At 40.9% G+C, this 144,179-nt stretch overlaps 1 protein-coding gene across 1 annotated transcript; it reads left to right on the top strand.

The window, feature by feature from the left end:
* Positions 1–42,815: 42,815 nt before the first annotated feature.
* On the top strand, positions 42,816–123,259 carry rasef (RAS and EF-hand domain containing). Its single transcript, XM_060845113.1, has 18 exons — positions 42,816–43,101; positions 54,496–54,508; positions 61,288–61,434; positions 69,172–69,262; positions 72,742–72,837; positions 73,868–73,945; positions 75,729–75,844; positions 75,949–76,017; positions 79,072–79,156; positions 80,684–80,775; positions 89,301–89,535; positions 100,589–100,729; positions 101,701–101,848; positions 106,407–106,488; positions 112,901–113,015; positions 115,615–115,734; positions 116,679–116,755; positions 123,080–123,259. The coding sequence occupies exons 1-18, from the start codon at positions 42,816–42,818 to the stop codon at positions 123,186–123,188; spliced, it is 2,100 nt and encodes a 699-aa protein (XP_060701096.1). The 3' UTR covers positions 123,189–123,259.
* Positions 123,260–144,179: the final 20,920 nt, after the last annotated feature.

The raw sequence follows: 144,179 nt of genomic DNA, 5'->3' as shown, positions 1-144,179 counted from the left end.
AATAAAAACTGACTAGCAACTAATAATAAGAGAGAACAATTACTTAGAAATGTCTAGCTCCTTCCAAAGACTACCATTTAAATCAACGGGAGGAACTATCATGTTTATGCTTTGAGGCCAATGGTTGTAAAGTCAGAGTCTTACAGCGTAGCAACAGGCCCTTTAGCTCAAACTGGTCCAAAGTGTCCACCCACGCTAACCCCATTTCCCTGAATTTGGCCCATATCCTTCTAAACTTTCCTATCCATGTATTTGTCCAAATGCCTTTTAAAGGTTGTTCATGTACTACCATATCTGCTGGCAACCAGCCATGTGCGTAGCACCCTCTGTGTAAAAAAAAGTCGCCTCTCAGGTTCTCTTTTATTCTTTCCCCTCTAACCTTAAACTGATGTCCACTAGTGCTCGATTCCCTAACTCATGGAAAAAGACTGAGTGTGTTCACCCTATCCATGCCTTCTCATGATATTAAACACTTCTGTCATATCCACTCTCAGTCTCCTACACTCAAAAAGAAAATGTCCTAGCTTATCCAACCTCTCCCTATAACTCAGACCTTCGAGTCCTGGCAATATCCTTGTAAATTGCTTCTGCATTCTTTTCAGTTTAACAGCATCCTTCCTATAGCAAGGTGACCAAAAGTGAGCACAATACTCTTCAGTGCGGACTCATCAACGTCCTGTATAACTGCAACATAACTTCCCAATTTCTATAATCAGTGCACAGACTGATGAAGACCAGTGTTCCAAAAGCCTTTTTCGCTGCCCTGTGTACCTGTGACTCCACTTTCAGAGAACTATGAACCTGAACTCCAAGGTCCCCATGTACCTCTACACTCCTTAAGGCCTTCCCATTCACCATGAAACTCCTATCTTAATTTGACTTTCCAAAATGCAAGACATCACACTTATCTATATTAAACTCCAATAAATTAACTTCTTTAGACTCTTGGCTTGAGATTGCTGCAGCGCCCTGTGTGTTGGCAGAGATCTTATTGGGAACTTGTTCATGAATGACCCCATTCATAGGATAATGGGCGAGGGTGCTGCTAATTTAAGATGGATGGGAGGACATTTTACCTCATTGCTATCCCACCACTAGAAAGAAAGTGTCATTCTTGAAGTCAGGCAGTTATTAACACTCAGAATCAAGAAATTGGATCGCTGCTTTGAATGCATGGCAAGATACTACTTATTTGTTATATTATCAATTGTTGAATTTGAAATATTAGTTATTTATAATCATGTGATGTGAATTCTTGATATACACAGTATCATATGGCATTATGAATTTGACTCTAACTTCACACTATTAACACTAGATTTTCTAGGATTGCATATACACTGCTAATATCCTAAACTGGCAAAATGTCATTGGGTTGACTTTAACCTTTTGCCGAGAGTCAACCTCACCCAATAAATGAATTATAATGAGTAACTCAAGTCTATTATCATCAATAAGACAATGCATTTTATTTTAATTTGGACATTATTGTTATGAAAGTGTAAGGGGTACTTTACCTTTAAGAGATTGGAAGAGCTAGCAAGGACTTAGAGAAGCACAGAGAGTCCAGAAAAAAGTAACAACATAACACTTGGTTGAACAGCTAGAGTAGCTGGCTTGCCTGGATACAAAGCCAAATTCAAATTCGGCCAATCAGTTTAAATTATGCCTCAAGATAGGAAACTCCAATCAAGTTTAAAATTAGTATTTTGACAATATTAAAACCAATGATACACTCTGATGTTTTGGGGCATAAATATCAGACATTTTGAACAGTTACCCAGAGTAGCTAGTACCAACAGCTATTGATTGCAGAAAGATTTATTGTCTTAAAGGTATCTTTAGCTATCAAAGACCTGTGAAGCAGAATCCCTAAAAAGAAGAAAAGAAGACAGAGGAAAATCTACAAAGGATGCTCAGCAAAGCTGACTAGATTTGAAATGTGACTTTTTTTTTGTAAATTGTAATCGGGATTTTATTGGACCAGTATTGTAGAGGGCAAGGTAAAAAATAGGTTTAGAGAAAGGAGTTGGAAATAGTTGTTAATTAATTATTCTCTGTTAGACTTTTAAAAAAAGTAAAGTTTTACTATAAACACTGACTTTTGGGATTGTTCTTTGATGCTCTAGTCTTAACAACTTACAGCACGGAGTGAACCTTTTCTGTAAGGGAGGTTTAAATTAACAGAGGGGCTTACCCCGAGTTGTAACATAAACTGCTTTATTGGCTGCTGATGTTCATTGTGTCAAGGCCTTCAGTTTAGTTAACTGGCTCCCAGCTCTCTTGGACATGCTTGCAATCAACTGCACAAATTAATTTCTAGACAATTAAACATATTGACTGCACTGGTACATTTTCATCCTTTTACCCAACCTAGGATTTGTCTACTGGCCGTTTATTGCAATCAAAACTTAGAATGTGTGAAACTCAGTTTCTGCAAAGAAATTACTGAAGATACCATTAAAAAGTTATGTAAAAACTGCAGACGGTAAGTATGGAAATTTTAATTAAATAATTTTGCTTAGAATTTATCTTCATAACATGCTGTTATTTAAACATCCCAAAACTAATGAGGGTGGTGCAGCCTATTGTGCTACTGTGTGATAGAATCCAGATTTGCAGCCATAATTTTTGTTGTTCATCCCCAATGATATCCACGCCTATAGGAGAAGGCGATGATCATAGATATTGGGTTTCATGAAACATAATCCTGGCCAGCTGTTATGCAATTGCTATTCACCTGATCAGGTCCAATCTTATAGATGGACTATTGTTATTTGAACCCCTAAAGGGGAGGAAAGGTGTAATGCCTTAACATAAAAATTGGAAGAAATGGAATGCTGCATAGTTTCACCTCTTTGTTTTGTGTATCACTTTTAGGATCATTTACTGTAATTTTCCTGCTCAGAATCAGTTCTACTTGTGATGGAACTGAAAGTGAAAGCCAAAGTTTGAAAATGTAAACATTTTCTTTTGAGGCTCAGGCTTCCACTTAGGCCTGATCCCTGGAATTTCTTGTATTTGCATTAGACATCATATTACACAAGGATTCCAGTTCATTGTTTTAATGAATAAAAATGTCATTGAGTTGACTTTGATAGTATCTGTCTGAGTTTAATCACTGTAAACACAGTTTATTCACATGTATTTAATGCTATATTTTACATATCCTTTTTCATTGTTTTTAGACTGAAGTTGCTTCACTTGTACGGCTGCCACTCTATCCATAATCTGAAGGCTATTCAAGATGTGAACAAACAAGTGAAACTGCACCACGATTTTCCACTTAGTACTGTCACAAATCGAGGATGCTGAAAATAAACAAGTTTCCTTTGTTAGTTGTGATTTCTACCGTGCTATACTTTATGAATTCTCACTTCCTAATGTGGGAGTTAACATTTATCAGATTGTGACTCAGGACATCAACATTAGGCTCCACCACTACTTTTTTTTACAATGACATGACCTATAATATTTCCATATGAGGAGGTACCAATGTTGCAATTTTGCATTTTAGAATTGGCTTGATTTTACTGTGAGTGATGAATGGGATTTCAGCCATTCATTATATTTCTTGTTCATAAATTTCAATAAGACTTTGTGCTGATACTTGCTGTAATTATAGAGCAAAAGTGGTGTTCAGTGGAGCATCTCAGGCCTGTGTGGATAGCACAAGCAATTTATATCTTTCTGATTGAAGAAGCAGTAATGGGCAATGCAGAGTCCAAACATGAAAGTGTAAATTAGAAAAGTGAATACAATGTCAAGATAGGTTTTGAAAAGATAGTTTGTATTGAGAGAGGCATAGAAAAAATTAAATTAAATTTCTGAACAATTGAGACTTGGAAATGTTAATTTTCAGTACTAGAAAGATCATTCAACAATCATAAAGAATTATCATGATGTTAAAAGTTAAAACTTACATTGTATGGACAAATCCAATATTTTTCTGATGTGTTTAGTTCCTATATCTAAGCGAAGCACAACATTATGATTTTCACTGTATTTGGCTAGCAAAATGGCAAGATACCTTAATACCACAGCTTTGCAGCAACTTAGCATCTCAGGCTATAACTTTCTGAATGACATCATTGGGAGGTAAAACAAAATGCTGACTGAAACAAAAACAGAAATTGCTGAAGAAACTCAGCAGGTCTGGTAGCATCTGTGGGAAGAAGGCAGAGTTAGTGTTTTGAGTCTGGTGACTCTTCTGTCACTGGTCTCAAACCATCAACTCTGCTTTCTTCCCACAGATGCTGCCAGACCTGCTAGGTTTCTCCAGCAATTTCTGTTTTGTTTCGGATCCCAGCATCCACAGTCATAGAATCATACAGCACGAAAACTGATCCTTCAGTCCAACCTGTCTATGCTGATTGGATGTCCCAATCACACCTCATCCCATTTGGCAGCACTTGGTCCATATCCCTCTAAACCTTTCCTATTCATATACCCATCCAGAGGCCTTTTAAATGTTCTAATTGTACGCGGCTCCACCATTTCCCCTGGTTGCTGGTTCCACACACACACCACCTTCTGCATAAAAAAGTTACCCTCAGGTCATTTTAAATCTTTCCCCTGTCACCTTAAACCCATACCCTCTAGTTTTGGACTCCCTACCATTGGAAAAAGTCCTTGGCAATTCATCCTAACCATGTCCCACATAATTAACCTCTATAAAGTCACCCCTCAGCCTCCAGTGCTGCAGGGAAAAATGTCCCATCCTATTCAGCCTCTCCCTATAACTCAAACCTTCCAGTCCAGGTAACGTCCTTGTAAATATTTTCTGTACCCTCTCCTTCCTATAGAAAGGCAACCAGAACTGTATGCAGTATTTTGAAAGTTGTCTTGCATAGCAGATGTCTGGGTGGAGCCAGATGCATAGAAATTCAGTGTTACACTGATACTCGTGGCTTTGACTGCCCACCAAGTCCATCAATTGCAAGTTGTCCAGCAGCATTGTGTGGGAACTGGTGATGGCCTCCCTCAATGGACAGTCTTTTCTTCCACTAGCTCCCAGACATCTTGCATTAATCCAGAGCACCAGGCTACTACTTTAGGGAAATAAGTTCAAACCCCATGATGGCAACTTGTAGAATGTAACTTCAATGAATAAATCTGAAATATAAAGCTAGTCTCAGAAATGGTGACTATGAGAAATATCACTGACTGTTGGTTTGATTCCAACCTCAGGGAACTCCCCTGTGACAATTGATCTCCATCTATGTCATTTCCAACAGCTAGGTTCAACAATTCAATTTTTTTAGTTGGACTGCATGCATATCACTTTAGGAAACTTTCCTGAACACAATCTAGTAACATTTGCCCCTCTCTCACCTTAATATCACCAGTGCTATGTCTATATTTGGATAGATAAAGTCCCCAGTTCAACCACTCCATTTCAGTAGTATTTCTCTATAGTTTACCTGCAGATTTGATCCTCTACATCTTCCCAATAGTTTATCATCTTCAGATAGCAATGGTACTGTCATAACAGAGTGGTCAACTTATGAATCACAGAGAAAGCGTGATGCCATCCTTACACGGTCTGGTTACATGTTTCCAAATAACAATAGAGTTGACTCTTAACTGCTCTACCCTTCAGTTCAATGGTAATTAAGGATTTCTAGCGATACCTACAACCCATGAAACAATAAAGGAAAGAAATTGGAAGCCTTACAGCCTAAATCAGTACAAAATATCAATATTTCTAAACTAAGGTTAATGGTGTTTACGTAGGTTTACAGTTATCTTGCAATTTAGCTGAGTCTCAAAATTTAATGTTCAGTCATGCATTTGCAATCGTTTTGACCTGCACATGGGGAAATCCTTCAAACTACCTGAAGAAGAAGTTGAAGATGCCAAAAAAGAGCAAAAGCCATTACTATTCTTATGTGATTAGATTACTTACAGTGTGGAAACAGGCCCTTCGGCCCAGCAAGTCCACACCGACCCGCCGAAGCGTAACCCACCCATACCCCTAACCTAACACTATGGGCAATTTAGCATGGCCAATTCACCTGACCTGCACATCTTTGGAGTGTGGGAGGAAACTGGAGCACCCGGAGGAAACCCACGCAGACAGGGGGAGAATGTGCAAACTCCACACAGTCAGTCGCCTGAGTCGGGAATTGAACCCAGGTCTCTGGCGCTGTGAGGCAGCAGTGCTAACCACTGTGCCACCGTGCCGCCCAACAGTGCTAGAACAGTAAATCAGCAAATCATCAAGGAAGACTGGTTGAAGTGATTAAAATTGCAGACTTACAAGAGGGCAGAATTAGGGGGTGCTGAGTAACTCAGAGGACTATTAAGATTGTAGGAAATTATAGAGATAGGGAGCAGGCAGTCAAATTGGAATTGGATTTGGAAATAAAGATAAGGAATTTTAAAATTATAGTATTGCTCGTCCAAACGCCAGTAAACCTATTGGTGATAAATTCAGATACAGGCTGCACAACTTTGGATGATGTCAAATTTACAGACCATTGATCAACCTGGAATGAGTTCGAATTGTCAAGTCTGCAGGTAATAAAAGCATGAATGAATGGTTCAATTGCCGATAAGATGAGGTAATGGTGAAGTTAGGCAGGTATGGAGGCCTAATTTTAGTGACATTGTGGAAATATTGTTGAAAGCTCAACTTGAGTGGTTCTGGCTTTGAAGTATCTAGCCACAGCCTCTTGGCAGTGGTTAGTGCCACTCTCAGGACTTTTTTTTAGCACTCTCACTGTCCTGTATGAAAACAAAGTTCAAACATAAGAATAAGAACAAGTGCTGAAAATTGGGATTATATGAGGTGCTTGTTTTTGATCAGCACAGATGTGATGGGATGAAAGGCCTTTTTCTGTGCTGACTATTTCTAATACCCTATGACTTTAATTTGACTTCAAAAATCTAACTTTTCCAATCTAGTCACATTCTCACAATAACTCCCTACTAATAACATAGATCAGGGGTTGAGAAAATCCACCCTACGTAATAACCATAGCAAATAACATTAAAAATAGTGTGACAATTTGAATATGTAGGCATAGGTCAGTTATATACTTAATTAAACAATATTTTCACAATGTGAAAGGCTATTTAGGTAGTTTTTATGCAGTCCTTATGCAGGCATTTTTATCAGTGCATCGTTTGGCCAGAACTTTTTGTGATTTTGTTCAACCTGACATTTTCAAAGTATCACGCTGTGTGTTATATTAACATTTTAATCCACAACTGTGGGAAACACATACTTTTCTTTCTTGGTGCCAACATGAATGACGTATAGTTTGGACACACACAAATGGTTCACTTCTGAAAGTTAATTAATGATACCTACAGCTTGCCTGGTATTTAAAGGGGCAGCAACATCGTCAAATTGTTGTATGACTAAGTTTGTTTTGTCTATTTACTAACGCATAACATACCAAGATGCTAATTGTATCAAAACAACATTGATCTGCTCTGGCTGTTTTCTCTCCCAGGATAGTAAAAGATTTTTGTAAAACCTGTTCCTAAAAACAATATCACTTTAATTTATATCCTTAAAGTCTGTACACTTTGTAAAGCATTAACTCAAATTGTTTAAAGTTGAAGGCATATTAACTATGTTGACACTTTAAAGACCTGGAATGTTCTGTGTACAGGACATGCTCTTCTCTGACTTAGATCTCTAGGATGTGGCTTTCAATTTGTTGCTATGGCTTCACTCACTTGTTTCACAACTATTACCATGGTGATACTATCTTCGGTTCTAGACTGGCTTTGCATTCCTGCAATCAAAATGTTGTTAAGCTCTGCTACATGGTTTACTATTTATAAATAATTTCATTAACCTTTCATGATCTATCAATGAAAAAAGAGAATTTCTCTCTCACACACACAACACATACACATACACACACATGTACATACACAAACACATGCACTCTTTCTCCCTCACATGTACGCACACATGCATATGAGGTGAATTTGCATTTGTACATACATTCTATTTTGTTCAACACACACACAATCTGTAGGCAGTCAGTCAATGTGACAATTTATAAATTCCTACTTTGGAAATAGAACCAGTCTGACTCAAAGTTGGCATACAGACAGATTCTAACCTTATAACTTTAATGCATTGTCTGAGCTGAGATGTCACCTTTCTTTCCAAAAACCTTAAATTATCTCGGGACTGTGACTTGTAAGTAGTTCTGGGATTTACATATTAATTAATCGAAACATGCATCCTCATTCTAAGTAATTAAACACTTAACAGCGATCTAGGTTTGTTCAATACATTACATCAGTTGTATGACACTTTGATCTTTTACAGCTGAAAATGTGTTGCTGGTTAAAGCACAGCAGGTTAGGCAGCATCCAAGGAATAGGAAATTCGACGTTTCGGGCATAAGCCATTCCTGATGAAGGGCTTATGCCCGAAACGTCGAATTTCCTATTCCTTGGATGCTGCCTAACCTGCTGTGCTTTAACCAGCAACACATTTTCAGCTGTGATCTCCAGCATCTGCAGACCTCATTTTTTACTTTGATCTTTTACTCTAAATTCTGTGTCCTATGATTGTGCCCCACTAGCCACCTGTTGAAGGAGCAGTGCTCCAAAAGTTTGTAGTTGCAAATAAACCTGTTAGACTATAACCTGGTGGTGTTGTATGATTTTTTAAAACTTTGTCCACACAGTCCTACACTGGCACCTGCACATCAGAACAGGCAAGGCAAGGCTCATACTCACAAATCTGTTAGTCCCTCTTCAGCACTGCGCTACTTGTAGCACCAGCACAAACAGACCTTCCACCCTCTGTTTCTTATCACTCGCTTCCAAAGAATGCAGCACTTAATTGAACCTCTTTCTGTTGATACTCGAATGCGCTATTCTGACTTCTGACCTCATAATTACACCTCTCATGTCTGTGCTGAATTTATGCATAAACTAAGTAAGCTACAGCTTCAGATATCCCATTATGAGGGGCCACTAATTATGAAAATGGAATTCGTAAATTTTGAGTTTAATTTGTTGAAAAATAAAAGAGATAGGAAAATTGATTCTCTAAACCTTCATTTAATTCTGATTTAACAAATATGCACTTATTTGGTTCAACAATTATTATATGGCTCCAAAATTGTTATATGAAACAGTCCTGCTTGAATATTAAACATAATCAGAAATTTTTGATTTGCTCCCAGCCTCCATTGAAGAAACGCTGCTTATAACTTTAATGCATTGTCTGAGCTGAGATGTCACCTTTCTTTCCAGTCTTCCAGGCTTCTGTGTCACACACTGATAAATAGTAGTGCATCTCCATGGTGCTATACCTTTCCTTTGACCTACAACAGTCGAAACATCCATTTAGACACTTCAATTACTAACTATAAGTGCCTTATATAGCTTTTTCAGACAATAATAGATACAAAAAAAAGTTTGAATTTTGAAACATTTTCGTTTTTAAGTACATTCTATTAACTTAAAATGTGAAAAACCCACTCCCTTCTCTCTTTGACACCAGGAATATACATGTTATTGAAATATATGCATTATATTATTTTAATTTCACTTTATTTGTAAATGTAACAGATTGCGTTCAAATAGATTGTCCATGGTTTTGGTTTCTAATTATTATAGAGAGGCCAATTAGAAATGAAGATAAAATGTTGAAGTGGATGATCAGAGAAGTAAGAAGAAACTGCTGCTTGAAGAGTGATTAAAACAATGACCAAAGGTTGATAAATATTTCATTGTGATAAAGAAGGGGTCTCATACAGCATTAACATTGGAACAGCCTGTGTGAGAAATCAAAATGCTCATTCAGAAACCAAATTAGCTATTGTTCAGAGAGCCTATTTCATTCAATGAAATTTAATGGTGAGCTCTCTGAGGATAATAGAAAAGCTTCGCTTAAGTTTTTGGCAAGATGGGTTAACCTTGGATTCCCACTTAAGTGGGACAGATTAAAAAGGAGCAAGAGTACTGAAGACATGTCCTTTAATGTGTTATTGTCATTGTCTGCACATCAGCACAATGTGCTGATCATTGGTTATTATAGTAATCTCTGTGAAGCATAAATGATCAAAGGCAGCCTTTAAAACATGACCTATGGGCCAAAATTCACAAAGACAATCCAAGGTATCAAAGGCTGCACAAGGGCACAGAACTGATTTCATCTCACCTTGCATTTCAAGTACTTGAAACTATGCTGTTTTATCCAATGCTGTCTTTCTTGGGTGATTAGATTAGATTAGACTTACAGTGTGGAAACAGGCCCTTCGGCCCAACAAGTCCACACCGACCCGCCGAAGCGCAACCCACCCATACCCCTACATTTACCCCTTACCTAACACTACGGGCAATTTAGCTTGGCCAATTCACCTGACCCGCACATCTTTGGACTGTGGGAGGAAACCGGAGCACCCGGAGGAAACCCACGCAGACACGGGGAGAACGTGCAAACTCCACACAGTGAGTCGCCTGAGTCGGGAATTGAACCCGGGTCTACAGGCGCTGTGAGGCAGCAGTGCTAACTACTGTGCCACCGTGCCTCCGGTGATGTTGGGGTTGGAGCTGAGATCATGGTTTCAGAAATCCCATCACATTTACTATTTTCAACTGTATTTGAATGATATGACTTGTCATGCATTCATCAGAAAATGGTCCAAATGTCAAATGTACAGACATCCCATGGCCTTCCTTGTTGGAGTCCTCAATGTCCCATTGTAGTGAGTGACTGTCATTTGTGAGGGGTGTGAATGCTGACTGATGTATCATTACAGATCTGTTCCACATAGAACATAGAACATAGAAAAGTACAGCACAGAACAGACCCTTTGGCTACGGTGTTGTGCTGAGGTTTAATCCTAATGTAAAATATAGTGACTTAACCTATGCACCCTTCAACTCACTGCTATCCATGTGCATGTCCAGCAGTCACTTCAATGTCCCTAATGACTCTGCTTCCACCACCACAGCTGGCAACGCATTCCATGCATTCACAACTCTCTGCGTAAAGAACCTACCTCTTATGTCTCCTTTATACCTTCCTCCTAATATCTTCAAACTATGACCCTCCTTCCAGTCAATCCTGCCCTGGGAAAAAGTCTCTGGCTATTGACTCTATCTATTCCACTCATTATTTTGTACACCTCGATCAGGTCTCCTCTCTTCCTCCTTCTCTCCAGAGAGAAAAGTCTGAGCTTATTCAACTTTTCTTCATACGGCAAGCCCTCCGGTCCAGGCAGCATCCTGGTAAACCTTCTTTGCACCCTCTCCACAGCCTCTGTATCTTTCCTATAGTAGGGCGACCAGAACCGGACACAATATTCCAAGTGTGGTTCTGTTTCTGATATTTTCCAAGTTAATTAGAACTGCGACCAATAGATCTGGCCAGAGCAGGGTTATTGTTGCTGTGGCCACTGCACAATGAAAATACAGAGAAATGGAGGAAGAACAAATACGCCAATAAGTCCAGGAGCAGCAGTCAGCGGGCTCCACATTGCGACTTCACAGCTAATGGTCCCATCAAGGTGGGGAGGAGGTAAACAAAGTTCAGAGGTTGCTGTCCTCAATGCTATTTCCTCCAGATGAGTGAGGGAAATTGCTACTGCAGACTGCAGATGTCCCTGGATACTGTCACAGAATGGTGTCATTTGATGGAGCAGGATTGCTGACCTGAGGGGGTATGCGACATTCTGACCAAATGGCCATCAAGGTGAGAGCTGCACTAAATCTTTATGTAACTGGCTGCTTCCAAGGTGCTACTGGGGATCTGTGTGAGATCGTTAAATGCTCAATCCACAAATGTAGCATGGCTATTACTGAGGCAGTTTGTGCCAGATCACACTGCTTCATGTTGTATCCCCATGACTAGGCTATGCCAACATAGCTGGCTTCCCTCACATCAAGAGCACCATTTCATAATGACGGTGGACTCAGTAAATGTACAAGTCATCAATGATCACCTTATCCCACCTTAGTAGATGTCTGTACCTAATATCCTGAAAGCTGCCATGCTGCCTACATCCCTGATGATTCTCAAGTTCCTGCTTCATTTAATTTTGCTTTACAGGGAAAGATGCTGGAAAACAAAGGCTCCCTTCTGCAACCATGGCAGATGCAATCTCCTGACTAAGGCTAAGTGCAGATATGAGGCAGAGTCGAGAATGTGGTGCTGGAAAAGCACAACAGGTCAGGCAGCATCCGAGGAGCAGGAGAATTGACATTTTGGGCATGAGCCCTTCATCAGGATGTAAGGCATCTCATCTCCAGCCAGAGTCACCTTGGAGCAAATGGTAGGCATCCTGAAGATAATGTTCTTATTCTTGGATTGGCCTGGGTGTGACTTTGCAGTAAACTTCAGACAACTGTACTCTATAATCTTTGCATATTGGGCTGTGCACATCAGGAGTAAGAAGAGATGTGAGAGATGCTGAAAAGCTTGGAGAGCAGTAGCAGTCTTCAGAAGAGGAAGATGAGGACATTGCCCATGTGACCATAAGAAATAGGAGCAGAAGTAGGCTTTTCAGCCCATTATTTCTGCTCTGTCATTCACCAAGCTCATGGCTGATCAGATAATCCTCAACTCTATTTTCCTACATTTTCCCAACAGCCTCTACAATTACTGATTAAAAAGCATTCTATCTCAACGTTGAATATACTCAAAGTTCCAAACTCAGCAGCTGTCCTGGTAAAAAATTCCACAGGCTCAATCTCCTTGGACAGGAGAAATTCCACTTCACCTCTGTTTTAAATGGGTGATCCTTCCCTCTGAAATAACTCTCCCACAAGTGGAAACAACCTTTCTGCATCCACTTGGTAAAACCCCCTCAGGATCTTAAATATTTAAATACAATCGTCTCTCATTCTTCTAAACTCTAATGAATTCAAGTTCAGCCTACTGAACCTCTCACAATAAGAAAATGCTTCCATACTCAAAATCAACTGAGTGAATATTCTCTGGACCGCCTCAAATGCTAATGTATTTGTTCTTTGATATGGGAGCCAAAACAGTTCACCTTATTCTGGGTGCAGTTCCGCTAGTGCTTTGTATTTTTCTTAGCAAGATGTCCCTATTTTTATATTCCATTACCGCTGAAATAAAAGCTAACACTCTATTTGCTTTCCCTATTAGCCACAGAGTTTGTATTAATGTATGAGCACTCCCTCTGTGTTTCAGTAGTCTTTCTCGATTTAAATAATAATCAGTTCCTCTACTCTTTCTGCCAAAATACATAACCTCGCATTTTCCTAATTTTTTTTTCCATTGTCCAAGTTTTTGTCCTACAAACTTTACCTAGCTTTGTTCTTTTCTAGACTTTTTGTATTATTCTCAACACTTGCCTTTGCACCTATTTTTGTGTCATCTACAACCCTGACGATAGCAAAATCACTTCCTTCATCCAAGATATTCATGTATGTTGTAAATAATTGTGGCCTGAGCATTGATCCCTGTGTCACTTCTCAAGTTGTCATCCTGAAAACTCCCCCTTAACCCAATACTTTGTCTTCTACTTAGAGCATAGAACATAGAACAATACAGCACAGAACAGGCCCTTCAGCCCACGATGTTGTGCTGAACATTTGTCCTAGCTTGTTAGTCAATCCTCTGTACATGCTAGTATACTACTGACAACACCATGGACTCTTAACTTATTAAGTAGCCTCATGTGTGGTATCTTATCGAATGCCTTTTCAAAATCCAAACATATTATATTTACTGGTTTGCTTATGATTATCAAGTCCTGAATATCTGCAGTAAGACTTCCTTGCTCCTGTACTCAAACCCTCATATAATAAAGGCCAAAATGCCAGTTGCCTTCTGTACTGCTTGCTGCACCTGCATGCTTCTTTCAGCAATCTGTTCATAAAGCCACTCAGGTCCCCATAAATATCAATGTTTCCCATTCTATCATTCTTTACAGAATAATCTACCATTCTGTTTTGCCCACTAAGATGGACCACTGCACACTTATCCACTTTATACTGCATCTGCAATGTGTATGCCCACCCACTGAACTTGTCTAAATGACCTTGAAGCCTTTTTAAATTTTCTTCACCTTGTCACCATTCACAATCCTCCCTAGTTTTGTGTGGTCGGCTAACTTGGAAAAATTACATTTGATTCCCTCAGCCAAATCATTGATATATATTGTGTATGGTTGTGACCCAATCATTGATCCCCAATCATCAATACTATTATCCCCTTGAGACTGACTATTAAACTTAGTGATCTCACTCAGTCTGCAATTTAATCCTCAGCTTCCTGACCCACAGGCCGCAATCAGTAAAGATTGGGACAATATTTCATGCTCACTAACACTTAACCCTGGAGCACCCCCAGGGGTGCGTACTCAGCCCCCTACTGTACATACTGTATACCCATAACTGCTTCACCAAATAACAAAGTAATGCCATTTACAAGTTCACCACCATAGTCGGTCAAATCTCAGATGGCGATGAAACAGAGTACAGACGGAAGGTGGAAGACTTGGAAAAATGGTGCATTGAGAATAAACTAGCTCTCAATGCTGGCAGAAACAAGGAACTCATTATTGACTTTCTTGTTACTCATTCCCCCCCTACCCATATTAACAGCACAGAGGTGGAACGAGTAGAGAGTGTCAAGCTCTTGGCTGTGGTCATCCACAACAAGCTTTCTTGGACCGTTCATGTGGACACACTGGTTATGAAGGTCTAACAACGTCTCTTATTCCTCAGGCAGCTGAGGAAATTTGGCATGATGGTGAATACCCTTGCTAACTTTTATAGGTGCACCATCGAGAGCATTCTGTCTGGATGTATCACTATCTGGTATGGCAACTGTACCATTCAAGGTCAGAGATGGTTACAGAGACTGAACTTGGCCCAAACAATCACAAAGGCCAACCTCCCATCTACAGAATCTATCCACCAGGCCCACTGTCAAGGAAAGGCTGCCAGCATTCTCAAAGATTCATCCCACCCTGCCAATGTTTTTCTGCAACCTCTATCATCGGGGAGAGGGTACAGAAGCCTGAACACATGCATCAGCCGGCTTCGCAATAGTTTCTACCCTACTGTTGTTAGAATGCTGAATGGACTCACAAACTCTTAACATTTGCCTGTACCTGTGTTTTTTTTTGCTGCCTTTTACCTATTATTTACTTTTCAATGCTACTTAATTCTGTGATCTGTGTGTATTACTCACGGGACAAAGCTTTTCACTGTGTCTTGGTACACGTGACAATAAATTCAATTCAATTCAATTCCCCAGTGACTCCCCCGTTCACCAGATTCCACACCAAAAAAAGAGCCATTTATTTCTACTTTCAGAGTTCTACCTGCAAACCAATTCTCCATCTATTTCAGTATATTATCACCAATTCATGTACTTTAATCTTGCACATTTTTTCTAAAGCTTCCTTTTCATTATGTGATTTTCCTTTCATAAATCACTTTGACTTTATGCATTCCAATTGGTATTTTCTGCAAACAGGCTTTATAAAGAGTGTTCAAATATCCCATTGCTGTGCTGCAAACCACCAAGTAGATATGGAATATTAACAAGGGAAAAGGAATTTGAATGGTAACAGGTTATGATTTTGGAAGTGAATGCATCATTCTCAGGAACGATCTTCAGAAGATTTCGATCTGAATCTGGGATTGAATGGATGAAAACATCAAATTCACAATGAGGAAGATCTCATAATTATGCACCTATTACAAGTGCATTTATAAAGTTACTTTCATATTTTAGAATATCGTGAAGCTTGTTTTTTCAGCCAATGAAGTAACCTTCAAGTATAGAAGTATATTGGAGAAATGGAATAAAAGAAGAGATTCTCCAGAGATTTAATGCAAGAAGCATTTATTATTCAAACTCCATTGTTTAAAATTGCAGATGTCCTTGTTAAATTGAAGTTTTAAGATTAGATTAGATTACTTACAGTGTGAAACAGGCCCTTCAGCCCAACAAGTCCACACTGACCCTCTGAAGAGCAACCAACTCAGACCCATTCCCCTATGTTTACCCTTTCACTTAACACTATGGGCAATTTAGCATGGCCAATTCACCTGACCTGCACATCTTTAGACTGTGGGAGGAAACTGGAGCACCCAGAGGAAGCCCACGCAGACACGGGGAGAATGTGCAAACTCCACACAGACAGTTACCCGTGGCGGGAATTGAACCCAGGTCTCTGGCGCTGTGAGGCAGCAATGTGCCACCATGCCGCCCCAGTGCAAGTTCTTGCATTGATGTTATGTTGGAAATTTCAGAATGATGATGAGAGAATTGTTCTATTTCCTGGGGTCTAATTGTGTGGACTTGAAATGGAATTTGAAGTGGAATATATTCCTGTAATATTGTTGTCCTTGTTCTATTGAATGCTAGTGGTCATGGATCAGAGTGGTGTTGTTAAAACCTTGGTGAGTTGGTACATTTTCTAAACCCATGACTATCATCAAGATTGACAAAGGGAACAGATGGATAGGAACTGGACTTGATCTTTTACAAGATTTTTATAATCACATATTTCGTTTGAAATTGTACTGCTGTGTCTTCATCATTGCTGGATCAAAAGCCTGGCACACTCACAAATTCACCAAAACTTTATTAAAGACAATAGAATTGGGTAATAAATATTGGCCTCAGTGATATTCAATCCAATGAAAGAGTAAGAAATGCACACTCAGCTGAATAGTGAGGATTACAGCATACACCTGCGGTAAATAGACATTTACGATTTCAGGAATGAGCCACTCATTGTTGGCCAACCAGCATTTGTCAACTTATTGCTAGAGTCCAGGGGATGTTTTATAACAAATTAAGATTATCAAAATTAGATGGAAATATAGTAATTTAAAAGCTAATTGATGTGAGAACTGTGAACTTATTATAGTTGTTGCACTTTTAATTCGTCATTTAGATTATATTGTATTATCATATTCATGAAATACAGAATGTCACCAATATAGAATAAACTCCAGACTCTGACTGATAGAATTTCATGCTTATATGCTTAGCTTTTACTAAGCTAATTAGAATAAGGAGTTACATTCTTTTCACTATTCATTCCATTATAAAAATGTGTACATACCTGTGCAAAGCAGCTAGTGCATTCAGGAAAGCTTTAGGCATGCTCCCCAGAAACTGTCAGCTACTGAATGTTATGTAATGGATATGTAGCTGAATAGTGCAAGCCTTGTTTGTACTCAGCTAAGGAACATTATGAACAGAACTAGAATTGTTATTGCAGAATACAACGGCTGAAGATTGTAATCACAGTTTTGTTCCCTAGTTCAGTGTTGGGCACATAAGCCATATAGAAAGGGAAAACCTGACCTCCATCTGCAATGCAAGATTTGTTAATAATAATGGTAATATGAAAGAAAGGGAATTGAGACAGAACATATTGAATAATTCCTTTTTGTACCAAGGATTATACCTGAAAAAAATAAAACAACCTTTAACAGAGTCTAATGATGTTTGGGCTAGTTGTAAAAACAAATTATTAATCTTTAGCTAATATTTAAAGAATTAATAATGTTGTATTACGATACTAATTGTTATGAGTGTATACATCCTGGGGTGCTACAAATTACTGCCACACTGCAGTCATGACCAAGTTACAATGCCTATCAGTCAACCAGCTAATTGGAGAGTTAAATTCAATTCACTTCATGTAGTTTCAGCATTTTGAGTCAAATTAGTGACTGGAACATATTATGGGAACCAGAAGATATAACACCATTTATCTCATTAAACAACTCTGTTGTTAAAATAAAAACAAAGAACTATGGACGCTGGAAATCTGAAATCTGAACACAAAGTATCAGAAAAACTCAGATGCTATAATAATTTGCCTTTAGAGTGAAACTGAGCACCTTTAGAGTCTGTTAAAGCTTGTTTTATTTTCTCTAATATTATTCTCAGTATAATTTCATCGATAAGCATGTGCCTCCATCTTGTAGATTTGGTATTCATCACTTACAGTAGTGATTCAGCACCCTGCAAAGGCGATGCTGTGTGTTAATCCAGGTGCTGTAGGAGTCTTACTTCATGTTATTAATGTTGTGTCACTTGTTGATTTTGTTCTGTTTGTTGGTGATGCTGTTGATGCTATCAGAGTCATCTAGACATGAAATGTTGGCGTGCTGTCTCTCCACGGATGCTGCCTGACCAGCTGTGATTTCCAGCATCTTTTGTTTTCAGTATAGATTCCAGCATCTGCAGTCATTTGCTCCTGCATTATGACTCCAAAGTCATGGATTCAATACCAACTTTCAATGCTTAGGAGCAAATTACTGCAGTTGCTGGAATCTGTACTGAAAACAACAAATGCTGGAGATCACAGCAGGTCAGACAGTGTCCATGGAGAGACAGCAAGCTAATATTTCAAGTACAGATGTCCCTTCATCAGGGCTGAAGTAAGAGTTATCTGGACTTGCTCTCTCTCCGTGGATGCTATCTGACCCATTGTGATCACTAGCTTTTGTTATTTTTAGGAACTTTTAACTTCTACTGGCTTCCAGGTTTTCATGATTGGATCCTACACCACGGCTCAAAACCTTTTTTTTTGTGACGGCTCCTCTGGAGATTTTTCAAAAGCTACGTTTTGATTTTCAGGGTGATTTTTTTCAGCCTCACTAACCCTTTCATTAGGTGATGCAGTCACTTAATAACAGTAAATTCTGTGTTTGTGTTGATTTATGGAGGATCTAGACTCACACAAATACAAAAGTAGAATTCATCAAAACCCCCAACAACTAGCCTTGCTCCCCAGCCCAGCTACTTCACTTCCCATTCCTGCTTCCTCTGGCCTTATTAACTCATGTCACTCTGCCAACCTTAGGCTGATTCTCTCCCACATTTGATGCTGATAGGTTCATTGTGAGCTTATCAATAATGCACACATGAATAAATCAGCCTATGATTGGAGGAGCATCTCCTCACTTATTCCTCAGAGGTTGTGCCTCTGAGTGGATTTTTCAGGGTTGTCTAGGGACCTTGGGGCAGATCTACCTTCTTCCCTTATATTTTGAGTGCACTCCTGTACATGCCCAAATTTCCTCTTTTAACAGCTCAAGCAGGGAGTTAGTGTGTTTATTCAAATATTAACTTCCTTTAAATCAGCATGTTGTGTTCTTACTTCCTCCTGACCACTTGGAGCAAGTACCTTAATTGGTAGAATTGCCTTATTCTTTGTTCCAGTCACCAGCTCTGCAGGTGATTTTATGCAGGCTTGAGACATGCAGATTGGAGTGAGAATAAGGTTGGCATTTCGTGAGGTTTTCCCACACCTCCACACTCACTTCCCTCCAAGGCCCCAAGGGATCCTTCCATATCCGCCACAAGTTCACCTGTACCTCCACACACATCATCTATTGCATCCGCTGCACCCGATGTGGCCTCCTCTATATTGGTGAGACAGGCCGCTTACTTGCGGAACGCTTCAGAGAACACCTCCGGGCCGCCCGAACCAACCAACCCAATCACCCCGTGGCTCAACACTTTAACTCTCCCTCCCACTCCACCGAGGACATGCAGGTCCTTGGACTTCTCCACCGGCAGAACACAACTACACGACGGCTGGAGGAGGAGCGCCTCATCTTCCGCCTGGGAACCCTCCAACCACAAGGTATGAATTCAGATTTCTCCAGTTTCCTCATTTCCCCTCCCCCCACCTTGTCTCGGTCGGTTCCCTCAACTCAGCACCGCCCTCCTAACCTGCAATCCTCTTCCTGACCTCTCCGCCCCCACCCCACTCCAGCCTATCACCCTCACCTTGACCTCCTTCCACCTATCCCACCTCCATCGCCCCTCCCCCTAGTCCCTCCTCCCTACCTTTTATCTTAGCCTGCTTGGCTCTCTCTCTCTTATTCCTGATGAAGGGCTTATGCTCGAAACGTCGAATTCTCTATTCCTGAGATGCTGCCTGGCCTGCTGTGCTTTGACCAGCAACACATTTGCAGCATTTCGTGAGGTTTCTCTAGATCAATTAGCTGTTTACTTCTATGAAACCATATTCATTTGTGTACCGTTGTGATGAGGTGATAATTTTAAACTCATAGTCTTCAGTGAATTCTTTAATTTCTGTGGAAGCGAATTGCTGCATATAACTCTTTAGGAAATCCCTTTCTCGACAAATAGAAGTCATTACTAATAAGTTGATAGTTGTAGCTGTTAAAGCTTTCAATTAAACAGAACTTTGAGTAATGTTAAGATACCACTATTGATAGTGTGTTGACTCCTATTTCAGTGCTGTCATCTCTTTCTGTTGTATATTTCTGTACTCCTGGCATATATTGCACATGGACATCATTTTTTCACAATCTTTGTAGATACCATCAGTACCCAGTGTCCAGCTGTACTGGTCCTGAGATACATTTTTCCATTCCAACATAGTCTTAATGTATCTTCTGGAGAAGTTCTACTTTCATTGTTTTGGGTATGGATCATTCAGGATCCAGTGAGCAAAGTGCCAACTTTTGATGAGATGCTATCTCTGAATGACCAGTACTGCCTTGCTGCTGGCTGTGCTTGTTGTATCTTATCAGACTGTCCTGAATCACTTACTGAATGGACATTAGTAATGTATCACTATTTTATCTCATCTCATCAATTTGGCTCAGTTTTGGTGGTTTTGCATTCACGAGGTTCTGGATCTTCATAATTAGACCCATGTTTAACTGAAATAAACTGCAGCTGCAACTGCAACTGCTTGACCTAGCAAATCCCCTGTCGTCATTAACAGGATTTTTTTTTGCTTCCAGAATACAAAGGACTTTTCTAGCAACCTTAGAACATAGAACATAGAACATAGAACGATACAGCGCAGTACAGGCCCTTCGGCCCTCGATGTTGCGCCGACCGAATCCTACCTAACCTATACTAGCCCAATAACTTCCAAATGCCTATCCAATGCCCGCTTAAATGACCATAAAGAAGGAGAGTTCACCACTGATACGGGCAGGGCATTCCATGAACTCACAACCCGCTGTGTGAAGAATCTACCCCTAACATCTGTCCTCTACCTACCACCCCTTAATTTAAAGCTATGTCCCCTAGTAACACCTGACTCCATTAGCGGTAAAAGGTTCTTAGTATCTACCCTATCTAAACCCCTAATCATCTTATACACTTCTATCAGATCTCCCCTAAACCTTCTCTTCTCCAATGAGAACAGCCCCAAGTGCCTCAGCCTTTCCTCATAAGATTTTCCTACCATTCCAGGCAACATCCTGGTAAACCTCCTCTGCACTCGTTCTAAAGCTTCCACATCCTTCCTATAGTATGGCGACCAAAACTGCACACAATACTCCAGATGAGGCCTCACCAGAGTCTTATACAACTGCAACATGACCTCAGGACTCCGGAACTCAATTCCTCTGCCAATAAAGCCCAGTACACCATATGCCTTCCTCACAGCACTATTTACCTGGGTGGCAACTTTCAGAGATCTGTGTACATGGACACCAAGATCCCTCTGCTCATCCACACTACCAAGTAGCCTACCATTAGCCCAGTAATCCATCATCTTGTTATTCCTACCAAAGTGAACGACTTCGCACTTAGCTACATTGAATTCCATTTGCCACATTTCCGCCCAGCTCTGCAACTTATCTATATCCCGCTGTAACCTACCACTTCCTTCCTCACTATCCACAACTCCACCGACTTTTGTGTCATCCGCAAACTTGCTTACCCAGCTTTCAAGTCCTTCCTCTAGATCATTTATAAAGATAACAAAAAGCAATGGTCCCAAAACAGATCCTTGTGGTACACCGCTAGTAACTGCGCTCCAAGATGAACATAATCCATCAACTACTACCCTCTGTCTCCTTCCAGCCAGCCAATTCCTAATCCAAACCTCTAATGTATCCTCAATGCCATACCTCCGAAGTTTTAGCATTAGCCTACCATGGGGAACCTTATCGAACGCCTTACTAAAATCCATATACACAACATCTACTGCTTTACCCTCATCCACTTCCTTAGTCACCTTCTCAAAGAACTCAATAAGGTTTGTGAGGCACGACCTGCCCTTCACAAAACCATGCTGGCTATCCCTGATCACGTTATTCCTACCCAGATGTTCATAAATCTTATCCCTTACCATTCTCTCTAAGACTTTGCCCACCACTGAAGTCAGACTCACTGGCCTATAGTTACTAGGGCTATCCCTACTCCCTTTCTTGAACAATGGGACCACATTCGCTATCCTCCAGTCCTCTGGTACTATTCCCGTTGACAATGACGACATAAAAATCCAGGCCAATGGCTCTGCTATCTCCTCCCTAGCTTCCCATAGGATCCTGGGGTAGATGCCATCAGGCCCAGGAGACTTATCTATATTCATCCTTTCCAATATTCCCAAAACCTCTTCCCTGCATATTTCCAGGGCATCCATTCTAATTATTTGTGATTCCATATTCACATCAGCAACAGTGTCCTGTTCCTGAGTGAATACTGATGAAAAGTACTGATTTAATGTCTCTCCAATCTCCTCCGCCTCCACACACAACTTCCCACTACTATCCTTGACTGGACCGATACCTACCCTAGTCATCCTTTTATTCTTGACATACCTATAGAAAGCCTTTGGGTTTTCCCTAATCCTACCAGCTAAAGACTTTTCATGTCCCCTTCTCGCTTCTCTTAGCTCCCTCTTTAGCTCCTTCCTGGCTACCTTATAACTCTCAATCGCCCCTACTGAACCTTCACGCCTCATCTTTACATATGCCGCCTTCTTCCCTTTCACAAGGGACTCCAATTCCTTACTAAACCACGGCTGCCTCACAAGGCCCTTTACACCATGCCTGACTGGTACATACCTATCGAGGACACGCAGTAGCTGCTCCTTGAACAATCCCCACATCTCATTAGTGTTCTTCTCTTGAAGCCTGTTTTTCCAATCCACACATCCTAAGTCATGCCTCACTGCATCATAATTTCCCTGCCCCCAGCTATAGCTCTTGCCCTGCGGCGCACGATTATCCCTCTCCATCACTAAAGTAAAAGTCACTGAGTTGTGGTCACTGTCCCCGAAGTGCTCACCTACCTCCAAGTCTAACACCTGGCCTGGTTCATTACCTAGAACCAAATCCAATATAGCCTCCCCTCTTGTTGGCCTGTCGACATATTGTGTCAGGAAACCCTCCTGCACACATTGTACAAACACCGACCCATCTAATGAACTCGAGCTATAGCTCTCCCAGTCAATATCTGGGAAGTTAAAGTCCCCCATAACAACCACCCTGCTACCTTCACTCTTTTCCTGAATCATCCTCGCAATATTATCCTCTACTTCTCTAGGACTATTAGGAGGCCTGTAGAAAACACCTAACAGGGTGACCTCACCTTTCCTATTTCTAACCTCAGCCCAAACTACCTCAGATGGCAAGTCCTCTTCCATCGTCCATTCCACTGCTGTGATACTGTCTTTGACAAGTAATGCCACGCCTCCCCCTTTTTTACCCCCATGTCTGATCCTACTAAAACATTTGAACCCTGGAACGTGCAACAGCCATTCTTGTCCCTGTTCTACCCACGTCTCTGTAATGGCCACAACATCGAAGTCCCAGGTACCAACCCACACTGCAAGTTCACCTACCTTATTCCTTATACTTCTGGCATTGAAGTATACACACTTCAATCCACCTTTCTGGTTACAGGCACCCTCCTTAGAGATCGCTGCATTATTCCTAACCTCCCTACACTCAAGGTCCTGTACCCTAAAGCTACAGTCCTGGTTCCCATGCCCGCGCGGAGTTAGTTTAAACCCTCCCAAAGAGCACTAGCAAACCTCCCCCCAAGGATACTGGTGCCCCTCAGGTTCAGGTGTAGCCCGTCCTTTTTATAGAGGTTCCACCTTCCCCAGAAAGGACCCCAGTTGTCCAGAAACCGGAATCCCTCCCTCCTGCACCATCCCTGTAGCCACGCATTTAACTGCTCTCTCTCCCTATTCCTCGACTCTCTATCACGTGGCACGGGTAACAAACCAGAGACTACAACTCTGTTTGTTCTAACTCTGAGCTTCCAACCTAGCTCCCTGAAAGCCTGTCTGACATCCTCACCCTTCTTCCTACCTATATCGTTGGTGCCAACGTGGACCACGATCTGGGGCTGCTCGCCCTCCCCCTTAAGGACCCGGAAAACACGATCAGCGACATCACGTACCCTTGCACCTGGGAGGCAACATACCAAACGTGAGTCCCTGTCGCCCCCACAAAACCGTCTGTCTGTACTCCTCACTAACTATTGCTCTACCTTTCTCCACCCTACCCTTCTGAGCAACGGGGCCAGGCTCCGTGCCAGAGGCCTGAACCTCGTTGCTTGCCCCTGGTAAGTCATCCCCCCCACAAGTATCCTTTCATCTGTGTTTTTAAATGAGCATTTTTCAGCTGTGTTTTTCAATCTTGTTATGAATTGAACAACGTACTTGACTGATTCAGGCCATTAAGTTCATGTTGGTAAGTCTGATAATTTGATTGGAGTAAGAAATATATGCTAAATGTTTCTGCAAGTTTGTGTGTCCTCTACATTGAAGATACAGATGCTGATGAAATGATGCTGCCTTTCCTGGAAGCAGAGAAGACTGTAAGAGACATTCTGCTTGTGGGGCAATTGGACTGTATCGTAGTATCTAATTGCAACTTGGTGCTGTGATCCTGAACCTCATGACTCCAGAGGTAATACATCACGCAGGACTCAAAGCCCTCCGCTTCTTCCTTTCCCGCTGCACCAACCAGTACCCTTCCACTGACACCCTCCTTCGACTGACTGAACTGGTCCTCACCCTGAATAACTTCTCTTTTCAATCCTCCCACTTCCTCCAAACTAAAGGAGTTGCCATGGGCACCCGCATGGGCCCCAGCTATGCCTGCCTCTTCGTAGGATATGTGGAACAGTCCATCTTCCGCAACTACACTGGCACCACCCCCCACCTTTTCCTCCGCTACATCGATGACTGTATCGGCGCTGCCTCGTGCTCCCACAAGGAGGTTGAACAGTTCATCAACTTTACTAACACCTTCCATCCCGACCTGAAATTCACCTGGACTGTCTCAGACTCCTCCCTCCCCTTCCTAGACCTTTCCGTCTCTATCTCGGGCGACTGACTCAACACAGACATCTACTATAAACCGACTGACTCCCACAGCTACCTGGACTACACCTCCTCCCACCCTGCCCCCTGCAAAAACTCCATCCCATATTCCCAATTCCTTCGTCTCCGCCGCATCTGCTCCCAGGAAGACCAGTTCCAACACCGCACAGCCCAGATGGCCTCCTTCTTCAAGGACCGCAGATTCCCCCCAGACGTGATCGACGATGCCCTCCACCGCATCTCCTCCACTTCCCGCTCCTCCGCCCTTGAGCCCCGCTCCTCCAACCGCCACCAAGACAGAACCCCACTGGTTCTCACCTACCACCCCACCAACCTCCGCATACGACGTATCATCCGCCGTCATTTCCGTCACCTCCAAATAGACCCCACCACCAAGGATATATTTCCCTCCCCTCCCCTATCAGCGTTCCGCAAGGACCACCCCCTTCGTGACTCCCTCGTCAGATCCACACCCCCCACCAACCCAACCTCCACCCCCGGCACCTTCCCCTGCAACCGCAGGAAATGTAAAACTTGCGCCCACACCTCCACACTCACTTCCCTCCAAGGCCCCAAGGGATCCTTCCATATCCGCCACAAGTTCACCTGTACCTCCACACACATCATCTATTGCATCTGCAGCACCCGATGTGGCCTCCTCTATATTGGGGAGACAGGCCGCTTACTTGCGGAACGCTTCAGAGAACACCTCTGGGCCGCCCGGACCAACCAACCCAACCACCCCGTGGCTCAACACTTTAACTCTCCCTCCCACTCCACCGAGGACATGCAGGTCCTTGGACTCCTCCACCGGCAGAACGTAACAACACGACGGCTGGAGGAGGAGCGCCTCATCTTCCGCCTGGGAACCCTCCAACCACAAGGTATGAATTCAGATTTCTCCAGTTTCCTCATTTCCCCTCCCCCCCACCTTGTCTCAGTCGGTTCCCTCAACTCAGCACCGCCTTCCTAACCTGCAATCTCCTTACTGACCTCTCCGCCCCCACCCCACTCCGGCCTATCACCCTCACCTTGACCTCCTTCCACCTATCCCACCTCCATCGCCCCTCCCCCAAGTCCCTCCTCCCTACCTTTTATCTTAGCCTGCTTGGCTACTCTCTCTCATTCCTGATGAAGGGCTTATGCTCGAAACGTCGAATTCCCTATTCCTGAGATGCTGCCTAACCTGCTGTGCTTTAACCAGCAACACATTTTCAGCATCAATTGTAAAGTGCCTTACATCATCTAGAGATCATAAAAGCTGATAAATAAAACAATTTTTTTGTTCTATATCTGCATCCTCTACCTTTGCTGTGTTGCATATGCCTCCCATTATCTGTATCCTCTTGAAAAAAACTACAGAGTGCTCGGGAAAGGGAGAATGACAGGGTCGGAGAGTGGATGATGAATAAGAAGTAGAGGATACAATAGTGGCATGTTCTGCAACAATCTCTACAATTGTAAATACTTTTAATGAACTATTTGGACATGTTATGACACTTCTGCTTGACAGCTTTATATCCTAACTTCCAACTTCCAGAGAGATTGATGTATGAGTGCCTTGAAGTCTCTTTCTTTAAATGAGCTCCATAGGGAATAATAATAACAATTCATCCAATCATCGATTGTCTCTGCTTCAAGTACCCCTGTAGGCAACAAGTTCCAGGTCATTGCTACTTTCTGTGTTAACACAGCCTTCCTCACATTTCAATTCATTTCTTTCCAAAAACCTTACATCTATACCTTTGGTATTTGTACCATCCACTAACTAGGCCAGCTTTTCTTTGTTCACTTTATCTAACCTTATCACACTTCTTTTAAATCTTCCCACAATCTCCTTTGTTCCAAGGTGGAAGTCCCCAGATTTTCCATCCCAGTCTTGTACCAAGAATTGTGATAAATTTCCTTTCCACTTTCTCAAAGTCTCATATTCTTCCTAAGCTGTGGTGATTGGATGGGATATTCTAATTGTGGCCAAATCAGAGCTTCATCAAAGTTTAGCACCCTCTTTTCTTATTCAATGTCTCTATTTATGAAGCCCATAATCTAATATTCAGTGGTCCAAATCTATTGAACAGAATCCTGTTTCCTATCCTGATCAGACAAAAAGTGTACACTTACCTTGATCCAATTTTTCATCGCAATCTTCTGATGGAGGATCTTTCAGAATTGATTCACAGCAGGATCCTTAGAGTAAGCAGAGCAAAGAATCGATGCAGAAGCCACCAGCCTATTTTAACAATACCATCTCCAGTATTCTTCAGGAAAGTAAGGAGTTTAAATGTCCCAAAGCTGCTTTGAAAAGCTACAGTGAGAAGGTGAAGTATTAAGTAAAGTGGTTAGGGTTGTAAAGGGTAACGGGTAAGTAAGGAAATATCATGGATAAGGAAAGAGGGTAAGGTGGTTAGGTTAGGTAAAGTTGGATGAGGGGGAAGATTGTACGAGGTAAGTGAGTAAAATATAGGATGACATAATTGGTGAATAAGGAAGTAGGATGGGTACTTCAGGTGAGTAAGAAAGTATGGTGGATAAGGTGGATTGGTTGGATTGGCAGATGGGAAGGGTAGCAGGTGGATCAATGGTTAGGTCAGGAGGAAAGTAATGTTGGGTTGGAAACCAGTCAGGTTGGTTCAGGAGTAATTAGGAAGTGTAGGTTTTGGTGTTTGTTCATAGGGGCTGGTTAGGTCAGTGAGTGATGATTGGGTTGTCTCAGGAATCACTAATCAGCCCATTCTGCTGGCCTATTTATCCCTGCTGCAGTGGGTTGATATCCTCACCATTTGCCTTCCATAATTTGTTACCATTGGCAAATTTTGGTTCTTGTAACCCTTTCCCTGCCCAGCCCTGCTATCTTTAATAACTTGCTTTTTTGAAAATTTGTGCTTAGATGACAGCATTGCTGGGTAGGGGCAGCATTTGCTTTCTATCCATACCCTTGTGACATGTGGTGATCTACCTTCTTGAAGCTGTACTGCAATGCTGTTAGGGAGGACCAAGTTGATAAAAGTGTACCTTGTAGGTCATACACATTGCTGCTGCTGTGTTGGTGTTGCAAGGAGTTAATGTTGACAATAATGTTTGGGGAATTGATCAAGGTGGCTCTTTTACCATGTGTCTTGAGTATGGATGAAAGAAAAACTGACAATTTTGGAAATGTTACATTTCAATTCTGTTGAAAGGTCAACAATTTGAAATAATAGCTCTGTTTTGCTCTACAGAGTAACCTGAATATTTCCAACATGTTCTGTTTTTATTTCCGGTGTCTAGGATCTGTAGTATTGACTTCTGTCTGGCTGGAGTTGCACTCATTAGAGCATTCCATTACACTTCTGACTGGTCCATTGTAGATGGTAGATAGCATCTGGGGAGTCAGTAGATGTGTCATTTATTCCAGTCTCTGACCTGGTCTTGTAGCCATAGTATTTATATGGCTAGTTTAGTTAAGTGTCTGAACTATAAAATCCCCATCATCTGATTCAGAGATGGTAATGCCATTAGACGTCAGAAAGAAATGGAGATGGCCATTGTCTGAAACTGGCATTGACCAAATCTTTCTTATCACTTATCGTCCTAAGGTTGTAAAATACTGCAGATGCTGAAAAGCCATCATTGAAACAAAATATTCTTGAAGCCTTGCAAGTACTGTGGAGAAAAGAAGGCACTATTACTACCATAGGGATGGGATGACCTTGTGTTTTATTGCTGGACTCATGATCTAGCTACTGTTCTGTAGCCCCAGGTTCAAATTCCACCATGACAGATGGTGGAATTTGAGTTCAATAAAAATCTGAATCAAGGGCTTAATGAGGTCATGAAATCATTGTCAATATTCAGAAAACCACATCTGTCATTCCCTAATGGGTTCACTAATGTCCTTACCTGGTCTACCTGATGTATGACTCCAGATCCACACCAATGTGGTTGACTCTTAACTGGACTCAGGGCAATTAGGGACAGGTAATTAATGTCTTATGAATTAATTTAAAAAATATATTTTTGGTCTGTGATTCTTCACCAGATATTTTTAATTTTAACTACTGATACATCACTGCAGAGGGTAATGCTGCGTATGAATCTTCGAATGACTCTAAACTGCCAAAATGTTAGGTTGTAGTGATTAAAAAAACACTCTTTCCTTTTCTTGTCTTTTTTTAACTCTCCTTCTTCTCATGTTACTTATGTTAGAGTATAAATCTGTAGTTCTTGGCAACTCACTGTACTTCTGAAAGACCATTCTTGTCCCATTTTGTCATGAGATACATTAAACTATTCAACAATACTCAGTCATAGCTGCCCTCATCAAATACTCAGGCACGTGCATAACTCACTATATTGTGATTCTTACACAGTAGATGTAAATCCTAGGTGATATTTCTTTTTTCCAGCCAGGTGTGCAGGAATTCCTTCATTATCTTGCCATCCAAGATGGACGGAATAAGAATAGATGGATTTCAAGCCTATGATCATCCTGGTCAGTACAGTTTAGGATAACTCCACGGATGAAGTTATCCACTGACTTCTTATTAAATTTGCACTATAATTTGAAAGTTGTGTTTATGCATAAGTGGATGAAATTGACTATCTAAGCCGTTATTGCATTGTAAGTACAATGTGCTCTGTGCATTGAGAAGGGTTACAACCTCTAATTGCTTCTGGAAATGAAAAGCAACAAACTGTAAATGCTGTAACTCTGAAACATGCAACATGGAACTAAAAATGTTGGGTGATTAAAATGAGTTTGGTTAAGATAGCCTGTTTGACATTTAAAAATATCCAAAAATGTGTTTAATTTCACCCATGTGTGACTGGTGAAACAAATGAGATACTTTTCCATTCTAAAAGTATAATTTTGTAGATCACATAAGCCATTCATCAGTGATCATAAATATAAATAAATGAAATTGAAATTAGTCTTTGGTGTTTTTGATGTTGCAAATCAATTTGATCTATGCACCATGTGATTTTGTTTTTCACTGATTGTCTATTGACTATTTTATGCAATGTCCTTTGGCCTTAACACATCAACCCAGTTTGAGAAATCTTCGCACATACTGAAATTTTCAAACAAATGTGAACACTGAAAGGAATGCAGCAGTAACAACTTGTCCTTTCTTTTCAAAAGAGAAATAAAGATCAGAAATAGATCCAGACATGAAGCATGATTTTAAAAAAAAATCAATTAGTTTTATTTTTGAACCATGATAGCAGAATGGGAACAGAACAGATATTGCTGGAAAATCTCAGCAGGTCTGGCAACATCTGTGGAGAGAAATAAGAGTTAACATTTCAGGTCCAGTGACCTTCAGAAGAAGCTCAAAAATGGAAGTTGCATATGTCTGAAAGAAGGAATGGCAGTGAAGATGAGAATGAGATGGTGTGTAAGTTTTTTTTAAAAAGGATGAGTGGCAGAGAGTGGGAAGAGGTCATGGAATGGAAAACAAGAGACAGTAAATTGAAAACTGGAATAGGTTTTTTAAACTATTGAAAGAGACAGAAAGGTGACAGATTTTGTGCCACACATATCATGTCATCCAATCAGGGGGAATTTAAGGATAAGGAGAGTTATCAGGTCAAAGGTGGGAATGCAGATGAATGGAAATCTAAAATACCAGTGATGGGTGGAATGCCAGTTTCTCAATGCCACTCCTGAAGCTGGTTATTTTCATAGTAGCTGGGCATTGGGCAGCCTGTCAATCCCAGATTAAGGCCATTTTAACTGGCTAAGGATAAAAGCAAATTATTGCGGATGTTGGAATCTGAAACCAAAAGAGAAAATGCTGGAAAATCTCAGCAGGTCTGGCAGCATCTGTAAGGAGAGAAAAGAGCTGACATTTCGAGTTTAACTGACCCTTTGTCAAAGCTTTGACAAAGGGTCAGTTAGACTTTTTTCTCTCCTTACAGATGCTGCCAGACTGCTGAGATTTTCAGCATTTTCTCTTTTGGTTAACTGGCTAAGGACTTGAGTCAATGCTCGCTAATGGGGGATACTGTGTTTCTTTTGCAATGACACTGCCTGGTGCTGTCCAGATTAAAGGAAGTAGATACACAATGGAGTGCTGGTGATGGCTTGTGCCCGGAAACTTGGCCATTACCCAAGTGATGACCAGCAGCCTTGGCACACAGAGCTGTTGGGTAGAGTGGACAGACAGAATCAGGCTGTGTAGAAGATTGTGAGTCTTCCACATTATGGGACCATAAGAGTAGGGGAAGACAATGAAAGGCAATTGGGTGGTTACCCGATCACTAAGGTGGAGCAATTCTCAGATCTTGGACAGCATGGGAATGAGAGGCAGTAGGAAGAACAAAGCTCCAGGTTTTAAGAGATCAGATGAGAGAACCAGGGCAGGAAGGACGTGTATGATCTACCAGTGGAACTACTTGCAAATGACTAGTGCTGAAGGAGACTACAACTGTCAAGGCAGATGCTCATAGACATCTGAGCTGTTTTCACTGAAGAACTCACATCTTGCAGCACTGGTCAAGATGCCTTTCCTGTAGCTGTTAGAACCATTATGGTCTTAAAGGTTCTCACTTTTAGCTCTTTCAAGGATCAACTGGAATTTTGGAGGTATCTCACAATGTACTGTGTGCCACTGTATCTCATAGTCTCAATGATGCCCTCTTTTTCATTGGTGATCCCCCGCAGATGAGAATGACTCTTTTTCACTCTCGGGGTGAGTCTGAGGTGGCTACCACAGGCTCTGTTACACTTGGGGCAGATGGTGGTGCATTGGTATGGTATCACGTTCCTTTTGCTGTTGTCGCCTGGCTTCTGCTTTTTCCTGCTGGCAAGTCTCGAGATGCTCAATGCCTTCCTGGATGCTCCTCCACCACTTTGGATGGTCTTGGACCAGTAATTCCCAAGTGTCTGTGGGAATGATGCACTTCACCAGTGAGTCATCAAGGGTATCACTGAAGCATTTCCTCTGTCCACCTGAGGCTTGCCTGCTGTTTTGAAGCTGGGAGGATAGCAACTGCTTGAGGGAGGAGGGGTGGTCACATGTTGGTCATGTGGATGACGTGCCCAGCCCATCGCAACCAATCAAGGTTGGTAGGGATGTTGGCCTGGTTCTGGATGCTGGTGTGGTGCATCTTTCTTCCCAGCGGATTCACAGGTTCTTGCACAGGCAGCATTAGTGGTATTGCTTTAGTGCCTTGAGGGATCTGCTGTAGACAGTCCATATCTCAGAACCACCAACCACAGGGTTGGTGTTGACCTCAAACCCTTTTCCTCAGGCCTTAGAGAATGTTGACCACTTCCAATACCTGGTAAGTATCCTAACAGCCTGCTCTCTTTACCCCAGAACTGGACAATACATCCCTTTTATAACACACACAGCTTCACAGACACAAAAAGCAGAAATTTCAGCATTATCACTGGATTTCCTTCAGGTGCAAGGCAACATTGGTTGTACTCTTGTGGATATCAAGGCACAGGAAACTCTTCCACTTCCCCAAAGTGCAGCTGCTCTGTGACTACTGCAAGACATTGGATGGAATGGAGCATTTCAGCTCTGAGGTTGGATTAGCTCAAGTTGTTTTCTTTGAAGCAAAAACAGTTGAAGGGGTCCTGATAAGAGTTATGGGGCATGGACAGGATCAATAGAAAGCAGCTGTTCCCCTTAGTTCAAGATGACATAATGTTGAAGTGAAAGGCAAGACATTTAGAGAGGATTTGAGTAAGACCTTTCTCACCCAGCACGGGGGTCTGGAATGCATGGTCGGGGAGAATACTTCAGGAGGGAAACTTCACAACCTTTATAAAGTACTTAGATGAGCACTTAAAGTGTCATAACATTCAATGCTATGGACCTAGTACAGGAAAGTGAGACTACTGTCAATAGTGAGATATTTTTGATGGTTTTGATGGGCTGAAGGGCCTCTTCTGTAACTGTGTGATCCTATAATCTCCACAATTCCATTTTCCTTACTAGAGTCACTTTGTCTATACCTGTGTGAGGGCCAATCGAGGTAGCTACATTCTCACTGGTGGAAGGTGCCCTTGGAAGGTGTGACTAGTTTTTCAAATCTTTGCTGGTCATCTTGGATCAGTGGTGGAGAGGGAGAGGAATAAAGTTTCTTTGGGTGGAATATTTACTATAAGATATCACAAAACCTAACTTTGGCGAACTGAATTCTCTAAAGTGCCAGAGCTTCCGAATGCTTTGCATGATTTTAGAAAGAATGGAATGCAATGCTCCTCTTAATGAGCACTCTGTAATCACCATCTCTACTGTCAGTTCCCATCACCAGATCTGACTTCCACATGATCTGCAATCTTAGCTACTTCTATCACTCTGATAATCTGAGTCAGAAGTCACACGACACCAGGTTATAATTCAACTGGTTTATTTGAAATCACAAGCTTTCGGAGCACTGCTCCTTTGTCAGGTGAAGTGGAGGGAAGTCATAGAATTTAAATGCAGAGAGATAATTGCAAGATAAGGCAGAGCTTTAATCATTTGGATCATATATCACATTCCTTCACTTGTTATTCAGCTGTTGACACTTTACTCACACCATTTGATACTTTTGATCACCTGCAAAGGGTTGTTTTTGTTATTCAGCCTGTCGACACTCCAATTGCACTAACTTTTGACACTCCTAATTACCTGGAATCATCTTGCCATGATCTCTCTGCATGTAAATTCTGTACTTGTGCACTTCCCTCTACTTCACCTGATGACGGAGTAGTGCTCCCAAAGTTTGTGCTTTCAAATAAACCTGTTGGACTGTGACTTGGTGTCATGTGACTTCTGACTTTGTCCACCCCAGTCCACACCAGCACCTCCATCTCTGACAATGTGAAAGTAGGGGACCAATCCATCTCTCTTGGCACTCCCTTCAACATTATGCGCAAAAGGCAAAAATGACTGTGAGAAAGCACTGCTTCCCTCCGTGGCCAATAACAGCTGCACCAACTCACTGAAGGTTACATTTTTTCAGTCTTGGCAGGTTCTCAATAACACTTTGTTTCTGAGGGTAAGAAAATGCCCTGCACACATAATCATCACATGTTCACATTACATCTGGAGGTTCCTCAGATGTCTGTTAGAGGGTAAATATCTTTTCTGAGGGCGTGGGGTAGCACTTACATTGCTGGAGTGTATCAGATTTTCGAAACATTTCCTCCATAAGATCTAAATTGTTCTGACCACCCTGCTTCTGCTGATTGTGGAAGTGATGATCATCCACTTCTGTCCATTCTTTGTGTCTTCCTGCCATGTCCTTCTGGGAAGGGGACTTCTCTCATGTTTCACAGCATCACCTCCAGGTCCACAGCTGAAAACTGAAGGGTTATCTTCCTCTGGTACCACTTCCCAGGCCTTTGATCCTCCTGAGACATCACAGAAGTGAATGTTTTCTGATTCTTCAGGTAGTACTCACAACAGTGAAACAATAGACTCAGTAATGACAGTTATGATCAATTTAAATGAGAACTGCTCCACATTTAAATATTACACTGCTTTTCTAACCTTCCTGCCAAAGTTGGCGAATTCACGTTTTTCCACATTATACTATATGTGCAATTTTGATGAAGAATCATTTAAACTCGAAATATGAGTTTGATTTCTCTCCATGGATGCTGCTCAACTTGTTGTGATTTCCAGTTTTGTTTTATTTTTAGTTCTTTTACTCACTCGCCCAAGTTGTCCTTATCCTTGGCAGACTCTCGACTTAATCTTGACAACTTTCTTTCCTACACATCTTGGTGTTATTGGTCAATTTCACTACCATATATTTATGCATTCATCAAACTCATTGAGATAAATTGTTATTAGTTGGCCCTCTGCCATATCACTAGTTACCATCCTGAAAAAAAATAACTATTTTCCCTACTCTTTGCATCCTGTTAGTTAGCTAAACCTTCGTCAATGCTAATATGTTACCCGTACACCCTATAGTAATCTTTGTGCAGTGGATGTGGAAAAGCATAGCAGGTCAGGCAGCATCCGATGAGCGGGAAAACAGATGTTTCGAGCAAAAGCCCTTCATCAGGATGAAGGCCTTCATTCCTCATGAAGGGCTGTTGCCCGAAACATCGATTTTCCTGCTCCTCGGATGCAGCCTGACAGGCTGTACTTTTCCAGCACCGCTCTAATCTAGACTCTGATCTCCAGCATCTGCAGTCCTCAATTTCGCCTAGTACCTTGGATGTAGCAACTTGAAAAAACCTAAAGGTATTATGTTTACTATTTTTCTGAATTCCTTCCAGAATCTAAGGAATTTTGGAAGATTGTAACCTATGACTCTGTAATACCTTGTTTTAAGTTTCTAGCATTCAAACCATCTGGTGCTAGGGATTTCTTAGTCTCATCGGTTTTCCAGCACTCTTCCACTAGTGATGTTGAATGTTCGGAGTTTCTAGGTGAAAGTGAGGACTGCAGATGCTGGAGATCAGAGTCTAAGTTAGAATGGTGCTGGAAAAGCACAGCAGGTCAGGCAGCATCTGAGCAGCAGGAAAATTGGTGTTTCGGGCAAAAGTCCTTCACTAGGCTGATTCCTGATGAAGGGCTTTTGCCCGAAACGTCGATTTTCCTGCTTCTCAGTTGCTGCCTGACCTGCTGTGCTTTTCCAGCATTGCTCTAATCTTGTTTGGAGTTTCTCCCTTCTGTTCACCTCTTGAGGTGCAAATATCTTTAGGATGTCATCTAAGTCTTCTACTATGAAGAGAGACACAAATATCTCTGCCATTTTCTTGTTTTCCAGTATCAATACTCCAGGCATTGGATGCAGTAACTAGGCTGATAACAAGTATGGAGGGATTGTCTTATGAGGAGAGGTTGAGTGAGTTGGGGCTGTGCTCATTGGAATGTAGAAGAATGAGAAGTGATTTTATTAAAAATACAAGATTCTTAAAAGACTTGACAGGGTAAAGGCAGAAAGGTTGTTTCCCTTTGTGGGAGAGTCTATGTCTAAAGGACATAATCTCAGAATAAGGGGCCACATATTTAAGAAAGAGGTAAGGAGGAATTTCTTCTTTCAGATTTTAGTAATCTTTGGAATTCTTTACCACAGAGAACTGTTGAGGTTGGGTTGTTAAGTAGATTCAAGGCTGAGATAGACAAAGTTTTAATTTGTAAGGGCAATCAAGGGTTAGGGGGAAAAGGCAAGAAGAATGGAATTCAGGATTATCAGATCCACCATGATCTAATTGAATGGTGGAGTGACTCAATGGATTAGATTAGATTAGATTACTTACAGTGTGGAAACAGGTCCTTCAGCCCAACAAGTCCACACCGACCCGCTGAAGCGCAACCCACCCATACCCCTACATATTACCCCTTACCTAACACTACAGGCAATTTAGCATGGCCAATTCACCTGACCCGCACATCTTTGGACTGTGGGAGGAAACTGGAGCAAACCCACGCAGACACGGGGAGAATGTGCAAACTCCACACAGTCAGTCGCCTGAGTCGGGAATTGAACCCGGGTCTCAGGCGCTGTGAGGCAGCAGTGCTAACCACTGTGCCACTGTGATGCCCACAGCTTATTATTTCTGTTCCTATATCTTATGGTTTTATGGACTCACTCTTGACTTACACTAGCTTTAGTTAATAATTTCCTACTTAAACATTCATAGAAATACCATCTGTTTTATATTACAAGCTAGCTTTCTCTTATACTCTCCTTTTTGTTTCATCCTTTTATTCCTATTTCTTAAAATCTGACTAGTTTTCTGAACAGCCACCATTGTTTTTCAAACTTGCGCAGTGTTTTTTTTAAATACTTAAATTCTTAAGTTCCTTCTTTAGTCACAGATTATGCATTTTCTCAAAGAATCTTTGTTTCTTCCTGGATAAATATTTGTCAAGAGTTTTTAAATATTTCCTTAAAAGTCTGCCACTAAATTTCTACTAAATTTCTACTGTCCTTTCAATCTAGTTTCCTCGTTCACTTAACTCTGCATTCACACCCTTAAATCTTAAACCGGTTTGAAACAGCAGGTTTAGAAACATATTTTGCCTTTCAACTGAACAGGAAATTCGATCATGTTATGATTACTGTCACATGGAAGGTTCCTTTGCCATGAAATTATTGATTGTCTTATTGTTTATTATTAGGTCTGGAATAGTCTAATCATTGGTTGACTATAAAATGAAGTGTTATAAAAAATTGGGCCAACTCCACTCTGGAGTTATTTTTTCAAGTTGCCTTTGATTCACTAATCTCCATGAAGATTAAAGTCACCCATAATTAATGTCATGCATTTCTTACATGTCCCATTTATTGCTTCTATACTCTGTCTTATAATGTAAAATCAGTTAGAGTGACTAAAACTGTTCAAACAAGTGACCTATATATTTTTTAAACTGTTCATAAGATGCAATTGTCACTGGCTAAGCCAGGATTTACAATACTTCCCTAATTGCCTTTGAGAAGGTGATCATTAGCTGCTTTCTTAAACTTTCTTGAGGGGGTAGGCACACCACAGAGCTGTTATAGGTTGTTCTGCTATAATGTTTCGTCAGCTTTAATTGGCTATAATGCGATTGATGTATTGTGGATGTTGTTTGGATAACTTGAATGGATATAGTGATTTTGTAAGAGTGATGTTCTTCAGTGTGATTTTCTGTTGCCGCTTTTCATAGCGTGATTTTCTATAGCGGGAGATTGCTAAAGAACATAACTATCGTGTTATAGCAGGATGACCTGTACTTAAACTGATTATATACCTTGCTCTTTCGAGCTAAGGTCATTACTGTACTAACCACATTGTTAATTAACGCAGTGAACCCACCACAAGTTCCTAGTTCCTAGTTTCCTTTTCAAAACAATAAATACTTTCAATATGCAGGCAGCAACCTTAATCACCCTGCAACTAATAATAGAATCTCCTTCCGAAGAAGTTCAGAGACAGGATCTTCCAAGAGTAGCTGGGACAGGTTTTCTTGTGTGATTACATAATGGTTAGCTAATGATGTACAAAGAGCAGAGGTATACAATATTACTGAAGAAGCAGGCAGAATGTCTGTGTCCTAGCCTTTGCTCACAGTGTCAAAGGGCTGGTGCCATGTTTAAAGGGATTTAGTGATTCCTTGTAAACCAAAGGCGTCAATGTGGGTATAATCAGAGGTGTTGATAATTACACCAATATGTGGAAATCCTACAGCTGTAACCATTATGATATCTCAGAGCAGACAATGAGTGACCTCTTGGTGCAGTGATGCCTTGCTGCAGGCTTTTCTCGAGGCCATCTGGAAAAATTAAAGTCCAGTTTCTAAGAGATGGCAACAGGAAGCATTTCCATCGAACCAAGATGGCCTGGATGGAGGTGAAAGGCAGTAAGACCCACTATTGATCCTGAATCCAGTGTATGAAGAAGGTGAACGCTGAGCTCTGCGTGGGTAAGTGGCATTGTTTAGTCACTGCAAACATACAACCATATGAGCAATAGACAGGGTAAATGTGTTCATACAGGAAGATGTCAAACAAGTGTTTGGGCCTCAACAGCAATTGGAAGGTGTGGACTGAATGTATAGGAGTCATCTTATTATCTGAAATTTATATCAATTGCAAGACAGTGTGAGTCTCTGGCCTTCACTGGGATGGGTTCAAGAATTACTAAAGGCATGTATGGAATGACATTCAAACATTCTGTTTACCTGTCTGCAGATGAATGCTCAACAATCATTGGGAACAGAGTCTGATAGGAGGAGGTATCTCCAACATCACCTCACCCCCTTTCAGGAGGGAACTGGGAAATTGTGGGGGTGGAACAGGACTGAGCCTGCACGGATGGAGACACCAGAAGCTTGCAGTAATCTATTGAGGATGCCTCCAGTCTGCTGTGGCTTAATGGACATACAGGACTGGGGCCTGAAGTATTGTTGAGAAAAAAGATTTGCATAACCATCAGTCAATTATTTTTGTTTTTTGCTGCAGTTTAGCAGCAAGATCATGCAGAAGAAACCGCATTTGCCCTTGAACACCACCTCTAATAATGACGGCTTTGAGAACACACTGAAAGTTCAATCATAGCATCCCCTGCACTCGCCATCAATGCCAACATGGTAAGCATATCAAAGACATGTGTCCAGTGCTGACAGAGGATGTGTGGACACGTGGAGGGCTGCAGGCCACTGCTGATCCTCATCCAACTGATAAGCCTTTGGATGTTTCTATAGGAGATGAGAGGTGCAGAGAGAGAGAGAGAGAGAGACAGGGGAACATCAGACAAAAGTGCCAGAGGCCATGTGTTGATTTAAACAATGTCTGGAGACTCTGGTCATGATATGAGTCATGTCATATAAACTCTTAGGTTCATCTATGAAGAGGGTGTCAACTGGCTTGAAGGATCTGATCAAGTACTTAGTGGCTGCCAGATCTGCATTTAGATCTGTGCTCCATCACTGCAATGCAGCAATGGTGAGGCAAAGGCAATGAGGTGTCTTCACCTCCCACCAGCATTCCTTTTCTCTCAAGGAGTCAGAGAGATGCCTACATGCAAATACAGTGGGGAGATGCTCCAACAAAGCAACCTGGGGACTTTATCCTAGGACATTACTAAGGGATTCTATCTTTCAATCTCTGTTCTGCCAGTGACCCCATTGTCTCAGCAGGTCAAGCCAATGAGGATGCACCTGCAACAGTGCAGTGAGTTGGAGCCCAACTATAGGTTGGAGCACTCTTGGACTTGGACCACCAGAGGACAGCCACCACCGTCATCCCAAGCAAATGCATGTAGCAGCTTGCAGACTGCCTCCAACTCAGTGGTGGACATCAGGGCTGCATCTGGACATAGTATTCAGAAAAAGAAAGATGAAGACATTATAAGGGCAGTAATGGTACACAGGGATTTAATCACTACATAAATATGTAACACATTTCACTTTGATCATGTATTTGAGCACTTTTGTCATGCTTATCTGGATTTATGGGCTTTGCATACTGTTCTCAATTAGTCTTAGAGGACGTGGGCTTAAGGGTACACCATTTATTGTGTTCCATCATCAGTAGTGATATCTCTGAGTATCCTCATGTGTACGATTGAACCTTGGGCATCATTTGTAAAGTTGAGTCCATGGATATATTTGCCAATCCATGAGGTAGTGGTCACCCATTTATCATCCTTGTGAGGTCACTGTCAGGGTAGCAACAGCAGAGAAGTCTGCAGCCAAATCCATATAACAGTGTTCTTTGGAAGTCCCAATTTGGAGAATGATTGTATTTCTGTGACATTAAGATTGCCTCATTCTTATCTAATTTATTCATGATTATTAGTGCTCCTTTTGTCAGCCAGTTGTTTTCAGCTTTAACTTCATCCACCTGAAGTGACCTTACTCCCAATTCATTGGATACACTTTCATGTAGAGAATACAATATGGTATGTGCTACCTTTCAAACATGATCCACCACCTTCTATTCTTCTCCAGTAACCCACCAAACTCTCCATTCAGACTTGACTCACTCAGTGTAACAAGCCCACTCCTTGTTACCCTTGAAACCTTACTTAGCCCACTTTATTACTGTTCCCATGTGTGTCTCTGTCCTGATTCATCCTGCTGTCTGCACCAATTGTTTCCTCTATTTCTGTGAACCCTCTCCCCCACCATGAGACAATATGCAACCTAAAAATAACTCTGTTAATCCAAAGCATCCAACTTCCCCCGTCACTGACCACTCTGCTGCCCACATTCCCTCAATTCAATCCCTAGGATCCCACCATACATTTACTTCACTCTTTAGGACCATCTTTCTCACACCATGCCTGCTTGAAGACTGCACCCCCCCAGCTTTTATGTGATCCCAACATTCAAAAACATGGCCCTCGCCTCCATCTGATCTTCCTGCACCCTTGCCTTCCTGCCATACCTCCCTCTCTTGGCCAGTCTCCCTCATCTGTGCACCTCAGAGTATCTTTCCTGATCTCAAGCATCACCTCCATTCACTGATGAACACTGTCCCAGGAGGAAAACTGTGCACTGCACATCAATGATACATAAATGAGAACTGGAAGGTGAGTAATGCTTGCTCGTTAACAACTTAGTCGAGAAGATTAGATTAGATTGGATTACTTACAGTGTGAAAACAGACCTTTCGGCCCAACAAGTCCACACCGACCCTCCGAAGAGTAACCCACCTAGACCCATTCCCCTGCATTTACTCCTGACTAACGTACCTCACATTATGGGCAATTTAGCATGGCCAATTCACTTGACCTGCACAACTTTGGATTATGGGTGGAAACCGGAGCACCCGGTGGAAACCCACGTAAACGCGGGGAGAATGTGCAAACTCCATACAGACAGTCGCCCGAGGCAGGAATTGAACTTGGGTCCCTGGTGCTATGAGGCAGCAATGCTAACCACTGAGTAAGGGGTACTTAATTTTAGCGAGATTGCCCTTTAATGAGCATGCATGAATTAAAAATAGGTTTCCCGAACTTGTGCTAAGGAGTTTCAAATGTTGCTGAACTTAATTACTTTGCTTCATCCCAGGAATTTTATTTTTAGCCTCCTGCCCAATTAAGGTTCCTTGCCCACCAAGCTTCCTGCTTCTTGAAGCAGCTCAACATTCTGCAGATGGCCTGTCTCTGGAATGGCTATCAAATCATAAACATACGAGCTAGCCCACCTTCACTCCTGACTGTTTCTGACCTTCCCTATCAGTTTAGTGCTTGCCTCTGTGAAACTTGAAGTACAGTACGTTTTGGGATTACCCTTCAGCGTTTGGTTGGGAGCCTGAAATGGTGGTGACTGTTTCTCACCTTCCTGTCAACCATTCAATCCCTCCAAGACCTAAGCACTTTTCCCCTCTAACAGCCTGTGACACCAGACTATAAATAATTTCCTTAATCAAACTATTCAAACGTGTAATGGAACAGGTAGGACTTGAGCCCATTCCTATCAATCTCAGAGGCAGGGACACTACACTTCCTGAAGAAAGGCTTATGCCCGAAACGTCAATTCTCCTGTTCCTTGGATGCTGCCTGACCTGCTGTGCTTTTCCAGCAACACATTTTTCAGCTCTGGTCTCCAGCACCTGCAGTCCTCACTTTCTCCTACACTACACTTCACCACAGGATCCTTCCTGCCTTTACAGTAATAATGCTCATCAAACTTTGACGGTGGGGAATATCCCCTCAGCCTAACGTGCAGAAATAGGTGGTATCGGTGGGTCGAGGGAGACTGTTTAAAGTGAAGTGAGCCTGTTGTTTTTTCTGGATGGCAGGAACGCCCTGCAGCAGTCATTCAGCTGTCCCGTTTCCACCTCTTGGGTCAATAGCGTAGGCACTGCACGTAAAGAGAGCGAGAAAGAACACAAATCAACCTGAAACAAATACATTGGCGAGGTAGGTCCGGTTGTGAAGCTGACGTCAAAGCGGACTGCCCGTTCCCGTTCTGATGTAGGGGAGACACACTGAGGTGAGATCCAGCCCTCGCTGAGTGCAGCCTGACTTAGCCCAGACAGGACAGGACAGGACGAAGACCAGGCCAGCAGCACCAATCTCCCCAGCTCCCCACCAATCTCCACTCCCTCAACCTGAACTAACTCCCATCAAAGTGCTTCATCATCTTTAATTTCAGCTGCTTTGCCTCGCAAATCCGAGCCACAACCAAAACAAAACAATAATGAGCAGAGGTGCAACATTGAGAGGGGGAGTTCCTGACAAGATGGTCATCGCCTCACCGCATCCTTTGCATCAAGGGAGGTGCTGAGGGGTGGGGAGCTCAGCTGCTTGGATTCTGCTTCTTCTTTTGCATCTTATTTCCCCCCCCCCCCCCCCCCCCTCCCTCCCTCTATTTCCGGATGGAAGAAAAGGAGCCGAGACTGCGCGCACTTTTCCACGCCTGTGATATTAACCGTTCCGGTCAGATCGAGTATGAGGAGTTTTTCACAGTCTGCCGGGAGCTACAAGTACACGAGTCCCACATCGACACGATCTTCCACAAACTAGACTCAAACAGGGACGGCTGCATCAACTTCCACGAATTCACCGAAGGCTTTCACGAAGTTTCCAAGATGAGCAACTTGGGAGCTGTGGGTGCTGCCCCGGACTGGGATGAGTTCCAGCAAAGACTGGGGACGAAGCTAAGTTCATCCCAAGGTGAAATCTGACCCTTATTTGAAACCAAGTTCTTTGACGGAGTTTTTTAAAACGTGCTGTGATAATTTTTTTAAAAAATTAGGATTTATTGGCAGGATCTGTGCAAGAGGGGAGGTGTTGGTGCTGGGGTCCTGGGCTGGAGGGGTGGCCAGGCAGGGTAAGGCTAAGCAGTGGTTGAGCTGCCGGAACCGGCTGCTCTTGGCCAGTCTTCCCCCAGCTCCTGACCAGGCGCTGTGCAGCTCCGCGTCATTGTGTCTGCCTGTGGCCAAATCCCTCTCTCTCTCTCTCTGCCTCTTCGCACATTAGGTTCTGATCGAGGGTCACATGTCGACTTTAAGCTGATTTTAAACAAATGAACAAAATCCACTTTGCTTGTGAGCGCTACAGCTGACCGATTTGAGAGAAAATAATGCCGTATGTGACTGCCCAGAGCGTGCCTTGAGAGTTTTTTTTTACTTGTCAGTTCCGCATCATAAAACAGCTGTCTATTCATGAGGAAAGTCGGACTTTATTTTAAAGATTAACAAGACGTTCCGATCTAACGCGAGTGAAAATCCAGGATGTGTACAGCGGCTTGCTGTCACTGGCTTGGAAATAGACTTTTTGTCTTTTCTGGTGTCAGTGCAGGGAACATCCTCGCCCTTATCATCTCCCCTCAAATAACCCGGGATGCCGTTTGGCCCTTTCCACATACAGTGGATTTCAGGAGTTAGTTTTACGGCATGCAAATACAATGATCTGTTTTCAACGCGTGTTTGTTTTTGTAGGATAGACAGTGAAGCTTAGAAATGATGTTAATATCCACGGTTAACAGATTGCTTTGCACAAATGAAAGAAAACTTATTCCAGATGCTGGAGAAACTCAGCAGGTCTGGCAGCATCTGTTGAGAGTTCGCAGTTCGCAATCCTGCAGTGACTTCTTCATGTTGGGGTTCTGAAGTCATGTTGGATTGAGACGTTAGTTCTGTTTCTCTGTTCAGTAGTGTTCGCAGTTTTGAAGCAGCCCAGAGGGAGTTCTCCCTCCAGCCCTGTGTACTGTATATGGAATGGCCGCTCAACTAATGGTGTGGTGGGGATCTCACTTAGGGTCATAGAGATGTACAACACGGAAACAGGCTCTTCAGGCCAACTTACTCCCGCGGACCACATATCCTAAACTAATCCAGTCCCATTTTCCAGTGCTTGACCAATATCCCTCCAAACCCTTCCTATTCACATACCCAATCAGATACCTTTGAAATGTGGTAAATGTACCAGCCTCCACGACTTCCTCTGGCAGCTCATTCCATACATGCACCACACTCTGCATGAAAAGGTTGCCCCTCTTTCCCCTCTCACCCTAAACCTATGCCCTCTAGTTCTGGACTCCCACACCCCAGAGAAAAGACTTTGTCTATTTATCCTATCCATGCTCCTCATAATTTTGTAAACCTCGGTCAGGTCACCCCTCAGCCTCCGACACTCCAGGGGAAACAGCCCCAGCCTATTTAACCTCTCCCTATAGCTCAAATCCTCCAACCCTGGCAACATCCTTGTAAATCTTTTCTGAACCCTTTCAAGTTTCACAACATCCTTCCAATAGGAAGGAGACCAGAACTGCATGCAATATTCCAACAGTGGCCTAACCAATGCCCTGTACAGCTGCAAAATGACCCCCCAACGCCTGTATTCAATACTCTGATCAGTAAAGGAAAGCATACCAAACATCTTCTTCACTATCCTATCTACCTGTGACTCTACTTCCAAGGAACCATGAACCTGCACTCTCTTTATTCAGCAACACTCCTCAGGACCTTTTTTTTAGTGAACAGGAGGTCTGACACTCCTGTTTTTACTCTTTCTTTTTCTTTTTTGTGTGTGCAGGTGTGAGACACAGTGAAAGACACAATCTTTATTCAGTTTCCACCAGCAGGAAGAAAGGAAACACCCAAGTGGCCAGTGACAAGCAGTGCCCTTCACATCAAAGGGCAATGCTGTGTGATCAAACAGTGAAGGGGAGGGCAGGGACTAAATCAAAATAGAATTGGAGGGAGAAATAATGCGAAATAATCCCTGCAGTGCCCACCTCTCCCTGAACAGCTCCAGGGTGTTGGTGGACACAGCATGTTCCTTCTCCAAGGACACCCGGGCTCTAACGTAACCATGGAAGAGGGGCAGGCAGTCGGCCCTCATGACCCCCTCCATGGCCCGCTGCCTGGACCTGTTTATGGCCAGTTTGGCCAGGCCCAGGAGCAGACCCACCAGGAGGTCTTCAGACCTGCCCTCCCTCCTCCGTACCGGGGTGCCCGAAGATCAGGAGCATGGGACTGAAGTGCAACCAAAAACAGAGGAGAAGGTTTTTCAGAAAATCAAAGAGGGAGTGCAAGTGCCCGCACCCAATATACACATGGTCCACGCACTCCACAGCACCGCAAAACAAGCAGTTGGGCTGGGGGTCTATGAACCACTGCAATCTGCGGTTACAGGGGACCTCTGCGTGCAGCATCCTCCACTCTAGATCCCCGAGAGAAAGGGGGAGGACTCCCGCATAGAGAGCCCTCCACTGGGGATCCCCACTGCCCGGTGGTGAATGGGCATGCCAAGGTGTGTCCGGACAGTGGATGAGGGCGAGGAAGTGGACAATGTGCAGCAGCAGTCGATACAGGGCCCGCCATGATACTTCCTTAAAATGGACAAAATTAAAATTCTGGAGGCGGCTCAGGTTGTGGGGCACAGGTTTCCGGGGAAGTACGGGACCTTGGGGTCAATGTGAAATTCCTTCCGGGCAGGGGTGAGCGCAGACAGGATCCCACCGTACACCTGAGCATCCTCCAACTCGTGCACTACGTCGGGTACGAGCACAGCCATTCTGAGGCGCAGGACCTTACCATTAAGTGTATAAAACTGCGCTCTGATTTACTTTTCCAAAATGCATCACCTCACATTTATCTAAACTCCTCAGCCCATTGGCTCATCTGATCAAGATTCCATTGTACTCTGTGGTAACCTTCTTAGCTGTCCACCACACCTCCAGTTTTGGAGTCATCTGCAAACTTACTAACTATATCTCTTGTGCTCACATCCAAATCATTTATATAAATGATGAAAAGTATTGGACCCATCACCGCTCCTTGGGACACTCCACTGGTCACAGGCCTCCAGTCTGAAAAGCAACTCCCATCACCACCTTTTTTCTACTTTTGAGCCAGTTCTGTATCCAAATGGCTGGTTCTCCCTGTATTCCATTAGATCTAACCTTGCTAACCGGTCTACCACCATGAGGAACCTTGTCAACCAGTCTACCATGAGGAGCCTTGTCAAACGCCTTATTGAAGTCCATATAGATCACGTCTACCGCTCTGTCCTCATCAATCATCTTTGTTACTTCTTCAAACAACTCGATCAAGTTCATGAGACATGATTTTCCATGCACAAAGCTATGCTGACTATTCCTAGCCTTGCTTTTCCAAATACATATAAATCCTGTCCCTCAGGATTCCCTCCAACAACTTTGCCATCACCGATGTCAGGCTCACCGGTCTCTAGTTCCCTGGGTTTTCCTTACCACCTTTTTAAAATAGTGGCATGAGAGGAAAGCTGCTAACCCCAAAGCGAAGTGAACTGCTCAAACAGTACTACAAATCAAAATAGGACAACCCCCTGCCCCCAACTCCCCACTTGTCTCCATGTTTCTAAACTTAATTAATATGTGGAATGGCCGATATGTGACACAGATGTTGATAAAATGGTGTGAAGAGTAGTCCAGGAAAGGATAGTTCAGGACCAAATTAATATCACTTGGTCAGATAATGAAGGAGAGCCAGTATAGATTTGTTGGGGGCAATTTACATTAAACTAACTTGTTTTTTTGATAAGATATCAAAGGACTGATGTGGGCAATGCGGCAAATGTGATGTATGTGAACTTTAACAGGTATTCGATAAGTTTCAGCTCATAGAATAAGAGACTATAGACAAAAGAATACAAAATTGGCACAATGTCAGGAAAGAGTAGTGGTTAATGGGTATCTTTTCACTAAGGAACACTCACCCCTCTCTCAATCTTCCCCTGCCCAACCCAAGGAAATTCTGCTCTTAGGTGTCCATGAGTACCTTCAATCGATGAACATTTATTAATTTTTATGCTATGTTGAGAATAATTGGCTTGACTGCTACCTTTGCTTCCTTCATGAGTCACTCATGGTTAGGTCACCCTAAGTCACTTTAGAGTACATTTTCATGTTTAGTATCATAATTATTTTTCCGTAATTAATTCAGTATTTGATAATCTATTAATCAGATGTCTGTTGGAGGTGTACATTTTCTTTTGCTTTTACTGCTGGTCCATCACCATTCACCAAGGTGGGGGGAGGGCGAGAAAAGGAAGCTTCTCTACACTTTATAGTCACCTACAGTTCTTGTTAATCCTTCACAATGTGAAAATTTTCATTTTGTCATGTGGGTTGTTGAACTCTTACTGTGGCTGGCAGATTTGTGCAGGAACGTCCATAGACTGGTATGGATGTCCTCTGACAAGATAGTCCAAAGAAAGATTGATTATCTTGATGGTGTAGGGCAGGCAATTACTTTCGATATGCAATAATAGTATTCTGCTGCTTCAGTTGAATTTTATACATAGGTGAGTGTGTGGCAAAAGAGGACTTTCGTTTCCTAGTTAACACATTGATTTTGTAATGCCCCCTGTTGGCAGTTGGAAGGCCTGTATGATCTACAGCTTCCTTTCACTGCCAATGGCACAACAATATGAATTTCTTGTTTTACAGTGTATACTGCAAGACAGCACAAATTAATTAGCCCACTTCAGTATTAACCTCCTCTCAGATCCCAAACCTTATTACACACACTTCTTCAATTATCCTTGATGAAGCAGAACCTTAGGCAATGTTATCTGCGCAAACCAGTGCTTTTCTTATGCTGGCCTTACTATTCTGATGTAATATTAATGGAAAATGACCTCAGCACACATTTTTCCAGGATGGGAATAAATAGCATGATAGTTATGTTATTATAAATGAGTTCAAATCCCACTGTGGCAGCTGGAAATTTAAATTCAATTAATAAGTCTAGAATGTTAAAAAAAACTGATATCAATAATGGTAGTCATTGGACTACTACATTATTGTTAACATCCCTTGGGGAAAGAAATCTGCTGTCTTTACCAATACGTCTAGAATTTGTTTTGTATTGCATTTGATATATTTCAGTGCTTAGTCCCTTTTATATTATTTTGTGCATGTCCTGTGATTTAAACGGGCTACTTGTGCACAGGGACTTCTACTTTAGTGTGCTATTTGTAGGGAGCATTAGTACATGCCGGTCTTACCAATTTGTCATGCTTGACTCAGAAATATGATTGATTATCAACTACCTGGTGAAGGGCTTATGCCCGAAATATCGATTCTCCTGCTCCTTGGATGCTACCTGACCTGTTGTGTTTTTCCAGCACCACACTCTTGACTCTGATCTACAGCATCTGCAGTCCTCACTTTCTCCTGATTGTCAACTACCCCTTGAAATGGCTTAGCCACCTAATTGAATTCAAAAGGTGGGCTACTAATGTCTGCTCATAGATGATTTGGAATGGGTAAGAAACGCTGGCCTTGCTATCGACACACACATCCTGTGATTGAATCAAAAATAAATTAAACTCCTGTACGGTGATGGTTTACTAACACAGGCAACTCTTGTGTTCCATTCTTACTGCTAACTTAACACATGAATCAACATATTTTCTTTAACGTTTGTCCACATGGAAAAACTGTTCATACCTCCTAACTGTTCATTAAGCTCTTTGCTGCATTTTAGCAAAACCCTCACATATATTCCATAGATCCATTTTAAACAGAAACTCATGAAGCAATGGAGGATAATTTTCTGACTCATTTTCCAACCAGATTAGTTATTAATACTTTTTTGCTGATAAGCTTTACACAAATAGGAGTGCTGAAGAATATTTTGTAGGTTTGCATACATGTCCATCAGATCATCTAAGCACAACAGATCTCAAAAGAAAATTAGATACCTCTAACTGATAAAAGAATCTATCCATTTTCTTCCATTTTAAATTAAAGGAAACTATTTCCAGTAAAAGCTAACTCACTGAATTTCCAAATATTCATTCAGCTCTGGTAATCTATTACACTTGGGTTTAGACTTGGGAAGATCATACCTAAGGGCAGAATATTTCCACTCTCTGAAGGTTGTGGACTATGATAAGATGAGTAGAGTCAGGTGAGAGGGTCATTATGGTGTCAAGATCATCTTGCTGCAAAGTCACCTCCCACTTGTTTGTTCATAATGGTGTGGCAAAGTTCTCACCAGGGAGCAGCGAGTTCCCAGTTGGTGCTTTTCATTACTTGTTAAATAGCTTGCTAACAGCCTAATTCGCTATGGGTAGCAATCTTACCAAATCCACCATACAAAGTAGCCATGAGCAAAACTCATCAGTAAAACCAGAGCAGGTAACTCTGCTTCTCCATGAGTCCATGTTAGCCATGGAGAAACTAGAGAGCAGGGCACAATCAGTCAGCACCAGCTGCACATACCCTTCTACTATAAATGTTGACATTCACTTTCAGTATGTCAGCCACCATGCTGACATACTCCAATTCACTGGCACTGTTAAAGGGCAAACTGGTCTAGCATGGCACACCGGTCCCCAGCAGCTTACGCTGCATTGGGTTCAGGGTACTGCATGGGCAAGGAATCCATTGCATGACTTTAACTAAGCCATCAATGAAGACTGCTCATTTGCACATTCACCTGGGTAACTATTGGTGTATCACAGTATGCTTCCCTTGCAGTGCCTTATTGGCAACTGGCACAGTCTATCCATCCCACCCCCAACTTGTGTGGTAATTCTCAACTCTGTTATGGGATGCCTTCTGTAATGATGTAAATGGGATGAATGAGTAGGATGCAAGTGGCTGGCAAGGCTTTTAGGGATGGTGAGTGTTGGGAGAAAGGTGTTTGGGGTATTGCAAGGGAGTGAGGATGCAGCATGAAGGGTTAACAATGTTGGAAGATGAGAGTGAAGAGTGTGAGTAAGGGAAGATGTTGCATGCAATAGAGGGGTGTCAAACATGAGGCAGCAGAAAAAAGTATACTACAAAATATTACTACCTTGGTGGAGTGGAGTAGATCATTAGATTAGATTCGGTTATATTCCCTACAGTATAGAAATAGGCCCTTCAGCCCAACAAGTCCACACCGATCCTCCGAAGAGTAACCCACCCAGACCCATTCCCGTACCCTATATTTACCCCTGACTAGTGCACCTAACACTATGGGCAATTTAGTATGGCCAGTTCACCTAACCTGCACACCTTTTGGATTGTGGGAGGAAACCGGGGCACCCGGAAGAAACCTACGCAGAATGTGCAAACTCCACACAGACAGTCACCCGAGGTGACAATAAGACAATCATTGACCACCTTCCTGCACATGAGTCCAGTCTTCCTCACCCTAAAGATGGCACTAATTCAGTGGCAATATCTGGTCAGACTAACCATGGTGTGATTTACTCTGCTGACTCCTCTCCAGTACCCGGTTCACAAGAACCTCTCCAAGGTCCCTCTCCAAGAAACATGGTGCCAGTTTACCCTGTCTCGGTTATCTCTCCTGATCCCTAACAAAACCAAGCACCACAGCTTACAGAGAGCAGCATTCCTGTTGGTGTGTAGTAGCCTTTGAAAGGTGGTGTGGCTCGAAGGGTTGCTGGTCTTAGGGAGGATCTCTTAGTGGCAAGTTCTTCTATGAAATATGCATGGCAAAATGGAGTGGAGATAGGATATGATTCTTGCTGCAAGGCCTCGAAGGTAATTAAAGCATTGAGTTTGGAAAGATAATGTAAGAAAACTCACTCGACCTCACAATGAAAATCACTCCATAGAAATAGATGTGACTTGCACTTTGCCAAAAAATAATAGGGTTCCTCCTTTAGTGTTTGAAAATGTCAGACTTTGTTGAAAGAAATTACGTGCAAACCTGTTGAAAATGGTTCTACAGTACAAAATTAAGAAATGATACGTTTTAACAACATGATCTTACAGATCACCCATTCATCATGGTGTCATATTTCTGAATGCTGTGAATTTACTAAAGGATTATATAGTTCCAAGATCACTGTCATGTGAGCTTTAACATTGTATCTTCTGAAAACTGTTCTTACAATTTGTATTTACACACATTTTGTGAAGTCATTGCATACTTTCATTATTTGTTGATTATACAACGAGTGCATTGAGGAATTCTGTTTACTTCTATGACTGTTTTTGTGCTGGAGGCAATTTACGTCAAGCTTATTTCACTTTAAGGATAGATAAATCTGGGGATTGATTAATCTCAGGTGATTGCCCTCCACGATCATAGTCTCTGCATTGGCGTCATTTGTGTTGAATGATCTTCAGTTTTGTGGAGATTATCATAAATTTCAAGTAAGAAAGTGCCCACCAGCTGTTATATTGATGAATTGGTGTCAAAGCAAAGAAATATTGATGGAAAGAACCTTACTATTGCCAAACAGGAAATTATATTTGAAAGTGATCTGACTGATCTCCAACCTCAAGTAACTCTAGATGTGAAATGACAGTAGCGTACAGGTCAGTAAGACTGTACATTGCATGAGCTAACACAAAAGATGTTAAAGAGCTTAACACAAAGAAAATCATTAGGCGTATTTGGGAAATTGCACTAAGGTTACATTTTCCTATTTAGTGCTCCTGGCGCATCATTTAGCTTGATTGCAGAACAGGATTAGGCAGGAGAGTGATTTTCAAATTGCCTGTGAACTGTAATCATGTTACTACCTACTAGAGCTGAAGGGGAACTTCTAATTTATTAGAAAATTACGTTCATTATAACTACCCAAAGTGAAGAAAAGAATGAGATCTTCATATCCAGGAGATTTATAATTGTTTGAATGGTTCTTGGAATTTTTTCTTTGGGGAATCTAAAATAATAGGCAAATCACAAAGGAATTAGAAAGACAGGTTAGGTATAAATGGACCCTTCTCGCAATGGCAAGTTATGTCTAGTGGGGTACCGCTGCTGAAAAATGTGTTGCTAGAAAAGCGCAGCAGGTCAGGCAGCATCCAAGGAGCAGGAGAATCGATGTTTCAGGCATAAGTCCTTCTCCTGCTCGTTGGATGCTGCCTGACCTGCTGCGCTTTTCTAGCAACACATTTTTCAGCTCTGATCTCCAGCATCTGCAGTCCACACTTTCTTCTAGTGGGGTACCACAAGGATCAGTATATGGGTCCTAGTTGTTCATAATTGTTCCACCCCACTGGATAACACATTGGAAAGCCCTATATTTCTTGTACTCATTATAAAATTTAAAGGTTTAACAAAGTACACACAATTTCCTGATATACCTTTAAGATCCAGGTTGACAGATAGCAAGGACCTTGTTTCTGTATTGACAACAATTATGAGTTATTACAAATAATTAGATTCTCATTCAAGATAGGCAATTATGAACCATTGATGTATAACTCTACTGGTTAAAACTCTAACCCACTTACAACATTCCCTCCATACACACATATATACGGGTAGCCAGAAACTCAAAAACCATAGGTGTTATGGGCAGAGGGAAAGACTGGGGAAGGTACTTGTTCACAGGTTTGCTGAGATGATCATTTCAGCTTAGCTACTGTTGCTTCTCAATCTTCCTTTTTCAGGTATTTCACTCACTTGCAGGAAGCATTGGACAATTGGTCACACTTATTCATTAGAAGTCACAGCTTACAGCAACTGATGAAGGAAAATAAACTGGTCTTCTTCAGGCTTATTGCAAGAAAATTTGAGTGGGACATTAGTGTGTCTCACTTCAATTATTAAGGAGCATGGTTAGATCAGAGTTTTGGTCTTGTTATGGATGTAGGTTTGCTCGCTGAGCTGAAAGGTCCATTTCCAGATGTTTCATTACCTTACTAGGTAACATCTTCAGTGGACCTCATGCGAAGCAATGCTGAAACTTCCTGCTTTCTATTTATATGTTTGGATTTCTTTGGGTTGGTGATGTCATTTCCTGTGGTGAAGTCACTCCCTGTTCCTTTTCTCAGGGGGTGGTAGATGGGGTCTAACTCGATGTGTTTGTTGATAGAGCTCTGTTTGGAATGCCATGCTTCTAGGAATTCTCGTGCATGTCTTTGTTTGGCTTGTCCTAGGATGGATGTATTGTCCCAGTCAAAGTGGTGTCCTTCCTCATCCGTAAATGAGGATACTGGTGAGAGAGGGTCATGTCGTTTTGTGACTAGTTGGTGTTCATGTATCCTTGTGGCTAGTTTTCTGCCTGTTTGTCCAATGTATTGTTTGTTAGTGCTGTATCCCATCTACCACCCCCCTGTGAAAAGGAACATGAAGTGACTTCACCACAGGAAATGACATCTCCAACCCAAAGAAACCCAAACATATAAATAGAAAGCAGGAAGTTTCAGCATTGCTTCGCATGAGATCCACTGAAGTTGTTACCTAGTAAGGTAATGAAACATCTGAAAATGAACCTTTCAGCTCAGCGAGCAAACCTGCATCCAAAACCTCAACCTGAGCTACAAATCTTCTCTAAACTCGCTTGGTCTTGTTATCTCAGGAAAGATTTTATTGTAATAGAGGAAATGCAGCAAAGGTTCACCTGACTTGCTTCAAGGATGGCAGGACTGTCCTTTGAAAAGAGATTGGGCAAACTGATTCTGTATCCTCTAGAGATTCAAAGAATCAAGAATTCAAAGAATCTCTAAAGGATAAAGTGCGATGTGATCTCATTGAAACTTAGAAAATATGAAGAGGGATGGACAGGTTAGATGCAGTGAATAGTCTTGAAACAGGAAACACAATTTAAAAAGAGGAGAACTATTTTTACTTAGTGTGTTGTGAACCGTTGAAACTGTACAAAGAGGACTGTTGAACCTCAGTATTTGAGTATGTTTAAGGTAAGGATTTCTGAATACCAGTGGTGGACAGGATTATTGAGATAGTGAGGTTTAAAGTAATTGAGGTGTTCAACCAGTTATGAATATAATGAATGTTGGGGCAGGCTTGATAGGCTGAATGGTCTACTCCATTCCTGTGTTTCTATGTAACTTTGGTTGAGATGTTGATCCCTTGGAAATTGCCATTACAGCCCTTTGATCAGTAATCTGATGTTAAATAATATATATTAAATGGATTTTTTGAATGATTTTTGTTTTATAAATGTGTGAACTGCTTCAAGGCACAATATAGAACACTTTGTATTTGTAAGCAAAAGTTTGAATACTGTCTTTCATAGACAAGAAAACATCTCAAGATGTATCATTGTGCTGTTCTAAAACAAAATATGACAGAGCAAACAGGTATTAGATGAGATGACCTAAGGGTTGGTCAGAAGTAAGCTTTGAAGAATTTCTTAAAAGGTGCAAGGTAGAGAAGCAGAGGAGTATAGGGAGAACATTCCAGGACTTAGGGCCAAGGTATCTGAAGGCTTTGCTATTGTTGATGGAGCACTTCAAACCAGCAATGCTCAAATGTGGATTCGAGGAGAAGATATCCTAGACAGATATCTGCGGAAGGTTAGTGGCACGGATGGATATAGTGTGATTTGACAAGAAGGATGAGAGTTTCAAAATCAAGATGCTGCTTGACTGAGTACCAATGTATGTCAGTAAGCACAGGCCTGATGGATGAAAGGAACCTGGTGTGATTTAAGATACAACAGAGTTTCGATGACTTTAGGTTTTCAGAGGGTAGAATTTAACAGGCCAACCAGGAGTCTGTCACAGTAGTTACATCAACCTGAACAAAGAGGGTTTCAATGGCAGATGAGCTAAGACAGGTTGAAGTTGCCTCACCTTGGGGTCAAATATCACACCAAGGTTTCAGACACAGTGACTGATTTAATCTCAAAATGTTCTTAGGAGAAAGATAAAGTAGGTACCTAGGGAACAGAGTTTGGAGTAGTGTAATGCGGATGTAAGATGAGAAGTCTGATGATGTAGTAATATTGGAGGAATGGAGCGAGAGATGAGATTGAATTCTGTGGCTAGCCTGTGAAAATTAATTCTGTGCTTACAGATGGTGTGGTTGAGGGGTAGCATGTAGATGAGAAACAAGAATGGTGTCCTTGAATCGATTCTTAGGGGCTGTGAGGAATATGTTGCATTATCTTGCATTAGTAGGATGAGAAAGCATCTGGCTAGGATTAGAGTGATATGAATGGAATCAGTGAAAGCAGTCCCACTGAGCTAGATAATAGTCACGCAGTGGCATTGAGAAGAATAGTGTGGTCAGTGTCAAAAGGTAAGTGGAGGTGGAAAAGAATGAGGAGGTAAACTTCATCTTTGTCACAGTCACATAGATAACATTGATAAAGGATGTTTTAATACTCTGGCATGCATGGAAACTTGATTTTGGAGAGATTCAATGTGGAATTCTGAGAAAGGTAGGCGCAAATTTGGGAGGTGACAACATTTCCAAAAACTTGCATTTTAGATATGTGAAGAATTTTTGATTTTATTTTAACCTGCTCTTGCATGTAATTTTTACAATTAAGACAATTCCATTATTTCTGTTAGAATAATCTAGGGAATAAAGCTAGAATTTGAGTAAGATTCTAGTTTATGACAGTCGATGAACACTCACCCAAACATTTAAGCATTGCTAAAAAAAAGACTGTTAAACGTCTCATTTTTTTACTGAAGTTCTTCAACTTGGCAAAACTGTGTTTATATCTGAGGGCACTAGTTAGCATGGTTGACACTTCACTGCAAGTAGAAGCTCATATTCGTAACCATATTGCCATTTTACATCATCACTCATCTGATAAACTGCCATTGTTACTGCACATACAAGAATCGATTACCATAGGCTCCACATCCTTAGTGCATACTGTATTTGGATCTTGTTTACTCTTTCACTAAGGCCCAAGCAGCATATCATCTTGTCATTGTTTTGGGATTGCCAGTGACCACCTCGGTAACTCAAATGGAGGGACAGCCATGACTCTTCCACTTAGATTTAAAACATGGCCATTTGGTTGAAGCATGTGCAGTGTGTTTGCCGTGTAGGCTGCTTGCATACACTGCAGGAGTGACATTGATATAGTATGGTACCATAAAGCAATATGTCCACCCTGCCTCTCCTATCACTTGACTGATCACTGCTATTAACTGACAAGCTGTCTGGCCATATGTCTGTGCTCAAATAGAAGACAAGAAAATTAATGAGAGTCTGTAAATTCTGAATGAGGCAACATTGTGCAAAAAGGGTACACAGAGATGTGGTGAGCATCCAAGTTGGTGGAGAGTATGTGAGCACTAAGGGATAATTTGGACGTGCCGGTGTTGGACTGGGGTTTACAAAACTAAAAATCACACAACACCAGGTTATAGTCCAACAGGTTTAATTGGAAGTACTCGCTTTCGGAGTACCGCTCCTTCATCAGGTGGTTGTGGAGGACACAATGTATAATTTCCGTTACATCACACTGTAAACTTTTGCTATAAATTCTGTGTCTTACAATTATGTCCTCCACAACTACCTGATGAAGGAGTGTCACTCCGAAAGCGAGTGCTTCCAATTAAACCTGTTGGACTATAACCTGGAGTCGTGTGATTTTTAACTTAGCACTAAGAGATTAAGCTAAGAGCCTGGTGATGCAGCCTGTTCTGATGAATGAGATGGTTGCCTGCCCATGTGTGTACAGCAGCAATTTAGCAATGTAAGGTGTCAGTGTGCTCCAAATTGCTGCATCCAAGTGTTGAACTGTACTCCAATTTAGTCCGAAATCAGCCTTGATGATGTAGTGAGCCTGGTCCGCATTTGATTCCAGCCTCTATCACTGAGGAACTGTGTTTGATCACTGCTCGGTGTGTACTCGTGATGTTGGGGATTGTTGGCCAAGATGGAGGCTGAGAGAGCAAGTGGTGAGCAGGAGCCACCAGGTACCTGCTCTGCTCTTCATGTTAGGACAGTTGCCATTGAGTTTCTCTCTGCCATGTGGAAGAGTTGAAATTGTATTTAACTGAAGTAAGTTTAGTTTTCATGAGATGCGTACTGCTGCTCACTAGTGAGATTTTCAACTTGCTGTTCAAACTCTGGATGGAAAATCAGACTCTTTTCTCCATGCTGAGAACCTAATTTTTCTGATCTCCTCATATTTTCTCAACTCAATTGTCCCCATCATTCAGGGGCTGGGAAAATTCAATTAATTTGGATTTAGTTCCCACCTGCTACTCTGTATTTTCATTGAAATAGTCAGGTTTAGAGTTGCTTCCAAACTGACGTCAGAAAGAAAAATCTGCAATAAACTATTCACTGTTAAAAAATAACCAACATTTTGTAAAACTTAAAATAAGGCTTTTTAACATCTCATTGTTTTTTGCTGTTTGACTGGTCTGTGGCAGATCATGGAAATTCTTCATTCAACTATGAGCAAAAGCTGTCTCTGATGCCCCCTTGTGTTTACAGGGATGAGCAGTCAGTGCCATCAATCATAAAATGAAAGTAGGATTTAACATTAAGTTGAGATGGATATGGCTGACACTTCAGACTTTTTCAGAGAAAGAATGTGTTAGGATTAGTGTTAGGATTTTGCTAATGTGGTACAAGAATGTTATACAGTATTTAAGAACGGGAAACTCAATTTTATATTAAGATGATTTCAGAACATGAAATAATGATCATTGGCACTTAGATGTGTTGCTCTTTTGATAGATACACCTTTCCGTGTTGCTTGGCAGTCTGCCAGAAGCATGGCAATGTGTGAATGTCAGTACTGCAACCTATTGTTGCCTCAACCATTGTGGATAAATTGTTCCGAATATTTTGTTAATTACCACCTTTTATTGAATAGATTTATTGCTCTTTGCATTTCAGAAATCTTCAGAATTTTGGATAATAGGGGCGGCACAGTGGCTCAGTGGTTAGAACTGCAGCCTCATAGTACCAGGGTACCAGGTTCAATTCCAGCCTCGGGTCACTGTCTGTGTGCAGTTTGCACATTCTCCACGTGTCTGCATGGGTTTCCTCCGGGTGCTCCGGTTTCCTCCCATAGTCCAAAGATGTGCAGGTCAGGTGAATTGGCCATGCTAAATTGCCCATAGTGTTAGGTGCATTAATCAAAGGGAAATGGGTCTGGGTGAGTTACTGTTCGGAGGGTCGGTGTGGACTTGTTGGGCCGGAGGGCCTGTTTACATACTGTAGGGAATCTAATCTAAATGTATATTTGTTCTGATAGTGTGGAGAAATTGAGTTAATGTCAAATTTAAGGCAGTTCTACTTTTGGGTTTCTATCTATTTCATTTAGTGCTAATTAAGGGTCTTAATGGTCAGGGTCCCTCCAACTACTTAAGGTAATTCTTTTGAAAGAAATTGCCCAGACTTTGCAGATGTAATAAAGACAAAACTGTCTATGTTTGCATCATTATTCTTTGAAATGGACAACAACTTCTGGCATTGACACTTGCAAAGTTCTCACATAGAAATCCAGATGTTTCAGTCAGCCATTCCTCCACACACTGTTGAAGACCTCACATATGGAAATCTAAGAAATCATTTCACTTTCACTTTTTATGATGCTCATCTTGCTGAAGGAACTCTTGACAGTCCTCTGTGGTAAAGAATTCCACAGATTTACTGCCATCTGAGAGAATAAATTCCTCCTCATCTGTCTTAAAAAGGTAATCCCTTACTCTGAGATTTTTCATTCTCATTATAGACTCTCCCACATGGGAATTAGGTTCTGCATTTACGCTGTCAAGTCCTTTAAGAACCTTGTATGTTTCAGTAAGAATGCCTCTCAATCTTCTAAACCCTAACGAACAGAGGTGCAAAAATCAGCCCAATGCACTAGCAGCAATACCAATATGTTTTCCCTTGGGTAAAAGGGTCAAAACTGTTCATAGCGTTCAAGGTGTGGTCTATATAGTGCCTTGAGTGGCTAACTAGGAGTTGGGTGGCTAGAGTTTGGCAGTGGAGGAGGCCAAGGACTTGCGTGTCCTTGACAGAGTTAGGGTGGTGGGGGGGGCGTTAAAGTTTTTGGCCTCAGGGTGGCGGTTGCTTAGTGCATATGTCCCAGAGATGTTCCCTGAAATGCTGTACAAGTAGGCATTTTGTCTCCCCAGTGTAGAGGGGACCACATCAAGAGCAACTGACACAGTAGATGACCTGTGTGAAAGTACAGGATCCTTTGGTGCCTTAGACGAAGGTAAGGGGGGAGGTGTGGGTGCAGATTTTGCAGTTCTTGTGGTGGCGGAGATGATGCTGGGAGGGGAGGGTGGGTTGGTGGAGGTGTGGACCTGCAAGGGAGCCATGGACGGAATGGTCTCTCGGAACTCAGATAGGTGTGGGGAGGGAAATATCTCCATAATGGTGGGGTCTTTTTGTAGGTGGCAGAAATGGTGGAGGGTGATGCAATGTATCTGGAGGTTGGTGGAGACATATGTTGGGGACACCACTCATGTCCTCCATGACATTTTCTTTCCCCAGCTCCCAACTTGGCACCACTCTCTTGAACTGTCCTATTTGTCCATCTTCCTCTCCAATCCATCATCTTCACCCCTACCCAACTACTTTCCCCCAGCTGCATGCCACTCCCATTTATTTCTCAGCCCCCTTTGGCCACACCCTCATTTCTGATGAAGAGCTTATACCTGAAACATCAATTCTCCTGCTCCTCGGATGCTGTTTGACCAGCTGTGTTGTTCAAGCACTACACTGTTCAACTCTGATCTCCATCATCTGCAGTCCTCACTTTCTCCTAACTAATGTCTTGCATAGTTTTAGCAAGACTTTCCTACTTCTATACTTCATATCCTTTGAAATAAAGATCAACATCCCCTTTGCTTCCTCTATGATTGGTTGAACTTGTTTGCTAGTTTTTGTGATTTATGGAATAGCTTTCTCCATTTAAGTAATATTCAGTGCACTTTTGTTTCAAGCCAAAGTGTGTAACCTCAAATCTCCTCACATTCCATTCCACCAACCAGGTTTTTGTCCACTTGCTTCACTTATTTTGTACCCCTTTGCAGACTCATTGTATTGTCCTCAGTACTTGACTTCTTATCTATTTTCATGTTATTCACAAACTTGCCCAAAGTACATTCACATTCCTCATCCAAGTCATTCGTGTATTTTGTAAATGATGTGGCCCAGCAATGATTCATGCGGCAGTCCACTAGCTACAGGTTGCTTTCCTATAAATTTCTCCTTATCTTAACTCTTCTGTTTGTTAGCCAAATCATGGGGTTTTTATCATATTAAGTGGCATAACATGCAGTACTTTATCAAAACCTTTTGGAAATTCAAACACATACATGAGCACTATTTCCCCTTTATCCTGCTTGTTACATTTGCAACGAATTCCAGTAAATTTATTTGGCATGACTTTGCTTGACCATATTATGTATTCCTAAGTACTGTCCTCTTATATCCTTTATAATAGACTCTTAACATTTTCCCAATAACCCTATAATTGTGTTTTTTTTAAATCTCCTTCCCATTTTAAATAAAGCTGTTACATTGGCAATTTTCCAATTGTCTGGCACTTTTTCAGAATCGAGGGATTCTTGGAAGATTGCTACCAGCACATCAACTGTGTCTGCAACTACTTCCTTTAATATTCTAAGGTGTATCCTGTCTTTGTCTTCTTTTTTTCACCATCGTCTTCTTTAACAGAATGTAACTTATTGACAGTTTGTATAATATTTGCATGTAACATGCTCAAACAAAAATGTAAACACTGTGATAACCTGCAACGGAAACTGGGTATTTCCACTAATCTTTATTTACTTTTCCATGGTGAACATGATTACAATTCCAGATCATGGAATTCGGAAAACTCTGAACTTACTCCAATGGAAAATGGCATGGTTTGAGATACACTTGTCCTGTTTAACACCTTTCTATCTTATTAATTATTGACATTTGGCATTATTTAATTTGCTGTGTTTAAGATTTGTGTGAAGGGATATGTGTTTGGTGCTTGGTGAGAATCCTCCAAATGTTGGACACAAACAAAAAAATCTTTAAGAGATTTAGACACAGACGGCGATGTGTAAAGAGATCCCACACATTGTTGGAATGTGTGAAATGTGCATGACGAGATTGCAGATATCAGTGACAGCATCACCATCTGACAGTACTCTGGGATGTTGCTTATTATGACTCATCCCTCATTTATTATATTTTCAAACAGATCTGCACAAGTTGCTGCCCTTTACGAGAACCTGACAACAACAGAACCCAGGCTGATTCTCCAGTTTGAATCTGTGATCATGAACTTCATTCGAGATTCCATGTTGCAAAATGCAGAATTGGAAAAACTAGCCCAGAGTGTGAAAAGGTAAGAACAATTTATAATGGATGTTACTGAATAGATTTTCCTTTGTTGTGAATGGATTTAATTAAGAGGCATATATAGAGGAAAGCCAGACTGGAAGAATTGCAACTCGACAATGGAGATTTCCTAACTTCCAACCAGTTCGTTTGGATAGATGGAAAAATTGGGCAGAATCCATGATTGGCATTTCTCTCGGTTTTGGTTTTACCTGCACATATTCCTTGTGCTCAGGTGCAAAAGAAGAAAAGTTGCCTTTTATAGAATGAACAAGTAAGGTTTTGTTCCAGAGTTTACAGCATTGAACTCAGAAACGTCAAGGACCAATTCTCATCTGTACTTTTAAAATTTTTTTTCATGAAGTATGGGCATTGCTCTTGCCCGTCCCTAGTTGGCCTTGAACTGAGTGCCTTGTGGGACCACTTCAAAGTGTTGGTCTTTGTCCACTAAAAAGTCAACCACAGTGATGTGCTTCTATAGTCACACCGGGTGAGGATGACAGATTTCCTCCACTCAAGGTTATTCATGAACTAGATGCGTTTTAAACGACAGTTGACAGTGACTACATGGTCATCATTAGGTTAGCTCTTTTTTTTTAATAATTACAGATTTTTAAAATTGAATTCAAAGTTCACTATCAGATATGTTGGGGTTTGAACCTTTTCACCTGTTGAGGACAATAAGCTGTAATAATTCTGACCTGACCACTATTTATGTACTAATATCCAGACACAATATTAAACATTAGGAGGTGCAAAAACATCTCTGGTTTCCACCATATACCTTATCATCTGTAACTTTTACATTGATTTCATCCCCATTTCTGGCCACTGTCTTTGACTGAACACATTGTTGGCGAAGTCACCATTTTGTTCAATGTGAAACTGAGCTTATGATTCTATATCATACTTAAATTATCAGTGTTATCAGCCACATCTACTCCTTCCACTGTCTTTCTGCTGAAACATTCATCCTTGCTTTCAGTTTCTCTAGAATCAACAGGCTGGCTTAAATGGAGAAGACAGGATCTCAGCTGGAGCCCGGCAATGCCTCCTGTAGGAAAGGGTTGCTAACTTAAGTGCGACTCAAGATCATAACTGGAAAGCATATGATTTTCTTGAGATTAAAGGACGCAGTATCATTGCTGGATCCTAGGACACAGGTGACCAATGGAAAGATGGAGTTGAGGAACACTGAGGAGTGTTGGCATCTAGGCAGTGGTGGATGCTGGTAGTCTCCTCCTTCCTGATGCCAGGTCATACGGTCATAGAGTCATAGAGATGTACAGCATGCAAACCCATTGATCAAGCACTAAATGGCTTTGAACCTGCGAATCCCGTGAGCCCTCTGCCAGCTGCTTGGTTAGTACCAGCAGCAGCAGAATGAGATCCATCAGGTATTAATTTCCACTTTAGGGTCTCAGTTGGTGATGCGGCATAAAGGCCTTCTTGTCCATGACTTAACTGGGGTAAGAAAGGCAAGATTGTTGTCCTCAGATGGGGCATTAAATTCCAAAGTTTCTTGACCATTCTCCCACTTGAAACTTCAATCATCTGAACCCAAGTTGAAATTTCCTTCCTAAGGCAATTCATGGTTCCACCTCTTGCTCCCCAAAATCTACCTCTTCTTCCAAGCTTTTAGTCAAACATTCAGACATGGCAATTATTTATATTTTCATTTAACTGTACACTTCTCCTGTGTTAAGTTCTGTGCAAATGGAAGTTGTTGCTGCTGACCTGAACAGATTGAACCGGTTCAGTGTTTTAGCTGAAATGCAGCATTCCATCAGTACTGTGCTGAGTGCCAGTTTATGTGTTCAGTCTCTTGTCTCCAGAATATTCTGACCTGGAGGCAAAAGACGTAATCTCGAATAAAACTGCCGATCTTATTAGGAACTGTTCAAAAGGATCATGGATCAGAGAATCGCTGCTCTAATGTTCTAGCTCTGCCTCTGATCTTTTGAAGAATAACTCACTGCTAGGGATGTGGGATAGGTGAATATATCCATAAATTAATTTTTAAAACATTTACCATTATTCAATCTGTAAATGCTATATTTACCCAGCTAAGATGCTGGTTGTCAACTTGCCTCAGCATGTTTCCAGTCTTACTTTCGCACAACCACTGAGGAATGGCCAGAAGTGATTCAAGGTGATTTGCCATGTATTTCCTCTCTCTTTTGTGTCTAGAATAGCCTTTGCTAATTTCTTCTTATTATGACGTTATTGGTATGTAGGATACCAAAATATAAAGGATCTCAAATCCACCTGTTTCATGTGCAGTACATTGGGACTTACCAATCACCTAGGGATTAGACATATTTCATCAACCTTTTCAGAGATGCTGCCACCTCTAGAGCAGGTTGGACTTGAACTTACTGGCTCAGACGTAGGGACACTACCACTGCATTACATGATCCCTTCCTAATGTCTAAATTAACAGAATAATTTGTTACACGTTTTTGTTTGGCTTATATAACTCTAGTTCTGATATGAAGAAATAGTATAATTATCAAAATGAAGTCTTCACCTGCGTGACAGCATGAAATATCTCTATTAATATCATGACTTGTGATAAGCTACAATTCTTAATGACTGTTTTGTTGTTTGATTTTCATAATTGAAAAACATTATTGCTCAAATGTTTTGTTCCCCTGTGCACAATACATTTGATATCACATCACAGTAAAAGTTACGGTGTGGTTGAAAAAAACTGTTACCTTTTGAACAGTATGCCCTTTATGTCAGAAAAAAAACCGATAATGCTTGAAAAACATTCAACAGGCCTTTGTATTCAGAGAAATTTGATCATTTTAATTATATTCGGCCAAGTCTACCAAACAAAAGAAGTCTTTGAGCTATTTTCAATGCCATTGAAGTAATTGATATTGAGTTTTTTATTTAAAAAGAAATTACTGTCAGTTCTGAAAGTTTTCAGAACAATCAATGTTGTTCCTTCATGACACTATGTAAATGAAAGGGCCATTTTTCTCATGCCAACAAATCTGAATGGTTTTCATTTATTAAATTGATTCTAAATATTTTAAGAGCATTTCATACTTTGCTCATGACTTATAAGCCATTCTGCTTTTCATTTGTATTCACATTTTCTTTACTCAGCGAGTTGTGAGTTCATGGAATGCCCTGCCAGTAACAGTGGTGGACTCTCCCTCTTTATGGGCATTTAAACGGGCATTGTATAGGCATATGGAGGAAAGTGGGCTAGTGTAGGTTAGGTGGGCTTGGATTGGTGCAACATCGAGGGCCGAAAGGCCTGTACTGTGCTGTATTTTTCTATGTTCTGTGTTCTATGTTCTAACACATTTAGTGTCACATCACACTATTATTAATGAACTATTCAATGATCAATAACAATGTACTGACTGTAAATGAACAAGAGGCTGACATATAGCTGTCCATATTTAGAAACAACAATATCCATCACATTAAGAGGAGTGAATAGTTGCTGTTTACAACAAAGTAGCATTTGACTGAGTATGGTACCATCTGCCATGACCATCCATCTAGGGGCCAAATCTTCATCAATGGAGAGTGCAGATGTATATGCCAGGCAAACCTAAAAGTGAGATGTCAATCTGGTGAAGCTGTAACACAGGGCTACTTAGATGCCAAAAAAATGGAAGGAGCATGAAATAGACAAGGCTAAGTGATCCCACTATCAACTGGTTAGGCCTAGGTTCTATGGTCCTGCTACATCCAGTCATGAACCGTGGTGGACAATTATAGGTGTGGCCCTATTCAGTTCTAACTCCATTTACAAATTTGCAGATGTTGATTCTTTCGTGGATCAGATCTCAAACAACAATAAATCAGATTATGGAAAGGAGATAGATAGCTCAATGGCCTGGTGTAATGATAGTATCCATAATATTCCTACAGCGTGGAAGCAGACCATTCAGCCCATTGAGACCCCACTGACGTTCTGAACCCCCCACCCCCACCCAAATCCTCTGCCCTATCCCTGTAACCCTATATCTCCCATGGCTAATCCAGCTAGCCTCTACATCCCTGAACACCATGGGTAACTTAGCATGGTAAATCCACTTCATCAGCACGTCTTTGGACTGTGGGAGGAAACCCATACAGATATGGGGAGAATGTACAAACTGTACACAGACAGTTTCCTGAGGGGGGAATTGAACCTGAGCCCCTGGCGCTGTGAGGCAGCAGTGCTAACTTCTGAGCCACTGTGCCGCCAGTAGACAACAATCTCTGCCTCAATGTCAGCTAAAAAGCCGCAGCTGGTCATAGACTTCCGGAAGGGGAGTGGCAGACATGTCCCTGTCTGTATCAATGGTGCTGAGGCTGAGGTGGTCGAGAACTTCAAGTTCCTCGGAGTAAATATCACTAATGACCTATCCTGCTCCATCTTGGTCGATTCTACAGGCAAAAAAGCATACAAATGCTTTTGCTTGCTCAGAAGGCTCAGGAAGTTCATGACGTCTAAAATGACTCTTACTGATTTTTATAGATGACAATGGAAAGATGACAACGACATGCAGATGCATCATAGCTGGGCGTGGCAACTACTCTGCCCAAGACGGCAAGAAATTATAGAGCGTTGTGAATGCAGCTCAGTCTATAATGAAAATCAGCCTTCCTTCCATTGACTCCGTCTACACTTTTCGCTGCCTCAGGAAAGTAGCCAACATAATTGAAGACACCTCCCTCCCCATTTATACTCTCTTCCACCATCTTCCACTGGGGAGAAGATACAAAAGATTGAAAAACACATGCCAACAGAATTAAGAACAGCTTTTTTCCTGCTGTTATTAGATTCACAGACCTCTGCTACATTAGAGTTGATCTTTCTCTGCACCTTCTCTGTAGCTTAACACTATATTCTGCATTCTGTTGTACTACCCTGACGTACTTATGCAAGGTATGATTTGTCTGGCCAGCATGCAAACAATACTTTTCACTGTATCTCGCTACATGTGACAATAATAATTCAAATCAAAGTAAGTAACATCCCCACCTTCAATGATGGGGGACCCCAGCCCAACAGTGCAAAAACCAAGGCTGAAGTGTCTGCATCCGTCTTCAGTGGTGAAGTGCTGAGTGGGTGATTCATCTTGGCCTCCTCGGGGGGTTCCTCATGGCCATAAATGCCAGTCTTTAGCCAATTTGATTGAGTCCATGTGATATCAAGACATTGCTGAATACATTAGAATTTCTGAAGGCTATAGGGCCTGATAACATTATGGCATTAGTACTGTGCTCCAGAATTAGCTATACCCCTAACCAAGCAGTTTCAGTTCAGCCATAACATTGGCATCTACGTGACAATATGAATAATTGCCTTGGTATTCCATTACAAAAAGGAGGACAAATCCACTTGTGCAATTACTGCTTTATTTGTCTACTCTTGATCATCTGCATAGTGATGTAAGGGATCATTGACAATGCTATCAAGGGGCAGTTAGACATCAATGACCTGCTGACTGACACTCAGTTTCAATGCTGTTGGGGCTATTTGGTTTTTGACTGCATTACAGCCTGTGTGCCAACATGGAGAAAAGAGCTGAACTCCAGAGGTGATGTGGGAGTGAAATTAGTGGAAAATTTTGGAGGTCACTCATCTCAGCCAAATATATCACTCCAGGAGAGCTTCAGGTGGATGTTTTTATTCAAACTGTTCAAAGATGTTACTATACACCTCTGGATCAGATGGAACTTGAACACGCGCCTCCTGATAAAGAAGGTAGGCATACCTGCACTGTGTCAGAAGAGCCTTTGACAAAATCTTCAGGGTATTTATGGCAGGATTCCTAGCCTTTGACCTGCTCTTGAATCAACAGAATTAAAATGGTTGGTCCAATTCACTTTCTAGTCATGGTGGTCCTCAGGATCTGAATAGTGGGGATTCAGTGATGGTAATGCTGTTGACAGTCATGGAGTAGTGGTGAGGTTCTCTCTTTTTGGAAATGGTCATTGCTTGACACTTATGTGACACAAATGTTCCTTGCGACTTATCAGGCCAAACTGAGAAGTAGGCCATTTCTAACCATGCCAGGCCTTCAAATGGCCTATCTCAGATCACAAATATTATCTTCTTTAAGATGATGACTTTCTGCTCCTGATCTTTCTAAGCATCTGTGCAGCCTTTGACATAAGGCTGATGCTTGTTCTCCATCATGCTGTTCAATATGACTGCTTTTGTTTGGTTCAAACCATAGCCAGAGCATGCCCAGAAATGAAAACAGGAGTCTGGTGCTTTACTCCATGTGGTTTTCCTACCCACCCTTAATTTTACTAGTATAAGTTAATTAAACCATACAAAAAGTAAAAGCCGCTATTTGTTAATGAGAACACATTACTAATACTTGCACTGTAAATTAGTCAGATTCTACTGACATCAAAGCAGTCCATTGATAGTTTGTTGATACTAAAGTCCAAAATTCTGAAGACTACTTTTCTTTCCAGAGCTTGCCAACTTTAAATTCATCCTTGAAATGCAACTTTTTCATTCCGTTGCAAGTGGAATCTTGGTTGAGTATTTTTATACTTTCTTTTCAGCTTCTCAGAGGAAGCATCTCCTGCAATAGCTGTTGATCCCAGCCCTGGACTATTACTTGAAATTCTCTGACACGTATTCTTGTTCCCTTTCTCCTCTTGGTTCAAATGCTTCCCTATAATTTTCCATAGAGAAATTCTAGATTGCTTTACAATACTGTTCTGAAATGTTACATTGTCTATTGTATGAATGATTTTGTAACTTGTAGTCTCACAGTATTTTCCTCCATTGCCATTTTGAACTTCAAAGTCATAAACTTTGATTGCCCTTCCCATAATCTCCAAATGCATGCCATCGATTTGTTTCATTCCCAGGGTTTTCTTGAGTCAAATTAAATGTTTTACAATCTTTATTATTTACTTGACTTTAACACAGCTTCTAAGTCTATGTCTTCTCCATCACAGGAATGCCTGTTGTACTTCCAAAGCATTGCCTGCTTCTGCTTTTTCGTTGGCCTGTACTTTGCTAAAGTCCATGTAGAAGCCCCCACTGTTAATTATATCAATACTCTCATGTTAATTATATCCATACTATCCTGGCTGACCTCTCATCCCTTTGGTATTTACATGTTTAAGCACTTCCAAAGTCTGGATTTGGAACTGCTATCCTTTTTATATCCGACATCTATCCTGCTTGCTAACTTTGCATTCCTTGTTGGCCCACAGTGCATGCCAACCTCCCACAAGTCCAGTTTTAATTCTTATCCCTGTGTTAAATCTCTCTGTAACATCTTGTCCGTCACATCCTTCAACATTATATGTATTTAGAACTCGCCATTCTTTCCGCTCTGTTCACTTGAGCATCCTTCACTCGCACTACCTCGTCATCAGTGACCACCAAAGTCCACTACACTCCACCTGTTTTATCTCCTGTGTTTCATATCCATCTCCTTTAATGACCCTCATTAATACTCACTTTCTTGATTGAGCTTTTGGTCACCCAACCTAATTTGCTTTCCGTAGATTAGCATCTTATTTTTTTCTGGTTATACATGAATGGTGTCACCAATGCCAACTATTTATTAAAAATAGACAACTGTTGGTATCAGCTTATCTTAAAAATGGTCCAGGTGAAACCAGTTGATATCTAGACAGAAGTGCAAATGAATGTAAGCAGACACTTTGCACTTGCTACGATAATCTCTAGATTGAGGTGAAGCAAACTGTACAGTACAGGACTCAAATTATTCTTTTTTGTTTGTTCCAGGACACAGGATGAGGCTGCACAACAAGTGACTGAGCTCGAGGAGGATATAGATCAGCGAATAAAGGCTGCAGTCCAGGCTTGCCAAAAAGAGGTGAGATTGTAAAACGAGTTCCATCTCTTCTTGAGTAATTGTTTTGACCTTGCAGCTCAAAAACATAGCTGAAAGCACAGATAATACTGTGGGATTGTTTTCCTTTATCAACTAAATGTAGATTCCAGTCATGTCGAGGGTAATTTTGAACTTCACTACTTGCCTATTGTAGAACCTGCCTGATTTTATCTCATAACCAGTCGCTTTACTGGGATGTTGCTCAGATGTGAATTTGAACATAATCTCTTTTGCTACCTAAATATCTTGATTTCAGGTTCGTGTGATTGCAAATAGTTTGCCAGTAGATTTTAACTCCATACTGCAGTGCACCCTGAAATTACAGCATGATATTTCAAATGAAGCATTACTGAAAGAAATTTCAAGTAACATTTGTGTTTATTCCCACGGGAGAACATCAGAACTTGTCACTGTGTTTAGCTATGCAATGTCTATTTAGAAGTGATTTATTGACACTTGAAAGCCTGAAATGGAAAGAAAAAGTTCCATTTCTGAGTGCCAATGCCCTTCGCCTTCAATGAGCCTGAAATTCAGCACACACGGCCGATTCTTCAAAGAAACATTGTATTTGCTGCAGTTTGCACTGCCATGGATTTAGCTCTCCACAACATGTATGGAAAGGGCAACAATTTCTACAACAATATTTCACACCTTATTTTGATCTCCTTTATGTTATAATTGTCTGCAGGTGCTATAGGAAAGGCAATGCTGATAACATAAAGCATCAAGTGTATTGTGATTGTTAAATATTTACTTTCTTATTTATGATCTTCATTTGAAGTTGTTAATTCAAATGTGCACTTGTGTTCAGATCCCAGCTGTAATATTACTAGATGCAATAACCATACTCATCATTCCTGTCACTCTCTTACCTATAATCGATATATACAATTCTACATTTCGAATAGAATGTTTTCCTGAAAACCTTTGGCTTCAGTTGGGAGGCTGACTGTTACTCAGAGCAACAGGTTCATTTCACAGGTCAAAACTAAAAATATTTCATAGAGGTGCACTGAGTATGATATTTATATTTATCAGTTTTTTGATTTCAAGATACCTTAATGTCTTTTGCTCTGTAACATTTTCCATGCTTTATAAATATAACCTGAAATATCACCATGTAATCACTGTTTAAATGAATACTTAATAATTTAAAAACAATATTTGAATAGTTTTCAAATCAGTAAGGTAAATAGAATTAGTACTTCCAAAAAACATTCTGACTTGTCAAGCAGCATGCATGTAGTTTTAGTCTGGAGCAAATATCTTTATGGTTTTGAAAAGATGTGCCTGATCTCAGATTTTGGGCTCGAGTGCTTTAGAAGGAGTTTATGCATTTAACACCTAGTGGGTCAGAACAACTTACAGCTTTTTATAACTGTTTTTTTTTAGATTTGGGGGTATAAGTCACTTCACATTTTACTGGAGTAGTCATGTTGCTACAGCAACAAATTATCATTCCAAAACATATAATTGTGTTTGATGTGGAGATGCCGGAGTTGGACTGGGGTGGACAATGTCAAAAATCAAATGACACCAGGTTATAGTCCAAAAGGTTTATTTAAAATTGCAAGCTTTTGGAGCTCAGCTCCTTCCTCAGGCATGGTATGATAAGAGAGGTCCAAGACATGGTATTTATAAGCAAAACATTAACAACTTCAAAATTATCTGCTCTCAAATACGCACACTCTCACTCTCTCAAAAATACACACACACACACACACACACACACACACACACACACACACACACACACACACACACACACAGAGGCATGGACACACAAACAGACATACACAGGTGCGCGCACATGCACATGCGCACATTGCGGGGAATTATTTCAATCAAGATTCTTCTCAGTCAAAACAAAACCTGACCTCAGCTTAAAGCAGACATATTTGCAGCAGGACCTCACACCTAAACTGCATTGTCTAAGTTGAGATATCACCTCTTGTACATTGATAAAAGCTTTATCTTGGCCCTAAGACTTGAAGGGAATTTGGATTTTTCTTATTAGTCAGCAGTCTACCTCCTAACTGATTAAAGAGTTCATGGAGGGCAGCTAATTTTAAACTTAACATTTTGCTAAAAATACTATGTCTTACATCTCGCTATCATACCAGCCCTGAGGAAGGAGCTGAGCACTGAAAGCTTACAAATTCAAATAAACCAATTGGACTGTAACCTGGTGTCGTATACTTATCTTGAATTTGGGTGGCACTGTACGTCAGCACTGGACCTTTACGAATCTGACCTCTGCTTTTCAATAAAGTCTGACTCAGAAATGCAAGTCTTTTTCTGACTGTAGGTTTTGTCTGAATTGGGTTTAGACAAACTCAATTTAATTGCAGACTCCATTTAATTCTTCTTTGGCATTGCTGATAAGAATTTAGAACATAAAACATTACAGCGCAGTACAGGCCCTTCGGCCCTCGATGTTGCGTCGCCCTGTTATACTAATCTGAAGCCTAGCCCACCTAACTACTCCATGTACTTTCATTTGCCTGTCCAATGCAGACTTAAATGCATTTAAACTTGGCGAATCTACTACCGATGCAGACAAAGCATTCCATACCCTTACTACTCTCTGAGTAATAAGTCCTGCCCTGGTCCGCTCCATCAAAATGCAACACCTCACATCCATCCGAACCAAACCTTCATCTGCCATGCCTCGGCCCATCAGCCCATCCGATCAAGGTCACATTGTACTCCGAGGGAACCTTCTTCACTGCCCACTACACTAGCAATGGTGGTGCCATCTGCAGACTTACTGAACTATTTCTCTTGTATTCACATCCAAATGTGAAATTACAGAAATGACAAGAAGCAGTGGACCTAGCACTGATCCTTGTGGCATGCTTCTCGTCACAGGCCTCCAGTGTGCAAAACAACCCTCCAAAATCATCCACTGTCTTCTCTCTTTAAGCCAATTTTATATACAAATGGCGAGCTCTCTCTGAATTCCAGGTGGTCTAATCTTGCTAACTTGTCTATCATGTGGAACCTCATCAAACATCTCGCTGAAGTCCATTTCCATAACAACCACCGCTCTGCCTTAATCAATCATCTTCATCACTTCTTCAAAAAAACTCAATCAAGGTTACCTCAGATAACAACAGGATCCATGTTTCTGTAATACTCAGGAGCAGAGACCTAATGTGAGTCTTCTAACAATGGTCCTGGAGAGTCTGAGATTTGTTCTAAGGCTTCTGGCCTTGCTCAAAGGTGTCTTCACGTTCTTGCCATTTGAAATATAATTAATCATTACTCCCTCATTTATCGAAAAGTGGAGTATTATGGCAGAAGTGCAAATTATTTGGGATGTCAGTTGTATCGCTGATTGTGTAAAATAGGATATTAACACAAATTACACTGTATTTGTAGTTTGAATCAGCAATATTTTTGTTGTGTTATACAGTTTGCTTTTATATAGCTCAGACTATCTGGCTTTATGATTACAGGAACAAAGAAAAGCTGAGTTTGCTTTCACTAACCTAAAACATCAATATGATAGTAATGTAAATGAACTCCAGCTAACAGTCGCAAAACTGAAAAAGGTAAGGTTTGTCTCCAAAGCTGATTTTAAAATAGCATGAGAGTGCAATCTGAAGGGATTTTGATTTATTTTGCTTAAAATTAGCATCAGTTTAATTTTAGAAACTGCAAAGGCACGTGGAGTTAATTTTGCCAAAAGTCAAGAATCCATTTTAGTATATTTACCTCTCATGCTTGCTCATTAGAAGCCTAGCTCAGCAGAGTTAAGTTCCATTTCTCAGTGAGGTTCTCCGTAAGCAAGCCAATCCTGACTGCATACAAGAAAAACAGGCACGTATCTGCTGCTTTGTCCTCTTAGGCAAAATTTGTCTCTGCCATGCCATGATTGAGATCAGGTGGCAAAGGTCAATGTTGCTGAGAAGGCAGGAAGGAGATTGCATTGTATTGGCCTCTGGGGTGAAGGTCTGTCCAATCGTAGGCGATAAACAAACCAAGGCAGGGTGGAAGGATGTTTCAATGTTTCAATGCAACCATCCACTCTTAGAGCCCAAGTGATGCTCTTGGCTTGCACTGCGTGAATGCCTGTCCTAGTGCCCTTTAGAATGGTGCCAGAATCATTGACACCACAAGGTAAAGGTAGGGGGTGTTAACTTCTTACTGTATTACTTACAAAATTCACCAGTCTACTCACATCTGATTCTGTACTGACTTGAGAACCATATAATCACATTAGAAAAGCCAACCTGCTCCTAAGTGGAAGTGATGCTTAAGTGTTGCTTGATGCTGAACTTAGTCAAAGAGTGAGGTGTTGGAAAAGCACAGCCGGTCAGGCAGCATCTGTGGAGCAGGAAAATCGACATTTTATGCATAAGCTCTTCATCAGGAATGATTTTATTCTCCTGTTCCTCGGATACTTCCGACTGGCAGTGCTTTTCCAGCATCTGCGGTCATCATGTTCTCCTCCTTGATGCTGAATTAAGGCTGCCTACCGGAAAGTTTTACCCATTGTAAATTTGTACAAAAATGTTCTTCCTGATTTGCTTTCATTCAACGTGATGGAAAATGTAGAAACACTTTCTTTTCCTCTTACAGTTAGAAGAACAATACAGATCATTTAGTCCAAAGGAGGAGACTGTTGCATTGAAAAGAAAAATAAATGATTTTACTTTGGTAAGAAAACACAATTGTGCATATGTTCCAACACTGGGATTTTACTAAATCTCTTGAAATGCAGCCAACATTCAACAAGTGGAAGTAAATCTGGTTTTGCAATTAAGTATAATTGTAACTATGTTCTGTTTAAAATTTCTGGGCACATTTCTTGTGTGCTTTTTCAACACCTTTTTGATATATAAACAAATTTAAGGATGCTTGTAAATGAAACTAATTTGCCAAAATAAGATTAGGCCATGAAAGGTGAAATTGGGTGCAGTGTATACAATATGGCTGATCTGTTCCTGCCTGTTTTTTGCTATGTAGATTATGTTAAAACTGTTCTGTTACTTACAGTACAGCAGTAGCTTTGTAAGAAAACTGTAGGTTTGGATGCAAAGAAATCTGAAGAATTTCCAGCTATGTGAGAATCATTATTTTGATCTTGGCAATAAAGTTTTCAACTTTTTGAATATGGAAAATCCTAATGTTTCAGATACGTTATCATGTGGCCAGGTAGTTAATTTACTTACTGTACTTTTTATTTTGCAAGATTGTATAAACTGTAATTGTACATCCTGCCACAGTAAGTGAGTCTTGAAATTTGCTGAGAGCAGTCACATTGCATTAAATTTGAGTTGCATCATTTAGGCGTGAAGATTCTAGATTTTTCATTCATTTGTTTGAAGTTGTTGAGCAGCATTGTGCATAAAGTGTAAAATCATGAAGTGAATCCAATGTCTCATTACTATTACCCACATCTGAAAGCAGTTGTTCAAATATCAGCATTCTTTTCATTGACTAATCCACAAACATTCATCTATGTACAAAGTCTTTTTAAAACTATTTATCCAATGGCATCATGACTTTCATCTAGTGAAAAACTGAATGTGAGAATGTGCAACTACAACCCCAATTACTGCTGAGTTAGCAGTGAAGGCATTAGAATTAACTTCTGCTGCTCATTATTGGGGAAAGGTGAATGGTTTGGCCAGACGCCCACACCTGCTTGCTTTGCTATAATCTGGAAGTGTGCTTTATGGATGTTGATGAGGACAAAATCAAGCATTACAGTGTTGCAGCCTATTATTTCTTAATATTTCTTAAAGTTCATTGTGTATTGTTCTATTGTTGGAATTCTGTACAATTACACCAGGAAGGGAAGTACTCCTTAAGAACAAATAGAAGGGGAAAAGTCGGGAGTATGGAACTATTCTGCAGTATTATTCTCTTCATTCTCCCATTGTATAATCTCAATGGTCCAAAGATGGTGTAGTAACTTGCTTCCAGTCAGCACAGAGATCTGTTCCCTCACTGATGTATCTTCTCAGAACATGTACAAAAGTAACATGAGAGTGTCTTGTACTAGCTAATTACTTCATTTTCCTCCTTCTGGGACAAATACTTGACCTACATATGGTACCTGGGGTCATTTAGTTGGCTGAATGACTGATTTGCAATGCAGATTGATGCTAACAGTGCTGGTTCAATTTCTGTACCAGCTAAAGTTTTCATAGAGATCCCTCCCTTCCCAATCTTTGGCACTTAACATGAGGGTCATGGTAAATGTACCACCAGTCATTTCAATCTAGTGAGAGAGCAGCCTGTGGTCAGCTTGGAAGTAAATGACTTCACCCTTTTTACCTGGCTCAGACGAGTTTATGTAAAAATTTGCATTATTTTGTTATAAAATCTGTTGTCTATTTAAAATAATACATAAATGAAATCTATGAACAAAGGTGTTGAGGCTCACAAACAGAATTCATCAACGTTAATGCTCTCTTTTTGGCTTCTTTTACAGGAAAATGATAAACTGAGGAAAGAACTACTTGAAGCTCAGACAAACATAATGCTGCTGCAAAGCGAAATAGATACTTTGAAAAGTGACTATGCAGATCAAAGTTTGAATTTAGAACGGTAAAATAAATAGAATGAGGATTTCAAGTTAAATTGTGTTCATTTTTATTGCTTTGTATAAAAATGCACTTTTTAACCTCAATTCTGTTTTACGTATATTGCAGGAATCATGAAATGGTCAGAGGGTATACGGATGATAGGGACAGCCTAACACATCAGATTGAAATGCTTCAGTAGGTATCTTTACTTTAAACTGCTCAATAACATTTTATCCTGGTAAATAATCTCTTGTCTATGTGTTGTTTCTGAATACTTTGATCCTTTATAGGCTGGTGAATTTATATTTCCACAACATGGTGTGTACACTTGAAATGATAATGGATGCAGCAACACTACATGTTGATTTAGAGCATGAGACATGCTGCTGTTTAATCGCAAGGCAGTATGAGCCAGCTGAAATGTTTCAGAAGGGTGTGTCCCTGTATGTGCTGAACATGAGTGACCAAGATACTGCTGGTATTATTCAACACACTAAAATCAATGTACAAAATTGATCAATCAAAGTGCAGGCCATGCCCTTTTTATTCACAACTGAAACAAAGACTTTCGGAAACAAGGTGAAGTATGTTCTTAGACTACTTAAAGGGCAACTGTGTATACTGTGGCTGAGGTGTTTCTGATTTGTGTTCTGGTAAACTTGGTGAAGCACTGTGGAGAAGTACGAGAGCAACTTGGAAGTTTTTGCTGAGGGGGGACAGTAGTTGCAATGTCATATTCTACAACATGAGAAGTACATGCAGAGGGTGACACAGACAGGAGAAATAGGGTTCTCCTCAAGAGGTGAACCCACACCAAGAACTCATTCACTGAGCACTTGTTACCCTGGCAATACCCAGGGAAGCTGATGGCTTAGGATGTAATCACTAGACTATTAATCCAGAGACACGCTAATGTTGTGTGGATTTGAATTCAACAAACCTGGAATTAAGTAAGAGGCTAATGGTGACCATGAAACTGTTGATAGGCAAAAAAACATCTGGTTCACCAATGTGCTTTTGGGAGGGAAACTGCTGTCCTACATGTGACTGCAGATCCACACTTTTGTGTTTGATTCTGTATTGCCCTCTGGGCAATTAGGGATGGACAACAAATCCTGCTTGCTCAATTGCCAGACATATCCTGTGAATGAATAAAACACCCACAGTGCTTTTTAATTTCACAACAATCAGAAAATTCCACTCTTTTCAAGGCAGCCAACAGGATGTCTGCTATATATGGCCCATGATCGCCTTCCACCATCCAACTATGTGAGGCCTTCAATCAAGCCACTCTACAACATTCTGCTGCAAGCCATCAGAATCCTGGAAGAGATTTTGCTGTTTATCTGTTTATGCAGGGGTCCTCTGTCTTTTGTGACCTTGCAGTTATGAGGGCCTGGCTCCTTGAGCTTGGGATTTTAATGCAGAGGAACAGGAGGAAAACGAAGGGAGATCATCTGCACCAAGTGCAACTGGATGATTTGAAAAGGACCATACTGAGTTTTAAATTTAGTAATCCTAAAATTTGCTGGGTCAGCGAAAATGAGTCCCCATGCCAAACAATTCGGGTGATTGAATTTCATGTCAATAATCTATCAAACTACTGTTACTAACTTGAGACTCTCCCTTGGTCTGGTGATAAAGTTGCTTGTTTAGCTGCTCATATACTGAGGAGAAGAGATTTCCCTATCACCATGCTTAAAATGCACTTACTGTTTCCCTCTCCCCCCAGAAATGCAGCTTTCATGAGGGTCTGATCACACTATTTTTGCAAAAAAGAGAGCAGTTCTGGGAGGTATTGGAGTCTTCTCATTGTTTTCAGAAACTATTTGAAAAAGCAATCCTTTTCACTGCTGTTCAGTTCTTGATGTGCCATCTCTCATCTCGGATGGAACAGTGCAAATCATTGAAATTAGCATGCTATTTGTTCATTTTCCAGATGTGTCTGTTAATGTATATTTTCCAAAATATCTGTTGTAAAATATTATGACCTGGATTTTATGGAAGTAATTTTTCTGTGACTGTCATCCTCATTATTTCCCTGAAACTGACAGCAATTCCTGCAGTTTGCACATGTGCAATTAGACATGTAAATTTCCATCAATGGTTGTTTCACCATATACTGCATTGTTTAAGATCCTGTAGGCTGCAAACAAGTAGAAGTCACGGAAAATTTGCGATATTTTATGCTGTTAGCATTTCTTAAAATGTTAAATCTATTGAATGAGATGTAACTAGTTTTTAAAAGCACACTCTCAGAACAATTAATTTTATACCCAGAATATATTCCCAATACAGGAGATGGTGTCTATGATTTTTTATGGGCTCTGACCCATCTGCACATGCGTCTTTTGTATATCGGCTACATTTAAACACATTCTGTTTGTAGTATACAGGGAGCGTTGTCACTGGAAAAGTAAATTCCAAAAATGACCACTTCCAAAAGGTGGAAGTCTGGGGTTTATTACCACTTAAGTCTTTTACAAAAACGATTTCAACAATGAGAAACTTTAGTTCGAAGGATAGATTGGAGAGGTTGGGAGTGTTTTTTTTTCCTGAAGAGAAAGCCAACAGGAGATCTGACAGAAGTTTTAAAATCATATGGTCACTTGCCAAGGTAAATGGAGTGAAACTGTTCTTGTTTATAAGACAATTGAACACCAGAGGGCATAATTTTAAAAAGTATTATGTCAAATGTGGGCTAGGAGAAAAAAAACTTTCACAGTGATTAGTTAGCGTTTGGAATTCACTGCCCGAAAGAGTGTTGGAAGCAGGTTTAATTGTGATATTCAAGAAGGATGATTATTTAAATAGGAACTAAATGATGTGTTACAGGGAAAGGCAGGAGTGTAACACTAAACTGTTCAAGAGAGTTGACGCAGATATGATTAACTTAAAGTTGTTCCAGTGCAGAAAAAGCCTGTGAAATTGTGTGAAGTGCCATGGAGAGCTGATTGCTTTTTTTGGAGGGAATGTGAGTAGCCAGATCATGTTTATTGCTGAGAAAATGTTAAGCTGATGTTCTAGACCACAAAGATTGATTTCTTCAAGGTCCATTGCAAATACTGCCACTTTGTCATTGAGTGTAAAATCCAGATCTATGAGAAGTATAAAACCAATGCCCCTGAATAGTCTGATGAAAGGGTTTGAATTTCTCTCTCTTGGCATATAATGTTACATCCTTCTTGAAGAAGTCAGTTTTCTTTGAAATCCAAGTGTGATATCTGTTCTTCCCCTGTCCTTTTACAGGTCAGCTAACAGAAAGCTACATGATAGCAATGATGGTTTACGATCGGCCCTGGAAAACAGTTTCAGCAAATATAAAACGTCTTTGGTGAGTGTACAACTGAAATATGCCATTGTCATGTAAGTGGATTATGCTTGTAATGTGAAGCACATTCTCCTGCTTATTGACTGAACATGTTACATTATTTACTTAAAATCTAGATGCACATCATTGGAGTATAAGCTCTTTTACACTCCAATGTGAGGTGACAAGTTTTACTTCCAAATCCTTCTCCTAGACTTGATCTTGCAACTCCAAAGAGAAAGTATGTTTAAAATGAGTCATTGTGTTTAAACTTTAGCTGCTAGCTCAGGATGCAAAACATCTCATGGGATTATTCAGCAAAAAGTAGGAGAGTTCTGTTGGTGTCCAGGTTAATATTTAACCAGCCAATACTGCCAAATACCATATGTTTTATTTCACTGCAAGTATTACCTCACTGTACTAAAGTGATGGCAGTTCAAAATGTACTCCATTGAGGGAAAAGGTATTTTAAGGCATCTCAAAAATGGGGCTTGTAGCAAGTACCATTCACACCACAAATGCCAGTTCACACCATTTCCAATGAGAGAATCCCGTCATCTTTCCTTGACATTCAGTGGCATTACCATCACTGATTCTCCATTGTCAATGTCTCTTGGGTACTGATGACCAGAAACTAAATGGAACCAACTGTGAAAATACTCTGAAGAGAAGAGCAAGCCAGACTTGGAATTCTGTGGAGAGTAGCTCATCTCCCAACTCCCAAAGCTGTCATCTACAAGGAACAAATCAGAAGTGTGAATAATATTCCCCACTTGCAGTTTCAACAATAATCAAAAAGCTTATCACCATCTAGGACAAAGTAGCTCACTTGATAGCACTCCATTCACCATCTTCATCATTCACTCCCACTAACATTGCCACATGGTACACACTGCTGCCACTAACTACAAAATGCACTGTAACAACACTCCCAAATCAATGACTTCTACCACACAGAAGGGCAGTTGGTTCCATTTAGTTTCTGGTCATCAGTACCCAAGAGACATTGACAATGGAGAATCAGTGATGGTAATGCCACTGAATGTCAAGGAAAGATGACGGGATTCTCTCATTGGAAATGGTGTGAACTGGCATTTGTGGTGTGAATGGTACTTGCTACAAGCCCCATTTTTGAGATGCTATGGATACATGGGGGCACCGCCACTTGGAAGGTTCCCTCCAAGTCACACAGTAATCTTACTTAGAAATCACGGTTCCTTACTGTCACTGGGTCAAAATCCTGGAGATCCCTCCCTATTCGATCTGTAGTGTACCTATCTGCAGTAATTCAAGAAAGCAGGTCACCACCACTTTTTAAAAGGCAGTTCAATGAAATGCAGTACATGGGGGCCTAACCAGTAACACCCACATCCCACAAATGAATGAAAGGAAGAAAGGTGTTACAAGAATGAAAGGAAGAAAGGGAGCTGTGTAATAAATCACAACTATCCTTTGTCCTCCACCAACAACTTTCTAAAGAAGGAGGTCTGGACTTTTAAACACAAAATATTGTTATGTACAAATAATTGGATTTTTTTTATAATATTGCAGCATGCAACAAGTTCCTCACCAGGAAGTGTCATGTTTAGAAGTAGCCCAAAGCATTCTGGATACCAGAGTCCTCAGACTTTACCATATGATAGGCAAGTATCTTTTTTTGTCCATCTTCACAAAATCAGTACAATTTCTGTTAAGCAACTAGGTGGTCTGTGCTGAGTAAAAAGTAATGTTCAGATGATCCCAAAATGGTGATGGCCTTATTATGACTGTTGAAATAATGAAGTGTGAACAATTTGATTATCAATAGTTTATCATTTTTCAGCATTCTGTACTCATTCATTTTCAGAAAGACAACCAGATTTCAGAATGCATTGTCGGTCAGTGATACAGGCACAAGATAATTGGGAAGAAATATGAATAATTTGAGATTCACATTCTGGAATGTACTGACTGAAAAGATGGTAGTAACCACTAAGTGATCAGGATATATACCCAAACGTTAGGGCAGAGGTGACATTTCCACAGGGTGGGGAAAGGCCTACCTTTCAAAGCGAATGGGAGCAGGTTGCCTGGAAGGTCATGGGGTCTTGGATGAGGTCATAGAGTCATACAACATGGAAACAGACCATTTGGTCCAACTTGTCCAAACTAAACCACTTGCCTGCCATGTTCCTTCAAACTTTTCCTATTCATGTACTTATCCAAAAGTCTTTTAAATGTTTGGACTATACCTGTACTCACCACTTCTGCTGGCAGTTCATTCCACACTCTTTGTATAGAGCTTGCCCCTTGTCCTTTTTAAGACTGTCTCCTCTCACCTTAACAATATGTCTCCTAGCTTTGAACTCTCCCACCTTAGGGAAAAGACCCTGGTTATTCATTTTATTCATGTCCCTCATGATTTTATAAACCTCTGTAAGGTCATGCCTCCAGTAAGCACCTCCAGTGCTTCAGTGAAAAAGGACCCAGTCTTTCCAGCCTCTAATATCTGAAACCCTTCATTCCTGGGAACATCCTGGTAATTCTTTTCTGGACCATCTCCAGCTTAATACTATCCTTCCTATAATACAGTGACCAGAATTGTACACGGTACTCCAGAAGAAGCCTCACCTGTACTAGCCCTAGCTCCTTTACTCAAAGATCTGAAAGCATGCTTAAACACCTTCTTAATCACCCTATCTACCTGTGATACAAATTTCAAGGAATTATGTACCTGAATCCCAGGTCTTTGTTCTACAACACTATCCAGGTCCTGACCATTAATTGTATAAGTCCTGTCCTTGTTTGTTTTCCAAAATGCAATATCTCACATTTATCCAAATTAAGCTTCATCTGCCACTCCTCAGACCATTGACCTAATTGATCAATATCTCTTTGTAATCTCAGATAACCTTCTTCACTGTCCACAATACCACCAGTTTTGGTGTCATCCACGAACTTACTAACCATGTCTTAAATAAATGACAAACTAAAAAATGGATCCAGTACTGATCCCTGTGGAATACTCCAGTCAGAAAAACAACCCTCCACCACCATCGTCTGTCTCTGACCATAAGGCCAATTTTGTATCCAATTGGAAAACTCACCCTGAATCCCATGTGATCTAACTTTAATAATTAGTCTACCATGCGGAACCTTGTCAAAGGCTTTACTAAAGTCCACACAAAACCACATCTACTGCTCTGCCCTCAATCTCTTGAGTTTGAAGAATTAAAATCATGCTGTTTATCCCTAAGCAGCCTTGCCTCTCCAAATGCTTGTGAGTCCTATCTTTCAGAATCATCTCCAATAACTTACCCACTACTAATGTCAGACTCACAGGTCTATGTGGTGCCAGAAAAATGTTTAACATTCTCACAGCGGTGATCATGTTCAGTGAATACATTTTAAAATGCTATCTCCTACCTACAGCACCACTAGTCTCATACACTGACCCCATCAGTAATCAGGGCAGCCTAATTTTCAGATGCTGAATTCAATTGCACCCGACCCTCACATGCTCAGCAATACTTTCCAGCCTCCCATTTCTTTGTTTTCACATTTTTACACCCATTTAGATAAGGTAAGCCGTCACCCACAGCACATTGTGAGATTTGTTTCTTTATATGAATGGTGACTACAGTTAAAACAAAAAGCTGTCAATCACTGTAGGATTTGATGTTAAAAGGTGCTTTATATAAAGCAAAATCTTTACTCTGAAGCTACAATTTTACCTCCTATTTTTCAATGTGAAGTAACTGAGCTATATTTGTCTGTAAACATTTCTGAGATTGGTTCATGCTTTAAAAAGTTGTTGCCATATTTATCAACAGTCTTGTTTAGTAATGCGTTGGAACCTCAATCTGCTATGGACTGTTGCTGTTCACTTTTGTTCTGAAAAATGATTTATGGAAATTATTAATCATTCGATATCAAGGTTTTTAAAAATTCATTCATAGGATATGAGTGTCACTGGCTAGGCATACATTTATGGCCCGGCCTCTTTGCCCACAGTGAAGTTAAGAGTCAACCACATTACTTTGTGTCTGGAGTCAGTTGTAGGCTAGACCAGGTCAGGATGGCAATTTCCTTCAGCAAAGGACATTAGTGAACCTGATTTTTTTTTGTGACAGTCAATTATGGATTCATGGTAATCATTAGATTCTTTATTCCAGATTTTTTTTAAGTAAGTGAATTCAAATTCCACTATCAGCAAAATGGGATTCAAACCCAGGTCCCCAGAACATTCCCTGGGTCTCTCGTTTAACAATCCAGTGATAATATCATTAGGTCGTTGCCTTCTCTGGAGATAGTGTGGAAGAAAAGAATCTAGGTTATATTCTGTACTGATTTTCTTCACATTTATGTGATATGGGTATTGCTGGCAATACTTGCGATTGTTGCCATCCCCAATTACCTCTTCAGAGGGCAGTTAAAAATAACCACATGTTTTGCCTGTCTGGAGTCACATGTAGACAAGATAAGCAGCAGTTTCCTTTTCTTTAAGAAGGACCCAGTGAACCAGGTTGTTATTAAGAACTAAGGATAGTGCCCACATTTTGTTTTGTTAATTGGCTTCAAATTGTATTAGCTGTCTTTATGAGATTTGAACTCATTCACTAGAGCCTAGGGCTGTGGATTACTAATCTAGTCACATTACTACTATTCCTCTAGCTTAAACCAAATGTAGTTAAAATATTAACCTGCCTTTTTTTCAGCATCCTTCACTTAATTTTATTTTCCTAATTGATCCAACATCATTTGCCAAATATAACATTGTTTTTCCTATTTGCTGAGCTAGCTTGTTACTCAAGATATTTTAGCAAATTCAGATTTCACTATCTGCCATGGTCAGATTTGAACACATATTAACTTTAGGTTCTGGATTACAGTCCAATTACATACCACTATGTCATTGCCTTCTCCTTTGTTATCATTAATTACTGAGACAAGCTATCCAACAAAAAATTAAAAATTGGTTTAGAACATAAGTTAGACAACAATCCTACTGACCACACTTCATTCCTCAGTATTTTCATTTTGCAGTTTGACAAAATTGTTTAAGAGGCTTCTCTCTAGATGGTTTCCACACAGTTACTACAGCCTGGCAGATTGGTACCATTTATTAATGATGTAAAGGGCAGTAAAAGCTCCAGTGTGTAAGAAGAATCGGTTAAAGTTTTTGTTAATGCAATACAACAAACTATTATCTCTTTTCCTGGTCTCAGTCTTTGTTCACATCTCAACCTTTATTGTGAACATATTCTCTGTTTGCAATTCTCAAAATGAGTTTTTTTATTCATTCACAAGATAAGGATGTCACTAGCTAGGTCCAGAGGACAGTTAAGAGTTTATCACATTGTTTGTGGGTCAGGAGTCACATGTAGGGCAGACTAGGTAACCGACAGTTTCCTTCCCCAAAGGATATATTAGTGAAGCAGATGGTCTTTCCCCTCAACAATTGACTCATGGTCATCATTAGACTCTTAATTCCAGATATTTATTAAATTCAAATTCCACCATCTGCCATGGCAGGATTTGAACCTGGATCCCCAGGACATTACCTGGGTCTCTGGGCTAATAGCCCAGCAATAAAACCACTCGGACATTGCCTCCACTACCTTTTTTACTCAGTTTATGATTAGCACTTAAGCGCAAAAGATTGCAGTCAATGCACTTATCGTAACAGGATTTTCAGTACTGGTTCTGTCTCCAAGATGAAAATGTGTTGCTGGTTAAAGCACAGCAGGTTAGGCAGCATCCAAGGAACAGGAAATTCGATGTTTCGGGCATAAGCCCTTCATCAGGAATGAGGAGAGTGTGCCAAGCAGGCTAAGATAAAAGGTAGGGAGGAGGGACTTGGGGGAGGGGCGATGGAGATGTGATAGGTGGAAGGAGGTCAAGGTGAGGGTGATAGGACGGAGTGGGGTGGGGGCGGAGAGGTCAGGAAGAAGATTGCAGGTTAGGAGGGCGGTGCTGAGTTGAGGGAACCGACTGAGACAAGGTGGGGGGAGGGGAAATGAGGAAACTGGAGAAATCTGAGTTCATTCCTTGTGGTTGGAGGGTTCCCAGGCGTAAGATGAGGCGCTCCTCCTCCAGCCGTCGTGTTGTTATGTTCTGCCGGTGGAGGAGTCCAAGGACCTGCATGTCCTCAGTGGAGTGGGAGGGAGAGTTAAAGTGTTGAGCCACGGGGTGGTTGGGTTGGTCCGGGCATCCCAGAGGTGTTCTCTGAAGCGTTCCGCAAATAAGCGGCCCGTCTCCCCAATATAGAGGAGGCCACATCGGGTGCAGATGTGGCCTCCTCTATATTGGGGAGACGGGCCGCTTACTTGCGGAACGCTTCAGAGAACACCTCTGGGACCAACCAACCCAACCACCCCGTGGCTCAACACTTTAACTCACCCTCCCACTCCACTGAGGACATGCAGGTCCTTGGACTCCTCCACCGGCAGAACATAACAACACGACGGCTGGAGGAGGAGCGCCTCATCTTCCGCCTGGGAACCCTCCAACCACAAGGAATGAACTCAGATTTCTCCAGTTTCCTCATTTCCCCTCCCCCCACCTTGTCTCAGTAGGTTCCCTCAACTCAGCACCGCCCTCCTAACCTGCAATCTTCTTCCTGACCTCTCCGCCCCACCCCACTCCGGCCTATCACCCTCACCTTGACCTCCTTCCACCTATCACATCTCCATCGCCCCTCCCCCAAGTCCCTCCTCCCTACCTTTTATCTTAGCCTGCTTGGCACACTCTCCTCATTCCTGATGAAGGGCTTATGCCCGAAACGTCGAATTTCCTGTTCCTTGGATGCTGCCTGACCTGCTGTGCTTTAACCAGCAACACATTTTCAGCTGTGATCTCCAGCATCTGCAGACCTCATTTTTTATCTGTCTCCAAGATGTCTATCTTTCTTATTTTTAAGTTTGGCTTGGATCAGAATAGACTTATTCTGAATTCACCATGATACCGACAAAATATGGTGTAACTACTACAGGTTCATTAATACCCATTCGGGAAGGAGACGTGTCCTGTTTACCTAGTTAGGCAAGCAGATGATTCCAAACCCACAGTAATGCGGCTGATTTAGAACTGCCCTGAGGGTAATTAGAAGTGGGAAATAAATGTTGGCCGGCAGATGACTCTCATATTCTATGAATGAATAAAATAGATAAGTGTTATTTATAGGTAGTGAGATTCAGAACCCTATTTCCTACTTTGTGTGCTTTTGACAAATGACAAAAATGGGTTTCTTGTTAAGCTTTTTCATTTCGCAGAAGCGAAAAACAGTAGATGAAGCAAAATCTTCAGTCTTGCTAGATAAGTTATACAGGTGATTCCTGTTAGATTCGGTGTGGTGGAAGGGAAGGCATTTTGCTGCAGGATTTTATTCTCGCAGGAATATTCTCAAAACAGTAGCTGTTACTTCGAGGCACATCTTGATATCTAACTTAAATGAATGAAACACTTAATGTTGTCACTTTCCCTGAACTTACGTAATATGGTGAAAAGCCTAATAGAATCTAATTGAGATTAGAGTGTAATTAGAATGGAAATGGGAGGGAGAGAATTGTAATCTGACAATATTTAATTACCTAAAGTATATTCATAGATGAGCAAAGTGACAAGTACAAATGTTTCCAGATAAAACATCTTTTCCATTGTTGCTCACCTGAAATAAATGTAAACATGCTTTAAAAATGCATCATGTGGTAATTTTATTTGGCCAGGCAGCAATATTTTACAAATATCTGGATTGAAAAGCTGCATATAAATTCTGTGCCTGTGCGTGTCCCTCCACCTCATAGAATCATAGAGTCATAGAGATGTACAGCATGGAAACAAACCCTTTGGTCCAACCAGATATCCCAACCCAATCTAGTCCCACATGCCAGCATCCGGCCCACATCCCTCCAAACCCTTTCTATTCATATACCCATCCAAATGCCTCTTAAATATTGCAATTGTACCAGCCTCTGCTACTTCCTCTGGCAGCTCATTCCATACATTTACCACCCTCTGTGTGAAAAGTTGCCCCTTAGGTCTCTTTTGTATCTTTCCCCTCTCACCCTAAACCTATGCCCTCTAGTTCTGGACTTGCCCACCCCAGGGAAAAGACTTTGCCTATTTACCCTCACAATGCCCCTCATAATTTTGTAAACCTCTATAAGGTTACCCCTCAGCCTTTGACGCTCCAGGGAAAACAGCCCCAGCCTGTTCAGCCTCTCCCTATAGCTCAGATCCTCCAACCCTGGCAACATCCTTGTAAATCCTTTCTGAACCCTTTCAAGTTTCACAACATCTTTCTGATAGGACGGAGACCAGAATTGCATGCAGTATTCCAACAGTGGCCTAACCAATGTCCTGTACAGCCACAACATGATCCCCCAACTCCTGTACTCAATACTCTGACCAATAAAGGAAAGCATACCAAATACCTTCTTCACTATCCTATCTACCTGCAACTCCACTTTCAAGGAGCTATGAACCTGCACTCCAAGGTCTCTTTGTTCAGCAACATTCCCGAGGACCATTAAGTGTATAAGTCCTGCTAAGATTTGCTTTCCCAAAATGGAGCACCTCTCATTTTTCTGAATTAAACTCCATCTGCCACTTCTCAGCCAATTTGCCCATCTGATCAAGATCCTGTTGTAATCTGAGGTAACCCTCTTCGCTGTCCACTACACCTCCAATTTTGGTGTCATCTGCAAACTTACTAACTGTACCTCTTCTGCTGGCATCCAAATAATTTATGTAAATGACAAAAAGTAGAGGACCCAGCACCGATCCTTGTGGCACTCCACTGGTCACAGGCCTCCAGTCTGAAAAACAACCCTCCATCACCACCCTTTGTCTTTTATCTTTGATCCAGTTCTGTATCCAAATAGTTTGTTCTCCCTTTATTCCATGAGATCTAACCTTGTTAATCAGTCTCCCATGGGGAACCTTGTCGAATGCCTTACTGAAGTCCATATAGATCACATCTACTGCTCTGCCCTCATCAATCCTCTTTGTTACTTCTTCAAAATACTCAATCAAGTTTGTGAGACATGATTTCCCACGCACAAAGCCATGTTGACTATCCCTAATCAGTCCTTGCCTTTCCAAATACATGTACATCCTGTTCCTCAGGATTTCTCCAACAACTTGCCCACCACCAAGGTCAGGCTCACTGGTCTATAGTTCCCTGGATTGTCCTTACCTCCCTTCTTAAACAGTGGCACCACGTTTGCCAACCTCCAGTCTTCCGGCACCTCAGCTGTGACTACTGATGATACAAATATCTCAGCCAGCGGCCCAGCAATCACTCCCCTAGCTTCCCACAGAGTTCTAGGGTACACCTGATCAGGTCCTGGGAATTTATCCACTTTTATGTGTTTCAAGACATCCAGCACTTCCTCTCTGTAATATGGACATTTTGCAAGATGTCACCATTTATTTCCCTACAGTCTATATCTTCCATATCCTTTTCCATAGAAAATACTGATGGAACATACTCATTTAGTATCTCCCCCATTTTCTGTGGCTCCACACAAAGGCCGCCTTGCTGATCTTTGAGGAGCCCTATTCTCTTCCTGGTTACCCTTTTGTCCTTGATGTATTTGTTAAAACTCTTTGGATTCTCCTTAATTCTGTTTGCCAAAGCTATCTCATGTCTCCTTTTTGCCCTCCTGATTTCCCTCTTAAGTATACTCCTACTGCCTTTATACTCTTCTAAGGATTCACTCGATCTATCCTGTCTATACCGTACATATGCTTCCTTCTTTTGCTTAACCAATTTCTTTAGTCATCCAATATTCCCTATACCTACCGAGCAATGCTCTGAAAGCTTGTAATTTCTAATAAACCAGTTGGACTATAGCTTGTTGTTGTGTGATTTGAAATGCAGCTTATTTCCCCTCTCACTCCTTATATATTTAAAAAAAAGTCTTATGCCTCAATGCTCAACAGCCTTTAAGTGCACTTCTTTCCCTCAATAGAAACTTAGGGGAGCTTCAAGTCAAAGTTTCAATGAGACAAAACTAAAATGTTTCTGTAATGTCCTCACATGGAAAACTGACCACTGTTGGTTTCGATGATTCCTTCAGTTGTTGGGGATTACCCTACATTTATAGGATCTAATTTCTTTGACTCCAAACTTCAACAGCACTGATAAACTAAAGCGTTGGATTTTCATTGTTGTTTCCAATAGGTCATCCAGATCTTCTTACTTAGATGAAGACATGGAGTCACTTGCTGTATGTGACCCAATGCGCAGAGCAAGTTGTGAAGTTGAAAGCTTAACTGAAAGCTGTTTTGACAGTGGCATGTCCACAATGAGAGATTCAAATGAATATGATTCTGAGGGTGAATTCAAACATCACAGACATTTTGAAAGAACACATTGTGCGCAAGAAGCCTTTGGAGAAGATGCTTCTGACACTGATGTAAGCAACCAAACAAGCTGTGTGACATTTTGATGCAAAGCTTTGTTACACTATGAACTACATTTATTGATCTGCAAAGAAATGAATGATTCCTCTTTGGAGAAATAGATTGTTAATGAATTCTGGAGTCTGTATTTTTGGTCAGGTCTAAAACAATTAACCATATAAGTGATTAATTTTACAATAAGTTAAATGTTTGACTATCTGGTTACTAAATGCCAGATTGATTGTTACAGTTAGAGAATATTCTGCTATGTTTGTACACTTCACCTGCAACACTTGCATTTGGTTTGAGCATTTGGCGTGTGCCCTCCCAACAGAGCAGAGCTTGTCCACTTGTATAGAAGGAAAGAGAATGGAGGGTTGCCGCATCTGAAAGGATGCGAATAATGTAATGCTACTAGGCTGAGATCTTTTGAATACAATTAAATGCATTGGGCGATTAGCAATTGGAATTTAAAAAATTGTTACGGCCAATGGTTGACACAATGAGTACAGAGTCAAGCACAGCAGATGTGAGAAAGTGAGTATTTCAGATGCTGGAGATCAGAGTTGAGAGCGTGTTGCAGGAAAAGTACAGCAAGTCAGGCAGCATCTGAGGAGCAGGAGAATCACAGTTTTGGGCATAAGCCCTTCACCTGCTGTGCTTTTCCAGCACCACACTCTCGTTGCTGCTCTCCAGCATCTGCAGTTCTCACTTCCACCACAAAGAGTACAGAGCCTCAAATTAGTTACTTGGTGATTTTCAGTCTAAGAATAAGGGGTAAGTCATTCAGGACTGAGATGAGGAAGAATTTTTTCACTCGGAGTTGTGAACCTGTGGAATTCTCTCCCACAGAAAGCTGTTGGGGCCAGTTCATTAGATATATAGAGGATGGAGTTAAGAATGGCCCTTGCGGCTAAGCAGATCAAGAGGTATGGAGAGAAAGCGGGAGTGGGAATTGAAATTGCATGATCAGCCATGATCACATTGATTGGTGGTGCAGGCTCGAATGGCCGAATGGCCTACTCCCATACCCCTTTTCTATGTTTCCACGTTTCTACATTTTTTTTTCAATAATGAGATTTAGTTACACCAGCCTTCTACTGGTTCTGTAAGTTTAAGTCTATTTGTGATTTTTCTGTAGGTGCCTGAAATTCGTGATGAAGTAGCTTTTAGCCAAGACAGTCCAGGCACGGTTCTGGAGTGGAAACCATCCCAAGCAGTGAGCCGGAGCAGTTCTGGAGCCTCTTCAGCACATGGCTATAATACTGCATTTTCAAATCAGGTAGCTTCTGTTACAAATTTTTAAATAGTACTTTGTTTCTGTGAGTTCACATTTTCGTTGTTTATGTAAATCAGATTGTTATATTTAGAATTAAATATATGAATTACGAACAGAATGAGGCTATTCAACCCGTCAAGTCTGGTCTGCATTTAGTTTCATAGTTTCATAATTTCATAGTAATAGAAGCAGGAGTAGGCCATTTGGCTTGTTGAGCCTGCTGCACTGTTCATTAAGATCACGGCTGATTTATTCATTGTCTCAGCTCCACCTATCTGCAATATCCCCATAACCCTTAATTCCCCGACCATGCAAAAACCCATCCAACTGTGTCTTGAATCTATTTAATGAAGCTGCCTCTACTGTTTCCTTGGGCAGAGAATTCCATAGATTCACTACTGTCCAGGAAAAACAGTTCCTCATCATCTCTGTCCTAAATCTACTCCCCCTAATCTTGAGGCCGTGTCCCCTAGTCCTAGTCTCACCCACCAGCGAAAACAACTTGCCTGCCTCTATCTTATCTGTCCCTTTCATAATTTTATATGTCTCTATAAGATTCCCTCTCATTCTTCTAAATTCTAGTGAGAACATTCCCAGGTGGCTCAACCTCTCCTCATAGCGTAACCCCGTCATCTCTGGAATCAGCCTGGTGAATCTACTCTGCACCAGCTCCAAAGCTAGTATATCCTTCCTCAAGTGAGGAGACCAGAACTGTGCATAATGCTCCAGGTGCGGCTTCACCAACACCTTGTGCAATTGCAGCAGTACCTACCTGCTCTTAAATTCAGTCCCTTGAACAATGAAAGCCAATATTCCATTTACCTGTTGTATCTGCAAATCAACTTTTAGTGATTTATGTATGCACACTTCTATGTCCCTCTGCACAACAGCATGCTGCAATCTTTCACCATTTAAGTAATACTCTGACCCACTATTTTTACTTCCAAAGTGGATAACTTCACATTTACCAACATTATACTCCATTTGCCAGACCCTTGTCCACTTACTTAACCCATTTAAATCTCTCTGCAGACCATATCCTCTGCACAGTTTGTCTTTCCACTTAATTTAGTGTCATCTGCAAACTTGGATATGTTACACTTGGTCTCCTCTTCCAAATCATTTATGTACATCGTGAACAGTTGCAGGCCCAATACTGACCTCTGGGGTACCCTGCTCACCACTGATCTCCAACCCCTAATATTGATCTGAATGTGGCCTCAGCTCCTTGTTCATACCTAACCCCGGTAACTATTGACTTCCTTGCTAGTTCAGATCTATTCTGCCTTAAAAATATTAAGTGACTAGTCTCAAACACTGAATGGTGAAGAGCATTGCAAAGTCTCATGACTCTCTGAGTGAATGTTCACTGAATCGCTTCTATCGCGTTTATCTTCTTTCTTATATTAGGAGACCAAAGCTGTACACAATACTGCAGGTGTAGTCTCACTGAAACCCTGTAGAACAGTGCAAAGCATCTGTTTTAATACTAATGATAAAGGCTTATTAATCAGTCACACAAGAGGGATTGATTAACTCTATGGGTGTGTATATTTAAAACAGTAAAACATGTTATAAGATCTGAAGCAGACATTACAGCGAACCAGAGTTTCTCTTTGTGCAACTTGCTGACCCAGAGCAGACTAACTGCCAGTTGCAGTATTGTATACACCTAATACATGAAATCCTTTAAAAGCGCACTGTCCAAAGGCAAGGTGTAAGCACAACTTTCCACTCCTTTCCACAATGAAGTTTAAGTCTTTACATTTACAAGTAAGTCTATGAGTCTCTGTAATATTTGAAGTAATGCTTCCAGATCTTGTCTGGAGTAGTAATTGATTTCCTATTGTCAGCAGTGACCTGCTTGTGTTTGGTGTCTTTATACATGATGCAACAATACTGGGACAGATCTGATTTGTCCTCTGTTTCATCTCAATGTAGTTCTGTCATGTGTACAACCTTACAGGATCTTTGTTCTGAATACATTCTTGTCACTTTGACTTTTTTCATAACCTTGCTGTGGGATTCTGGATGCCTACCTAATGTCCCACTTGCGATGTTGGCAACTCTGTACTCACACCTTTTATCATGCACATTAGTCACCTACTCTTGTAGTCTTACAGTCTTCTCTTGAGTTTCAGAAAGAATTATTAATGAGCTAGTAAATTGATTATTACTGGTCTGCCATTCAGGAGCTCTGGCGGTGATGGAATAGTTGCACTCTGTGTTGCTCTTAAATGTAACATTGCAGTAGGTTGGCCTTCCTTGGTTTGCCAATTCTGTATGTGAAGTTTAGATCTTTGACTGTGCAAATTGTGCATTTTGCTAGTCTGTTCCACTTGAGATAATGTGCAGAAGTAGTATGATCAGGAGGAGTTTAGAGCATTTGACATTTCATGTGACTGACAAATCATGGAGTAATTGGTAAGGCAGTCAACTTTATGACAATGTAGTCATTCCCATGAACATGAAAAAAGGACAGTTGCCTTTTTGGACCAAGGATGGGCATGGATCACATAGGGTGTTATTGGTTCTTATCCAAACTTGTCATATCCTCTTGACAAGCCTCTCAGTCCATAAAAAGGATTTCAATGCTGCACCCTGGCCAATGTACCGAACACAGTCATAGAGTCATAGAGATGTACAGCACAGAAACAAACCCTTTAGTCCAACTCGTCCATGCTGACCAGATATCCCAACATAATCCAGTCCCACTTGCCAGCATCTGGCCCATATCCCTCCAAACCCTTCCTATTCATATACCCATCCAGATGCCTTGTAATTGTACCAGCCTCCACAACTTCCTCTGGCAGCTCATTCCGTATACGTGCCACCCTCTGTGTGAAAAAGTTGCCCCTTAGATCTCTTTTGTATCTTTCCCCTCTCACCCTAAACCTATATTGTTTAGTTCTGGACTCCCACACTCCAGGGAAAAGACTTTGTCTACTCATCCTATGCATGCCCTTCATGATTTCATAAACCTCTATAAGATCACCCCTCAGCCTCCGATATCTCCAAGGAAAACAGCCCCTGTCTACTCAAAGTCTCCCTATAGCTCAAATCCTCCAACCCTGGCAATATCCTTGTAAATCTTTTCTGAAACCTTTCAAGTTTCATAACATCCCTCCCATAGGAAGGAGACCAGAATTGTTTGCAATATTCCACAAGTGGCCGAACCAAATCATTTATATAAATGATGAAAAGTAGTGGACCAAGCACCGATCCTTGTGCACTCCACTGGTCACAGGCCTCTAGTCTGAAAAGCAACCCTCTGCCACCACCCGCTGCATTCTACCTTCAAGCCAGTTCTGCATCCAAATGGCTAGTTCTCCCTGTATTCCATGAGATCTAACCTTGCTAACCAAACTCCCATAGGGAACCTTGTCGAAGGCATTACTGAAGTCCATATAGATCACTTCTACCACTCTGCCCTCATCAATCCTCTTTCTTACTTCTTCAAAAAATCTCTTGCAATTTTTCTCATAAATCTCACTTGCCTTTCTTTAAAAATGTCTCCTTAGGAGCTGTCTAGTTCATCCCAAAAAGGCCAATCACACAGCACAGAGAAAGGCCTTCAGCCAATCGAATCTGAGTTGATCTATCTACACTCATCCCACTTTCCATCGCTTAGCCCATAGCCTCGAAGGTTATGGCATGTGAAGTGCTCATCCACAGAGTTTTTAAAGCTTGTAAGAGTTCCTGCCTCTACTTCCCTCCCAGGCAGTACAGTCCAGATTCCCAACACTCTGTGTCTTTCTCAAACCCTCTATAATGTTGCGCACTGGTCATTTACCCTTCAACTAAGGCATTGCCTGGAGGAAGAACGCCATATTTTCCACCTTGGGACCCTCCAACCATATGGCATCAACATCGACTTCACCCGTTTCCTCATCTCCCCTCCTGCCACCTCATCCAAGATCCAACTCTCCAACTCAACACTGCCCTCTTGTACTGTCCTATGTGTCCATCTTCCTTTCCACCTATCCATTCCACCTTCCCCTCCAACCTATCACCATCGCCCCTCACTTCCATCTACCTATTGCTTTCCCAGATGCCTGCCCCCCCCAGCCCCACTCCCACCCTCCTACTTACCTTTCAACCCCACCTTCCTCTCCCCACACCCCACCCCCCTCCCCAAGACCACCACCACCATTCCTGATGATGGGCTTACGTCTGAACCATCGATTCTCATGCTCCTCAGATGTTACCTGAGAGCTGTACTTTTACAGCACCTCGCTTTGTATACTCTAGCTGTAGCTTAACCAAAGTTTTGTACAGCACCAACATGACCTCCCTGCTCTTATAATCTATGCAAGTGTCCCATTTGCGTTCTTAACTACTGTCTTGTCCCCTCCAGGGATCTGTGGCCAAGCATCCAAAGATTACTCTGCTCCTTTGAGCTTCCTAGTGCTCTGCCATTCATTGAGTGCTCCCTTGTTACATCTTCCAAAGTGCAACACCTCACATTTTTAAGTGTTAAATTCTATCTGCCACTGGTCTATACATCTGATCAATCTGTCTATATCTTCCTTTAAGCTAAGACCTTCTTCCTCACTATTAGCTATTCAGACACCTTCATGTCATCTGCAATCTTACTTATCATCCCCCCACATTCTCAGATATATTCCATGGACAACAAGGGGCTCAGCACTTATCCCTGTGAGACACAACTGGACACCAGCCTTTAATCAAGCGAACTGTCATCTTCCACCACTCTGTGTCTCCTACCACTAAGCCAATTTTGGATCCATCTTTCCAAGTTACCCTGGATTCTATGTACTTTTACCTTCTTTATCAATGACCCATGTGGGACCTTGTCAAAGGTTTTGCTGAAACCTATAAGAACTAAATCAGCAGCATTACCCTGATCTAAATATCCGGTCATCACCTTGAAAAATCAGGGTGAGGCATGATCTTGTAAGGCACGATCTCCCTCTGACAAAGCCATGCTGACTATCCCTGATCAAATCTTGTCTCTCCAAATGGAGATTAATTTTCTCCAGAATGTTCTCCTTAGCTTCCCTACCACTGATGGTCACTGGTCTGAAATTCCCTTGTTTATCCCAACCATTCTTCTTGAAAAGGAACCACATTAGCTGTGCTCCAGTCCTCTGGCACACATCTTGTTTATGAATATGCTGAACTGAATCATTCCTTATGTAATGTTTTACCATAATTTCTGTAGTTTGGAATCTTTTGATTCTTACATTGTGCGCAATGTATCAAGTAAATTTGGAAAATATCTTCAAGTTCAATGCCAATGAAGCCAACTTGCAGATCCAAAGGTAAATCTTCTTGTTAGCCAAGCTAAGATAGCTGTGATAATCAGGTTACCTGTTTTGAACCAAATTTCATAGTCATTACTTTGGCTCTTTATTGGTGAACAGTGTAATCTTGGCAGTGGTTTTCGCAATCACCTGCAGTGATTTGTGGTCAGTCTCCACCACAGATCTTTTATTGAACAGATAGGCATGAAAATGTATGATTCCACAAACTCAGGCAAATGTTTCCAACTCATTGAGTAGCTGAATTGCACTGCAGACAGAACTTCCAGAGCAAATGCAATTGTCCAGTTTTTGTTGATTAGGTAGGCTCTTCAATGTTTTTGTGAGGCATCTATTTTCTTGAAATTCACTTTTATCAAAAAGTTCTGGTTATTTGTGTTAAGTTTTGAATTGAAATGGTATGCAAGGTTTCTGATCTTGGTTTGTCATCTGATGTCTGACTAATTTCATGAATGATGACCAGGGTTAGGTCAGAGCATGCTGGTATACCTGCCATTGCTGGTCCAGCAGTGTCTATGATGGAGAATAACTGACATCCAGGCAGATTGATTGTACTGACACTCCGCCACTATTGATCCTCCACATGGAACTGATGAATCGTTGCATGCTGAAAATTTTATATTTTCTGGTTTCATCATGGCTTTCCATGTGTGGTGCAAGTTTTTAAAAAAAATTCAGAGTTAGTATATTGACAATTAACTTGGTGTTACTCTTATCCAGTAACTAATAGTCACCAGTTTCTTAGGGCAGACAGCATGAATTTTTGCAAACATTTCAGATAGAGTGATGACATTAATTTTTCCATGAGAGTAATACCATGAAAGATGTATTCAGTATGTTTTGTTTTATTATATACATTGTCAGATTCTGGTTTATTGGTCACTTTCTGTGTACACCTCTGATAGGATGCCTGATGGTCTTTTGTAGCTTGAAGATATTCCTTATGCTTGGTGTATTTAAGGTTGGTGCACAGCTCTTTGTAGCTGCATCAGTCTTTGATCAAATGCACTGTCTCTGTAAATGGCCTTTCTGCAACACACCTGTCAAAATTGATTGAAAGCTTGGCATTTCTTTATTGTCTAAAGAAGGCCACACAGTCTTTGACACTTTATGACACGATACATTTTTAGTTTTTCGAGCAAATCTTTCTGGAAAGGTTCTATGAGGATGACTGTGATTACCAACTGAATATTTCTGTTAGGTAGCTTTTATCTGAAGAGTCGCAAAATGAGCCCTTTTCACTGTATATGATCATGGTTCTGTGGGCTTTAGTTTGAATGACATAAATTCTAATCCTGAATATGGACATTTACTTTATCTGTAATTTGATCTTCTATTGCATTCCAGATCTTTTAGGGATCTTTTAGCTGTTAGTTCTGACATATTAAGTCTGTGTAGAACTTTGTTCCCAGTTGCTAAGAAAATTTTATTGGTTTGTTTGTTTGCATTGTACACACGGAATCTAGAAGCCACAGTTCTGAGTGCGACTCAAAAGTGTTGATTTCTGTTAGTTCTGCTTTGTTCCAATATAAGCTAGGGAATTTTATTGCCGTTCTGACAATATGCCTTTGTCCTGCATTTTCTTGATATTGATCCAGCATGCACTCTGATCATTTGCCTTTTCAGTTGTTGTTAAACAGGTCCCTCAACTAGGACTGGTCTGCTTAGAAGGAATCTACATTTTCAAACTCTATGACACTGTACTGAACAAGGACTTTGAGCTCTGTCACATGTATTTTAGTCTGATTTAAGTCTGTTGATCATGTGTTTTGCCCGTAGATTAAATTGCTTGCTGACATTATAGGCCTTATCAGCATGATGTTTTGCATTATTGTTCAGCATGTCATGTTAATGATAATGGTCTAGTATCAATTTATCATCAGTGACTGATCAACTGTGGATTAGTTTATTTAAAACATTAAAACACACCATGTGTTCTGAACAGACATGACAGCAAACCAAATTATTTCTGTGTGCAGCTTCCAAAATCAAGAGCAGACTAACTTTGTCTACATACAACAGACAGAGTTCTTAAAGTCAAGATATACATCCAGCAGTTCCTATTTTACCATTCTCCTTGCAATAAACAACAATGTGCCATTGACTTGTTAATCACTTGCTTTACCTCTGTGTATTTTTGTGATTCATGTAAAAGGACACTCTGAACCCTCTCTAACCACAGCATTGTGCAGTCTCTTACCATTTAAAGAATATGTGATTTTTTTTGGTCTTCCTATCAAAGCAGCCACTTTACCCCCTTGAAGGTTGGTGATGGCCTTGTAGCATTATAACTAGACTATTAATCCAGAGATGCAGATAAGTCAGTGGGGATTTGCATCCGAATCCTGCCTTAGCAGATGGTGAAATTTGAATTCAATAAAACTTGGAATTAAGAGTCTAACTGTAGCTGTAAAACTGTTGTCGATTGTCAGGAAAAACCCATCTGGTTCATTGGTGCCCTTTAGGAAAGGAGACAACCACCCGTATCTAGTCTGGCCTACATGTAACTCCAGCAATGTGATTGACTCTTTGCTGCCCCCTAAGACATGAGCAATAAGTACACCCACATCCTGTGAATGAATCTGAATGCTGTGAAAAATAGCTCTCTGCCAGTTTTTTTGCTTACTCATTTTACTCACTTGTAGACTCCTTTTGTCCTTTTTCCAATTTATGTTTTTACTTATGTTTGTCTCATGAGTAAATTTAGATACTGTATGTTTGTTTCCATTATCCATGTTGTTGAGACAATTTGTAACTAGTTGAACCACATCAATGACCATTATGACACATCACCTATCACATCTTGCCAACCTCAAAATCAATCTGTTTCCTGTTAGGTGAATCATTTCTCTATCTGTGCAAATACCTTAGCCCCTAAACTACATGCACTTATTTTACATAGCAACCTTAGATGTGGCATTTTGTCTTCTGCAAATCTAAGTACAGCATATCCACAAGATTCCCCTTTATCCATGTTGTATTTAATTAGAAGCTGGAGGGTAAAATACTGAGTGTATCTACTTGTGCAGATACAGATTCAGATGGAGGATCCAGCATGAGGGGCGCAATCTTAAAACAGCAGGAAAAGGAGTTAAATCAGGAAGTAGCTTTTTTGTACAAAAGATGGTAGAAATAAGGGAAAAAAATATCCAAAAAACTTTGAGACTGTGATCAAAAGACTTCTGTTAGGTCAAGGTATCGAGGGACATAGAACAAAAGTCAGTAAATAGAGTCAAGATACAGATTAGCAGTAACTTAATTAAATTGTGAAATGGCCTCAAGGAACTGCATAGCATACTCCTTTTATCTTTCTAAGCTTCATTTTCTTCGAGTATTGAGAAAGTATGTCATGCATAATAGAACTGAACTATTTTGGAATTGAACAATTTACAGCACAGATTTCCCAGGATCTTTTGTACTCATAATTTACTCTATGGAAACTGGCTGCAAAGTACCGTAATGATAACTAACCCGTTTTTGACCCCCAAGTTCATAACGTTATTAGATTGTCCACACTTAATTAAAATGTACCTTTCTGTTTGCTTTATCCTTTTGCCTACTCTATACTGCCCCTTTTCATTGTGCCTGAAGGACAGCTGGTGATCTGCCTTCAGATTGCTAACAAAATCACATTTCAGAGCTCAGTGGTACCTCAAATATCCCTCTGATCCTCTTCTGTTACCGATCTCACTGGTTGCTATTGATTGAGATTATTATCTTACTCTGAGGAATCACAGGCTTTGTACTACTCAATGGATGCAGTACATTAAGGGCAAATTCATCAGCACATGTACACCCAACAAGGCACACAATCAATAGCGAGATAAATAAAGCAGTTATCCATTAGGATAGAGTCGAATGTGCATTGAATATTGTTGGGAGAATTGAATCAATTTAGACTTTTTTTGAGTGTTGGAACAAGATTTCTTTATGTGCACTAATAAAAGACAGACATGTCCTCTCTTTAATATTTCATCTGAAAAACTGCAACAGTGAGAACGCGTGCATCCCCTCAGCACTCTATTCTGTATGTGCTGTCATGCTACTAAGAGGATGGCTACTAGATTGAAACATCTGAAATGAAATTAAGGGCAAAAAGCTCATCAGATGTCGGTCTTGGCACATGGTAGTGCTTTAACCTCTGAGTCTGTGGACTTGAACCCACTCCAAGACTTTAGCACATTGCAAAGGCTGAGGCTTCAATGCTGTCCTGTCAAAAGTGCTGTTTTTTTTTAGATAAACACTATACACAGGATCCATCTACTCTTCTGGTCGAAGTAGAAGACCTTGTGCTACGATTTGATGAAAAACGGTGCAGTTTTCTTGGTGTCCTAGCTAATAGATTTTGTTAACTAATTTCATAAAAATGAATTGCTATTTGTCTTATTGTTTGCCTAGAGGCGGTTGCTGGAGTAGTTACTGATGATTATTGTTAGAGTGAGTGGAGGTGGTCTCCTACTTTTAGCTCTTGTCAGTTACAGCATATTTGCGAATTCTTTGTAGGTGCTCGACATGCAGGATGAGATGGCTTTTAGCCAGGACAGTACAAACACTGTTTTGGACTGGAAACCCTCGCAAGCAGTGAGTCGGAGCAATTCTGGAGTCTCCTCTTCACGGCGCTGTATCTCTGCATTTTCACCACAGGTAATACTTGTTACGTATTTCTGAAAAACACTTTACCTCTGTTCGTTCCATTTTTTAAAATGTTAATGCAAATCAATTTATTTATAACCCTGATTTAAAAAAGAATGCTGAATTCCCAGTGTCAACAGGGATAATTCAAATCAGTCTGTTACAGGTATTGACTGAGCTAATATCAATGAGACTTAGAATAATTGTCTCCTGGGTATGTAAATCTCTCTGCTTTCATGTCCAATTTGCAGTGACTGCAGCTGGTGGGTGAAGTAAGTCCAGGGGTGGGCGTGAAATTTAAGATCCTCTTTCATCCCTTTATCCCCATTCCCAATCCTTTCTCTTTCTATGGTTAAGTTTCCCGTAGATGACTGTACCACTAACTTCTGTGGACCTCCTTTACGCTGTCATAAATTCAGGAAGAGTCCTGTAGAAGCACTGAAGGAAAAGACAAAAATAGACGTTTTGGCCAGTGCTGAAGAATATTGGTCATGCAAAGTCAACTCTTTCACTCCCATTCATGTATGAACAATATCTGTTTTGATAAATGTGCCAAATGAGAGTAATAGAAATGAAAACACATGTCAGTAGAAATGAGTGGTCTCAGAAAGAGGGAGGAAAATAAATCCATAACATAGATACTTAAATTCTCGCTGGTGGCTATTAAATACATTAGCGATAGCACTATTTAAGAGCTGGTTTTATTTTTTCCATTACGTCACTAAACCTCGTTTAAATGCAAGTACATGACATAATTTGAATTTAGTACTTTTCTTTAAAACAACTCGGAATGTAGAGAAATATATTTTCCAATCAGACTGTCCAATCACTTGAGTAGATGTGAGCAACATGTGAATTAGCGATCAGACGAATTGATTGATTTGCCCAACAGTCAAAAGTACTTATTTTGCTCGGTTCAGAACTCATAAATGTGTTTTGAATTGAACAAAGTGGTTTCTGATTGAAACATTTTCTTTATTCAGCCTACTAGCACAGCTGGGAACTTCAAATATCCTCAGTCAGAAAAGACTTTCAAGATAGTGCTTGCTGGGGATGCAGCTGTGGGCAAATCAAGCTTTCTGCTACGACTCTGCAAGAATGAGTTTCGTGGGAACACCAGTGCCACTTTAGGTATGTTTCATCAGTTTAAATACCTTGCTTCCTTTTACTTTTTCCTATCTTTATTCCACTGTCAGTCAGCTTCATTGGCATTTCAGTGGCTGCCTGTTTTAGAAGCATCTGCCAGAATGGCCAGTGATTCAGTTCCTACTTGTTCATATTTTTCATATGCTTTTGAATTCTATGAAATTTGCTGGCTCAACCTTCTCAAGTTGATGTTGAACCACACTCCCAGCTCTGGGAAGAGCTGACTAAGTCATACAGATATACAACATGGAACAGACCCTTTGACCCAACTCATCCATGCCAACCAAGTATCCTAAACTGAACTCGTCCCGTTTTACTGTGTTTGGTCCATATCCCTCTTAACCTTTAATAGTCATGTACCCGTCCAAATGTCTTTCAAATGTTGTAATTGTACCTACTTTTACCATTTCCTTTGGCAACTCATTCTGTACATGCACCATTCTCTTGTGAAAAAGTTGCTCCTCAGGTCCATTTTAAATCTTCCTCCTCTCATCTTAAACCTATACCCTCTAGTTTTGGATTCCCCTACCATTGAGAGAAAACCTTAGTTATTCATCTTATCTATGCCACTTGTGATTTTATAAACCTCTATAAATTCACCCCTCAGCCTGCAACCTCCAGGGAAAGACTTCACAGCCTATCTAGCCTCTCATAGCATCCTTACACTGTGGAAGCCGGTCATTTGGTCCATCAATACCACACCAGTTTTCCAAACAGCACGGTACCCAGACCTACATCCCTACCTTATCTCTGTAATCTGCATTTTCCATGGCTATTCCATCTAGTTTGCGCATCCCTGGATATTATAAGTAATTTAGCACAGCTAATCCACCTAACCTGCACATCTTTAGATTATGGGAAGAAATCAAACACCAGGAGGAAACCCACATAGACACAAGGAGAATGTGCAAACTCCACACAATCACCTGAAGGTGGATTCAAAACTGGGTCCATGTTGATATGAGGCAGCAGTGCTAACCACTGAGCCACCATGCCTCCCAGAAATCAGAGTTTATTCAGGATAACTCTCCTTATAACTCAAACCCTTCAGTTCCAGCAACATCCTTGGAAGCTTTTTCTGTGCCCTTTCTGGTTTAACAACATCTTTCCTATTGTTGGGCAACCAGATTGAACATGGTATTCTAAAAGTGGCCTCACTGACATACAACCGCAACATGACATCTCAACTCCTATATTCAGTGCTCTGAGCAATGAAGCTAAGTGTGTCAAATGCCGCCTTCACCACCCTGTTAACCTGCGATGCCACTTTCAAGGAACTATGACCCTGCATCCCTAAGTCTATCTGTTGAACAACACTCCCTCATTGACTGGTCCAGTGGTTGCAGAATTCATTAGAAAACAAAATGAAGTTGTTATGCTTTTCCTAACAACCTAAGAGGAGGCATTTGCTGCTGATTTTGAGGGTACCAGCTTTCAAACTTACATCTGACTAAGAACAAGAAAGTGGGAACACCAGCATCAGGATGCACTTGTCTTTGGAGACAGATGGAGGTTCTTTCTTGTAAAGTCTCAAGAAAAGAACCATGCAACATCTCATAGTTTCTAAACCAGCTCTGCAACTAAAAGGTCACTACAAGTGTATTTTTGGGCCTTTGTATTTCTTCTGTATCTTTAAAACTGCAATTCATCATTTACATTTCCAAAATTGCATTTATATAGTGCATTTCAGAACTGTATAGTATCCAAAATGCCCAATATCTTCTGAGGTACTTTTGAAATGTAACAATTAATATGCTGAAGATCCACAAAAACCAATGGAATTAATTAGCAGATGATGACCCATCTTTTGCAGTGTTAATGACAAGGAAAATGTTAATATTTGCTATAATATTCCACTGGGCCAAAATCTTGGAAGTTTGCATGTGCACAAATAAGTTGAAAATCCAGAAGTTATTGACAGTGAATCTCCATTGCTCCAAATGATTGAAATGTTGAGGAGACACCACCTCTCCCATCTCAAATGCTGTGGTCAGTGGGTAGTCTTTGAACTGATGAAAATGCCTACTTTTTTACTTTTTTAAATGATGATATGCGGGCATCACTGGATAATCCAAAATTTATTGACTATCCATAATTGCCCTGCAACAGAATGGTTTGCTGGGTCATTTCAGAGGTTGGTAAAGAGTTGACCACCTTGCTTTGTATTTGGTCTCATCTGCAGGTCTGAACAAGTAAAGATGGCAGATTTCTTTGCTTCGGAGATATTAAGGGACAGATGGATTTTTATGACAATTCATAGTGGTTGCCATTAAGCTGTCGGCCATTTACAAATCTTAGTGAATTGAAATTTCATGATCTGCTTTGATGAGATTTGAAACCATGTCCCCAGTGCAGTCTTGGATTTTGGATTACTGGACAGTGGCATTACCATTCTGCACCTGTCTCCCTAAGTGCTGTTTGTCTCACTGTAAAAGTTCTTGAATGAGTTCTGAACATACCATCGAGGAATAAGAGTAGGCCACTTGGCCCTTTGAGCTTGCTCCACCATTCAATAAAGTCACGGTTGATCTGATTGTAATCTCATATCCACGATAATCCTTCATCTTGCACTTAACTCTCCTTGCAATAAACCATAACATTCTATGAGCTTTTCCGATTACTTGATGTACCTGCACAACCTGTTATGATTCATGCACGAGAACACTCTGATCTCTCAGGTCTTAGAGCTCTGCAAGCTTTCGATATTATGCCTTTTTATTTCTTCTACCAAAATGGACAGTTTCTCACTGTTTCATATTATACTCCATTTGTCAGATGATTGTCCACTCACTAAAGCTGTATCTATGTCAACTTCTATGTCTGCTTCACAATTCACTTTCCTAACCATTTTTGTGTCATCAATAAATTTAGTCACCATTTCATTGGTCTCTTCATTCTAAATCCTTTCTGTAAATTGTGAAGAGTTGAGGCCCCAGCACCAATGGTCAGCCATGTATTTCAATGATGTTGGGTGATGGATGTTATTGACCAAGCCAGCAGGAGAACTTCTATGGTCTTCTTTGAATAGAGTCATGAATCCTGTACATTTATCTCAGAGAGGAGAGGCTGGCTCAACAGTCTCAGATTAAAGACATCACTGCTGGATATTACAGTCCTCCCCCTGCAGAGCACTGAAATGTTAATCCAATTTATATGCTTAGGCCTTGAATCTACACGGATACCTAAAGCTGATACTAAATTTACAGCTGAGTGATATATTGAATTTAGGTTTACAGATTACATATTCAGTAATATTGCTCCCCATGGTTGTTAAAATGTTTACAGTGTTTTTATAGAGAAAATATTTTTGTCTTGTACAATCCACAGACTTCAGAACATAACGGTTATTCAATTATAGGATAATAGGCAAAGAAATCTCATTATTGCATCTATAGATTTCAAATTCAGATGTGAAATGAAGAGTTGAGACAGCTAATGGGTTTGCCATCAGTGGTACAGTCGAAGAGAGGAGGCAGGCTTGGGTTTATGAAACATAGAGTGAAGGAAGGACTTAAGGCTGGAGGGTGCAGATGCAGAGTGAGTGAAAATGAGCAAGAGAATTAAAATTTTGAATTAAATGGATGATGGATGATGGATGACTGAGACTGCATTGACCAGTGGGGGACGATATGAGTGTGCAATAGGATGCAGTCAGCTGTGTTTTGGGCACATTGGAATATATGCAGCTATACACAGTGGAAGAACGATGTTTGAATCGACTGTAGAGGTAAGGAATGTGCAGATAAAAGATGTCACTGTGGTAAACAATCTTCTGGAGGTAGATAGTAGTAATCTTGATGATGAACTTGTTGTGATTTTAAAACATAATTCATAGTCAGAATACCAGAGCTTTTTCATACTTGATTCAGCCTGTGTAATGAGCCAAGGACAGTTTGTTGTCAGTGGCGAGGGAACAGATTTAGAAAATAAAGCATAGAACTATAGATGCTGAAAGAATCCAGAACTTTCAGATTTTGAGTAGGTTTTGATGGTGAGAATGGATTTAATCTTCCAAGTGATCAGTTGAACCAGATGTTAAAGCACCCATAATTTGATATTAGACAGGCAATCTGATAGTATACAGATAGCTGAGTTTTAAAATTTGGAAACGATATGAGCATCACTGGCTAGTCCAGCATTTATTGCCCATCCCTAATTGCCCTGAGGGCAGTTAAGAGTCAACGATGTTGCTGAGGATTTGGTGTCACACGTAGGTCAGACCAGGTAAGGACAGCAGATTTCTTTTCCTTAAGGACATTAATGAATAAAATGGGCTTTTATGAGAATTGACAGTGATCACCATTGGGCCTGCATTTTATTCTAGATTTTTTAAAATTTAAATTTCACCATCTGCTATGTCTCCAGAACATTAATCCAGAATTCTGGATTGCGAGTCCATTAAGGTTACCACTATGCCAACATTGCCTCCCTTGTACTGAGAATATATGGCTGTAGCTGAGTATTATCAGGATGTGAGCAAAAAACTGCCTGTCACTGAGAGCAGCATGTACTTATCTCCATGTCCTTCTTATTTTTCAAACAGGAGTTGATTTTCAGATGAAAACTTTAATTGTTGATGGAGAACGAACAGTGTTGCAGTTATGGGACACTGCAGGTCAAGAGAGGTAAAATAGAAATGAGCAAGTTTTAAACTGACAAAATTACACATACATTAAAACCAAATGTATACATTGCATGTACGTTTTATCATCTGTTAATTAGCTTTTGAACAGGATAACATTTTAAGGTATTGAAAACAAAAGAGGGTTAATTATAACCTGAAACACACTCTCCTGCCTTGTTAGTAAGTAGAAGTGTGTTGGGATGCTACATGTAAGTGATAATTTAAGAAAAAAATCTTTTATCTACTTAACTTTATCTGAAGGTAAACTCACTCCCATGCTAGTGAGTTCAGTAGGCATAAACACACTGTTTTTCAATGCATTTATATTTTATCTGTTCATTTACTTATGTTGTCTGCAAAAGGTGTGCAGTCACTGACAGCCCCTACACAATGAGAGAAGACCACAGTCATGCCAAAGCTACATGCATGCTCTGCCTGCTTCTCTCTGATCTGAGAGGACACAATGTACTCACATCTACAGGTGTAAAGAGAGTTTGCCTTTCCCCTGAATGTTCATAGTCATCAAGCTAGGAGATGTCGGATCTAAAAACAAAAATGTTGAACACATTCAGCAGCTCAGGCAGCATCTATGAAGGGAAAGATCATTAATGTTTCAGCTCAATGGATATATAATAGATATTGAATAAGTGGAAGGGGGTGAGGGGAAGGAGAGCAAATGTAAATGTCTGTGATAGGATGAATGGCAGAAGAGATTAAATGACAAAAGATTTAATGCTGCAAAGGCCAAATGGGACAGGTAGAGAAAGAAAGGATGTGTCCAGATGAGGTGGGAATAGCCGAATAACAATTGTCCAGATGCCATGTGAAGTAAGATTAAAAAAACACATAAACAAAAGAAACAAAACAAGCGGACTCAGAGGTTGTGATCTGAAGTTGTTGACCTCACTCTCAAGCCCTCTGTTCAGTCCACAAGCATGGCTCTGAGTTTTTTTTATGTCAAAAATATACTTGATTCATAAAATACTTTGATGATCTATACAACTGGACATGCCACACATATGTAAACATTCCATTTGTTTGCATACTACAACAGAGTGATCATTCCTATTCACAGGTCTGTACGATTGCATTTTTAGCTGAGGTGTCAGCAGAACCCAAATGACTGCATGGGCCCCCTGTTCTTCTTTAGGCAGGCAGATGTTACACGGTGGTCTTTCCCCACCGCGCCTTGGCGGCAGCTGCCCCAAGCTTCAGCGCGTCCCTCAACACGTAGTCCTGGACCTTGGAATGTGCCAGTCTGCAACACTCAGTCAAGGTCAACTCCTTCAGCTAGAAGATCAACAGGTTTCGGACCACCCAGAGAGCGTCCTTCACCGAGTTAATGATCCTCCAGGCACAGTTGATGTTCGTCTCAGTGTGCGTCCCGGGGAACAGGCCGTAGAGCACGGAGTCCTGTGTCACGGCGCTGCTCGGGACGAACCTCGACAAACACCACTGCATTCCTCTCCAGACTTCCTCTGCATAGGCACATTCCAGAAGGAAGTGTGCGACAGTCTCGTTCCCCCCCCCCCCCTCCCCCGCAGCCGCTTCGTGGGCAGTGTGCGGTGCGGCTGAGAGTCCGGGCATGCATAAAGGATCTCACAGGCAGAGCCCTTCTCACCACCAGCCAAGCCATGTCTTGGTGCTTGTTGGAAAGTTCTGGTGATGAGGCATTCTGCCAAATGGCTTTGACAGTCTGCTCAGGGAACCGCTCGATAGGATCCGCCCTCTCCTTTTCCCGAAGGGTCTCGAGGACACTATGTGCTGACCACTTCCTGATGGACTTGTGGTCAAAGATGTTTTTCTTCATAAACTTCTCCATGAAGGACAGGTGATACGGAACGGTCCAACTACTTGGAGTGTTCCGCGGCAGCGAGGCCAGGCCCATCCTTCGCAACATCGGGGACAGGTAGAACCTCAGTACATAGTGACACTTGGTGTTTGCGTACCGGGGATCCACGCACAGCTTGATGCAGCCACACACAAAGGTGGCCATCAGGGTGAGGGTGGCATTTGGTGTATCTTTTCGCCCATTGCCCATATCTTTGTACAGCGAGTTCCTTTGGACCCGGTCCATCTTTGATCTCCATATAAACTGGAAGATGGCCCGGGTGACTGCAGGGGCACAGGTTCTGGGAATAGGCCAGACCTGTGCCACGTACAACAGCAATGACAGTGCCTCACACCTGATGACCAGGTTTTTTCCCGCGATGGAGAGCAACCGTAGCTTCCATCTGCCCAGTTTCTGCCTCACTTTGCTGATACGCTCCTCCCAAGACTTGGCGCATGCCCCAGCCCCCCTGAACCAAATACCCAGCACCTTCAGGTGGTCGGTCCTGATGGTGAAGGGGATCGAGGATTGGTCGGCCCAGTTCCCAAAGAGCATGGCCTCGCTCTTGCCTCGGATTACATTGGCCCCCGAGGCCCGTTCGAACTGGTCACATATGGACATGAGTCTGCACACGGACAGCGGATCCGAGCAGAAAACAGCGACGTCATCCACGTACAGGGAGGCCTTAACCTCCAGGCCCCCGCTGCCAGGAATAGTCACCCCTCGCAGGCTTGCATCCTTCCTGATGGACTCGGCAAATGGCTCTATGCAACACACAAACAAGGCAGGAGAGAGGGCAGCCCTGCCTGACTCCAGATCTGACTGAGAAGCTATCTGATTCCCAACCATTGATTGAGACTGCACTGACAATGTTGGTGTAGAGCTGTCTGATCCAATTGCAGATTCCCTCCCCAAAGCCCATTTTGGAGAGAACATCTCTCATATACCTGTGTGATATCCTGTCAAAGGCTTTTTCCTGGTTCAGGCTGATCAGGCAGGTGTCCAACCCTCTGTCCTGCACGTAGGCGATCGTATCCCTGAGGAGTGCGAGACTCTCAGCGATCTTCCTGCCCGGCACAGCACAGGTTTGGTCAGGGTGAATCACCGACCCCAGAGCAGACCTGACCCGGTTGGCGATTACCTTTGACAGAATTTTGTAATCCACATTTAACAGTGAGATTGGTCTCCAATTTTTGAATTCATCCCTCTCCCCCTTCCACTTGTAGATGAGGGTGACGATGCCTTTCCTCATGGATTCACTCATGGTACCTGCCCGAAGCATATTGACATACACCTCCAGCATGTCCTGGCCAATCAAGTCCCACAGAGCGGAATAGAGCTCGACCGGTAAGCCGTCACTTCTGGGAGTTTTATTCTTTTCGAAGAAGTTGAGGGCCTTGGTCAGCTCGTCCAGAGATAGTGGCTGGTCCAGCCTCTCGCGTGTTCTGCCACCTAAGACCTCCGTGATAGAGGACAGGAACGACTGGGAGGCTGCACTGTCGGTCGGCTTCATGTCATACAGACTGGCATAGAAGGATTTACTGATCCTCATGATGTCAGCCTGAGATGACGTTATCGAGCCATCTTCCTTCAGGCTGCAGAGCACGGAGCTCTCTTTGTGCACCTTCTGGAAGAAGAAACATGAGCACGTCACGTCCTGCTCCACTGAGCGGACTGTAGACCGGCAGATTATCTTGGAGGCCTTCGAGGCAAAGAGCGAGGCTTGCTGGCTCTTCACCTCCTTGAGGTCCTCCGTGACATCGACCCCCATCGTCTGCAGCAGGAGCAGGTTCTGCATACTTTCCTGGAGCTGGGACAGTTTTCCCTGCCTCTCTCCCGGATCCTGAACACCTTTGAGGATGAAGAACCTCTTGATATTCCCTTTTACTGTTTCCCACCAGTCTGCTGGGGACTCAAAGAGGGGCTTCACGGTACTCCAACCGGCATAGTCCCTCTTGAGCTCCTCAATGTTTCCCAGGGTCAACAGCTTTGTGTTCAGCTTCCACGTTCCCTTACCCACCCACTGCTCGTCCTGTAGGTGACAGTCAGCCAGCAGGAGGCAGCGGTCAGAGAAAAACACTAGCTTGATGTCAGTAGATCTGACCGAGAGCAAGCATGGCTCTGAGTGTCCTGTCACTTGTCATTTTAATTCCCCACCTTACTCTCACTCCAACTGTTCTGTTCTTGGTATACTGCAGCTCAATGCATGTTTGAGAAATGTCACCTCATGTTTTAATTTGCAACTCTCCAGCTTTCTTGACTCAACATTGAATTCAAAGATTTTTGATTATAAATGCTGCCTCCATTTTGTTCCTTTTTGCTGATTACTTTCTTTAATCTCTTTCATTATTCCTTCAATTAGCATAATTTAATCTCTCTTGCCATCCATCCAATCACACAGCTGCCCTTTTGTATTTCTTTCTCTTCCTCATTCTCTTAGACCGCACTGCAGTTCAATAATTCCTTTCTGATGACGGGTCATCATCCCGAAATATGAATCCCGTTTCTCTGCACAGACCTGACTGGCTGAGTATCGTTAGCACTGTCTGTTTGTTTTGCACTCCAACATCTGCAGTTTTTACTTTTGTATTTGTGTGGGAGAAGTTAAAAGGTGACACTTTCGCTACACTGGGAGGATCCCAATGGTAAGAAGTTCATTGCCATGCTTCATCTTCATAGCTATCAACGGTGCTAATGTCACTATGCTTTGAGGTTACTGTTCTGCCTGAAAAGGTGGCAGATTTCCATAAGCACCTGTCTTGTGAAGCAAAAACACCACACTTGGTTTAGACTTTCACCTTTGAAGCAGGTAGCAGGTTGATAAATTTCTTGTCTCAACATGCTTGCCTCAGGAGAAAATGTGAGAAATGTGGGGCTTTTGTTTAAGTGTGATGATGCTGTTCCTTTAACAAGGCTAAGTTGTCCTTAGTTTCTTTTTCAGAGGGGTCATAAACACATAGATTCTGATCTATCTGGTTTGTATGGGTTAGGACCAATTTGATTGTAGCTAACAGATACTGCCTTAGGAAAAAGGCTTTCAAGTTTTGAAAACAAAAGACTTGTACAATGAAGGGGGAGTGGTCATTTCTCCCAGCTCAGCTTTTCTCTGGTTTGGTTTAGTTCGGTTTTAGCAAGCAGTCAATATTTGAGGTTGCTGTTCAAAGAAACAGCTCCGTGCTGGTTTTCTCTCTCTCCCTCTCTCACACACACACACATCTCTCCAGAAGAACCTGTGTTTAATTTTACCTTTTTTTGCCAAGGGGGTGTTTATGGGGATGTTTACAAACATTTGGAACAGCTTCATTAAGTTGCAATAGAGTCGATTGGGTTTTTAAATAGTTAAGTTATTCCATATTCTGTTCTGTTTTGTTTGTGTTTCATTTACAAGATAAATTCTGTTTTGTTTAAACCTAAGTGGTTGGGTCAGCTACATCACTCCTAGAATATCCACTTTACACCTGCTTAAAATAACTAAAAAAAATTAGGGTCTGAGCTACCTTCTTGAAATGTTTTGAGGGGGTCTGGCCTGGTCCATAACACAAGGACCATGGATGCTTGCTTGAGTTGGCTCTGCTACCCCCAGAAATAGTTTCGAGTGAACAACGGAGACTACAAGGTGCTGAGGAGGTTTGGGTAAATGACCTGCCTCAGTGCTCTGGGACTCTGTGACAGGTCCTACACCGTTCCAGTTCCCACAAACTCTCCATGCCATCTTATGCCCCTAGCCTCCATGTCATGCTTTGCCCTACATTTTAACCATTGTCAGAGGCTTGAGATCTGAGCCAACTTGTCCCATTAACCTTCACTGTTGAAAATTGGAGACAACGGGTAGGGAATCCTGCAATTGAGTCCCATGGAATTCACATGTGAATTGAGTCCCATGAAATCTCTCCAACTCTATGAAAATCCAGTTGTGCTCTCCCTGTGCATTCTTGTTCCTCTCTCAGTAAGCAGTTTTTCTTCTTCTCTGCTCTCTCTGCTCCACCTCCCTTGTATGCTACAGGTCAAGGATACTTGTAATTATAGATTCCATGACTAGACTCCACCTTAATATCTTCTTAATTGTCCTTGGTGGTGAGCCGTGTTCATTTGATGTGGGTCCATTTGTACATTCTTTTGCCCCCTTTCAAATAGTACTGACTGAATGCACGTTTGGTGGTGCGTGGTTGAGAGGACATTAGCTGGAGCACAGAGGTCAATAATGGCATTGCTGGCATCAGAGCAGCAGTACACTCTGATTACTCTCCCAGTCTGCTGACTCCATGTACTTCTGAAAATTCTCCTAATGTCCAACATCAAAATGTTACCTGAGGTAGTTCCTGCAGCATTGTGCGCACATGCAGTATCTGAAGAGCTGAAACTACAGGCACTGCAGAGCTGAAGTTTGCAGTGGAGGTTCTGAAATTAGTTTACAAGTCTTCTCCTTGATGAACATAAACAATTGCCAAAGAAAAGAAAATGTCATTATTGATTATGCGCTAATGGTTCTAGAAGCATATTAGTTTAGCAATGTACTACTTTTTAAGAAAATGAAATGTTTAGCTGTGAAGTGGATGCCATGGTCTTGTTGTTTATTTTTCAGATTTCGGAGTATTGCCAAATCCTATTTTAGACGTGCCGATGGTGTTTTATTGCTGTATGATATCACGTGTGAAAAGAGTTTCCTCAATGTCCGAGAATGGGTTGACATGATTGAGGTGAATAATCTTGTTTCCATATTAAGTCGATTTGTGCTTATTAGATAGTAACTACAAGGGAGTGTAACCTCATGAGGGGAAAAACAAATTGTTCTGCCGATATTGAGCCTTCTTGTCCTGCGGCACGTTTCATGAAATTGTTTCACAGTCCCCACAATATTTAATCTATTAAAAGCATGCTTGGAGCATAATTTAGGAACATTATTTTGATATTGCGAGGCCCAGTGTGTAATGTCCACTGCATCATTCTCCTATTCTTATGTCATTTTACTATTCTTGTTCATTATCTTCACTGGGCAGACAATTTCTTCTTGCCATCTATAGGGAAAATAACTTGTGGGCAGCCTTCAGGAAAATCTCAAGGGCGGCTTTGCTAATGTGTGGTGCCATTTTTTGCCTGGTCTCTGGTTTCTCCAGGAAAGATTGGGGTGATGAAGGCTAAGGGATGCTCCTGGGTTGCAGAGAATGAAGTGCTGTCCTGGTGACTGTTAAACAGGGTGTCTGGATGTTGGAGCCTGGAAGGTCCTGGCAGAGGAAAGTATTTTCTGCCCATTAAATGTGGTGATCTACCCATGCATGAATGTGTGATGAGATGAGAAGAACATTATCACATGGGAAAACATGACCTAACCTCAAGCATATGTCCTCCTGCTTTTATGCATTGTTCCACATTTAGTTTGGAAAAAATACTCCAATTAAAGTAGCATTTCATTGTCACCAAGATGAGGTTCAGTTTGGGAATGCCTTATGCAAAGAAATCATACTGCAAAATATACATACTGAAAGCCAACATACTGCATTAGAACATAGAACATTACAGAGTAGTACAGGTCCTTCGGCTCTTGATGTTGTGCCAACCTGTGGGACCAATTATTCCTCACTTTTATGCTCAGTACTATGTCCATTCAAGCAACTATGGTGATTCAGAAAAGAGTAATGAGACTAACTTTGAGGGTCATTAGGCAGGTCTTTTACTATATAACTGTTTTTTGCCCACTGTGAGGTGAACCAGCAGCTGGTCAGGAACCCAAAAGCTTGCGGAGGGCATTTTCCCTTGGCTTATAACTCAAACATGATATTGGCACCATGCGTTATGGTTTTCCAATCAATCAGAGCAGGTAGGTTTGATGATGACCTGCACTTGACAGCTGAAAAATTTTAAATTGAAAGGAACCTCACCAAAGGTTACAGGGCCATTTCAGACCAATGAGAAAAGAGAAGAAAGCATAATGCTGGAGTGTTGGACCAACTCCAGAGACCTCTATAAATGGCCTGGATGTCTCTAACTGGATGTGGAGGTTCCACCCAGATTTCTGACATTACATTCTTCCTATCATGAAGTGGACAGGATATGAATCACAAAGTTAGGAAAGCCAACCTCAGCAGGACCATTTGAAATTATTGCTGAGTTCAAACCAAGCTCATTTTTGTTATTCCAAGGGCAACTTGCAATGTGAGATTCACAATTTTATTGAGTTGACAGAAGACTCTTGAAGATTATATAAACTTCGTTTACATGTCATAATGTGAAGTTCTTTTAATTCCTTGTCCTTTAAATATTAAAATAAACAGACTGAAGCTAATAGTGTTAGCAGTTTCAATAGAGTTTTTGTTCATATTTCTTAAGTGTGTTCTTGCAGCTGGATCATTTGTGAATGCTTGGCTGAGTTTCAGATACTAGAAATGGACCTGTGTAATTAACAGTGAATGAGTTTAAAATTTAATCACCAGCTTAAAGAGACTGTTAAAGGACGAGCAATTTTTGATGTGTTATTGAGTAGAAGTTTTTATATTACAAATTCAAATACTGATTGGGTTTTTAAAATTTTAGAATTTATTAATGAGAGTTATTTTCAGTTTTGTGTCAGAGTGAGGAGTCTATTAAATTTTACTATTAACTTCATCTCCATCTGGCTCCATAGATCTGGCCATACTGAATACTGGATGAGTAACTATAGATATAATATGGTGGGATTCTGAGGGTAAAGGGTAAATTGAGAGTATGAGTTAGCATGGAGGTGATGAGTGATGGTTAGGTAGATCTTTTAACCAACCCACCTGGCACTCATGTGCTTACCTGCACTTATAATCACCTATGGTTAGAGGGCCAGACTCTAATCCACCCTTGCATTCCTAGAGCATTGAGCATTCAAGCAACACCATGGGGATTATGGTTCAATTTTTAAAATTATATTTAGATAGAGTGTCAGTTAAATGAATTAAGAGAAAAAAGGCTATAAATACGTAAAGTAAATATTAGACTCACACTGCACTTGAGCAACATCTAAAACGGCTAAGTGCTTCATCTGGGAGGGAATCGGAGTCAACATAAAAAATAAAAGTCGAAAGAAGAAAGAGTTCATTAATTTCAAAATTTCCTGTTTGCAGTCGTAAAGGATAATTATATTAGCAACATCACACCACCTACATATAACATTGGCAAAATTAAAATGCTGTTTCAGGTTGAATTCTATTCAATACCAGATTTTACAAAAAAGGTGGCTTTCAATGAATAGATTCAAGGAAAACATAGTGATAATTTATCTGAGATTATAAAGAAATGTTATGATAATGTTATTCATTTTTGCTTAATTTAAAGGATTCAACCAGTGAGAATATTCCTATTATGTTGGTGGGGAACAAGGCAGATCTAAGAAACAGAGCATCTCAAGAAGTACAGAAATCAGTCCCCACAAGCTATGGGGAGAAACTGGCCATGGTAAGAATCAAAGAACTGAATCAATCATTAGCACTGGAATGCAAGAAACCAAACTTTGAAAGGGAAGGGGAAGACATCTCAAAATGTTTGAACAACAGGTGAAGCCAGATGTTACTTTGCAGTAGACACATGAGTGGTATTATTCTCCACTAACAAGTTTACTGTCATCAAGCCAAAAAGACATTCTGCCTACTACACAAACCAGTAATGTGCTTTCTGAGTTTTAGTGTCAGTGTTATGCCAGATACATAAGCTGTATACTTCATGACAGGCAGACAGCATATCCCTTTGACTGAATGTGGTGGGGAGCTTGCTGACTGTGCTCACCTAACCTGTGCTTGCAAAACTCAAAGCTTAGGCTCTAACACTAGATTTCATTCTGCAATTGGACTGCATTTTACCAGATATCTAGACTGTGATAAGAATGACACCAGAAACCAGTTTAAGGTTATAATGGACTTATTTCTGTGAATTAGAAACTACAAATATTAACAAACAGGATCATGTTCGGTGTAACATATTCTGCATCTTTTTCATTGAGAAAGGATTATGGAAGCTATCTTCCCCATGGCAGTGCCCTCATTGAGTTTAATCAGCGTGCTAAAATTGATCATTAGCAGAACAAGCTGTATTTCCATTTCAAATAATTAGCAGTCTCTTTGGAAGTGTTCTGAATTATGGTTCCCTTTCAAAGTTTGGTTTCACATGTCAGCCCTGAGGAGTACAAGGCAAAAACCATTTGAATTTTGTCTCTTTTGCTAGCAATGTTTGAGTGTTGTATTGCCAAGCAATTACCTGAGACAGTAAGAATACTTTTGTTTTAAATTTGGAGAGTGGGTGTGTAGTCAAAAGTTGTGATTTATTTCCTATTTGTTATTATAATGTTTTCATTAAGGATACTAAATATAAGAGTGAGTCTTTTTCATTTTTTTGTTTTCTTACAGACATACAATGCGCTATTTTGTGAAACAAGTGCCAAAGATGGCTCAAATATTATTGAAGCAGTGCTTCACCTTGCTCGGTAAGTATTGGTTTTATTAACCAGCTCAGCAGGCCACTGGAAACATCCAGTATTCCGAGGAAAAGGTCAAAGGCACTTTGATAGAATGTTTAGATAATGTGCATCCAAACTCTGACTAATGTCCCTGGCTAATGAGCTGTTTGTTTTTTGGCTCAGGTGGCAAAAGGAGAATTTTACATTATATTTCTATTGAGAGTGATTTAAAAAGAGACCTAAAGTATTTGGCCTGGATGTACTTGAGCAAAAAAATGATACGGATTTACTAGGATAGTTTTAATTGGCTAAATGTAAATTTCTCTTTGGTATCTCATTAGTTAAGGCCAATGTGGAAGCTAGATGTAAATATGTTAGGGACTGAAGTTACAAGTCAACAAGTAGGATTGGATTGGGAGGCTGAGCAGAGACAAACAAAAGCTAATATAGTCACATCTGAGAGGAAGCAGTGATAATTCACTTTCCTACCCTCACCACTTTTGAACAGTTACAGGGAATTCAAAATAAGATTAATATATTCATTTCCTGTTACCAAAAACACCGCACTGTGTTTCTGGGTTCTATACTGCTGTAAACATTATACTTCACACTATAACACCAGTGGGGATCCTTACTTATCTGGCAAGTAAATTGCAAAACTATACATGCCTCAGTGGGTTTTCAACTAATATTTCAAAATGATTAATTGAAAAATGGTTTGAAATAACATGTAGTAGCTATGTGACTTTATAACAAACTCATTCAGTGAATGATGAGAGGAGTGTAAAATGTGCAAATTTATTTCATAAGTTGAACCGTTGTCCTGCATTTTAAACTTTGGTTTGCATAGAATGTTATTATAATCCATGTGGGTATCATGCAGCTGTAACATGGCTATTATTTGTTGAGTGCAGTATCAATATCTAAATAAAATTGATGTTTACCATATGGACACTGCTGGTCTTGTCAACATGAAGATATGATGAAATCATTTCATATCTTGCAATGATTTAACAGGGATCTGAGAAATTTGACGTCATATAAGGATCGTGTTACTTTGGGCATAATCTCAAATACATATTCTTCAACTTACTGGTCCCCACTTTTATGTTAAGATATTTTTGCTATTTCTATTTTACATTGAATGTGTTGAAAAAGGGGCTGGACAGATGACTGTTCAATCTGTATTTGGTAGGTGGTTGACAAGAATAATCTAGAGCAATTCTTCCTGCACTTTTTTCACCAGCCTTTTAGGAAGCTGCTTGGTTTATACTCATTGTGTTCCAATATAGTCATGGCAGAAATTGAACTCCAGCATAATTGAGCATGAATATAAAACAATGCTCCTTTGTGCTACCTGCTTCTTCACGTTCAACTCTGAATAGCGATTTCCTCTGCTGTTTTCTGATTATTTGTATCTTTTATTAGAAAGAGATATAGAAAAAGTAATTATATTTTTAATGTTAAATATTCCGAATAATTGATGTGAAAAAGCAGAGAATGATTTTTTGTTATTTCTGCATCAGATAAATTGTATATAAGAATGAACATCTTGTGTCCCATTGTATTGAAGAATTCTATGCATCTCTATTTTTCTGAATATGTATAAGTTGCTTGGGTGAATGAGATAGAGATTGAATTTTGCTATTACTAAAAAACAATTTAGTATTATTCCAGTTCATTTACTTCTGGGCAGGTTTGCAAATTTTTGTATATTCTCAGAGCTATTCAGGCCCAAAATGTACATGGATGAAAGAAAGAGAGAGAGACAGAAAACATTTCAAGTAACAATAACAGAACATTTTTATTTAAAGAGTCCTTTGCTCAGCAATTTTCCATTGGGGGCAGCAATTTTTTTTGAAGGAAGATTGTTTGATTTGTGAGTAGGTGTCATTTAGGCATAGATTTTCATTCTGTTAAAATGACTCCAAGGCCATTTAAAAACTGCAGTCAAGACTCAATAGCATAATGTTCAGCAGTGCATGATAAGCGTGCAATTTAGCAAGCCTGGCTGACACCATTGTGAGGTTGGACTTGCCCAGTTCCCCATAGTTTTGGTGCTGCCAGGCTAACTTGGCCATGACTCATGGTTCACAACCACTCAGTGGAATTGGTTTTTGAGGAGGTGGAATTTGTACCAGATGGATGGGTTAAATCTGAACAGGAACAGGCCCAATATCCTCATGGGGAAGTTGCTAATGCTGTTGGGATGGTTTGTCAGGAGAATGGGGTCTTGACAGGAGGATTGGGATGAAAGTTAATGGCAGTCACACCATTGATCAAAGAATCAATTGTACAAGTGAGGAAGGATGATATCTTGGCAAGATCAGGTCATGTTGCGGCTGTATAGGACATTGGTTAGGCCACTGTTGGAATATTGCATGCAATTCTGGTCTCCTTCGTATCGGAAAGATGTTGTGAAACTTGAAAAGTTCAGAAAAAATTTCCAAGGATGTTGCCAGGGTTGGAGGATTTGAGCTACAGAGAGAGGCTGAACAGGCTGGGGCTGTTTTCCCTGGAGCGTCGGAGGCTGAGGGGTGACCTTATAGAGGTTTACAAAATTATGAGGGGCATGGATAGGATAAATTGTCAAAGTCTTTTCCCTGGGGTGGGGAGTCCAGAACTAGAGGGCATAGGTTTAGGGTGAGAGGGGAAAGATATAAAAGAGACCTAATGGGCAACTTTTTCACGCGGAGGGTGGTACGTATATGGTATGAGCTGCCAGAGGAATTGGTGAAGGCTGGTACAATTGCAACATTTAAGAGGGATTTGGATGGGTATATGAATGGGAAGGGATTGGACGGATATGGGCTGGGTGCTGGCAGGTGGGACTAGATTGGGTTGGGATATCTGGCCGGCGTGGACAGGTTGGACCGAAGAATCTGTTTCCATACTGTACATCTCTATGACTCTATGACTCTAAGTGACAAAAACAAAAAGGAGCAAGCATGTTGTTTGATATGTACTGTGGGGAGTAATAGTGACAGATTTTAACTCCCCAAATATAAGCAGGGATAGTTCTAATGTACAAGGTAGGAGGGAACAAATATCTTAAATGCATCAGGTGAACCTTTTGTAGCTGAAATGTGGAAAGCCGAACCAGAGAGGTGAGCAGTTTTGAACCTAATATTCAGAAATGAGCTTGCCGGATGTACATTGTATCAGCAGGAGGACACTCTGCTGGTTGTGATCATCACTCAATTACATTTAGGATCATTATGGAAAAAGGTAAGGATGGGCTATGAATAAAAGTTCCAAACTAGGGAAAGGATAAGGTAAAGATGTGATTGGTAAATGTTCACTGGGAGCAGCTACTTGCAGATAAACTGTGTCAGAGCAGTGGGAGGCATTCAAGACAGGAATGGTAAGAGTACAAAGCAAAGATGTTTGTATAAAGATAAAGGGTGTAAGCAAGACCACAAATCCCTGGATGTCAAAGGTTGGGATTAGAGGGAAAAAAAAGTTATCTTATGGTCGATACAAAGGGCTCAATATGGCAGAGGTAACTTGAAAAGGGAAGTTAGAAAGCTAAGAGAATGCATAAGAATGCACTGATTGGTAGAGTAAAGGAAAATCCAAAGGGTTGATTTAAATATATGAAGTGTGACAGAATAAATAGGCAAAAAATCAGGCCCATTAGGATTCATAAAGGTAGCCTGGGTGTGGACCTGGAAGATGTGGGTATTGTTCTTGATTAGCACTTTATATGGGTATTCACATTCGAAAAGGATGACACAACTATACACATCCGTGTGAAGCATTGTGAAATATGTTAAGGTCCTCACAGGTTTAGTGGCTTTAAACATGAATACAAGCACAGCTACAAATGAGATGTTTCCAGGCAATTGAGGGAAGCAAGGGAGGACGTATATTTTATCTCTCCACTCTGGAGGCTTCTTGCCTCTATTCCTGATGAAGGCTTTTGCCCAAAACGTTGATTTTCCTGCTCCTTGGATGCTGCCTGACCTGCTGTGCTTTTCCAGCACCACTATGATCTAAACCCCAGTATCAAGAACCTAGGCTGTAACGTTCAAAATTTTTCTGGTCACAGTGTGGTGCTGGAGGACTGGAGAACTGCCAGTGTTGTCCCATTATTAGACAAGAGTGGAAGAGAAGAGTAAAAACTTACAGATAAGTCAATCTAGGTTTAGTGGTGGGGGAAATCATTAGAAATATTCTGTCCCTCAGAATTCCGTTTGCACCTGGAGGGACAAGTTAATCAGGGATAGTCAGCATGAATCTATTAAAGGAATGTGATGTTTGATGAATTTGGTTTTGTTTACAATGATAGCAGTGAGTTTTAATGAGGGTAGTGCATTTGGTGTTGGTTTACATGTACTTTAGTAAAGCTTTTGATAAGTCCATGATGGCAGGCTGGTCAAAAAAGTAGGACCCCATGAATTCAAGGCAAAGTAGCGCACTGGATCCAAAATTGACATGCAGGAAGCAGAGGATGATGGTAGAACAATTTCTGTGACTGGAAGTCTGTTTTTAGTGAGGTTCAGCAAGACTCCGTGCTGGGGCCCTTGCAGTGTGTTGTATACATTCATGATTTGGACATAAATGTACAGATATGATCAAGAAGTTTGCAGATGTGACAATAATTGGTAAGTAGTGAGAAGGATAGCATAAACTGCTGGAGATATCACTGGCTGGTCAGCTGTGCAGAACAGTGGCAAATGGAATTCATCCCAGAAAAGTGAAGTTTTTGGAGAGGGCTAATAAGGCAAGGAATCACACTATGAATGGTATGATCCATTCAGATGGATCAGAGGGACCTCAGTGTGTATATCCATAGATCCCTGAAGGTAGCAGGGCTAGTGGATAAGGTGATTAAGAAGGCATGTGGGATACTTGCTTTTATTAGTCGAGGCAGAGAGTACCGGACTAAAAAGGTTATACGGGAACTATATAAACTGCAAGTCAAGCCACTGAATTTCTACATGCAATTTTGGTCACTACATTACAGGAACAATGTGATTGCACTAGAGATGATGTGGAGGACATATAACAAGATGTGCCTGGGTTGGAGGATCTCAGTTATGAGGAAAGGTTGGATAGGCTGGGATGGTTTTCCTTAGAGCAGCGAAGGTTGAGATGGGACCTGATGAAGGTATATAAGCTGGAAGGGCACAGAGCATGTGGATAGAAAGGCACTTTCTTTTTTCCATTAGTAGTGAGTCAATAATGAGTGAGCATAGATTTAGGTGAAGTAGTAGAATGCAAGAGGAGAATTTTTCGACCAGAGTGTGATGGGAGTCTGGAATTCTGTAGGGGTAGTTGAGTCCAAAACTTCTGGAACATTTAAGCAGTATATAAATATTTACTTGTGTTGCCATAACCTCCTGGGTTATGGGCCAAAAGCTGGAAAATGGGACGAGTGTAGTTATGTTTTTGACTGATACAGGCATGATGAGCCAAATGATCTCCTTCCATGCTGTAATGTCTGGGTCTGTGGCCTCAGATCATTAGTCTGGATTCCGGATTCCTAATCCAATGATATTATCACTATGCCACTGCCTCCTCTAATTCATTCTTAGCTCAGTTTATATGCAAGAGTATTGACAAGCTCTCAACCATTAAAGCATCATTAAGCTCAGTATTTTCACTCAATATCAACTGGCCTGGATTTTCTGATAGGGGCTTCTTGAAAGTATTCAGCATCAAGAACTTATGTTTGCTTTTTCATTGATTCAAGGCTGCTGAAGTTAATTGTAATACTTCTCTTGCTGCGATCAGCTAACACATGACTGAAATTGAGACTTTCTGATGGCCTTGTCCACCAATTGCTAACAGTATCAGAAGCTAACTTCGCAAATGCTTTTATTTTAACACTGCCATATTAGACCTTCTGACCATGATCAAAATTTCACCAAGTTGCTCATTGAGTGAAAACATTTCTTGTAATTATGATTTAAGACTTTTTGTTCTTGATTATATCACATTTCTGAGTAATAGTTAAGTGACAATGGTAGTTGTTTGTCAATTGGCTATCTATCCAAATGATCTTCTTCTGTGCTTATAAAAGCAAAGGATATTTGTGTTGTGGACAGGAATGCTCTTCTCTTTTTAAGCACTCAGAATAAACATTAGTCACGGATAATTTAAGTGTACCATAATTAGATACAGAACAAAGATATCCTATCTTTTTGGTTACAGTGGTATTGTGCCAGAGTTCCCAATTCATAAGTATCATTGAAATCAATAGAAGATTTTCCTTCTCCTTATAATGCACAATAATTCCAAACTTCAGTTCATGCCCTTTCACTGTAAGTTAGTATTATCATAACTTTAACTATATTTGATATATCTGCCCTTTTGTTTACATTGACTGTCGATTCCATTCCACAGGGAAGTGAGGAAAAGACTGGATGAAGAAACAGACGAGGATTCTGTAACTAGTTTATCCAGCACACACTTGAACAAAAAGTTGGCCATGAAAAATTGCTGTACTACATAATTATGAAGAATAATCATTGGATTGACCTGTTCTGCATTTTTGCATACATCTTATGATCAAGACACATTGTTTAGTGCCTTAGAAAATACTGAATGATGGAGATTACAGTGATGAAGAAGTCAAAATATGAAGGATCGAGCAAATTAAAAGACTGGTGAAAGAGCAAGATGAAATGAGAAATTTAAATAAAATCCAGTTAGTTGTGTTTGTACTTCACTTATTTCATTTTTCCTCAGTGTTGCCAAAGCGTCAGCCAACAAGATGGCTGTCTGAAACAAAAGTGTATTAGTCTCCTTAATTATTTGTATATAGTGGTCATATTTACATTTCAAATCTAAAGGATGTTTCTGAGAAATAATGCTGCTTTATAATGTTTTATCTCCTGTTACCTCCATAAATATATTTATTTTTAAAAAAAACAAGATTATGGTAAAAGCAGTCTTTACACAGCATCTAGAAATGTAATTAAGTTATTTTTATGTGATTTAAGTGGAAGGATATATAGGTATTCTGTAATATTAATGAAATATATTAAATGGTGCATTCCATTTTATTATGTATTGTGAATCCAAAGTAGTTTCCTTCTTAAAAGTAGTGGATCAGTCTCCTGTGCATTCCACAGAGAAGATTGTGGCATTTGTTGCCTGTTTTTATGTCTTCATGTCGCTTTTTCTCTTATCTCTCCCTTTCTGCTTGTTTTTTTAATTTCGTCTGTTTGTGCTTCTCTCCCGTTTAGGTGGAATTTAGTAAATAGTATGCTGTGGTAAGGAGCCAAAAACTACAGCAAACTGGATTTGGCAGGTATGGAAAGGAGAGGCTGACAGGCAATGTGACCCATAGCAGCTTCCTTACCATCTCCACTTCCAATCAATTGTTCTTTCTCTCTAGCATGAAGTTGAGTACTTGCAGCATGAACTGCCAAATCAGCTATGATAGTACCATTGAAAGGAGTAAGTGAGGATTGCAAATGCCAGAGATCAGAGTAGAGAGCGTAGTGCTGGAAAAGCACAGCAGCTCAGGCAGCATCCGAGGGGCAAGAGAATTGACGTTTCGGACATAAGCTCTTCATCAGGAATGAGGCTTGTGGGCTGGGGGTGCTGACAGATAAATGGGAAGGGGAGTGTGGGGTAAGGTAGCTGAGAATGCAATAGGTAGATGAAGAGGGAGATGGTGATAGGTTGGAGAGGAGGGTTGAGCATGGATGGGACATTCCTAATTTGGACTCATGTGATGGGGGGAAACCTATTGATGAAGCAGCTGGTGATTGGTGGGTGTAGGACACAACACTGAAGAACTACTGCAGAGATGTCCTGAGGCAGAGATAGAGTCATAGAGCTATACAATGTGGAAACAGACCCTTTGGTCCAACTCGTCCATGCCAATCAGATCCTAAATTAATCTAGTCCCATTTGCCAGCATTTCGCCCATATCCCTCCAAACCCTTCCTCTTCATATACCCATCTAGATGAATGTTGTAGTTGTACCAGCCTCCACCACTTTCTCTGGCAGCTTATTCCATACAAGCACCAGTCTGTGTGAAAAACAACTGCCCCTTAGGTCCCTTTTAAATCTTTCCTCTCTTGCAGTAAACCTGTGCCATCTATTTTTAGACTCTACCCCTCCACCCCCCCCCCCCCCCCCCCCCCCCCACCCTCAGGAAATGACCTTGGCTACTCATTTGTGATTTTAGAAACCTCAGTCAGGTCACCCCTCAGTCTCCAATGCTCCAGGGAAAATAGCCCAGCCTATTCAGCCTCTCCCTATAACTCAAAACCTTCAACCCTGGCAACATCCTTATAATTTTTTTTCTGAATTCTTTCAAGTTTTGCATCAATGTTCCGTTAGCAGGGAGACCAGATTTGCATGCAGTATATTAAAAGTGGTCTAACCGACGTTCTGTACAGCTGCAACATGATCTCCCAACTCCTAAACTCAATGCTCTGACTAATAAAGGGAAGCATACCAAACATTTTCTTTACTATCCTGTCTACCTGCGACTCCAATTTCAAGGAACTAGGAGCCTGCGCTCCAATGTTTCTTTGTTCAGCAACATTCCCTAGGACCCTACCATTAAGTGTATAAGTTCTGCCCTGATTTGCCTTTCCAAAATGCCGCATCTCACATTTATCTAAATAAGCTCCATGTGCCACTCCTTGGCCTGTTGGCCCATCTGACCAAGTTCCCATCACTTAGAGGTGACCTTTCTTGCTGTCAACTGTACCTCCAATTTTGGTGTCACCTGCAAACTTACTAACCACCCATCTACATTCACATTCAAATTATTTACTTAAATGATGAAAAGCAGTGGACCCAGCACTGATTCTACTGCTGGTTACAGGCCTCCAGTCTGAAAAGCAACCCTCCACACCAACCTCTGTCTTCTATTTTTGAGCCAGTTCTGTATCCAAATGGCTAGTTGTCCCTGTATTCCATGAGATCTAACCTTGCCAACCAGTTTACTTTGGGGAACCTCGTTGAATGCCTTACTGAAGTCCATTTTGATTATGTCCACTGCTCTGCCCTCATCAATCCACTTCGTTACTTTTTCAATAAACTCAATTAAGTTAGACATGATTTCCCATGCATAAAGCCATGTTGACTATCCGTAATCAGTCCTTGCCTTTCCAAATATAAATCCTGTCTGTCAGGATTCCCTCCAAAAACTTGCCCACCACTAACGTCATGATTGTCTTCCAACAGCCACAAAACATCTTCTTGTTTGTCAGGTATGACTAACCAGTGGAGATTGTTCCCTGAATCCCATTGACTTCAGTTTTGTTAGGACATCATGATTCCAAACTCAGTCAACACTACCTTTAATGTTAAAGGCAGTTAATCTAATCTCTGCTCTGAAGTTAAGCTCTTTTGTCCATGCTTGGATCTGCAATGATGCTAGGAGCTGAGTGGCACTGGTGAAATCTAAGCTGTGCCTCAAGGAGCAGGTGATTGCTATGGCTGCTTGCTTGTATTTTGACAACTACTACTGTCATTTGCCTGATGTTTGAGAGTAGATTGATGGTATAATAATTGGCCAGCATAGGAGTAAATCTTTCTGGAGATAAGCTCAGGAGACAGCAGAGCTTGAGGCATGTCGCAAATTTATTCATGTATTCCACTGGTGCAATACGAGGAGAGGGCAAAGACGTCCCCCGATCTGGTCTTTACGAGAGGGTTTAATTACCCTTTTAATCTGCAGCTCAGATTGGAACAAAAGTCAAAGATACTCTGATTTCATCTTCAAGTAAATTGTCTTTTATACAATTTTCTTGTAATGTTAACATGGCGGCACACTTCCTCCTCATGTATACTATTTGTTAATTAATGCTGGATTGTTCAATTAAGATTAGGTTCATTCAATTTGTAATCTTGTTACTATGACCTGAATGGCTCCTTTTAGTATGTGGGAAACCGAACTTCCCATGATTGCTTGTGACCTCTTATCTTTCAACTATGACAGATAAGGAAGGCCCCTTTATAACTAATTTAAGCCTTTCTTTCTAATATTTTATTGATTAATATATATCTTTCTATAGCATCTCAGAATCTACATCTATAATTATCTTGACAAATATTAATTAAAAGCTACTTGTAGTAATATAACTAGTTGGTTACAAAAAGACTTAAAAGAACTAACTAATTGGTACGAAATGTTCTTATCTTTAGGATAGCAAAGTATGCTGCACATTGTATCTTACTTTCCATGTCTCAAGAACGTTTGCCTAATAAACTTCCAAATGGCAATCATGGTACAGAGTTAAAATAGCAGCTTTGACTTGGCTATCAAATGAAGAATAACACTAAGTGTTGCATTTCATCAACAATAAGTGTGCACATTCAAAGGTCAAAAATCACACAACATCAGGGTATAGTCCAACAGGTGTATTTGGAAGCAGTAGCTTTTGGAGCACCTATCCTTCCTCTGAAAGCTAGTGCTTCCAATTAAACCTGTTGGACTATAACCTGGTTGTGTGTGATTTTTAACTTTGTTCACCCCAGTCCAACACCGGCTCCTGCATATCATGCATTCAAAGGTCAGCAGAGAATGGAACATTCTAGTACTTAACAATTGCATTCATTTATGAAATGTGTGTGATTCAATATCAATATTTCAGGAGATATTCTTAGATGACAACTTTTATGTAAAACCTCCCCTGTTAACACGTACCAAACATTGTGGTTATAAGTGGGAAGTGACTTTTAAAACTCAGATGATCAACTGTTCTATTTATTATTTTTCTATTTTTTAACAAATACTCTGACGCTTTGAGAAAAATGTTCATTTAAAGCATTTTTTTCCCTGTGGTTTACCAACTCCGATCAAATGAAAGATTTTTCTTGGGCCACTTGAGAGAATGTGCTTGTCGAAGTCAAGTTGTATTTTCACAGATGTGACAACTTAATGACAGAATGGCAACTTCAGAGAATAAAAATGCTTATTAAAAGAAATATTTTGTGAATCTACTTCTCATGTTGTAAACAGAAAATATGGCCAGAACAGAAAACATATCATAAATAACCTCGGTTAGAAGGTGGTGATCATAACCATTTGAAAGCATAATCAACGCATTACAAGTTCTATCACAGAAATACATTATCATTAATTCATTTTTAATTCCTTTGCTAAGTGTAGTGATATTAATTTTAAAAGCTTTTTTGGACTATTTTATCTTCAGTGAAAAGCAGAAAACATGAGAAAGACATTTTCTTTTATTTCTGGTTATGGAAAGCATATTAACTGAATGATTCGAAGAACTCTCAAATGCAACAGAATAAAGGTTCCTGTGCTCAAGATAAACATAGGGAACTAAAAGGGTACAGAGGTTGTAGAAAGACAGGTCTTTTAAATTGATTGGAATATAGTATTGTTGGGGCATAAAATGTAACAACAGTTATTTATATAATCGATATAGCAACAAGGAATGAGGTGGCTGAAGTATATGGGGTGGAAATAAATATAAGAACAAAATAATAACTTTATGCAAAGTGAGAATCTTAACTTTTCAGTTTACTTTGTCTCATAGCTCATTAAAGATTATTTTCTTTTAGAAGGGTTTTGAATATGATTCAAGCCTGTCATCAGGGAAAGATACCAGGAGTAGTAGTTTCATTAGACGCGGAAAAGGCATTTGATAGGGTTGAATGGTCATATTTGTTTTACACATTGGAAAGGTTTGGCATTGGACAGGTGTTTACCAAATGGGTCTCAACACTGTATAATGATCCCAAAGCAGTTATGGTTACAAAGGATTAGGTTTGGATAGCTTCAGTGTGGATAGGGGCTGCCGTCAGGGATGTCCTCTCTTGCCATTGTTATTTACGCTAATAATTGAACCACTAGCAGAAGCTATACGAGCTGATCCTAATATAACGGCCCCGAGGATTGGTACAGGTAAACATAAAATTACCCTTTATGCAAATGATGTTCTTCTATTCCTCAGTAATCCTCTGATGTCCGTACCTCGCCTAATCCAAGTTATTAATACATTTAGTGCATTCTCAGGCTATAAAATTAATTTTTCAAAATTGGAGGCTATGCCAATGGGTGGCCTTGCTATGATACCCCACTTAGTGGACGGATCCCTTTTTCCCTTTCGGTGGTCCCTGGAGGGTTTCTTATATTTAGGTATTTTTATTACCCCAGTATTTGGTCAGTTGTACAAGGCTAATTTTGTGCATTTACTGGAAAGGATAAGGCAGGACCTCCAGCGATGGGGAGACCTTCCAATTTCCTGGCTGGGTAGAATAGCACTAATTAAAATGAATGTCCTGCCCAGTCTCCTATATCCTATGAGAATGCTTCTGGTGATGCTGCCGAGGGCGGCTCTACGTAAATTATACGGCTGGCTGGGTTCCTTTATCTTGAATCATAGACGGCCCCTCATTAAGCTGAAGAAGCTACAGCTTCCACAGGTAAGGGGAGGATTGGATTTCCCAGATTTTAGGAAATATCAGTTAAGTTCCCTATTAAGTTACATAGCCGATTGGGTCTTGTCTGATCCACAATCAATCTGGTTGGATATCGAGGCCTCTCAGGTAAAATACCTACTTATTAACCTTTTATTTTCAGACAAGAGGAAAATCATTACAGATCACTGTAAAAACCCTATAATACTAAACACAATTAAGGCTTGGAATATAATGTGGCAAAATGAGGGGAATTCATATAAAACATCCCCCTATGCTCCGATAGTGGGAACATGGGGATTCCAATCGGGGGTTTACAGATGCCACTTTTAAATTCTGGAGATCCAGGGGTATCTCATATTTAGGGGACCTATTTAAAGATGGGGTCCTAATGTCTTTTGAACAGCTGCGTCAGAAATTCGGATTATCTAATGGAGACTTCTTTTGATACTTCCAAATTCGAGACTATATACAAAAGAAGACTATGTTATTAGATCGTTTTTATAAATCAGATAGAGAAAGTAGTGTCCTACGACCAGTGGAGGTATCTTCTGTCAGTACTATTTATCATTTACTACATGACGAAGTATCGGGAGATATGGATAATCTGCTTAAAACATGGGATCAGGATTTAGGACTAGAAATCTCTGTAGAAACATGGAATGATATTTGGGAAAATGCTAGAAGAATTACTTTCTGTAACAGAAGCCAGGCTATCCAGCTGAAGATACTTCATAGGGCTCATGTAGCACCGGATCGATTGGCAAAATTTAATGCGGGAGCATCTCCAACGTGTCCCAAATGTAAAATAGAGGTGGGCACTCTTGTACATTGCCTATGGACCTGTCATAAGATCCGTAGATATTGAACTGAAGTAGCAAGTACCCTGACAGAAATTTTAGGAACGGAAATTAAAGTGGACCCTGTATTTCTCCTTTTGGGCTTTTTGAACTTACCCTCCCTGGATATGCACGGGAAGAGATTATTTTCTATTCCCTCTTTCTGTGCAAGGAAAAATATTTCGGTGAACTGGGTGGCTGAGGGCCCCCCTGGACTTTCGAATTGGCACAGAGTAATTATGGAATGTATTCCCCTCGACTTCATTACAAATATGGTGCACCGAAAGACCGAATTATTTCATAAAATATGGCAGCCCTTCTTGAATTACATAAATACAGATATTTCAGCTATCCTAACGAGGGCTTTTATTTAATTGAGATTACAAACCTGGCTGATCCGGGGCCCCTTAGGAGAGGAATCCCGAGCGAATACGGGTTTTATTACATTTGATGTTAACACATTCCGAGCATGTAAGAGATTTAAATATACACTCTGGTTAGTTGTAGGTTAGATTAGTAGACAGTTGAGTTTTGTTTTTTTCTTTCTTTTTTGGTTTTTTTTTTGTTAAATTTTGGCTATTGTATATTTGATTTAATTGTATATCTCAAATTGTATATTTGAGAGTTTTGTTTATTTTTGTAAACTGTAAAAATGTTAAATTTCTAATAAAAATATCTACATAAAAAAAATTATTTTCTGGAACTTGACAGCTGCACATTAAGAGACAGTATTGGCTTTGTGGGCATGGACTGCAGTGGCTCACCAGCACCTTTTCAAGGACAACTAAGCACTGTCAATAAATTCTGGCCAGCGAGCAATACCCATATTCCATGAGTGAATGAAAAAAAAGGATCAATGTCCAGAACCTGGGATACCAAGTTGTTATTCAGAGAGAACCACACTGAGAGCTGTTCTGACCATTTTCTATTATTGATTTTTGTAGAATGTGGGTATTGCTGACTGGCCAGCATTTATTGCCCATCCCTAGTTGCTCTTGAGAAAGTAGTGGTGAGCTGCCTCCTTGAACCGCTGCAGTCCACATATTGTGGGTTGACCCACAGTGTCATTAGGGAGAGAATTCAGGATTTTTATTCAGTGACAGTGAAGGAGTAGCGATATATTTCCAGGTCAGGATGGTGAGTAGCTTGGAGGGGAACTTGCTGGTAGTAGTGAGTACGTATCTACTGCCGTTGTCCTTTTAGATGGACATGATCATTAGTTTTGGAATGTGCTACCCAAGGATCTTTAGTGAATTTCTGCAGTGCATCCTGTAGATAGTACACACTACTGCTACTGAATATCGATGCAGGATGCAGTGTCAATCAAGCATGCTGCTTTGTCCGAGACAGTATCAAGCTTTGTTGGAGCTGCATCTATCCAGACAAGTGGGGAGTATTCTGTCAAATTCCTGACTTATGCCTTGTAGATGGTGGGCAGGCTTTGAATGATCAGGAGGTGAGTTACTCGCTGCGGCATTGCTAGCTTCTAATCTACTTTTGTAGCAACTGTGTTTATTTGATGATTTCAGTGAGTTTTCCACCAGTGGTAAACCCCAGATGTTAATAGTGATGGCAACGACATTGAATGTCAAGGGACAGTGGTTAGGTTATCTCCTATTGGTGATGGTCATTGCTTGCCACTTGCAAAGCATGAATGTTACTTGCCACTTGTCAGCCCAAGCCTGGATACTGTCCAGATCTTGTTGCATTTGAACATGGAGTGCCTGAGTATTTGAGAAATAATGAATGGTGCTGAACATTGTGCAATCTTCGCCGAACATCCCAACTTCTGACTGTATGATGGAGGGAAGATCATTGATGAAGCAGTTGATGATAATTGGGCCTAGGACACTACCCTGAGGAATTCCTGCAGAGATGTCCTGGAACTGAGATGACTAACCTCCAACAACCATGACCATCTTCCTATGTATGATTCAGGTATGACTCCAACTAACAGAGAGGTTGCCCCCTGTTTCCCATTGATTCCCATTAGGGCGACACGGTGGCACAGTGGTTAGCATTGCTGCCTCACAGCGCCAGAGACCCGGGTTCAATTCCTGCCTCAGGCAACTGACTGTGTGGAGTTTGCACATTCTCCCCGTGTCTGCATGGGTTTCCTCCCACAGTCCAAAAATGTGCAGGTTAGATGAATTGGCCATGCTAAATTGCCTGTAGTGTTAGGTGTGGGGGAATGGGTCTGGGTGAGTGCACTTTGGCGAGTCAGTGTGGACTTGTTGGGCTGAAGGGCCTATTTCCACACTGTAAGTAATCTAAGCTGATTCCAGTTTTGCTCGGGTTCCTTGGTGCGACACTCGGTTGAATGCAACCTTGATGCCACTCTCACCTCAGCTCTAGAATTCAGATCTTCTGTCCATTTTTGAACTAAGGCTGTAATGAGGTCAGGAGCTGAGTGGCCCTGGTGGAACCCGAACTGGACATCACTGAACAGGTTATTGCTGAGTAGATGCTGCTTGATAACACTATTGATGGCACCTTTCATCGCTTTACTAATGGTCTAGAGTAGAGTCATGGCACGGTAATTGGCCAGTTTGGATTTGTCCTGCTATTTATGTATAGGACATAGCTGAGCAATTGTCCACATTGTCGGGTAGATGCCAATGTTGTAACTGTACTGGAACAGCTTGGTTAGGAGAGCAGCAAGTTCTGGTACACTGGTCTTCAGTACTATTTCCAGAATGTTGTCAGGGCCCATTTCCTTTGCAGTATCCAGAGTCTCCACCATTTCTTGATATCACATGGGGTGAGTCAAATTGGCTGTAGTGCTGGGGACCATCGGAGGGGGCTGAGATTGATCACCCACTTGACAATTCTGGCTGAAGATTGCTGTGAAAATTTCAGCCTTACCTTTTGCATTGACATGTTGGGCTCTTCCATCGTTAAGGATGGGAATATTTGTGGAGCTTCCTCCACCACTGAGGAGTTTAATTGCTCACCACCTTTCAAAACTGATTGTAGCAGGACTGCAGAGCTTAGATGTGATCCATTGGTTGTGGGATCACTTAGCTCTGTCTATCACTAACCGCTTATGCTGTTTGTCATGCAAATGATTCTGTTTGGTGGTTTCACCAGGTTGGTGTCTCCATTTGAGGAATGCCTGGTGCTCCTTCTTGATTGGAATGATTAACTCAGGGACGTGCCAGGCCATGAGGTGACTGATTGTGCTGAGGGACAATTCTGCTGCTGTTGATGGCCCATAGCACCTCATGGATGCCCAGTCTTGAGTTGCTAGATCTGTTCTAAGTGATAGTGCCACACAACATGATGGAGGGTATTCTCAATGTAAAGACAGAACTTTGCCTCCACAAGGACTGTACAGTGGTAGCTCTTACTAATACTGTCTTGGTGAGGTCAAGTATGATTTTCCCTCTTGTCGGTTCCCTCACCACCTGCTGCAGACTCAGTCTAGCAGATATGTTCTTTAGGACCTGACTGGCTTGATCAGTAGTGCTACTGTGAGCTACTCTTGGAGGTGGACATTGAAATCCCCCATCCAGACTATATTTTGTTCCCTTGCCAATGGAGGATTCATTTGCTAAGGGAGGAGGTAATATGGTAATTAGTAGGATGTTTCCTTGTCCATGTTTAACCCAAAGCCACAAGACTTTGTGGGGTCTGGAGTAGATTTGAGGACTCCCAGACTAATTTCCTCCTGACTGTATACCATTGTGCCTCCACCTCTGCTAGGTCTATCCTGCTGGTGGGACAGGACATATTCAGAGATGGTGATATTGGTGTCTGGGACATTGCCTGTTAGGTACGATTCTGTATGTATGACTATACATACAGCCCCATGCTACACGCCGTTTCTCTGAACTCTTTAAAATAGTTCTTTTCTTTTCAAAAAAGGTCTTTTTGGAAGACTACCACTGATTCTGCTTTCACTACAGTTTCTGAGATGACAGATGGACCTTTGGTCTTCAGTTTACTTTATCAGAGCAAAATGAAAATTGTACTTTAAAAATATGGCCAATATCACAAACATTTGGCAGTGTTAAATATGCCTGAGAATTATTAAAGTAATTTACTTAAATTTAAAATGCATGTTGTGACAATACTATGGATTTAAGAGATGTATTTTGTCCTTTTTTTAATGAAGAGTGGTTAAGACAGAGAAGTCAAGCAGCCTGTTTCAAGCCAATAAAGTAAACAGCTTATGCAACCTTAGGGCTTTTAAAAAGTTGGAACAATGGACACAGCATGAAGGTGTGGGTCAAGCTCCCACAGAAACATGACTTTTGTTTCATTTTCAATAGCTTTTGATGGTTGCATCTCTCCCTGATACAGGAAAACATTTGAGTACTCTCTGTCAAAGTTTGCTCCTGATGTTTTTTCCTCCTGGTCTGGAGAATTACATGTGAGACAATCTACTGAATTTGCCTTTGCCAAGGATGTGTTTATCGTATGTTACTGTATTAGAACAGTTGGTATTTAGTAGTTTAATAATCTATTATTGTGTACTTCAAGCCTGGTAGTTTGACCAATTGAATTGCATCCACAACACAATGCTTTACACTTGTCTTAAAGGTGGGGTCTAGGCTATCTTCTTAATACATTGTAAGAAGATTGTGGGGAGGCGGTGTGGGGGCAGGGGGTGATGGTGGATGGGGAGGTGTAAATTTTGGCTAGGAAAATTGAGGGCTGTTGTCAGGATCAAAATATTTAATTCCAATTTGGGTTTAGGATTATTGGACTCAAAGACAGGTATTGCATATGGTTGGTTTACACAGGGTTGGCCTTGTGTAGTAATGCAGGTGGAAGAAGTCACTTTGGGAGGTTTACAGAGAATGAGCAAGGCAACGCTTTTGGCATTGGCAGACAAGTTGGAGCTGGGGTTGCCTTTGTGCAAAAAGGGGAAGTAATTGCAGTAATAGCTCGACATTCATGATTTCCAAAAAAGAAATTGGAATCTTTGGAAATGGCTGAAATTCAATTGTAAATGAAGCAGCTTGAACTAGAGGCAAAAAGAAAGAAAGAAAGAGAAAAGGAAATGAAACAGTTTGAATTATGTTTGAAGATCAAAGAAACTCAGAAAGATAGAATAGCACTAGCTGAGGAAAAAGAGAAGAAAAGGAAGGCCCTAACAGAGGAAGGGGAGATGGAGAGAGGTTTTGAACTTTGGAGGTTGAAATTGAAAACGCAAAGTCGACTTAAAAAAGCGGAGGTAGGGGTGAAAAATAGGAATAATGATGAGGACAGTGATGAGCAATCCCATCCCACCCACAGGCCCAGTGAGGATCTGTTTAAATATGTCCCAGAATTACCTAAGTTTGACAAGAAAGACGTAAAAGCCTTCTTCATTTCATTTGAGAAGGTGGCTAAACTAATGAAATGGCCAAAGACCATGTGGGTAGTTTTGATCCAAAAAAAATTTGGTAGGTAGAGCTAGTGAGGTATTTTCGTCTCTACCAGAGGATATATTTGGGGAGTATGAAGAAGTGATAAAAGGCATCTTAAGTACATATGAGCTAGTATCGGAAACCTACAAATGTTTTAGGAATTTAAGAAGGGAACCTGGTCAAATGTACACTGAGTATGAAGAGATCAAGCAAAGTAATTCCGATTGGTGGATTAGGGCATTGGAAATAGATTAAACACATGATGCTCTTAGATTCTTATTTTGGACAAGTTCAAAAATTCCCTTCCTGATGTTGTGAGAACTCATGGGAAGAGCAAAGAGTTAAGACTGCATGATTAACAGATGATTATGAGTTGGTTCATAAATCAAAGCTTGACTTCCAACATCAATGTCAATCAATGGAGATAGAAATTGGGGAAAGGAGAAATCCTCAGGTGGTAAGGGAAAAGGAGATTTCATTGAGGGTAGTAACGATAGTTTACCACAGAGTAAAAAGGAAACCCATACGAGGGAAAGAGAAGTAAAAAAAGTTCAGTTGTTTTCATCGCAATAAATTAAGCCACATGAAATTGCATTGTTGGTGGTTTAGGAAAAAGCACTGGGAAGACACATGTGGGAAAACAATATTAGCCAGTGAGTCCTGTTGAACTGGTAAAGGAAAGCATAGTGGAAGCTAAAAAGCTGATCAGGGATTGTTGAGAAGAAAGTACCAGATATCTAAAGAATTTACTTACATGGGTAAAGTTTTCTTATGTATGTCAGGAGGAGCAGATAAAGAAATTAAAATTTTAAGAGATACAGGAGCAAATCAATGTTTGATGATGAAAGGTGATAAGAAATGCAATTCCGGAGTATTGCCAGAAAAGCTGGTAACATGTAGAATTCATGGTGAAAAGAGCAATGTTCCATTACATAAAGTGAGATTGGTCAGTCCAGTGAAGAGTGGTGAAGTGGTGGTAGGAATAACAGGTAAATTCTCAGTTCCAGAAGTATAGTTTATCCTTGGGAATTATGTAATGAGATCACAGGTAGGAGTGATGCCTACTATGGTTGAAAAATCAGTGGAAAGTCAGACCACTGATGTGTTACAGCAAGTATATCCTGGGATTTTTCCTGACTGTGTGGTAACAAGGTCACAAAGCTACAAGTTGAAACAGGAGAAATCAAGGAGTAAGAGTAGGGAAGTTGAATTTCAATTATCAGAAACTACGTTTGATAAAATAGTTGGAAAAAAGCAAGAACAGGTGGGGAGCAAAGTGGATAATTTTAGTTCAGAGAAATTAGCTGAATTACAACTGAAAGATGAAAAACTAAAGCAGTGTATCAAAAAGCATATACAGAAAAAGAGTCTGAGTGTATCCCATAATATTGCTATCTTAAAAAATGAAGTCTTGATGAGGAAATGGAGACCACCACATATTCAGGTGAATGAAAAGTGGGCAGAAGTTCGTAAAGTTGTATCACCAATGGGTTATAAAAAGGTGTTGTGAGCAGCACATAAATTACCAATAGGAGGTTATTTCCAAATAAGGAAAACTCGAGCCAAAATACAAAAATCATTTTTTTTGGCCTGGACTACATAAGGATATGGCTGACTTTTGCCGGACGTATCATATGTGTCAGGTAATTGGAAAACCTCAGGCAGTGATACAACCAGCACCTTTAATACCATTCACACATTTGAGGAAACTTTTACAAAAGTCTTAATAGATTGTGTGGGACCCCTACTTAAAATAAAAAGTGTGAATCAGTATTTATTGAGCATAATGCATGTATCTACTAGGCTTTTGGAGGCAATTCCATTTTGCAATGTTGTGGTGAAAAGGATTGCGAAGAGTTACTCAATATTTTTTACTAGGTAAGGACTAACCACAGATCAAGGGTCAAATTGTACATCAAAGGTATTCATGGATAGCTGAGGAATAAAACAGTTCAAATCCACTGTGCACCATCCAGAATCATGGAGCATTAGAATTGTGGCATCAAACTATGAAGACCATGTTGAGGGCTTAGAGTCAAGACTATTCAGAGGATTGGGATAAAGGAATTCCATTTGTACTTCTTGCAATTAGGGTGTGCTTAATTAATCTACTGAATTTAGTACATTTTAATTAGTTTTTGGTATGAGGTAAGAGTATCACTGAAATTAATTAAGGAGAACTTGGTGATTCAGAGTTGAGAAACCATGGCATGGTGGCACAGTGGTTAGCACTGCTGCCTCACAGTGCCAGAGACCTGGGTTCAATTCCTGCCTCAGGCAACTGTCTGTGTGAAGTTTGCACATTCTCCCTGTGTCTGCGTGGGTTTCCTCTGAGTGCTCCGGTTTCCTCCCATGGTCCAAAAATGTCCAGGTTAAGTGAATTGGCCGTGCTAAATTGCCCCTAGTGTTAGGTGAAGGGGTAAGTGTAGGGGAATGGGTCTGGGTGGGTTGTTCTTTGGAGGGTCAGTGTGGGCTTGTTGGGCCAAACGGCCTGTTTCCACACTGTAAGTAATCTAATCACATATCTGGACTATGTGTCAATCTTTCGGTAAAGATTAAATAGAGTGGGTGAGTTAGCTAGGCAGCAACATCCTTATAAAGGATGACTCAGGTTCAGAAACAGATTGAACACATACTCACAGACAATATAATCGCCATAAGTTGGAGCGAATAGAGGTCACCTTTAGTAATGGTACCAAAACTGGAAGGTGCACAATAATAATTAACTCTGTTGCAATGTCAATGCAGTTACAAAATCCGATACATTTCCTATTTCAAGCTTGGAAGACTGTATTGAGAAGGTGGGATAAGCAACTTTATCTGTAAATTGGACTTATTTAGAGAACACTGGCCAGCACCTTTATCCAAAAGAATGAAGGAAACTTTGGCTTTCATGACAATGAATAGGCTGTACTATTTTAAAGTCACGTGGTATGAAAAATGCACCAACCACATTTCAAAGACAAACCAATAAGGTCCTTTAGGGATTACCCAATTGTATGGATACATAGATGATCTGGTGATTTTCAGTCATGAGTAGAAGAAATATTTGGAGCAATAAGCAGAATCATTGGATTCTGGATGAACCTGGCTAAGAGTGAGTTCGAAAAAGTCCAAGTCATGTTCCTGGGTCATGTTATTGGACATGGACAGATGGCCCCACAGGATGTGAAAACAAAGGTTATTGGGGAGTCCCCAATACCCTTGATGAAGGGGGAAGTACTGTGATTCCTGGGACTGAATGGGTTTTAGCAGAAATTCATAACGAATTTTAAAAGTGTAGTTTCTCCACTGACTGACCTGTTGAAAAAATGCAGAAAATTTCAATAGATGAAAGAATGTCAGAAGGCATTTGGCAACCTGAAAGTTGGGTTGAACTCTGCCCCAGTGTCAGCTACTCCTAACCATGTAAAGCCATTCAAGGTGGCTATTGATGTGAGTGATGTGGGTGTCAGTGCTGTACTCTTGCAAGATGATGACAAGAAGATAAAAAGACATATTGGGTATTTTTCTAGAAAGTTGAATATCCATCAACAGAAATATTCCATGATTAAGAAGGATATTTTGAGCTTGGTGTTGACGTTGCAACATTTCAACATTTATATTGCTAGTAATGTGCCTGAGACGTTTGTGTATACTGATCACAACCCATTAAAGTTTTTGGAGAAATTTAAGAATAAAAATTCCAGGCTGTTTAGATGAAGCTTATTATTGCAGCCATTCAATTTGAAAATTATACATGTGGCAGGATGAGAAAATCTAATGGCCGACATGTTGTAAAGATGGGGGTGTTTGGTAGAAGGAACAGTGCGGCACGGTGGCACAGTGGTTAGCACTGCTGCCTCACAGCGCCAGGGACCTGGGTTCAATTCCCACCTCAGGCGACTGACTGTGTGGAGTTTGCACGTTCTCCCCGTGTCTGCGTGGGTTTCCTCCGGGTGCTCCGGTTTCCTCCCACAGTCCAAAGATGTGCGGGTCAGGTGAATTGGCCCTGCTAAATTGCCCGTAGTGTTAGGTAAGGGGTATATGTAGGGGTATGGGTGGGTTGCGCTTCGGCGGGTCGGTGTGGACTTGTTGGGCCGAAGGGCCTGTTTCCACACTGTAAGTAATCTAATCTAAATGGATTGAAATGGACTGTGGTACTGAATGTTTGTAATGTACTGTATATGTGTTGTAGTGTACTATTAATGTAAGATTAAAGGTTTTGAAAATTGAAGCGATCTTTGTATTTTGATGTTTCTTTTTTTTTAAAGGGGATAAGTCTGACGGTACTATGGTCTTAAAAAGCATATTTTGCCCTGGTTTATTTTATGAAGAGAGGTTGAGACAGATGTGCTGAGTGGCCTGTTCCAAGCCAAATAAAGTAAACAGCTTGTGAGGCCTTGAGTTTTTTTAAAAATTTGGAACAGTAGAAAAAACATGAAGGTATGGGGTCAATTTAATTTTCAGTATTTTAATTTAATTTTCAGTGGCTGTTGGGATTTGAAATTTACCCGAAATCTCTCACTGCTACAGCAAAACGCTTGAATTCTCTCTCTCAAAGTTTTCTTTTGATGTTTATTCATCATGGACTGGAGAATTGCATGTGAGACTAAATTTGCCTTTGCTAAGAATGTGTTAATGGGACAGAAGAGAGTGTGGTTAATTGAATGGTTTTTGCCAAGAGCTAGCATAATCACAATTGGTTAAGTGGTCTCCTGTGTCACTAAATTCGAAACTTTCAGAATGAGACCATGGGGATAAATAGACATAACCAAAGGATAAACAGGGAAAATATACAAAATTGTTATCACAAGTGGTGACTATCTATCTTGTGACAAAGTAGAACTGATAATATTGCCACACATATGTGAAGTATATGCCTAAATCAATGTAAATGTCTTTTGCGTGAAGGCTTCGGGATCCTGGAACAACTATATAATGATGTCATGGAGATGCTCCAAACTGGGCATAAATGGCATGATGTGTGGTGGAGTTATGTAAGGAAAGATTGGAACAGAGAAAATTGAGAGACAAGAAAGTTCAGATAATGTAAAAAGAGACAAATACATGTAGGAAGTAAGTGGAACAGATCAACCAGAATGAAGTGATGAAATGAGTTAAAAACTATTCTTTCAGAAGTATAAGAGAAAGATTAGAGCCTGGTATATCTCTGATGAACAAGTGTCATTGTATTTGCTCTTAATATGTACATTATAGAAGACTAAGCCTGAAGACAGTTCTAGAGCTTATCTTCTTCTCAACCGATCTGTCTTGAACCCAAACCCATGGATTTGTGCCTAAAACCACATGAGAAAAGGTCACTTACTAACAGTCAACCTTGGCATCGTAACAATTGTATGTTGGATTCTATCCATCAGTTCTTTTAGTTATTAAAAATTGCATCAATACTTAGGATTGACAAACTTCATCTCTACAACCTCAGGAGAAGCTAATTAAAGGATAGTTTCCTCAAAGTATATGAAATATTCAAACAATTAAATAACTGATATGTAACGTTAAGGCAGAGAAGTGGGATAATAATTATAAACCAATACAAAATACATTTCAAGAGCTATCAAAGTCTCTTCACACAAAACATAATAAAGGTCTGAAATAAATGTTGGAAATACTCCACATGTCTGACAGAGCCTGAGCAGAGAGAAGCAGCATTAATGGGGAGAATTTTAACCTCCGACAATGAGAAAGTGTGCAAAGGGGTGTAAACTTAAAAGAATTGAAACTGTCAGCTTGTTGCTGATGCCAATGGGAAGTCGCTAGCTTCTACCTTTGGCAGTGGAGAGGCGGCGTCAGGGCTACTGTGCCCAGCGCTCGTCCACTCCATCTGCTTTTCTTTGTTTCCTTTTTTCTGTATTTTTTTTGGCAGAGGAAGTAGGAAGGCAGGTTCATTGGGGTTCAGTACATGGCAATGGTTGGTGAGCCTGAAGATGGACTCAGATCGAGTAGGTAGCTGGTAGAAGGGTAGGAATGGGGACCTGTATTGGCTGCTACATCCGCAGAGATGACTTTGGCTTCAGTGGAGGAGGGATGTTTCGGAAGCTGCTATGGAGGTGATGGTGGTTCCTTATGGATATTGCAGCCACACCCAGTGGTGGTCTGCTTCAGTGTCTTTGGCGGCACAGCCCAGGATTCCATTGGATGGGTCCATGGTAGCTTCAGCAACGAGGTGGTTTCGGCCTGAAATTCCCTTGGGCAGTTTTTGCAATGTCTTCCTTTCTAGAATCGGTGACGTGATTGTTCCTTACGGTGGCTTCTATGGAATCTTGGGATTCCAGTGGCCCTCTGTGGTGGTCTTGCAATGATACTGTGTTTTCCCAAATTCAGTAGCTATGAATTGAACTAAGATGGGCTTTGTCTTAATTTTTAAAGGTTTTTCTTATCTATGCCTTCTGTTATTGATATAGGTGGCATGGATTGGCGACTTAAACACTTTCCACTGTATATTTTTTGTAAAATAAACAAATGACAATAAACAACTATACTATTCTATTCTACCTTTAATCAGCACATGATCTGCAGTGTGTGAGAACTCCCAAAGGGACCGTCAGATTGGCAATTTAGATACTGCCCACTATCTGATTTTCTCATTGTAAATTCACACATTAATGTTGTGCATGGGTTTCCTGGAATATGCCAGAAATACGAAGCTGCTGAAGTATGTTTCAAGAGTCTATCAGAAGTTATTAAGCGGGAGAGGGTCCAGAAGAGCTTTACCAAGATGGTTTTGGGTACGAAAGGTTTGAGTTATACAGAAAGGCTGAATAGCCTGGGACTTTTTTCACTGGAGTGTAGGAGTTGAGAGGTGACCTTATGGAAATTTATAAAATAATGGAGAAGGTAGATAGAGTTAATAGTATTTGTGTTTTCCCTTGGATGGGGGATTTCAAGACTAGAGGGCACAATTTTAAGGTGAGGGGAGGTAGATTTACAAAATATATTAGGAGTAGATTTTAACACAGAAGGTGGTTCACCTGTGGAATGAACTTCCTGACAGATTGGTGGATGTGGGTACAATTACAACTTATAAAAGATATTTGGATCAGTATATGAACAGGAAATGTTTGAAGGGATATGGACCAGGAACAGGCAGGTGGGGCTAGTTTAGTTTGGGATTATATTCGGTATGGGCTGGTTGGACTGAGGGGTCTGTTCTCATGCTGTATGATTCTTTGATTCTCTGAAAGTCTGGAATTAGAGCTGACAAGGTCATTTGTATGCCAACTGGCTCTGTGATACATAATTCTGTCACCAGGGAGATGGGAGACCAATTTCTTTCCATCTTTAATATTCAGATCTGCTGAGATTTGATTTATCCCCAGTGCCTGGTGTAAGTGAAGATAGAGAAGAAGTAAAGAATTGAATAGGAGAAATGGAATGTTCACAGGATGGAACCACTCCAGTTGTCAGAGCATCACTGTGAGAGATGGGTGTAGCATTGCATTAAGATGAGACTGAGTGTCACTGATGGAAAACCAGCTGGGGATGTGATGAGGTAGCTATATGAGGTAGTAGGCACCATGACATGCAGGTGAATACTTGGAAAAGCAGAATGAGAGTAGTTGAGTTTCCAGGATCATTAGGATATAGTTAAATGTGCCAAGCCACTCACCTTTCTTGCCCTTATCAGGTAGTTGAACCTCCCGCTATGCTGTATCTAGGAGTGTGGGACCAGGTACCTCCTCCTCCATCTCATTCAAACAACTTGCTTTTTTTCCTCTCATCCACAGCAAACACTTTCCCTGCAAACCCTTAGAGACCACAGTATCATGACAAGAAATGCAAAGCTGATGTGTGTGCTCCCTTGCCTTGTTGTATCCTTATTCATGTAGATTCTATCTCTGCCTGAAGATCTCCATCATGCCTTGGGTCTAGTTGAGCAGAAACAACCTACTGCAGATCACCATCATAACTGCTCCCTCTCATTGGGCAGAAACTGGAAGTCAGTTGCAAATCCACTGACCACATCAAACAGCCAATGCTAAACCTGCCACTGAACCATTTGGGTTCCCAACCTGCTAATGGTGTTATGGAGAAAATATAGAGAATCACCAGGAGACGCAGAAAGTTCTTCAAGAAGTGAGTCTTTTATTTGCAAACAAAAAACCGTGACACTGAGAAAGCAGATTCTCGAATGCCCACGAACCTCAGGGTCCATGGATTTTTATATCCTTTTTAATCATGTTTCTGTTAGCTTATCAGCATGTCCAACTATATTAATCAAAGTACCTCACTCTAGTTGTACAATAAATCAGTGATGTTAGTTCCCATTATCTCTTTAGTTGTACATTCTACTTAGTGTTATTCTAATGTCACGGTTAGATATTTATTACTAACTGTGCTACAGTGATCTTTCTATTCCAGACTAACCTGTCATGATAGATATTCAGCTATTCCATCTATTACAATAGTCTCCTGTCTCAAGCTGAGTCTACTAACAATTAATTAGATATTTTAATATCATGTCCCAAATATTTATTGTCCCAATCCTGTCAACATAACACTTAACAGGGAAACTTGCTTTATTACTTGTGTTATCTCATCTCGCCATAGTGACCTTTCAGCCTTAACCTTACTCTGTTAACTGGTGTAAGAATGTTCCACTATGGTTATCCCATCCTGCCTTCCACAGAACACAGATTCTAGTGGTCTTTATGCTTTAACCCTTCCCATGCTTTCATGTTCTTTATTTTCCATAATGGGGGTTGGTTAGCTCAGTTGGTCTTTGGCTGGTTTGCTGTGCAGAGTGACGCTAACAACATGGGCTCAATTCCTGTCCTGGCTGAGGTCACCGTGGAAGTCCCACCTTCTGAACCGTGCCTCTTGCCTGAGGTGTGGTGACCCTCAGGTTCAATTCACCACCACTCATTACTCTCTAGTAGGTCAGTATTCTG

Source organism: Hemiscyllium ocellatum, chromosome 2 (genome assembly GCF_020745735.1).
Source record: "Hemiscyllium ocellatum isolate sHemOce1 chromosome 2, sHemOce1.pat.X.cur, whole genome shotgun sequence".
In the NCBI taxonomy this organism is placed as follows: domain Eukaryota; kingdom Metazoa; phylum Chordata; class Chondrichthyes; order Orectolobiformes; family Hemiscylliidae; genus Hemiscyllium; species Hemiscyllium ocellatum.
This window is presented reverse-complemented; position numbering and strand designations above follow the sequence as displayed.

Coding starts and splice junctions, on each gene's coding strand:
- rasef (XM_060845113.1), top strand. CDS start 42,816: ATGGAAGAAAAGGAGCCGAGACTGCGCGCACTTTTCCACGCCTGTGAT. Junction 89,536..100,588: donor AAGATGCTTCTGACACTGAT/GTAAGCAACCAA, acceptor AATTCTTTGTAG/GTGCTCGACATGCAGGATGA. Junction 115,735..116,678: donor ATGGGGAGAAACTGGCCATG/GTAAGAATCAAA, acceptor GTTTTCTTACAG/ACATACAATGCGCTATTTTG.